Source organism: Trichosurus vulpecula, chromosome 3, assembly GCF_011100635.1.
Source record: "Trichosurus vulpecula isolate mTriVul1 chromosome 3, mTriVul1.pri, whole genome shotgun sequence".
In the NCBI taxonomy this organism is placed as follows: Eukaryota; Metazoa; Chordata; class Mammalia; order Diprotodontia; family Phalangeridae; genus Trichosurus; species Trichosurus vulpecula.
This window is the reverse complement of record NC_050575.1, coordinates 407,457,722-407,591,480: the sequence shown is the minus strand read 5'-3', so window position 1 is coordinate 407,591,480 and position 133,759 is coordinate 407,457,722. Positions and strand designations below refer to the sequence as shown.

The window sequence follows — 133,759 nt, the reverse complement described above, 5'->3', positions numbered from 1 at the left end:
TTATAGGAATATAATGCATCTTTGAAAGGGGCCACACTGGATAGTGCCTCTCTTCCCTGGTGCTGCTCTTTCCAGATGCTCATCAGAAGGTGAAGCTCACTGCTCAGCTATTCCTTGGGTGCCATGAGCTGAAGGGGTGATAGGGAAGGAGGATGTGCTTCCTTTCTCTGCTCTTCTCTTGCCCTCAGGCCTGGGGTATTGATCTTCTTCAATTTCATTTGTCCTCATTTTCAGGGGCAGGTGGTGATCTCTACTGGTAGAGAAGTTCAGCTCATGGGGTCTAAATATCCAAGATCCCAAGCAGGATCTGGCAGCCTGCCCAGGTGGCAGGGAAACCCTCAGATGCCGTGGGTTAGGGGATGTGAGCCCAAGTGGGATTGGGAATTTGGGTCTAGGGACTGTATTTTATAGGAATTAAGCTAAACTATGAACCTATGCCCCTCCCCAGAGACTGAGTATGTGTATGGGCATGTGTGTGTGTGAGTGTGTGTGTGTGTGTGTGTGTGTGTGTGTGTGTGTGTGTGTAAGAAGAAGGGAGAGAAAAGATGCCCTGTATGCTATTTATATATATCATATATATATACATATATATATATGTATGTATATTTGAAGTAAATATTTATTTGGAAAATCTAAGGTGACTGTTAATGGCTAAATGAAGCTGGAATGTAGAAGACCCTCCTACACTTGTAGGTAATACCATCCATGGGGCCTAGAGACAATGGCAGAGAGCCTAGACACAACCAACACCCCTTAAGGGTACCAGAGAACCCTGGGGAAGGAGGGAGATGGAAGATACCTGGCCTTCGGGCAGTGGGGACCAGAGCAGTTACTGTTGTATTTGTAAATCACTTAGCACAGTGCCTGGTACATGGTAGGTGCTTAGGAAAGGCTTGTTTTCTTCCATAGGTGTTACGGGCAGAGTTAGAGCCAAGCCCTGTCCTCCTCGGACCTCCAGGCCCAAGGGCCTGCTGAGATAAACTCAGGGCTTTGGGATGTGGGTGGAGCCAGGAGGAGGGGTCTCGCCTTTGTTGCCTCCCTAGAGATTCCAGGTCGGACCTGCCTGACCACGTGGAACTTCCGGCTCTCTGGCAGAGCATGTGGAACTTGGACCACGTGGAGTTTCCGGTCTTTGCCTGGACTGCCTGCCCGCAGGGAGCTTTGGGTAGTGTGGGAGGAGAGTAGGCGGAGTCAGGGCGGTCCTAGGACCCAGGTGTATTAGCTTTACCTGTCTTTCATCCACGTAACCAAAGAATGTACCTACGTCACTAAAGGTATAAATGTGCTGCTTGCTGAAATAATAAACGGAGTCATTCACCATCTTGTTCGGCTCCCGCCCGTACATTGTCCGCGAGATCAGGCCCTTTGCTTAGGCAGAGGCCTGGGGCTTGGGGGGAACCCCGAGCGTAGTCACGAGGCTTCGGAAGTCCGTGACACATAGGGACCTTGTCTTTACTTCAAGTATGAAATCTGTCTCTCTTCAATTTCTCCCCAGTGCCTAACTTTCTGCCACTGGTGCCAAGCAGAACAAGCCATATGCCTCTGTCACATAATAAACTTTTGAATGATGGAAGGTTACCCTCCAATCTCTTCTGTTGTCCCATGTAGATTCTGCAGGCTAAGCATTCCTGGTTCCTTCCAGTGATCTTCACCCAACAGCAGTTCCAATCCTTTCACCATCCTGACTATTTCTCTGGCTGCCTTCCAGCTTTTCCTATTTCCTCCTACCATGGGACACCTGAAACTGGAAAAAAAAAACCCAAAGTATTCCAGAAATGACCTGCCTATGGAAGAATACAATACAATGGGTTTAACTAAAGCATAGAACCATGAGATATTGCTATCTTTGTTTAGGACAGGGTAAAGTACACTGAAAACTCAGCCATGTCCACCTGACATTCAGGTACTAAAGAGGTTTTCCTAAAGTGCGGATCTGATCTTGGAACCATCCTCTTCATCCCCCAACTCAATAAACTCCAGTGAGCTCCAGGAGCAAATACAAAATACTCACTTTGACGTTCCAAGCTCTTCATAACCCAGCCCCCTCCTACCTTTTCAATCTTCTTACAACTCACTTCCTACCACACACTTTTCTATCTAGTGACATCACTGACAACGGCAGCCTCCTTGCTGATGCAAGAGCAGGACTCTCCATCTCTCAGCTCTGGTTATTTCCTCTGGCTATCCCCCATCCCTGCAACCCTCTTCTTCCTCTATGCTGATTACTGGCCTCCCTGCCTTCCTTGAAGTCATAACTAAAATCCCATCTTCTACAGGAAGCCTTCTCTAATTCCTCTTAATTCTGTGCCTTCTCTCTTTTAATTATTTCCAATTCATCAGGTATATAGCTTGCTTTGTACATATTAGTTTACATGTTGTCTCCCTCACCTGATTGTAAATTCCTTGAAGGCAAGTGTTCTTTAACCTCATTTTGAACCTCCAGTGCCTAGCACACATTAGGTGCTTAGTACATGTTAATTGATTTATGAATGCATTGATCCTATGCTACCCTTCTTGTCTTGTCCTCAAAGAGGTTCATCTCTGGGAGTCAATCTCATGTGCTAGGCCCTTCCTCACTTTCTCTTGGCATCACAATCACATCACTGTAACATATAGAATTAGCCAAGAGCTTAAGTGTTATACAAACAAAAGATGTCAAAAAAGATCTATTTTTAAAATAAATATTCTCCCTCCCCCTCCTTCCTTCTCCATACCCACCCCAAACTCCTCACCAAGAAAAGTCATTTATTTTGTTTTGCACAATCTGGTTCTCACCTATTCATGAAGGATTGTTGCACATTACTCTCCTTTCTGAATTTTGAATCCTTGTTAAGCTTGTTTAGGTTACATTAAGTTACACTGCATTCCATCTCCAGTGTGGGGCAGGGGAAAAAGGAGCGGGGTGGGGATATGAAGTTAAAGGAGCTGGATTTGAACCACAACCACTTACTAGACCTTGGGCTAATTTCTTCATTTTGTCAGGTTCCTCATCTCTAATCTGAAATCTAACTTCTCCTTCTGTGCTTCCTCTTCCTCCTTCTCTCCATTTACTTTATCCCTGAACAGCCTCTGGACACTGTCATATAGTGCCTTAAGCAGGTTTTTTCTTTAATCTGCTTCTCTCTCTCTCTCTCTCTCTCTCTCTCTCTCTCTCTCTCTCTCTCTCTCTCTCTCTGTCTCATCATCAGTATCATCATCATCACCATCAATGAGGTGATAAGGCTTATAATTCTTCTTTAGAAAATTCTTCAAATCTGATTGAATGAAATAGAAGTGGGGACTTTGATTTATACTTTGCTTTCTTGTAACTACTGTATTGTAAATGATGGAAGGTGATTGCCTATGTTATTTTGGGGTGTGTTACTTGCATCAGTATTTTATCAACATTAACTTTTGAACTCATCGCTGCATATAAACTGGATATATCAATATAACTTAATTATTTTTATGTTTTCATATGGCTTTGTGTAAACACTTGAGGAACTGTATGTTGCAGGCTTGACTTAACTTTCTTTTTAAGAAACAAAATCTGGAATACAGTCTTTATTTTTTTATGGTGCCAATTTAAATAGATTTTATTCTCCAGGACAAGAACTGTATTTCCGCTTGTTTACAGTACTGATAAATTGCAATATTGTTCACTTCTCTCCCTCTGCACACATTCAAGTATTCAGAATGCCCAGATTTACACAGTAGCTTAAATGTTACTTTTAAACTGCTACTGCCTTGGCTACAAATTTCAGTCCTTCAATTTTTGGAAAGCTGCGTAGAATGCTCTGTCTTCTGGTGTGTTTAGTAGACCTCTTCAATTGTGGGTCCAGAAGAAGCACCTCCAGATGGGGCTGCTCCACCCCCTGGGAACCCACCAGGCATGCCTCCTGGCATGCCCCCTGCGCTTTGGTACAGCTTAGTAATGATGGAGTTGCAGACCTTCTCCAATTCTTTCTGCTGGTGCTCAAATTCTTCCTTCTCACCAGTCTGGTTCTTATCCTTGATTTTTGTTATGTAAAAGTTAAATCACACTGCAAGGTGTAGGAAGATATTGCTTGAATAAGCCCAATGATGTAGACTTGATTACTGAATTTTAACTGTTACCCATGTAACACTTTGTAGACTTCTGCCTCTCTCTCCCTCCCCCTCTCTCCTCCCTTTCATCTCTCATCAGGGGGGACAGAGACAGCAAACAAGGATGGGGAGGAGCAATGAGGGATAGTTACTGGACAGCTACTGAGCCCAGCCATGATCAGGCACCAGGGAGCCACTGAGGGGCAAGAGAAAGGAGCAATAATGGAGAGAAGCTCTGATGCCCTGGGGGAGCCCTAAGCAAGGCTCTTAGGGGAGGCTGCTGACTGATGGGTGACATTGTAGTCTAGGTGAGCAGACCTTTCCTTTAACTTGTATATCAAATTCCAGATTGTGAAACATGTCACCTTAGGGTTTTTAAAAAAAATTTGGAGGGAGTAGGATTAAGTGACTTGCCCATGGTCACACAGCCCGACAGCTATTAAATGGCTGAGGTCACATTTGAATTCAGGTCTTCCTGACTCCACAGATGGTGATCTATCATCTGTGCCACCCAGTGGCCCTGCCTACGTACTTTTTAAAGGATCCTGTGGCTACTCTGTTCACATGGGAATTCAAATCCCAATGTTCCCAGGTCATCTGTGTAGAATCCATGAAGAAGAAAAAATGAGATTTCCTTAGTGTATAAGGGCCCATCTGAAACTTATCTTCTTTTAGGACACTTTTCATAAATGAATAAATCAATGAATGAAAAATATATTGATTAGGCATTTGTGATGGACAAAACACTGTGCCAAGAGCTGGAGACCCAAGTGAACCTGCAATATGGGGAGATTTCAAGTGGTGCTTGGATAGAAAGGCCTCATGGTCCTTAGGATGTGCAGCAGCAAAGTGATTGTAATTTCTCGACATTAATGTAATTTCTTCTAATCAAACTACCTCAATGTCTAAGGCTGAACCATATGCCATTTCCAAGGACTTTGGTATCAGGAACTGTCTTCAGTCTTTGTGATAATTGTGCAAATGGGGAGAAAATCCTACAATATTTATATAAACACTAGGAAATAAGTTCTTTTTGTTGTGCTGACTCTAATACCTACAAATTCTTCATGATGATCAGACAATTATTGTGAATTGGTAGAGAGTGTAATACGAATCATGGATGATGGGTGGATGCTTCAGTCTAGAGTGGAGGGTATACCCTGTTGAATTCACTGGACCCATATGTGAATCACTTCCAGGCTTGTCCCAGTCAGGTCCTGAGTTTTCTTGGTATCACTGAAGTTTTCAGGGGTCATGGGGACAGGGTAGGATCTAACACCACAGTGATACCCCCAACCCAGGGTGCCAGAAGGGGAACGCTTCACTCACTGCTCAGGGTTCTGAGCCATGCAAGAGGCCAGATCACTGGGGCCTGTGCCTTGGCCAGAAGCCTCCCTCCCTCCCTGAGCTGTTTTGCATGGCTCACTCCCAGACCCTGAAGCTACTGAGGAGAACAGCTACAAAAAGGCAGCTGGGGAGGAAGATACTGGGCAGCTCAGGCACATGGAGATGGGGTCCCAGGCTCAGTTGCTCTTTGTCCTGTTGCTCTGGATCCCAGGTGAGCCAGGAAGAGCAGAGACTGCCCTGCGTTTTGTCGCTCTGGGCAGAACTCAGAATGCGTGGGATTCTGAGGGTCAGAGGGAAAAGGGGGCTCTCCACTGGTGATCATGAGGGCAGGGCCCAGCACAGCAAGGTTTCATTTTCAACACTGTCAGAGAGATTCCTCCTGCTCTAAGTACAGACTTGCATTTTTCTCATTATTTATCTTGTGTTTCTGATTCCAGATGCCAGAGGGCCCATTGGGCTCACCCAGTCTCCAGCCTCCCTGTCTGTGTCTCCAGGAGAAACAGTTACTTTGTCCTGCAGGGCCAGTCAGGGCATTAGCAATTACCTACACTGGCACCAGCAGAAAGCAGGCCAGGCTCCCAGGCTCATCATTAGATATATTTCCACCCTGCAATTTGGGGCCCCATCACAGTTCAGTGGCAGTGGCTCTGGGACAGATTTCTCCCTCAAAATCAGCAATGTGAAGGCTGAGGAGGCTGCAGTCTACTACTGTCAGTAGAGCAACGGCTTACCTCCCACAGTGCTACAGCTCTGAACAAAAACCTACCCAGGCAGCTGCTGAGGGAGGCATCACTGCCCAGGGCCTTCTCCTTCACCACAGCTGGGTCAGGGACAGCTTGTCTAGGCTGCCTCAAGGGAGAGTGGTTTCTAGTTCTCAGAGGAAGAGGCTGTGGTCATGAATATTTCTGAGCTGGATTTCTTTCCCAGATAAGAATAATGGAGTGATACAATCTAAACGATTAGACGACATCCCAAAGGTGGGTTTCACTTATCCATGGCTGACCAAAAGTCCCCTTTCTAAATCTTCAACAAGAATTCTTATAGCCATTGAGTGAAGACCTACAGAGCAGGGGGACTAGCTACCTAGGGACCTGGGTGATGCAATGAGTTACAGCCAGGGATGTCATCAAGAAGACTTGAGTTCAAATCCAACCTCAGACACTTCCTAGCTGTGTCATGCTGGATAAGTCACTTAACCTCTGTTTGCATTAGTTTCTCATCTGAAAGATGGGAATCATAATAGCAGCAAGTCCTAGAGTTGTTTAAGTGCCTGGCACTGAGTAAGAAACATAGCTGGTTCTCACTGCCAGGGAGTTTGTTCTTAGTTTATATCTAAAGCCTGACTCTGTACCTTCCACTCTTTGCTCCTCTTTCTGTGGTTTGGTACCAGGCAGAACAAGTGAAACTCCTCTTCCTTGGAACATCCCTTTGGATGCTGGAAGGCAGTCCTTACATGTCCCCATAGTGGTCCTCCCCCAAGCTAAGCATCCCAGTTTCCTTCAGGCAACCTTCTTCCTCTTGGCCTCTGATCCTTTCCCCGTCCTACCTGCCTTACTCTGACTGGACACCAGCCTTTCTGGGTCCATTCTAAAATGGGGCACCCAGGAGGAAAAGCATTATTCCAGAGGTGCTGTCAGCAGGGCAAGACTAGAACACCCTGGGACCTATGATGAAGTGGGTTACCCACCTCTCAACAGAGAAGGGATGGACACAAAATACAGAGACATACATATCAGGCATGGGTATTCTATGTATTCATTTTGTATGACTATGTTGATTTATGGTTTCACTGAGGCAGAATACCATGAAAGCATTGCAGTCTACCCAACACTGACGGGAATCTGGACCTTCCAGCTATGGAGATGACAACTCTGCCATGCACGCGCATGCAATGATGCCCCTTTTGTCATGTCCTTCCTTAGTCCACTGCAAGGGTTCCCCTCAAACCACTGGGGCCCTTCTTTACTTTTCTGGACATCATGAGGACACAGTGGAGCATACAGATCATCCAAGAGTTTGTCTGGTTCTCTTGTCACCTGCCATAGTTTTGAGCTGACATTTTGCATGATATGCTTTAGTCTTCACCATCTTAAAAATTCTTTCTTCCCATTTTTTCTTCCCTGCCATATGCTTCTCCATTGACTTCTCTAAGCAACACTAGGTAAACAACATAAGGACCTCAATGATATAAATGAAAACAAAAACATCACAACAAAACTAAGTGCTTTATCAATAGAAAGACAAAGGTTGTCCTGGGAGTAGAGTTGAGAAATTGGATGTTTCACCTTTTGTTTTATATTATGTGGATTTACTGGTTAATTTTACTGAACTGTTCCCCCCTACTTATTATTTTTTTAGTATTTGGTAAATTTTTTAAAATATAGGAACAGGCAGAGATAAATTTATAAGTTGATGTAAAAAAATATATCAAGGTGGCAGAGCAGATTTGAGAGAGTTAGAAGCCACTAGTAGACTGAGAGGGGCAGGAGCACTTGGGCACAAGGAGGAGAACCAGACTAAACCAAAAGCAGAGGAATCCAGCCAGCATCCCAGTCTGGGAGAGCGCTGTACGAGGGAAATGCCGGAGCAGGAACAGGCCCAGGGTGGAAGTACAAATTACAGCTGCGATTGAGCCTCAGGCTTATCAGCCCAGGACGGGAGTCTGTTGGAGCTACAGGAGACACCAGCGCAGAGTCTGCAGCTGTGGAAGCAGCTAGCCCGGAGGCCTCCAACCCACAGTCTAAAGGTTTGAAACTCACCTTCTTCAACTTCTGGGAACCAAGTAGGCCAGGTAAAATGGCTCTCATCCCTCCTTTGAATAAACCCAGAGAATGCTACCTCAGGAGAAACAGAGGAACCACAAGTGGGGTTTCAGTATAGTTTAGCCAGAAATGTTGGGAAGAGGACCCTTTCTGTGGTGGCATAAGGAGTCTAGTGCTGGAAGAGAGGTGTCCCAGCAGCCTTCACCTCAGCAGAAGAACGAGAGTAACTGAGCCCCGGGGGGTGGAGCTAACAAATGTCAACATCAGGACCCCAGATGTGCCTTTGCACAGCCAGGGGAAGTGGCAGACACCAGCACAGATAACAGCTGAGACCACCTGTGCTGTAGAGTAGTCCTGGGGAAGAGGAGACTCTGAGCAGCCAGATCACCCCTCTCCCACACCTCATGAAACCAGATGCCGTAGCACATAAAGTCAGGGAGCAGACAAAATACAATACCCATTCCTATTTAAAACACTAGAAAGCATAGAAATGAATGGAGCCTTCCTTAAAATTATAAATAGCATCTACCTAAAACCATCAACAAGCATTATTTGTAATGGGGATAAGCTAGATGCATTCCCAATAAGATTGGGGTCAAACAAGGATGGGCATTATCAACCCTATTATTCAATTTGGTACTAGAAATGTTGTCTGTAGCAATAAGAGAAGAAAAAGAAATTGAGGGAAGTAGAATAGGCAAAGAAGAAGCTAAATTGCCACTTTTTACAGATGATATGATGATTTACTTAGTGAATCCTAGAGAATCAAGTAAGAAACTACTTGAAATAATAAACAACTTTAGCAAAGTTGCAGGATATAAAAGAAACCCACTTAATCTCGGCATTCCTATACATTACTAACAAAGCCCAAGAGCAAGAGATAGAAAGAGAAACTCCATTTAAAGTTACTGTAGACACTATAAAATATTTGGGAATCTACCTGCCAAGACAAACCCAGGGCCTGTATGAACATAATTACAAAACACTTCACACAAATAAAATCACATCTAAATAAGTGGAAAAACATCAGTTGCTCATGGTTAGGCTGAGCTAATGTAATAAAAATGACAATTTTACCTAAATTAATCTACTTATTCAGCACCATACCAATCGAACTACCAAAATTATTTTACACAACTGGATAAAAATAATGACAAAATTCATCTGGAAGAACAAGAGGTCCAGAATATCTAGGGAATTAATGAAAAGAAATACTAGGGAAAGTGGCCTAGCCATACCAGATATTAAACTGTACTACAAAGCAGCAGTCATTAAAATTACTTGGTACTGCCTAAGAAACAGAATGGTGGAAAAATGGAATAGGTTAGGTAAAATGGGACACCCAGGAGGAAAAGCATTATTCCAGAGGTATTCTCACCAGAGCAAGACTAGAACAGCCTGGGGCCCGTGAAGTGGGTAACCCTACCTCTCGACAGAGAAGGGATGGACACAAAGAACAGACACATTTATATCAGGCATGGCTACTCTGTGGATTCATTTGGTTTGACTGTGTTTGGTTGTGGTTTGTCTTAGGCAGAATATCACGAAAACATTGCAGTCTGTCCAAGTGCATTCTTGTCCTTCCAGCTCTGGAGATGACAACTCTGCCATGCATGCCCATGCAATGACACCTTTTTTGTCATGTCCTTCCTAACTTCACTGCAATGGCTCTCCCCGTCCCTGCCCCCCCCCCCCCGCCAAACCAATGGGAGCCTTCTTCACTTTGCCAGAATTCACTAGAACACAGTGGGGCATATGGATCATCCAGCCATTATCCTGTTCTCTTGCCATTTGCCATGATTTTTGAGCTGACACTTGGATGACCTATTTTAATCTACTCCTTCTTAATAATTCCCTGTTTCTGTTTCTTCTTCTCTGCCATGTGTCTCTCCATTGACTTCTCTAGGCACCATGAGGAAAATGAAACATATAAGGACTGCAGTACTTTAAAGGAAAACAAGAACATCACAACAAAACTAAATGCTTCATCACTGGAATGACCAAGCTTGTCCTGGAAAAGGAGTTGAGAAATTGGACCTTCTGCCTTTGTTATATTGTGCTGATTTACTGGTTGGTTTTACTGAACTGTCCCCTCTGACTTTTTACTATTTAGTATTTATTACATTCCTTTGAGTACAGGAAAAGGCCAAGATATATTTGTAAATTGATGTAAAAATAAAAGATATAAAAAATTTAAATCAAAATAAAGTAGGCATAACATGGAATTCATAGATGGATCCACATGGATGGAGCCTCCTGGTTGAAAAGAAAAGCAGTTTAAAAACATTGCCCCCTCTTTCTTTTTCTAGTTTTTCATTTTAAGAAGGATATTACTGAGTGGTGGTAAGGCTAGGATATGTTTGTAAATTAATATTAAAAGTTTAATGTAAAAATAAAAAAATTAAAAAGCAAAATAAGCAAAATATTCATAGGACAGAATTTGTAAGTAGTTGTATACCCGTTTTGGAAGAAAATAACATCCCCCACTCCTCTCCTCTAACACACACAGCCTACCTAAATGCTAGAGGAGAAAAAAGCAATGAAATGGATTTGACTACAGCTCCTTGAGGGCAGGGGGTCTTGAGCCTAATTGTCTGGGCTGCCTCAGGTGAAGGTTTCTAGGTCTTAGCACAGCCTAGCACACATTAGGTGCTTACTACATGTTAAATGATTTATGAATCGATTAATCCTATGATACTCCCCTTGCCCTGGCCTCATAGAAGTTCATCTCACGGGTCAACCTCATGGGCCCTTCCTCACTCTCTTGACATCACAATCACACCAGTGTAACATAGAGACTAGCCAAGAACTTAAGAGTCATAGAAACAAAAGATGTCAATAATGATCTGTTTTTAAAAATAAATATTCTCCCTTCCCCTCTCCCTCCTTCCTTTCTCCATATCCATCCCCCACTCCCTACCAAAAAGACACATTTCTTTGGTTTTCCACAATCTGGTTCTAACCTATTAGTCAAGGCTTATCGCACCTTACTTTCCTTCATGAATTCTAAATTCTAGTGAAGCTGATCTACATGTAATGGCCTATACCTGGGATTCTGTCTCTAGTATGAGGCAGTGGGAATGGGTAGGGGAGGGGATTCGAAGGTAAAGGAACTGGATTTGAATGAGTAGCACAGCCACTTACTAGACCTTAGGCAAACTTCTTGTCAGATTTCTCATCTCTAAAATAAGGCTGAAATCTAACTCCTCTGCCTTTTCTCCATCTACTTTTAACCCTAAATAACCTCTGGACATTGTCAAATTGTGTCTTGAGTTTGTTTTTTCCTCAACCTGCTTCTCCCTCTCTCTCACCACCATTACCACCAACACCATCATCATCATCAATGAGGTGACACTGCTCATAGCTCTTTTTCAGAAAATTCTGCAAATAAGCTTATAATCCAACTGTTATTGCCCTTGACTGTCAATGAAATTAAATATCTGCTGCCTTTTGGGGCACTTTTTAGTCTCTTTTGGTCTTCTTTGTCTGACAATAGAGTTTCATGGGTTGAACGTTCATATGACATCATTGTAACTGATGTCTTTGTCATTTTCTGCCACCTTACTTTCACTGTCAATAATTCATTTAAATATGTCAAGATGGAATGGGATTAAATACATGTCTCACCTTTCACCTTTGCTCAAACAAATCAGGAGTCTGACCATACAGAGAACTGATACAAGAATGAGTCTTACATCAGTAATGAATAATTTCCTGTCTCTGGAAAATATGATAAGCATCTTATTTTTGTGACTTTAAAGTGTCCAGCTCCTACTATGTCTTTTCTCAAAGAAAATATGAAGGCATGAGGTATGAGGATTCTGTGTAGTGTACAGGCCTTAACTCTTTCATTCCTCATGCCTAATCCACACATTCTAAGATATTTTCCACCATTTTAAGGGATTCCCAGTTTTGAATTGAAGGCAATGAGTAGCTAAGTATATGTTGATTTAGTTTAGAGGGACTTCTCTAGTTTCCTAGGATTTCTCTACAATTTCTTCTCCAGAATAGTAGTGAGTAGATAAATTGTTGCTGTTTTACTTTGATGTTCTTTACAAGTACCCCTCTGTAAAATGTCCAGCCTCTCCTTGTGAAATAAAAATGGAGAGTTATGCTTGGGGCAGCAGCAGCTGCCTGTCTGGGACAGAGGGTTAGGAAGGTGGGCAGAATCCAGGACAAAATGAGGCTGGGCAATCTCTTCCAACACCAACAGAGCTCAGGGCTGTGCTGAAGCCAGATTAAACTGGGCCTCATGAGCTGGTTGTTTAATTTTCAGGATGAACATTTTCAACTCTGATATCAGCAAAATAAGTGCTTGATTTATTGTTTTGTTGATTGTCTAGACCAGGTTTTTATGGAAACAATAGACAATATATTTTGATTTGCCATTTTAGTGAGAGCTCTCCAGTAGCTCAGCTATGTCTCCTAAAGCATTTATGTAAATCCCACTGTGGGCCTCATGGCCACATTTTGGACAGCTCTGATCTACACTTAAGAAAGTGATGTGAAAAGTGGTAGTAATGAAGGTTAAATGTGAAAGTGTGTCCTGCTCCTTTTTTTAAAGCTATTTGTAACATTTAAAAGTGTAACACTGATTATTTTTATCATCAACCCTCCAGTTTCTCTACACTTGGGCAACAATGTTTCTTTATTGCCTTATATTAAATTGCACATAATGTCAGAAGTGAACACTGTTTGGTTTTGCTGAACTGTTTCTTCTCCTTTTTAAAAAAATCTTTGTGACAAAGAAGGTCTTGCTGACCCGAGAAGGTGACAAGGATATACTTACTAGTAAATGTGATTAAAAAGCAAAAGAAAACAATAAAAATGATCAGACATCAAAACAAGTATCCCTTACATGGAGTTTATTGTTCTATGGGTACTTTCTTGGAAATAACAATTATAATAAAAACAACCATAACAATGGCATGTCTATAGTGCTTTAAAGTTTGCAAAATGTTCTTAAGTCTTTTAAGTCTTTTCATCCACACCAGGAGGGAGGTGCCATTTTTAACCCCTACAGAGACATTACTAAGCTGAAAATAGACAGAGGAAAAGTAACTTGTCCACGGTTTCACAACCATTAAGGGTTTGAGGCTGGATTTGAATTTAGGCCTTCCTGAATCCAGGTCCAATATGCTGCCCACTGCACCACCCAGCCAGATCTAGTCAGCCTTGGTTTCAAAATACTGGAAATACTCTTCTCTGGGGGTACATTTTAATCTGTAAAAGTACCCTCCCTATTCTTGCCAACAACCCAGTAGAGCAATAGATCTGATCCTGGAGCAAAAGAGAGAACTGTCAGTTGAAGGCTGAGGAGGAGAGCACTTTTGACACCAGGGGCCAGTGTTTGACTGTGAGAAAAGGCCTCTCATTTCTTGTGAGCTGAGGATGGCTATTGGACTGTGAAGAGGGGACAGAGACAGAAAACAAGGATGGGGAGGAGTAATGAGGGACAGTTACTGGACAGCTACTGAGCCCAGCCATGACCAGGCACTAGGGAGCCACTGAGAGGCTAGAGAAAGGGGCACTGATGGAGAGAAGCCGTAATGACCTGGGGGAGCCCTGGCCAAGTTTCTGGGGAGAGGCCACTGACTGATGGGGAGCATTATGGTCTAGACAAGGGAAGTTTCCATTAACTTGTACATAAAATTCTAGATTGTGAATCATGTGACCCTAGGGGCTTTTTAAAAAAATTTTTTGGAGGCAGTCAGGGTTAAGTGACTTGCCCAGGGTCACACAGCCTGGCAGCTAGTAAATGGCTGGGGTAACATTTGAATTCAGGTCCTCCTGACTCTAAAGATGGTGATCTATCATCTGTGCCACCCAGTGGCCCTACCCACACGCTTTTTAAAGGATCCTGTGGCTACTCTGTTGGCATAAGAATTCATATCACAATGTTCCCAGATCATCTGTGTAGAGTCAATGAGGAAGAAAAATGAGTTTTCTCTAGTGTATAGGGAGCCAAGCAAAGCTTGTGTTCTTATAGGGCATTTGTGATGGACAAAACACTTTCTTGGGAGGTAGAGACCCAAGAGGAGCAGTGAGATGGCCCCTGCTCTCCAGGAGTTCATGCTGCAATAGGGAAAGAAGTCTGATAGTGGAGATTTCAGCTGCCAGGTATGTGGAAAGTCCTCATGGTTCTCAGGGTGCAGCAGCAAAGTGATGGTAATTCCCCTTCATTAATGCAATTTCTCCTAATCAAACTACCTCAACGTTTGAGGCTCAAACCATGTGCCATTGCCAAGGACTTTGGTAACAAGAACTTTCTTCAGTAGCTGTGGTAATGGTGCACATGGGCAGAAAATCCTACAATATTTATATAAACATTAGGAAATGACTCCCTTCTCTCATACTGACTCTGGTGCCTACAAATGCTTCATGATGATCAGACACTCATAACAATCACTGTGAATTAGTAGGGTGGGTAATAAGACTCATGAGTGGTAGGAGGGCACTTGAGGATAGAGAGGAGGGTAACCCTGTTGAAGTCACTGGACACACATGTGAATCACTTCCAGGCTGGTCCCAGGCTGGTCCTGAGCTTTCTTGCCATCTTTGGGGTTTTCAGGGATCATGGGGACAGGGTAGGATCTAACACCACAGTGATACCCCCAACCCAGGGTGCCAGAAGGGCAATGCTGCACTCACACAGCTCAGGCTTCTGGGCTATGCAAGAGGCCAGATCACTTGGGCCTGTCTTTTGGGCAGAAGCCTCCCTCCCTGAGCTGTTTTGCATGGCTCACTCCCAGACCCTGAAACTACTGAGGAGAGCAGCTACAAAAAGGCAGCTGGGGAGGAACATACCGGGTGGCTCAGAGCTCAGGCACATGGAGATGCGGTCCCAGGCTCAGCTGCTCTTTGTCCGGTTGCTCTCAATCCCAGGTGAGCCAGGAGAGCAGAGACAACCCTGCCTTTTGTCCCTCTGGGCAGAACTCAGAATGTGTGGGATTCTGAGGGTCAGAGAGAAAAGGGGGCTTTTCACTGGTGATCATGGGTCTGGCAGGATCCAATACAGGAAGGTTTAATTCTCAAAACTGTCAGAGAGATTCTTCCTGCTTTCAGTAGAGACCTTCATTTTCTCACTATTTATCTTGTGTTTGTGATTCCAGATGCCAGAGGGGCCATTGGCCTCGCCCAGTCTCCAGCCTTCCTGTCTGTGTCTCCAGAAGAGACAGTTACCTTGTCCTGCAGGGCCAGTCAGGGCATTAGCAATTACCTACACTGGCACCAACAGAAAGCAGGCCAGGTTCCCAGTCTCATCATTAGATATGCTTCCACCCTGCACTCTGGAGCCCCATCATGGTTCAGTGGCAGTGGCTCTGGGACAGATTTCTCTCTCACAATCAGCAATGTGGAAGCTAAGGATGGTGCAGTCTACTACTGTCACCAGGAATATAGATGGCCTCCCACAGTGCTACAGCTCTGAACAAAAACCTGTCCAGGCAGCTGCTGAGGGAGGCATTACTGCCCAGGGCCTTCTCCTTCGCCACAGTTGTGTCAGGGGCAGCTTGCCTGGGCTGCTTCAGGGGAAGTTTCCAAGTCTCAGAGGAAGAGGCTGTGGCTGTGACCTGTTCTAAGCTGGATTTCTTTCCCAGACAAAAATCATGGAGTAAAACAGTCTAAATGATGAAATGACACCCCAAAGGTGGGCTTCTCTAAGCCATAGACCACCAAGAGTCCTCCTCCCAAATCCTCAACAAGTGTTTTTATAGCCATTGCTTGAAGACCTCCAGAGCAGGGGGACTAGCTGTTTAAGTAGCTGGGTAATGCATAATAACGATGTTACTTGTAGCTACAGTGGATATGTAAGGCCAATAACGCTAGCACACAGGAGGGCTGCTAGTACAGATTCTTTTATCTGCTTTTCTAAGGAAAGCAACTATAAGGGATTAACAATCTTACTTTAATTAAGCATACATAAACCATTCACTTAGAAAAGGGGAAAAAGCCAGCACCCTGAACTTCAGAGAAAACACAAACAGAAACTACAAGCATGTATTATATAAACAGAGAAAATATACACAAATCAGTCTATCCATAGCAATACATGGTTACCAGAGAGAAATACCAACATCTGGGTTTTCAAAGCCAAGGGGACTTCCAATGGCTACCCAGTCTCGTCACCAACACTGTTTGAAAGAGTGTGCCCCCAAAGGCAAAATGCTAACTTCTGAGATTATATGCACTTCTTCAGGGTCAAAGGGTGTCACAACCATGCAACTCAAACCCACATGATTTAAGCAGGTCATCAAAGACTCCCAATTAAATTAAAGATTCCTTAGTGCTGAGAAGCACTAAAAAACAAAGACAACAAAAAGTCTACTTTGCTTGCCATTACATTTGAAAGGCACAACCCATCAAAGGTACTTGATTACATCAGCATTCCAAAAGAGAAAACAGTTAAAAAAAAAAAGTCCCACCCTAATTACCATTACAACAGCCAAGCATGTTATCAAGAAGACATGAGCTCAAATCCAGCCTGAGATATTCCCTGGCTATGTCATGCTGGGCAAGTCACTTAACCTCAGTTTGTCTTAGCTTTCCCACCTGGAAAACAGGAATCATAATAGCACCAACTCCTAGGATTGTTGTGAGGATCCAATGAGGTAATAATGGTAAAGTGTACTGTGCCTAGCACTTAGTAAGCACTATGGAAATGTTAGCCATTATTATTATCACCATCTCCAGTAACGGATCATCAACTACACTTTTACATGGTTCTCACTGCCAGGGTTTATGTCTAAAGCCTGCCTCTCTGCACCTTCCACTTCTTGTTCCTCTTTCTGTGGTTTGGTATCAAGCAGAACAACTCATATCCCTCTGTCTTTTGGATACTTGAAGGTAGTTGTTACATGTCCCCATGGTGGTCCTCCCCCAAGCTAAGCATCCCAGTTTCCTTCAGGCAATCTTCCTTCTCTTAGCCTCCATAACTTTACCCATCCTGGCAGCCTTGTTCTGGCTGGACACCAGGCGGTCTGAGTCCATTCTAAAATGGGGAACCCTAGAGGGAAAGCATTATTCCTGAGGCGCTCTCACCAGGGCAAGACTAGAACACCCTGGGATCCATGAGGAAGTGGGTTACCCACCTCTCAACAGAGAAGGGATAGACACAAAGTACAGGGACATACATGTCAGGCATGGGTATTCTGTGCACTCATTTTGTATGACTATATTGATTTATAGTTTCACTAAGGCAGAATACCATGAAAGCATTTCAGTCTGCCCAACACTCACTGGAGTCTGGTCCTTCCAGCTGTGTTGATGGCAACTCTGTCAGACATACCCACACACTGATGCCCCTTTAGTTATGTCCTTCCTAAGTCCACTGCAAGGGCTCCCTCCAAAGCATTGGGGCCCTTCTTCACATTTCTGGCCATCACTAGGACACAGTGGAGCATATGGATCATCCAAGAGTTGGACATCACTAGGACACAGTGGAGCATATGGATCATCCAAGAGTTTGTCTGGTTCTCTTGCCACCTGCTATACTTTTGATCTGACATTCTGCAGGATATATTTTAGTCTACACCTTCTTAGTAATTCTTTGTTTCTGTTTGTTCTTCCCTGCCAGATGCCTCTCCACTGACTTCTCTAAGGAAAACTAGGAAAACCAGACAGATAAGGATCTCAGTGTAGCCATAATGGCTTTTGTTTTCTTTGAATGGCTCAGCTTGCCTCATTGAGCCTCTGGACACTGTGGCTTGCTCTTCCGGGGCAGGAGGCCCGGGGAGCATGCCGGGAAGCAGACAGCTTCCTGTGTGAGGAGTCATGGGGCTGGCTGAGGGGAGGTGTTAACCTCTACCCTAGGGGGAGGGGCCAACTCAGGAACCAATCGGCCCTGGTCATTTGGGCGGAGCTTGATGATGTCAAAAACCCTATAAGAGGGGAGAGGACAGCTTGAAGATCCTCTCTCTTTCCTTTTCCGGTTTGAGCCAGCGACAGTTACGACAGTTACGTCAGTTACAGCCACAGCCATAGCTGAAGCAGGAGCTGCCAGTAGCAGAGCTAACCTACGGGAGAAAGCTGAACAAAGACTTCAGGCCATTACAGCGACAGTTACAGCAACAGTTGGAGCCAGAGGCAGTTACAGAGGCAGTTACGACAGTTACGTCAGTTACAGACAGACACAGCTGAGGCAGGAGCTGCCAGCAGCAGAGCTGACCTACGGGAGGAAGCTGAACAAAGACTTCAGTCCAGTGGGTAATCTTATTACCATAAAAGGGGGAAACATGATTTTGCTTTACGCAATCATGTTTCTCTGTAGCCTCCTGGTTACTCTTTCAAGGCGTACTTATTGGGCCTGGAAGATTATGATCAACATATCAAAATGGGGCTTCTGGTTCATGGGTTGGTTACTGTGGAGCCTAAATAAATGTTTTGATTCTTCTGCCTTCTACTTTGAGAGTTTCTTCTATCCGGCGATTCCGAACCTTTCAGACATGTTTATGATCCTCTTTGAGATTATAAACTCTGCCCTCCTGATACATTCAGTGATGTAAGTGAAAACAAAAACATCACAGCAAAGTGGAAATGCTTCATCACTGGAATGACCAAGGTTATCCTGGGAGAAGAGATGAGAAACTGGACCTTTACCCTTTGTGTAATATTGTGTTGTTTCACTGGTTTGTTTTACTGAACTGTTTCCCCAGTTTTTATTTTTTTAGTATTTGTTGTATTTCTTTGAGATAAATGTATAAGCTGATGTAAAAAAAAGATATCAAAAAATTTAAGTCAAAATCAAGGAGTCATAATACAAAACTTATGGATGTACTATATGGATGGATTCTCTTGGTTGAAAAGAAAAACAAATTTAAAACTTTGTCCCCTTTTTCTTTTTTAGTTTTGGTTTTAAGAGGGGTCTTATTGAGCAGAAGAACAGAATGGGATATGCTTGTAAATTAATATTAAAAGTTTAACATAAAAAAATAAAAAAAATTAAAAAGCACAATAAGCAAAATAATCATATGATAGAATTTGTAAGTAGTTGTATACCCTTTTTTGAAAAAAAAATCTCTCCTACAAGGAGGCAAGAAGATGATGCTGGAGATGGCTGGAACAAATACCAAGGATCAAAAGACTTCACTGATGTTGTTCCCTGCCAGACAGCCTTATGGGAAGACACTTTTGAATCTTAAAGGGACAATTGCATCATCGTTTTATTTTCAGTCCTATGGAGTCTGATGACACTACAGACTAATACTCAGCATAGTAATGGTGTCCATTCCTTGGTGCTCTAACCCTAAACAAAACCCTTTCTAGCTGCCTAAGCAGTGAGGCTCAGCTAACCCATTTCCTGTCCTTCACCCCACCATCTGTGACAGAAGCTTTGCTTCTGGGATTGGTCACAGGAAGGTTTTTGAGGGCCCTGGTGGACACTGTGGTCTTGGCCCTACTCTGGCATGTCTGCTGCAATTATGGAACACATTGTCATTGTGTTCTAGTTGAGTAGAGTGGTACTTTATTTTTGAAGTGATGGTTTAAAAACATTAATGGCCTTGATGCTATGGGATTTTCTTTTTATCCCTTCCCCCCATATTTGAGAAGAAAAAATACCTACTATAAGTGATAGGATAGGAAGTAGGTACACAAAACCCACTATGTATCAGGCAACTTCCTCATTGAAATGGGCAGCCCACCCCATTTCTGCACATCTTTAATAGTGAGAAAGTTTGTTCTGACTGAACCTAAATTGAGTCCTTGAAACTTTCCCTCATTGCCCATAGTTCTTCCCTCTGAGTCAAACAAGGCAAGACTAATCCTTTTGTCGACCTGACAGACTTGTGCAGCAAGAAATTGGATAGAGCCTGTAATGTTAATGGAATAGGAAGATCTTTCTGGTCCACCAACCGGCCTACGTCACCTGCTTTGAGCTCTGGCCCAGCTCACAGCTATGATACATCCTGAGTCACATGGAGCCTGAGTCACATGGAGCCCATTGTGGGAAGAGCTTGCCCAATAGAAAAAGAGGGGGAGGAATTTTCCTAGGGAAACTTTTTTGTGGGGAGAATGACCATGGATAATAGACAACCGAATAAAATGACTCCCCCCTTGTATGCTGCAGCTCCAGATACTGTTACCTTAATAGAAAGGATCCAGAAATATAAAGGGACTTGGTATGCAGTTATTGATTTAGCCAATGCTAAACTATTACTATTCCAATAGATTCTAAACAATGAGACCATTTGCTTTCACTTGGCAGAGCAGACAATATACTTTCACCTTCTTGCCACAAGGATATCTGCATAGCCCTACTATTTGTCATAGGACTGTAGCTCAGCATTTGGATGAATTAGAACTGCCTGGTATACAGCTTACCCACTACATGGATGATATTATGATATAGAGGGAAAATGTAGAATTGAAGAATTTGATGCTTTTCATTGAGCATATGAACAGCAAAGGGTGGGAAATTAACCCTGCAAAGCTTCAAGGACCAGCTCAAACAGTAAAATTCTTAGGCATGCAATGGAATAAGGGGCTGTGAGCAATTTTCCCACAAGCCCAACAAAAGATTCAGGATTGTCCTATTGCTACCAATAAGAAAGAGGCCCAAAAGTATATAGGATTATTTGGATATTGGAGACATCACATACTGCATTTAGGGCAGAATCTGAAACCCTCATATAAGGTTACTAGGAAGAAATATGAATTTGTCTGGGTACCTGAGCAGAGGAAAGCTTTGGAAGAAGACAAGGCTGCTATATAGTTGGCCCTAGATTTATGGCCTACACAAAGTGGCCCAGTGGAATTACAAGTGACTGTACAGGATGAATATGCAAACTAGAGTTTATGGCAAAAACAGCAAAGCTAAAATGTACCCTTAGGATTTTGGTCTAGGAAACTTCCTTCACCTGGAGTTCAATATACCCCTTGTAAAAAGCAGTTGTTAGCTGCATACTGAGCCTTGGTAGAGACTCAACAATTGACTCTGGGCCCTAAAGTAATATTAAGGCCTGGAATCCCAAGTATGACCTGAGGACCCAGCTTCTCACCGAATTGGACATGCACAAGAAGCTAGCATAATTAAATGGAAATGGTATATTCAAAAGAGATCTAAAACAGGCAAAAGTGGTGTTTCTGTTTTATATGAATCTATAGCAAACATAACTACTGAGGGAAATGATACATCCCCTAAACCAAAGTAACAGTTGGTACAATCCTTGCTAAAATGGAATGAGGGATATGATGGATTAGCTGAAGAACAAAAGAAATGTGCATAGTGCACTGATGGGATAGCAAAATATTTCAGCCATAAAAGACATTGGAAAGCAGTAGCCTATAACCCATGTACTAGGTGGACTTTGGAAATTACTAAGACAGGTGCAAGTAGTCAATATGCTGAACTTATGGCACTACATCAAGCTGTTAGAACAAGGAGGGCAGTGTCATATATTTACTGATTCATGGGCTGTAGCTAATGGGTTAGCTACATGAATGCCCATGTGGAAAAAAAACAAAATTGGGAAATTCATGGTAAACAATTCTGGGGCAAAGAATTATGGGATGATATATGGGTCATGTCTTTGGTTACTAATTTGTCAGTTTTTCATGTAGATGTTCACATGGCCCTCACCACACCAGAACGTGTGTACAATACACATATTGATTGACTAGCAAAGATTGCTACTCAACATATTGTCCCTACTCTGAAAACAACTGATAATCAGGTACTAGCAAAATGGGTCCATCAAACAGCCTGCCATTTAGGGGTCCAGGTCACATACTAGTGGGCACAGGATCAAGGTATCAGTACCTCACATTCATTGTTAAAACAGGTAGCAGAGGAATGTTATATATGTCAGGGGGAAAAGGAAAGAACTGTTCCTTGGATAGTAACTGTAGAAATAGCAAGGGAGAAGGAAAGTACCAGCACAAATTTGGCAAATAGATTATGTTGCTCCCTACCCCTAGATAGAGGATGCAAATTTGTATGTACTTATGTTGACACCTATTCAGGTGTACTAGTGGCTTATCCCTATATAAATGTGACCCAGATAAGCACCTGTAGAACTCTAGATATCATAAGTCTATATTACATAACCCCAAGGCAGATTCAAAGTGATAATGGGTCACATCTCAAAGGTAATGAAATGAAGAAATATTGTATATTAAACAATATAGAATGGATATATCATCTCCCATATTATCCACAAGCCTCTGGGTTAATTGAAAGAATGAATGAATTATTGAAAGAACAGTAAAGGAAGCTAAGTTCTAACAATTCTTATCAATATCGGAAAGATAATTTGTTCACTGCTTTATTTAATTTGAATAATAGATCATTGGGAGAAAGTACACCTCTAGCCAGAATGATGACTTCAAATCTGCAAATTAGAAAACAGAAAACACATAAGATCTCAAATATTGAGTATTGAACTATAAGGCAAGATGTCCCAGCACCGTCTCCAGGAACACCTAGTTCAGCAGGATACGATTTACATTTTTTGGAAGACTTTTTGTTGGGTAGGAAAGAAATAAGGAAAATCCCTACTGGAATATGTATGAGAATCCCCAAGCACCATTTTGGATGGATATTACCTAAACCAGGATTAGCAGTTCAAGGAATACGTGTATTGACTGGAGTAATAGATTCTAATTATCAAGAAGAAGTTATTGTGTTATGCCAAAATTTAGGCAAAGAACCCATGAAATTTTGTAAAAATGATAGAATAGTTCAAGTGATCATTATTCCTTGTGAAATAATACCCCTTGTGAAAACTCACCCTCCTTCTGAAATAACTATCAGAGGAATTGAGGGGTTTGGTTCTACTGATAGAAGAAAATTGGGAGCTAAAGTATGGGTAAAATGGAAGCCAGACGATGTTCCAAAGGCTGTGGAGATTATAGCACACAGAGAAGATAATACTGTAAGTGTTGTTTATTCAGGAGAAGATGATTATCAAATTACCTTAAGTCATATATTTTACTGTGAATAAGGCTATGATAGTGGGTTCATGGACTCCAGAAGCACAGCTGGTGCTATATTTACCCTGCTTCTGATTATCGTCTCTTTATTCTTTTTGGCTTTTGTTTAACCTGTTTGCTAGATTTGTCTCCTACAGGCGTAGTGCCCTTCACTTCTAGATGACTGACTGCTTGAGCTGGATATCACCTTCTGCCCAAGACTATGATGTGTCACTTCTGGACCTGGCATTGACCAAGCTCCAGATACAGGCTAAGGAGCTGACCTCTTGAATGGGACCTCTTGCATTGGGGATCAGGATGGGCTCTCAGCACTTGTTCGGCCAAGTGCCCTTGAAGAGTTTGGCCTTTGTTTCCTTTGATTAATTCAGTGTCTGATTGAGTCTTACTAGGTGATAAGCCCCAGGCCCAAACCCCTATCTATTCGGTGCTAAGTCTATGTGGGTGTGAATTGCTAACTAAGGTGGGGCTCCAGGTGGGGCCAATGGGGGGGGGAGGTGCTAACACCAGAGCCAATCGAAGGAGCCTAAGTTCTAGTCACTCAGATGATATTTGATGATGTCTGAAATTGTATAAAAAGAGAAAACAGAGCGATTTGCTTGGAGCTCTCACTCTTGGTGTCGTGCTGATGTGGAGATTCTGGGCAGCTGTAGCTAAGAGCCCTCAATTCATAAACCAGATGTTGGGACTTTGTTAAATTCTGGTAACTATGTATTGGGATTTGAATCAGACAAGGTCTGTTGATGTTTGTAATTTGTTTGTATTTGGTCAGAAGTTCAGGGTGCTGGCTTTTTCCCCTGAACTAAGTGAATGATATTTGTATGCTGGATTAAAGTGAGCTTGTTAATCCCTTAACATTGCTTTCCTTAGTAAAGCAGATCAAAAGAACCTGGGCTTGCAGCGTTCTGTGAGCTGATTGTTGTTGGTTTTACACCCCCACAGCAGCTGCTAGCAAGATTGTTGAAACACCCCTCAAGGCAGGAACAGCAGGAGCAGGAAGAGTTTGGAGTGGAGCAGCCCTTGTGAGCTCAGACCTGGAGCAGGAGCAGAGAGCTGCCTATGTGTGAATCCAGGTGACAGTTGGGAGTGGTCAGCCCACAGAGGAAAAGCCATGGGACTTGGAAGTCAATCTTGAGTCAAGATGAAAGAGGACTTTACTTGGACACTTGGTAATGATTAAGGAGATTGGTCTTACTGTGACCGTGGGGTGGATGGTGGTGGGGAGGATGTGTTGTGCTAAGGAAGACATTGACCTGGAACCCCGATTTGGGGGATGCAATGATATATGCTGCATAATGTGTTGTGCTAGGGAAGACCCTAGCCCAGGACCCCTTGCTGTGTAAACAAGTATTTTGGGGAATGCTACTGAATGCAATGGCATATGCTACACGCCATATGACATACTGATATGAGATACATACGTATTAGATGATATGTTTTGTTTAAGGATGTTGCTATGAATGTTATGCTTTGGTATACTGAAAAATGTTTAGTTACCTGAATAGAGAGTTCATTATACTATGCAATTAGACCCTTGAAATTATTCACAGCAGCAGTTCTCAGATGTGCTGCCATGACTGGCGTTACACACTCCATGCTTGGCAAAATGCAGTCCAAAAAAGTAAAAGTAGGTACGATCAGCAGGTAAGGGAATTTAAAACAATCAAAAGGAAGGTTCCCTGGGATGTCAGCAGTTCCCCTCTGCCAATGCTGTTTTTATTATTCTCCATGACCCAAAAAGTCCTTAAGTGGGTCCCAAATCAATCCACCTGGGAAGAAACAACTCAAACTGCTCCAGATCTGCTATGTAATATCTCCTTTTCTCAAAATAGGCCTTGCTGCTATCATGGGAGTGGGAGAATTTAACTCAACTCTTCTAGGGTCCACCAGTGTCCTTGCTTCCAATAAAAGATCTTTAGGGATCATCTAATAAAGATCTTTTGTTTTACAGATGAAGCAGGTAAGGTAACTTGTCCAAGGTTCCACTGAGCTGTGGGTTAGGCCATCCTCAATTAGCTTTCATCATTTGAAATGAAAACAAACCAAGGAGTTATGCAGATTCAGGAATCAATTACATCAGGGCTCAGGGACTTCAGGTGTGGGAGAGACCAATGTCATTTTTGATGTTCTTTTAAGTGGAAAGAAGAAAGCCCTGGGTCAAAAGTAGATGTCCTCTGGATTTCCCAGAACAGAAATATTGGCAAAGCTGAAGATCAGGAAGGTGGGATAACTGTACAGAGGTCACTAGATCTGCTAATCCCTCCAACCCATGACTCACTGTCAAGGTTCTACCATGAAATCTATCATCCCATCCACTGCCTCTTCCCAAAGAGCTAGAGCCCCATCTGGCTAATTTGAAAAGTGTTGAGTCTGACTTGGCTTGAAAATTCTCCTGAACAAATTACTAGAATAGCCTCTTAACCTAGGGATGGCATCAGCATGGTGGGTGTTGTCCTTAGTGCTCAAAGAGGACCAAAATGACATCACTACATCAGAGTCAAATTACAGTGTACCTGACAGTGGCTGATCAGACCAATACCATCTCAGAAGACTCTACCACAGCTTGGGCACGAATAGTCCATATGAACATTTGAAGTGGTGCATCCATACAGGTCTAGGTTAAAGGAGCTGTACTGCATGAACATTTCTCCCACTACTTCCAGTTCCCTTACCATGTCAGCTTAGGACTATTTCCCATTATCTTCATGATAAATCATTTGTGCCACATTCTCTGCCCATGGGAACTAGGACTCATATATATTCCTAAATCCACTTGGTGGTATCCTGTACAATTTCTTCTCTCTCTTCTATCTAGTAAAGCATGGTAGAAAGATTAAGGGAGGGAAGGAGGCATGACTCTCCACTCAGGATACACAGTGTGACCTATGGTTACTGGACATGTTCTGAGCTGTAAGAATGCTGTCCTTGTTTCTCACCTACTGCTGCTGTGCTTAAGTATGTCCTGGGTATAGGAATCAACTTTCAGATATTCCAAGGAAGCTACCTGAATTCTCCCTTGGGCCAGAAGGGAAATGGGAGGACAGCTGAATTAAGAAACAAAACAATTTAAAAAAAACAAACAAACAAACAAAAAACATCTGGCCAACCTGGTACGGACTTCACCGAATCACATAATTTGTGAGTTACAAAATCATATTTGAAAATGAATTCCCTCCATGACGTATCATTAAATGTAGCTATCCAGCTTCCAACCAGGGCAGAGCCCCAACTGCCTCTTCAGGAAACTTCAGACAGGTCTAATTGGTAAGTTTTCTTAACTCAAATGTAAATTTACCTCACTGCAATTTTTTAAAAATTTATTTTGTTTTCAACATTCATTTCCACAAGATTTTGAGTTACAAATTTTCTCCCCATCTCAATCCTTCCCCACACTCCAAGATGGCATGTATTCTGACTGCTCCTTTCCCCAATCTGCCCTCACTCCTATCACCCCACTCCCCACTCTTATCCCCTTTCCCCTTACTTTCTTGTAGGGCAAGATAGATTTCTATACCCCATTGCCTATATATCTTATTTCCCAGTTGCATGTAAAAACATTTTTTAACATGTTTTTAGAACTTTGAGTTCCAAATTCTCTTCTTCCCTCCTCACTCACCCTCCTTGAGAAGGTTAGCAATTTAATATAGGTTATACATGTATAGTTATGCAATTTATTCATAATTATGCAACTTAGTCATTTTTATAGGTGTTGGGAGGGATTTGGGGGAGAACTCAAGCGAGTTCCTGTTCTCACACTGCCCTCTTGGCTCTGCCCCCCACCTCACTACAATTTTAACCAATTTTTCCTCAACCAAAATAAAGAATTCTAATCCTTCTTGCATGGGATAGTGTTTCAAACCAATCAAATAATCAAAAGCAATTAAGCACCTACTATGTATCAGGCACCAAGTTCAACAAAGGTGACAACAGTCCTGATTTCCAAAAACCTTACATACATGTGGGTTATGTATACACACACACATTGTTGTTGTAAAATATTTTTGTACATATAGGTCCTTTGCCTTTTTCTTTCATCTGTTTGGAATACAGACTTAAGAGTGATACTGCTATGTCAAAGACTAAGCAGTTTTATAGCCCTTTGGGCACAGTTCCAAATTGTTCTCCAGAATGGTTGGACCAGTTCTGAATTGTGCATTAGTGTTCTTATTTTTCTACATCCACTCCAGAATTTGTCATTTTCCTTTTCTAACATGTTGGCCAATCTGAGGTAGTGTGAGCTGTTACCTCAAATTTGTTTTCATGTGCATTTCTCTAATCAAGTGATTTAGAGATTTATTATTGATAGCTTTGATTTCTTCATTTAAAACTCCCTGTTTATATTCTTAACCATACTGGAAATCTTACTCATTTTTTCATGTGTGTCACTAGTTGGATGACAAGGCATTTGGTTACCATAAGGTCACAGTTAATCCTATTGTTTACCTGCACTTCAATGAACTTCTTCCCTTTGTCATTCAGAGCACTGGGCAGAAATCACATTACATCAACACCTGCCACAGGCCTTTGTGACACTTTTAATTAAAGTGATTCCAAACCTTCACGGTCCACAGTGGTTACCCAAATGAGTGAGAGCAGAAGTAGCACCAGCAACATCAGGAACACAGCTCAGATTATTATCAATTTGCTAACTGCATAGAGAACATATTTGAATGGAGACTGTCCAGGTGTGTGTTTTGTTCTAGACCTATGATTTCATCCTTATGAAGTCACAGTGGGGAGCTTAAGCACCATCAACAATTATTCATCACACATAAGATAAGGCTCATCTCATGGCCAAGAAGTCATCACCAAGCATCTTGCATGCCATATCTTTAGGGATCAAAGTTAAGGCTAAGGCGCTCCAATACCACCCTCCACTTAGTAATCTCTGGCTCAGCCAGCATAATCTCTCCCTCCCTGAAAGCCTGTGGGAAGAGAACACTAAATTTTTACCCCTTTGAGGCCTTTGCAGAGGGGAGGGCTATCTTCTTCTCCCATGGAGCCCAAAGACTTTCTGAGCTACATCTAGGGACTCAGAATCACAGTCTAGTCAGTTGGGGGATCTTCCCACACTGTTTATATATTCATGAAGAATGACTCTATTATGAATTATCTAATGGACATAAAGTAGGATCCTTAGTTCTAAAGGTCTTCCCGAACTCAAAAGGTTTCTCTCTAGAATTCTTTGATGCTGAGCAAGTTCTGTCTTCATGCTGAAAAGTCTTCTCGCATTCGCTGCATTCGTAAGGTCTCTATCCAGTATGAATGGTCTGATGTAGTATAAGATCTACATTCAGGTACATTACATTCATAAGGTATGAATTAGGCTTTCCCACATTCACTACATACATAAGGTTTTTCTCCAGCATGAATTTTTGATGTTTAATAAGATCTGAATAGCAATGGAAGGCCTTCCCACACTCCTCACATTCATGAGGAATCTCATCAGGATGAATACTCTGATGGACATAAAGTAGTGTCCTCAGTCTTTAGGCCTTCCTACATGCATTATAATCTTAATATTTCTCTCTTGAATGAATATTTTGGTGCTGAATAAGTCGTATCCTCACTCTAAAGTTCTTCCCACATTCATCACATTCATAAGGTTTCTCTTCAGTATGGATTTTTCGATGTCGAGTAAGTTCTGAGTTGCCAGGGAAAGCCCTGCCACACTCCTTACATTCATAAAGAATCTCTCCAGTATGAATTCTCTGATGCAGAGTAAGTTGTGCCTTCCTCCTGAAGGCATCCCCATACTCACTATATTTGGAAGGTTTCTCTACAATATGAATTCTCTGATGTAGTATAAATTTTGACTTCCGAATGAAGGCCTTCCCACATTTACTACATTCATAAGGTTTCTCTTCAGTGTGAATTCTTTGATGTTCAATAAAGTCTGAGTTGTAGAGGAAAGCCTTCCACACTCTTTACATTCATAAAACAACTTCCCAGTATGAATTTCCTGGTGCAAAGAAAATTAGTCTCTTACTCCTGAAGGTCTCCATACATTCACTATATTCATAAGGATTTATCTCCAGCATGAATTATCTGATGTTGATTAAGATTTCTCTTGCAAGTGAAGGCCTTCCCACATTCACTACATTTATAAGGTTTCTCCCCAGTGTGAATTCTCTGATGCAGTGTAAACTGTGACTTCCAAATGAAGGCCTTCCCACATTCACTACATTCATAAGGCTTCTCTCTAGTATGAATTCTCTGATGCAGTGCAAATTGTGATTTCCAAATGAAGGCCTTCCCACATTCACTACATTCATAATGTTTCTCTCCAGTATGTATTCCCTGATGCACAGTAAGATGTACCTTCCTCTTGAAGGCCTTTCCACATTCACTACACTCATAAGGTTTCTCTCCAGTGTGAATTCTTTGATGTTTAACAAAGTCTGAGTTGTAGAGGAAAGCCTTCCCACACTCTTTACATTCATAAAGCATCTTCCCAGTATGAATTCTCTGGTGCAAAGAAAGTAGTCTCTTACTCCTGAAGGTCTCCATACATTTACTACATTCATAAGGATTATCTCCAGCATGAATTATCTGATGTCGAATAAGATTTGTCTTGCAAGTGAAGGCCTTCTCACATTCACTACATTTGTAAGGTTTCTCCCCAGTATGAATTCTCTGATGCAGTGAAAGTTGTCTCTTAACCCTAAAGGCCTTCCTACATTCACTACATTCGTAAGGCTTCTCTCCAGTATGAATTCTCTGATGCAGTGTAAAATTTGACTTCCAAATGAAGACTTTCCCACATTCACTACATTCATAATGTTTCTCTCTAGTATGAATTCCCTGATGCACAGTAAGATGTACCTTCATCTTGAAGGCCTTTCCACAGTCACCACACTCATAAGGTTTCTCTCCAGTGTGAATTCTTTGATGTTTAATAAAGTCTGAGTTGTAGAGGAAAGCCTTCCCACACTCCTTACATTCATAAAGCATCTTCCCAGTATGAATTCTCTGGTGCAAAGAAAGTAATCTCTTACTCCTGAAGGTCTCCATACATTCACTACATTCATAAGGATTGTCTCCAGCATGAATTATTTGATGTCGATTAAGATTTGTCTTGCAAGCAAAGGCCTTCCCACACTCACTACATTTATAAGGTTTCTCTCCAGTATGAATTCTCTTATGTTGTGTAAATTTTGACTTCCAAATGAAGGCCTTTCCACATTCACTACACTCATAAGGTTTCTCTCCAGTGTGAATTCTTTGATGTTGAATAAAGTCTGAGTTGTGGAGGAAAGCCTTCCCACACTCCTTACATTCATAAAGCATCTTCCCAGTATGAATTCTCTGGTGCAAAGAAAGTAGTCTCTTACTCCTGAAGGTCTCCACACATTCACTACATTCATAAGGATTGTCTCCAGCATGAGTCATCTGATGTTGAATAAGATTTGTCTTGCAAGTGAAGGCCTTCCCACATTCATTACATTCAAGAGGTTTATCTCCAGTAAATTCTCTGCTCTCTGAAAGGAAGAATAAGGAGTTGATTAACCCTGCCTTTTTTACCCTTTCCAAAGGTTCTTAGTTGTTCAAGATTTTAGAGCTATTCTCTTGCCTTCTCACTTGAGATGACTTGTCTCACTAGTCTTTCACTAAGGATAAATCTATCTTATGTGAAAGTATGATGACTCAGAGGTAACATACGTAAAGGAATTGACTGAGAATGAAATTACCTGGAGGAATGAATTAAATCTACTTTACTTTAAGTGGCTGACATTTGAATGGAGTAAGACTATTCAGAAAAAAATAGATGACCTAGAGAACTTGCAAATGTATTCTTACCATCTAAGGTAGAAATACAAAGGGAACAGACTGAATAGAAAGAAAATAGAGAACTGAGTTGAGAGTGAGAATAGATACATAAAGTAAACAGAATAAACATGAAATATGACGGGAGGAAATGTGACAATTGTTTCCATAAATATCCTCTAAAAACCCAACACATCAGCTTTGTAAAGAATTGACTGAAATTTGTAAGAGTAAGATATACAGGTATTTTTGACAAGAGAAAGTATTATTATTTGCTTGAAACATTACTCAAACTCTGGAATCAAAGAAGTAAAAATGAAAACAATTCAGAGGTATCAATAAATTGCCTTCAGATTAGCAAACATTCTTTATATAACTTTTGGCAGTTATGTTGAATTAGTTACTTATTAAAACTGCTGCTTTAACCCAATGGTCCCAATACTAGTTCTACATCCTCAAAATGTTACTCAAAGCAAAGAACATTCTCTAAAATATTCACAATAGCTTTTTGTGAACCTGCAAAATGATGAAAACCTATAGGCCCAATGCTGGGCTTATGGTTAAACAAGTCATAAGAACATATTATTTCAGTAAAGAAATACATTAAAAAAGTAACTTCTTGAGGTAAAAAATGAAATTTGAAAGCCTCAGCTCCTCTCAACAGGCCTGAGAAGCTTTGACAGACTGCTTGGTTCAACATTTTACAAGAGCTTGGACCTAAAATGACCAATAGATTATTATTTTGCAATGATCCATCTGCTTGGTTTTTATGTAGTCACCTGGACAGCTGCTTGTTGGAATATCTGCCTCTGGCATCCAAGATGCTTCCCTCTTCTCCAACTGGTAGATCACATCTGATTTGGAAACAACAAATCCTACTCATTGAAAATGAAAAAGTGCTAGTTCTATCATAGAAAAGATAGATGAAATACTCCTTCCAACTCTTAGTAAAAAGGTGGGGGAGTAAGGGCCCCCAAAATACCTTATACCATCAAAAGCACTATGTTAGCTCATTTTGTCTGAGATTTTTGGTTTTTTCCAACCAAGAGAGGGCTAATGGGCTGGTATGGAAGGAGAAGTAGGGCTGTTTCTTTTTCTTTCTCTTTTTTTTTTTAGGTGGCAGCGGGAGGAGAAATTACATTTCTTTTTTTGGAGGAGGGAAGGCAGGGCAATTGGGGTTAAATGACTGCCCAAGGTCACACAGCTAGTAAGTGTGTCAAGTGTCTGAGGCCAGATTTGAACTCAAGTCCTCCTGACTCCAGGGCCGGTGCTCCACTCACTGCACCATAAAGCTGCCCCATTACATTTTGTTTTTGTGTTTTTTTAAAAACATCTGTAAAACTTAATAAAAGAATTCAAAGTGAATTCAAGCTTTCAAGTAGGCATGCTAGGAAGACATCAAGGATAGTAGTACAAAGGACAACTGAAGGATATTCTATATTATGGTAGAATGGACTACTGAATAGAACTTATAAAAAAACAGTTCCATTGACGCACTCCCTGCTTAGACTGTGGGAACATTGTGTATAATGAAACCTACATTGGAATTAAAAAGAAAATCTTGAATTTGAAGCAACAGAGAGGGGAAAACACATTCTCAAGGATAACAACAAATCAGGAAACCAATTTCCAGGCATACAAAGCAAAGATCCTTTCCCTGGAAACAGGTAGCACAAGTAATCTGTCTCTTGGCTACAAAAAAGATTAAGGATAGTTTCCTTTCGTATGTCAAAGAATATCTGTTAAAATCTTAAAAGTTATCAATGTATATATAAAGACTCCAAAGAGGTAGCCTTTCTTACCCAAAGAGATCACGTTCCTATAGTTCTCCAGCATCACATCCCTGTACAACTTTTTCTGAGATGGGTTCAATTGTACCCACTCCTCCTGGGTAAATTCCACAGCCACATCCTTGAATGTAACTGGTTCCTGAAATACCAAAAACATTTGTGCTTACCCAACTATAGCACTCACTCTTTGAAATTCAAATGTAAACTGCTTGCCAGCACAGTGAGGAAACGGAGGGCATTAGGACAACAAGTGTTACAGGCAACTGGGTCAATCACACTGACTTCATTTTGTGACTCAATTCTGGAGGTAGTTCAGTTCTTTTTCTGCTCAATTACAGGTCTAGTCCAACTTCTGTTTTGTGAGAAAAATTTTATTCAATTGTGGGAATTGGGAGAAAACCTTATTGCACTGTTTGAACCAAGCCCTGCATGACTGGGAAACAAGACCACTTCTACCTGTTGTTTAGAGACCTTTAATTAATGACCTAGGATATGCTGACCAGAAACCCAGACAGATCCAAAAGGATGGATGTAAGCAGCTATCTCACAATTGTACATCTCAAACAACCCATATGTCTTATCTGAAAATTGGCCTCATACTGTAAAATGAGTTATCGTTTCCATGTTCCTTTGATTATATCCAGACACTTGGGGATAGTGGGACACTTTGTTTGCTGAATTAAGGGAGCTGATCCTGTTGCCTTCCCCACTCTCAACATGACAAGTCCTTAATCTTTCTTCCAATTAGAAATCAGATTACCTAACATTGTACTATATGATTATAATTAATTGGTCTTGTTTTTAATGTATAAAAGTATATTTCCCCTATATTTAGGGTTCAGACCTAAGTTAAGGAAGGGACATGGTCTTTGTTCTGCCGTTGAGATGCATTGCTGGATAAACTGATATGCTCAAAATATAGTACTTGGTTTACAGAGTGGGCCAAAAATGTCTCTCTCCTGATTGGCCAATCCAGATTTTAGCCCTTTCTCAGGTGATGAGGGGAGGGGGCACTCCAAATAGTTCACAAAGGCAAAAGGAAAATGAGACAGCAGACAATAAGATGTATAGAGTATCATGGAAATGATTAGTATGAACTTGGACAGACTGAGAGACCATGAAGAATAGGAAGGCTACATGCACGGGATCACAAAGAGTCAGACAAGATTAAATGACAATCTGCATCCTGAAAGTCAATCACATCAATGTCAGAAGTCAGGTAGCATATTTCATCATGAATCCTCTTAAAAAAAAATCATTGGTCACTGTATTAATCAGAGTTTTAAAATCTGTCAAAGTTGTTCGTCTTTACAATATTGCCATTGGATAGATTTTTCTCCTGCTCTTCTTACTTCATTCTGCATTGATTCATACAAGTTTTCCTCAAGTTCTATGAAAAAGTTCCTTTCATGATTTCTTATATTACAACATTTTTCTATCACCTCTGTATACCATAACATGTTCAGCCATTCCACCATTAATGGGAATCTCAGTTTCCAATTCTTTGCCACTGACAGGGTAAGGGCCCAAGTCAAGACCTTTACCTCTTACCCCAAAAGAATTTAAGTCCCATTTGTCCACAGACCCTGGAAAATCCCACCTTGAACTCTCCTTGAAATCTTCCCACTTGATCTGGCTTTTCCTGCCCAAATTTGTTACTCTTAACCTAGCCTAGACCTCCATTGTCTGTGGCCTCCAGATTGCCTCCCACCCTTGATCCTATCAAAATATCTATACCCAAATCTGTTACCCTTAAATTATCCTAGCCCTCCATTGTCTGTTATCTCCAGGTAGCCTTCTGCTACTTCCCACCCTTAATCCCACTCTCCTAGTTCCTGGAGTCTGACCCTTCAAGATCCTCCTTAGACTCCTCCTCAAGTCCCTCCCTAAACCCCTCCTCTAGTCACCCCAGACTACCTGGACAACCCTAGATCCCCCCTACAATCTGTCTGTATATAAAATCCATCTTGCCTCCATGAAGGTGCTCAGATTCAATCTAGCTCAGATTATTCTGGCCCATTTGTCAATACAAGTGTCACAAATGCTCAGGGCTCCTTAAGAGTCTACCCAACATGGCAAGTTTTTAATAAACTTTGTTTTCCTTTGGTTGAAAGGCTTGGATTGAATTCATTTGGGCAGGACCCGGTGTGTCAGTATTTTGGGGTCCCAAGCACCCCAAAACCTCAACACTACCATAAAATCAGCTGCTATCAATGTTCTTGTACATATGGATCATTTCTTCTTTCTTTGACCCCTTTGCACCTAGTAGCAGTATTGCTGGACCAAACGGTATGTGCACAATTTAGTAATTTTCTCAGCATTTTTCCATATTGCTTTCATGAATGGCTAATCCAAGTTGTAGCTCCATCCACAGGCAGCAGGGGTGGAGGTGGGGGGGAGAATATCTCCCGTTGTCCTGTCTATATCTTGCCACTGGACTCATGTGGCTCAGGAAGAGAAAGTAAAGCCGGTAGCCTTGTATAGCTCTCCCTCACTTAAATCCAATTCATTTGCAAGTCATGGCATCATCTTCCTAATGTCATGATCCTCTTTGAGAAGGAAGGGCAAACAACAACCTGTGAGTAGTCTGAGCTGTCCCACTGGAGACCCAACTGGCCAGTTCCAGTTGGGCAACTCAGCTCCTTCCTCTGCTCTCCTCTCCCTCTGTCCACATGGAGTATCATGCCCTAGGGATTTACTGGCTAGATTTCTTTCTTAAAGAAAGAAGCCTTAAACCCAATTCACTTTGGGTGTCATTGACTGGTCAACAAAAGGTCCCAGTCCAAGCACCACTTGGTGGTCATTGTTTGGGCTGAGGTAGCTCAGAAAGAATGTAAATAGTAATTGTTTCTGTTTTGTCCAGAAACCCTGAAGGTCTTCTCCTCCCAGATTAATTTTTTGGAGGAGTAGTTAAAAGGGGCCATTCCTTGGCCTTAATCACTGAGTAGGGAATTGCCTCAAAGTGAGAACTCCTAAAGACCTTAGGTTAAAAAGGCCAAGATCTCCCATTGGATGATGGGCCATCTCCGGCCCTCCTGATCTATACCTTGCCACTTGCCCCAGATGGCTCAGAAGAAAGTGAGGCTGATAACCTTCCACAGCCCTCACCTAAATCCAATTCATTTGCAAGTCTTAGTATCTTCTTCCTGTTATCTCGGTCCTTGTTGAGAACAAGGCCAAACAACAATAACCAACAGCATATTAATGTACTTGCTTCTCCACAGGCCATCCAGAATTTCTCATTTTACTTTTTCTCAATTTGGCCAATCTGATTAGTGTGAGGGGGAACCTAAGAGAAACTTTAATTTTATTTCATTCATATCTTTTATACTTTTAAGTGGAATAGGTGTTGTATCTTGTCAAAAGCTTTGCGTGCATCTGATAAAACAACATTCCTTTCATCGTTCATGTTATTAATATGTCTATTACATCAATAGTTTTCCTAATGTTGAACTAAATATGAATGCCTAATATAAATACAATCTCCTAATGTATAACCTTCATGAAATGGTGCTGTAATCTCTCCCTGGTTTAGGTAAGAACATTATATTTGTAGAACAAATTTCATAGGATCTTATCTTTTTCTAGATTTTTAAACAGTTTATGAAATACTAAAATAAGCTGTTTATTAGATGTTCGATAGAATTCACTTGTAAAGTCACTAGATCCCAGAGATTTTGTTTTTTCATTTCAGCCCCTTTGGAAGCTCATTTATACCTCATTCAATTTTTTCATTTAAGATTAGCTTATTTAGGGAGCCAAGATGGCAGCTGGAAAGCAGCAATTTGTGTGAGCTCCCCACCAGGTCCCTACAAAAACCCATAAAAAAATGGCTCTGAACAAATTGTAGAACTGCTGAACCCACAAAATAGCAGAGGGAAGCAGGACCCAACTGAGGACAACCTGGATGGTCGCTAGGTGAGGTCTATCGCACACGGAGCTGGGAGCAGAGTAGAGCAGAGCCCAGCGTGGGCGGCGGCAGAACCAACCAGACCAGGAGCCGGGCGGAACGGGCCCTAGCACCCTGAATCAGTGAGCTGTGGCAGTTACCAGACTTCTAAACCCACAAACACCAATGACAACAGAGATGGTTAGTGGGAAAAGCTGCGGGAACAGAGTGAAAGGAGTTCGCGGTTCAGCCACCACCCCGGGGCAGCAGGAGTGGTGCAGCTACAGAACTAGAGCGGCAGTTGCTTCCGGCCCCAGGCCCACCTGGTGGGAGGAATTAAGTGGCAGATCTGAGCAGGAGTGCAGAGCCTGCTTAAGATCCCAGTCAGGTCCTGGCTGGTGGTTCTTGGGGAAGGAGGAGTGCTGGTGTGGCAGAGCTGACTGTATAGAAATAGCTCTGAAAACAACAGCGCATCCCCTCAACCTTGAACAAAGCACTCTTTACTCTACAAACAGTCACACCCCAGCGAAAAACTCAAGGGTCAGGTAAGTTGGCTGAGAACGTGGCCAGGCAGCGAAAATGCACGCAGGTTCAATCTCAGACTTTGGAATCTTTCTTTGGTGACAAAGAAAACCAAAATATACAGCCAGAAGAAGTCAACAAAGTCAAAGAGCCTGCAACAAAAGCCTCCAAGAAAAACATGAACTGGTCTCAGGCCATGGAAGAACTCAAAAAGGATTTGGAAAAGCAAGTTACAGAAGTAGAGGAAAAATTGGGAAGAGAAATGAGAAGGATGCAAGAAAACCATGAAAAACAAGTCAATGACTTGCCAAACAAGAACCAAAAAAATAGTGAAGAAAACACATTAAAAACTAGACTAACTCAAATGGCAAAAGAGCTCCAAAAAGCCAATGAGGAGAAGAATGCCTTGAAAGGCAGAATTAGTCAAATGGAAAAGGAGGTCCAAAAGACCACTGAAGAAAATACTACCTTAAAAATTAGATTGGAGCAAGTGGAAGCTAGTGACTTGAGGAGAAATCAAGATATTATAAAACAGAAGCAAGGGAAAGAAAAAATGGAAGACAATGTGAAATATCTCATTGGAAAAACCACTGACCTGGAAAATAGATCCAGGAGAGATAATTTAAAAATTATTGGACTACCTGAAAGCCATGATCAAAAAAAGAGCCTAGATATCATCTTTCAAGAAATTATCAAGGAGAACTGCCTTGATATTCTAGAGCCACAGGGTAAAATAGTAATTGAAAGACTCTACTGATTGCCTCCTCAAAAAGATCCCAAAAAGAAAACTCCTAGGAATATTGTTGCCCAAATCCAGAGCTCCCAGATCAAGGAGAAAATACTGCAAGCAGCCAGCAAGACACAATTTGAGTATTGTGGAAACACAATCAGAATAACACAACATCTAGCAGCTTCTACATTAAGGGATCGAGGGCTTGGAATACGATATTCCGGAGGTCAATGGAGCTAGGATTAAAACCAAAAATCACCTACCCAGCAAAACTGAGTATCATGCTCCAAGGCAAAATATGGACTTTCAATAAAATAGGTGACTTTCAAGCTTTCTCAGTGAAAAGACCAGAGCTGAATAGAAAATCTGACTTTCAAACACAAGAATCAAGAGAAGCAAGAAAAGGTAAACAAGAAAGAGAAATCACAAGAGACTTACTAAAGTTGAACTGTTTTGTTTACATTCCTACTTGGAAAGATGATGTGTCTGATTCATGAGACCTCCATATTAGGGCAATGTCGGCGGCCGGACGGGATGTGCCCCACTTTGGCACCCCGTACTCCCCTACTACCGCCTATCACTCACCCTGCCCTCGGGTCTTCGGACGTCTCCGGCTCCTCTCGGGGGATGCGAGAGGAGAATCACCAGGCAGTACGCTGGAGTCAACAAGCAGCTTTATTGCATGGCGTACCAGAAATCTCACACAAATCCCACTGACCCTCTCTGGGGAGCGCCTTATATTGGGTGTTTTGGGTTGGCTCCTCCCCAGTTCCTCCCCGAGGGTGGAGCTCCTCCAGTAAGAGCCGCCCCGGTACTGACGTGGTGGAAGCCACACAGGCACCGCCGCGTCAGCAGGTCCAGACTCCCTGGCTCCCATCACTACCCTCTCGGGGGGCCCAGGTCCAGAGCGCCCCTAACAGGGCAACTGAAGGGAATATGCATATATATGTATGTGTGTGTATGTATATACATATATATATAGAGGGCACAGGGTGAGTTGAACATGAAGGGATGATATTTTTTAAAAAATCAAATTAAAGGATGAGAGGAATATATTGAGAGAGGGAGAAAGGAAGAGATAGAATGGGGTAAATTATCTCGCATAAAAGTGGCAAGAAAAAGCAGTTCTGTAGGAAGGGAAGAGGGAGCAGGTGAGGGTGAATGAGTGAATCTTGCTCACATCACATTTGACTTGAGGAGGGAATACCATACACACTCAATTGGGTATCTTACCCCACAGAAAAGAAGGAGGAAGAAGATAAAAAAGGGGGGATGATAGAAGGGGGGGGGCAGATAGGGGGAGGAGGTAATCAAAAACAAACACTTTCAAATAGCGTCAGGGTCAAGGGAGAAAATTCAATAAAGGGGGATTGGTTAGGAAAGAGCAGAATATAGTCTTTCACAACATGAATATTGTGGTAAGGGTTTTACATAATGATACGCACATGGCCTATGTTGAATTGCTTGCCTTCTTGGGGGGGGGGGAGGGAAGAGGGGAGAGAATTTTGAACTCAAAGTTTTAAAAACAGATGTTCAAAAGCAAAAAAAAAAGAGTTTTTACATGTAACTAGGAAATAAGCTACACAGGCAATTGGGCATAGGAATTTATCTTGCCCTACAGGAAAGGAAGGGAAAAGGGGATGGGAGGGGAGTGGGGGGACAGAAGGGAGGGCTGACTGGGGAATAGGGCAACCAGAATATATGCCATCTTGGAGTGGGCAGGAGGGTAGAAATGGGGAGAAAATTTGTAATTCAAACTCTTGTGAAAATCAATGCTGAAAACTAAATATATTTTAAAAATTCAATAATTAATTATTTAAAATAAGACTAGCTTATTTAAATCCTTTATTCCATAATCAGCTAATCTGGATATTACACACACAAACATGTATCTATAAATATCCATCCATTATATTTAGAGTGTCAGGTTTATTGGCATACAACTGAGAACAGTTTCTACTAATTTCTTCACTGGTGGCAACTTTATCTTTTTCCCCCATTTTTTGATACCAAAAATTTTATTTTCCTCTTTCTTTTTTAGTTGCCGTTTCCCTATAATGGGAGGGCCGGGTGGTGGAGCAATAAATTTATCCCAAAGCACTTTTTTACAGAGACTCAGACTTTTCCAACCAATTTTTCATTTTTCATCAGGTATTCTACTTGGTTTCAACTCTTAACATCATACCTCCAGGCTGGGTTCCCTATCCCAGCACTTCTCCTTTTCAGCTTCCTTTGGTAGACTGTCTACCCTTCATTAGATTGTAAACTCCCTGAGGCCAAGAAGAGTCTTTCCTTTTTTTTCATTTATTTAATATATTTACTTTTCAGCATTGATTTTCACAAGAGTTCGAATTACAAATTTTCTCCCCATTGCTACCCTCCCCCCCCCACTCCAAGATGGAGTATATTCTGGTTGCCCTGTTCCCCAGTTAGCCCTCCCTTCTGTCACCCCACTTCCCTCCCATCCCCTTTTCCCTTCCTTTCTTGTAGGACAAGATAAATTTCTACCCCCTGTTGCCTGTGTATCTTATTTTCTAGTTGCAAGCAAAAACTTTTTTTTTTCTTTTTGAACATCTATTTTTAAAACTTTGAGTTCCAAATTCTCTCCCCTCTTCCTTTCCCACCCACCCTCCCTAAGAAGTCAAGCAATTCAACATAGGCCACATGCGTATCATTATGCATAACCCTTCCACAATACTCAAGTTGTGAAAGACTCACTATATTTTGCTCCTTCCCAACCCATCCCCCTTTATTGAATTTTCTCCATTGACCCTGTCCCCTTTCAAAAGTGTTTGTTTTTGATTACCTCAACCCCCATCTGCCCTCCCCTCCATCATCCCCCCCCCTTTTTTATCTTCTTCCCTCTTCTTTCCTGTGGGGTATAAGATACCCAATTGAGTATGTATGGTATTCCCTCCTCAGGCCAAATCTGATGAGAGCAAGATTCATTCATTCCCCCCTCACCTGCCCTCTCCCCTCCTCCCACAGAACTGCTTCCTCTTCCCACCTTTATGTGAGATAATCTGCCCCATTCTATCTCTCCCTATCTCCCTCTCTCAATATATTCCTCTCTCATCCCTTAATTTGATTTCTTTTAGATATCTTCCCTTCCTCTTCAACTCACCCTGTGCCCTCTCTCTCTCTCTCTCTCTCTCTCTACATATATATATATACATATATATATGTATATATATATACACACACACACATACATATATACATACATACACTCACACACACACACACACACACATATATATAGAGAGAGAGATATAGATATAGATATACACACACATATGCCTATTCCCTTCAGCTACCCTAATACTGAAGTCCCATGAATGATGCACACCATCTTTCCATGTAGGAGCGTAAACAAAACAGTTCAACTTTAGTAAGTCCCTTGCAATTTCTTTTTCTTGTTCTTTTTCTTGATTATCTTTTCTTGCTTCTCTTGATTCTTGTGTTTGAAAGTCAAATTTTTTATTCACCTCTGGTCTTTTCACTGAGAAAGCTTGAAAGTCCTCTATTTTATTGAAAATCCATATTTTGCCTTGGAGCATGATACTCAGTTTTGCTGGGTAGGTGATTTTTGGTTGTAATCCTAGCTCCACTGACCTCCGGAATATTGTATTCCAAGCCCTTTGATCTCTTAATGTAGAAGCTGCCAGATCTTCGGTTATTCTGATTATGTTTCCACAATACTCAAATTGTGTCTTGCTGGCTGCTTGCAGTTTTTTCTCCTTGATCTGGGAGCTCTGGAATTTGGCGACAATATTCCTAGGAGATTTCTTTTCGGGATCTATTTGAGGAGGCGATCAATGGATTCTTTCAATTTCTATTTTGCCCTGTGGCTCTAGAATATCAAGGCAGTTCTCCTTGATAATTTCTTGAAAGATGATATCTAGGCTCTTTTTTTGATCATGGCTTTCAGGTAGTCCAATAATTTTTAAATTATCTCTCCTGGATCTATTTTCCAGGTCAGTGGTTTTCCCAATGAGATATTTCACAGTGGCTTCCATTTTTTCATTCCCTTGCTTCTGTTTTATAATATCTTGATTTCTCCTCAAGTCACTAGCTTCCACTTGTTCCAATCTAATTTTTAAGGTAGTATTTTCTTCAGTGGTCTTTTGGACCTCCTTTTCCATTTGGCTCATTTTGCCTTTCAAGGCATTCTTCTCCTCATTGGCTTTTTGGAGCTCTTTTGCCATCTGAGTTAGTCTATTTTTTAAGGTGTTGTTTTCTTCAGTATATTTTTCAGTATTTTGGGGGGGTCTCATTTAGCAAGTCATTGGCTTGTCTTTCATGGTTTTCTCGCATCCTTCTCATTTCTCTTCCCAATTTTTCCTCTACTTCTCTAACTTGCTTTTCCAAATCCTTTTTGAGCTCTTACATGGCCTGGGACCAGTTCATGTTTTTCTTGGAGGCTTTTGTTGTAAGCTCCTTGACTTTGTTAACTTCTTCTGCCTGTATGTTTTGGTCGTCTTTGTCACCAAATAAAGAATCCAAAGTCTGAGATTGAACCTGGGTGCATTTTTGCTGCCAGCCATATTCCCAGCCAACTAACTTGACCCTTGAGTTTTTCAGTGGGGTATGACTGCTTCCAGAATTTAGAGAACTACGTTCCATGCCTGGGGAGATGCGCCAGCTCTGCCACACCAGCACTCCTCCGTCCCCAAGAACCCCCAACCTGGACTGGGCTTAGATCTTCAGCAGGCTCTTCACTCCTGCTCTGATCTGCCACTTAATTCCTCCCAGCAGGCGGGCCTGGGGCCGGAAGCAACTGCTGCTCTAGTTCTGTAGCTGCCCCACCTCCGCTGCCCGGGGGCAGTGGCCGAACTGCGAACTCCTTCCACTCCCACAGCTTTTCCCACTAACCTTTTCTGCTGTCTTTGGTGTTTGTGGGTTGAGAAGTCTGGTAAGTGCCACAGCTCACTGATTCAGGGCGCTGGGGCACACTCCGCCCGGCTCCTGGTCTGGTTGATCCATGCCGCTCACGCTGGGCTCTGCTCCGCTCCCAGCTCCCAGCTCCATGCAGGATAGGCCTCACCCAGAGACCATCCAGGTTGTCCTGGGTTGGAGCCCTGCTTCCCTCTGCTGTTTTGTGGGTTCTGCAGTTCTAGAATTGGTTCAGAGCCATTTTTATAGGTTTTTGGAGGGACTTGGCAGGGAGCTCACACTAGTCCCCACTTTCCAGCCGCCATCTTGGCTCCACCCCCTTTCCTTTTCTTATTTATATTCCCAGCACTTAATACAGTGCCTGGCATATAATTGGTGGTTGGTTGTCCTTTCTTGAAGACCAAAATGACATCACTATGTTAGAGCCAAGTTACAGTTCCCCTCATTGTGGCTGATCATACCAATACCAAGTCAGTTTCCAGGCATGGCATTGGTATACTATCCAGGTTTCACAGGCATATAAAAATGAGGTCTGCACCACAGTTCTTGTAGACTCTCAGTTTGGTAGTCAGTGTAATATCTCTTCTCTCCCATACTTTCCTCTGGAGCCTCCCAAACACTAAGTAAGTCATTCATCAGCCTCATTATCAATGTCTACATCCCTAGAAAATATATTGCCAAGGTAAGTGAGCTTATTCACAGCATTCAAAACTTCTCCATTTGCTGAGTATGATGGTTCCAAGTACGGATGGTGTGGTGCTAGTTACTGGAGGACCTGTGTTTTCTTGGTGTCAATTGTTAGGGCAAACTTAGCACAAGCAGCAGAGAATCAATCCATACTTTGTTGTATTTCATCTTCAGAGGCTGCACTGAGGACACAATCATCTACAAACAGAAAGTTATGCACCAATACTCCCTCCACTTTGGTTGTGGCTTGTAGCCTTTTCAAGTTGAAGAATTTACCATCAGTGTGGTAACTGACCTTGATACCTTATTATTATATGCCATGGCATGTAATAGAAACTTAATAAATGTTTGTTGATAAGTGACTACTGAATTTTATGTCCAATTAACTGATGCTTTTTTTCCCCTCTTTTGATGATAAGTGCATAAGGCACTTAAGCTGGCAGAGCTATCAATTAGCAGACACTCTAAGATGCAAACAGGAAACTACTCAACAGTATGTGTCCTTTGACCTAGCCAAAGCAATACTGGGCCTATACTCCCAAAGACATCAAAAACCAAAAGTGGAAAAGGACTCATAAGGACAAAAACATTACTAACAGTCCTTTCTGTCATAGCAAAGTATTAGGAACAAAAGGATACTCATCAACTGGGGATTACCTGATCATTCCATGAAATGGGAGTATTACTGTGCCATAAGAAATTATGAAGGGGATAGTTTCAGAGAAACTGGGAAGGCTTGTATGAAACAGGAAAACATCAGAACCAAGAAAATAATTTATAAATGACTATACCACGCAATGACCACCATGATTCCAGAATATGCTTACTGGCTAGAAGCACTGTATTTTTCTTTCTTCACTGGAGGTGTGAGGATGTTAAGGCAATCAGTACGGCAGAAGCTCTTTCCTGCCCATTTGAATAGGCTTAAGGTGGGGCCCCAGGTGGGGGCAACTAAGGGAGAGGGGTCAGCTAAGAAGGTCTGATTACATCTTTGCTCCTAAGTTTGCCCCAAAGCCCTAATTACTAGGTGCTAAGCTGATGTGGGCATGATGCTCCCAGGGTCCTAAGGGGAAGCACTAAGACCAGAGCCCCAGAGCTCATAGGAGCTTAAGTTCTGATCACTCAGACGACACTTGATGACGTCTGAAACTGTATAAAAAGAGAGAACACAACTTGGAGATTGAGACGTGAGAGTGCTGAGCAAGAGCTTGAGGCCAGTGGGTAATCTTCTTACCGGAGGGGAAAAGCACGAATATGATTTGGTTTAATGTTATCATGTTTTTCTGTAACCTCCTGGTTACTCCTGTGAGGCAGACTTAGTGGGCCCAGAAGCTTTTGGCCAGGATATCGAATTGGGGACACTGGTTCGTTGGTCTGCTACTTTGGAGCTCAAATAAATGCTTTAATTCTTCTGCCTTCTACTTAAATAATTCCTTATATCGTAGAGTTCTGAACCATTCAGGCATAGATATGATTTTCTTTGAAATCATGAATTCTGCCTTCATAATATAGAGGAGAGAGTACAATTTAAGAGGGAGAGAACTAGAGATAGTCCTGTCAGAAACACAGAAAAAGATGCACAGAAGAGAACAGAAGTTCAAAAAGAGGACAGCTTTGAAAGTCACGTGTTGAATTTATGGATTTTTTGTTGTCTTTTGTCCTGGAGTGCTTCTCAGCACTAAGGCAATCAAGTGCCTTTGATGAGTCTTGCCTTTGTTTGAATCAAGAGTCATTGATATGTATATATGATGTATACAGTGCTTAAAGATCTTTCCCACCCATTCAATGGGCCTCAAGTGGGACCAGTTAAGGGATGCCTGAATAGCGGCAGGCCTATACCTTTGTGATCAGTGATTAAAGATCTTTCCCACACCTTTTTGCTAAGTAGATGCTAAGCCCCAGGGCCCTAAACCAGGTATACATGTTCTGAGTTTGGCATTTTGCTTTTGGGGTGCACTCATTGGAAGTGTTTGTGTGATTTGGCCAGATGAGACTCTGGGTAGCTGTTAAGGAGGGCCCCCATAGATGTGACAGGCAGTTTCCCATTCTCTTCTAATTCATTTATCACATTTTGATTCTAAGTATACATTGTGAGATGTTGGTCTATGATTTGTTTCTGCCAAAATGCTTTCTAGTTTGCCCAGCAATTTTTGTCAAATGGAAAGCTCTTACCCCCTGTAGTAGCAATTTAGATTTGAAGAACTTTCCCACCCATTAATAGGCCATATGACCTGCTTACATCACAAGAAGCCTAAGTTACATATGGTGGGAGGAACTTCCTGACAGGAAAAGGAAGTTATGTCAAAGGAAATGCTGAGAGAGAGATGTTATGGCTAATGGCCACCATCGTGATTGTTGCAACTTTACAGGCTGACTTAGCTGTACTGTTTGTCTGTGGGAAGACCCCAGCAGGGGGTCAGAGAGGTTTGGGCATAGCGAGGTTCCAGGCTGTGATGTGGTGTTTTAAGTTCCCTGCTGTTATGATAAAGTGAGCTGACTGGCTGTGGGAGCTAAACATTTGGCTACGGGATATGATTTTCTGGTGTCTGAATAAATGCTATACTTCTTTTACCTTCTTTATGGACAGTCTCTCATACCTTGCAATACCGAACTACATAGGCATATTCACAATTATCGCTGATGTTTTTATTGCCTTACTGATATACCCCCTTAACAGAAAGTTTGCCCTAGAATAAATAGAATAGGCTACCCCCTAACCAAAGGTTTCTCCAAAGAACAAACAGAATGAGGTTCCCCCCTTTACCAAAAGGTTGTTCAAGAACAAACAGAATGGGGTTCACCTTACCAAAGATTTGGACAAGGAACAAACAGAATCAGGATATACCTGTGCTATAATGTGCTTATTTATTCTCATTAAGCCAGAAAAGCATGCATGATGGAGTCAGAAAATAATTCTGAACTCAGAGGTAAACAAGCTGAAGGAGATCCTTTATATGCTTAGAGCAATCCCAACTCAGGTTGCCTGCGTCAACTGAAAATTACATAGTCTTCATACGTGTTTAACCATAATGTGAGAAAAGAATTTCTTAATGGGATAGTTTGTAAATATATTAAAGAGAATGGCTTCACTGGCTTTATAGTTCCTGACACAAGAAGGGGCATTTTGAGCTCACTCAGAGACCAAAGCAAAGTATGTCTATTACGTCAGAGCACACAAGGCATTATGGTAGGTTAAACTCAAGAGTGGGCAAATTGCCTTTCTCCTGATTGGCCAATCCAAGTTTTAGGCCTTTCTCAGGTGATAGGAGGCCCAAAATGATTCACAATACATATGCATACACATGTATTTACACACCTATTTGTGTCTAATGCTAGCCATGGGGGGGGGCGGGGCAGGGTTGAAGATGGAGAGGAAAAAGAAAGAAATTTATATAACTTTATTATATTTTAAAGGAATATAAGTTATACATAATAGTCACAGTTTCATATGCAATTACTTTTTTTATTATACTATGTTATGTAAATGCTTGTTTTATTCCATAAATTATAAATAAAATCAATGAAATATAAAAAAGTGAGAAGTAGAAGACTAGGCACAGTAGCAGCAATAATGATTAACTGTGAAAGACTTAACTACTCTGATGAATACAACCATCCATGAAAATTCCACTTATAAAAAATGAAGAGAGAATTGCTGAACTTTAAGTACAGAATGAAGCATATTGTTTTTCATTTTCTTCTTGCATTTTTTTTGGATTAGGAACAATATGGAAATGTTTTGTATTACTTCACATGCAAAATGGGTGTCCTATTGTTTGCCTTCTCAACAGGAGGGGAAAGGATTGGAGGGAGGGAGATAATTTGGAACTCAAAATTTAAAAAAACTATAAACTAAATGTAAGGTCTTTGTGTGTGTGTGCGTGTGTGTGTGCGCATAGAGGATAAATTAGTTTCTATGGTGTCATTTAGCTCTAAATAACGATTCTCTGATGCTCGCAATTTCCTGTGTTATAGCATAGGAGAAAGAAACGTACCCCACTATCTCTGGTCTGAGACAGTATTTCAAAAAAGCAGCAAGTGGCACTCACCTGTCCAGGCCTGGCTGTCAGCACAGGAGCCATTCCCTCTTCCTCAAGGCTTCCACCTACTGGGGCAGGGCAGAGGCCACAGAAGGCGGAGCTGGGGAGGAAAGGAGAACCATGAGAACGAGGGGCCGGCTGTGGGTCTGCCTGCTCAGAGACGAGGAATCCCCATTTCTCCACTGCATGGGGGGTTCAGGGAGCGGGCGGGGTGCTGGGAAGGGGGTGTCGCCCAGAAGGAAGCAGTTACTTCTCAGGTGGGGGGGTGGAAGGGCAGAAAGAAAGTCATTTCTGGGGTGGGCTAAGGAAACAGTCATTTCTGGGGGCGGGGAACAGAAGAATATAGTCATTTCTCTCCGGGGGGGGCCCAATATCTCTTAAAAGACATAAGTCGAGAACACGTGACGGGGGGGGGGGGGGCGGGCTGGCACGGACCCCAGGCAGCATCAGGAAAGGCTTCCCGGAGGATGGCGAGAGCAGAAAATGAGGCCACAGGGAAGCCCGGACCAAGGACCAGATGGACACACACCAGGGGCACAGGCCCTCTGACGCTGCGCACAGGGGAAGGACCGAGGCCTGGAGGGGTAGGCCCTGACCGGGGTCACGAGATGCGGCCGTGACTGAAGGAGGATTAGAACCTACTCGCAGACCCCCACCTCCACCTGCCCACCCCCAACCCCCCACGGGCCGCCCCCAAACCCCTGGAAGCCCTCGGGGGCTTCCTTCCTCCTCTGGCAGACGCCCCTCCCCTTCATCAGTGAGCTCTCCAACCAGCTCCCGGGGCCCCGACTCCGCCGCACCCTCGCAGCCGGCCTGGGCTTGCGCCTGGCCCCGCTCTCGGCTGCCCCTCACGGCATCAAATTTCACCTCAGGACAGACGAGGAGAATCCGCTACCATTAAGCACGGAAGAAGCCAAAAGGAAACGAGGTGGAAGTGACGTACTACGACAGAAGTCCAAGCGTCCCGCCCTGGAGCTTGAAAAATGCCCCTGGGGCGCCCACGGCCTTCTGGGAATTGTAGTCTGGAGGCTGAGGTGTCTTCTGCGCAGGCCTGGCGTATGGCCCTTTCCCCGGCCTGGAATGCGGTTATGCCTCCCTGTCTGCCTTAAAGCGCCGTTCCCTCCGCTTCTCCCTTTACCTCGTGCGTGGTCTTCACAGCCCCAGAACCCACGGGGAATCACCAGGCGTGGGGTCCCAAACCTGGGGAGGGCCCTTGGACTCCTCCCACTCTAGTCCACCCCTCGGTCTCTCCCATTCCGGAAGCCAAGCCACAGCTCTAAGGAAATGCTTCCTTTCCCCCGCCATCTTCCCGACGGAAGTGACGTGACCACATACGGAAGCGGCGGCTCAAAGGAAGGAAACCACAAGCTCGGGGCTTGAAGCAGGTAGCACTTCGCTCAGCCACCGGGAGCGGCCGGAGTGTGTGCGGGGCAACAGGAGAGGTTCAAAGGGCACCGGCCGCCAGCGGGGATCCTGGGACTACGAAAGGCTTTGCTGTGTCCTGGGCTGTGTTTTGGGAAACGACGTTGGAGAAAAGCCGAGGATCCGAGAAGGGCCAGGCCCTTTGTAGGCTGCGTGGGAAGAGGATCATGGAGGAGGGGAGAAGGTGGAGCCCTTCTGTGCCCACTTTGCGTCTGTTTGCCCTTTCAAAGAGACAGACCCAAGGGAAACCAGGAGAGAGTGAGGGCGTTTAGCCATGCTTGGAGAATGCTAGTAGTTTGGTAGGTGGACTAAATAAAAATAATAGCTAACATTTACCTGGAGCTTCTTGTGTTCCAGACACTGTTAAGTACTTTATAGTGACTATCTCATTTGGACCTCACAACATCCCTGGGAAGCAGGTGCTATTGTAGACCCCATTTTATAGATGTGGCAACTAGGATGAAGTGATTTGCCCAAGATCATACAGCTAGCTAGTATCTAAAGTTGGATTTGAAATCAGGTCTTTGACTCCACGCTCAGAACTCCATCCACTACACTACCTAGCTTTACCACCTTTATCTCTTAGTATTGAAAGAATGGGCAGATAGGATTGCTGAGTCGTTGCCAGTGATATTTGCAAGATCGTGGACAACAGGAAAGACCAGGAGAATCACCAATGTCTAAATTTTCAAAAAAGTAAAGAGCAGTGGATAGTGAAAAGTGGGAAATTTAGGCCTAATGTTGTGATATGAACCCCCATTACCTGAGAAAGCCCTAAAACCTGGATTGGCCAATCAGGAGAAAAACATTTTTGGCCCACACTGAGCTTAACCTACCATAATTCTTTGGCTGCTCTGGCATAACAGACATGCTTTGTGCTCTGAGTGAACTCCAAGTCCCCATTCCTGTCAACAACTGCAAGGCCAGATGAAGCTGAACAGGAGCATTCTTCTGTTTATGACTGCCAAGGAAAAGGTGCCTTGAACTGGATACTATCTTGAGTAATGGCATCCCTCTTCTGTGATGTATGTGCAATGTTTTGGTATGGTATGTAATGTCATCTCATGTTAATGACAGAAGAGACAGACACCGTGGAACTGTAACTGCAATTGACACTTCTTTTATCGTATTTACAGTCTATCCTATTAAGAAATTCCTTTATCATATTATGGTTTATACATATGGCGACTATAATTTTGACTGATGCGGGTATCCTGAGCTGGGGAAGGTAAAAGGAGAAACACTTCCTTCTATGGATATATAATCAGTGCAGCCAGACCCCAAAATGGGTTCATTTTGACATGCATATCTCTATATGCATGATTCATTCACCAGCTTTGAACGAAACAACATACACATACAGCCTAATTTTGTTTGTACTTCTTAGAATGAATTCTTTTTAAAGTTTGACAATGTCAAAGTATACTGTAAACAGTGCTATCCAAAAGTGAAATGAGTTTTCTTGAGAGGTGACAGGTTTGCCCTCCTTGGAGGTGTTCAATCAGAGGCTGAACTACCACTATTCAGGTATGCTATAGAGGGGATTCCTTTGCTGAATGAGTTGGACTGAATTGCCATGAAGGTCCTCTCCAACTCTCAGATTCTGTTATTGTATAAATCCTAAAGCAATACTTAAATTCTTCTATCTGGGAATCAAGTCATGATGCTTCAAAATATGAAACAAGCAGCAGCACATTTCTTTAAAATGTCACAACTAAGATTTGAAATGAGACTAGACTTAGGTGGACTGATGTTCTCCCATATTTCTCTCATATGTATTTGAAACATTCTAAACAAAAAAGCAGGTCCTCAAAACAGATGAGACTCATGTTCCACCACACCAAATAAGTCTTCAGTTAATAGAGGAAGAGCAACAATGAGAACTTTGTCACCAATGAATTCACCAACAGGTGTTGTGTTCCAACTACCTGGCACTACCTACTAGGCCATCAGTGAGAAAAGTGCCCTTTGAACCCACTGGTAGATTATCTACCAGTGGCATCAAAATTGCTACCTATGCAGAAGCCACCTGCTATAGACCCACACATCACACTACGAAGGACCCTCTTCAGTTGGATGCCAGCCACTTCTTTCACCTCCATCCCCCATAGTACCTGAAATTCTACCTTTGGCATCAGCATCTCTGCTCCCTAGCACATACGCCGTTAGCACTAAAGAAAAAGAATCCCAAAATGGACATACAATCTGGGTTTCTATCTATACTATTTGTGGTAACCAAGAAGCTGTACTCTGTCCCTCTTGACTGTGATGTTTAAAAGATTTGAGAGACATAATTTCTGGGCAATTAATCAATTTGTTAATAATACTAACATTTTCATAAAAGAAGTTAATGACACTCATAGCAGTAGGTCAAGGCTTATATGCCCTTGGAAAAGTAGGTTTTCCAGATGGTGGCAGTCAACTCTGGTTAACAAGTAATGAGAGCAAACATTAGAATGAGGGGCTGGACCTATTCTAATGAGCTTTGATTCTGTCGTTTGTTTCTAAATTACCCCCAGCGTTGAGCAATGCAATCAAAGAATTTATCCCTACCTGAACCTGAGTAGAGAACAATGGGCTTCCCCCTTCACACTTTAGATTAAATTCCTTGTAAAGTGGGGTAGAGTCTGACCAAGATTGAGGCTAAAGTTAAATCAACCTTCAGATAATGAGTTTTGATACGATTTTTAAAAAAGAAAAGAGGTGAAATCTGGACCTCTACAAATCATTGATTATTATAATAATTTCTCTCATGATTTAGAGACTATGTCAACAAATCCCTCACAGATGAGAAAGTGGAACAATAAGTAAGGTAGCTTTTACAGGAGGTTTAGCTAAGAAAGAGAAGAGAAATACAGGATACCCACTTCAGGAGATGGTAAGGTCTAGTACTATTTTGTGTGTTTTTAAAACTATATTAGTTGTAACATAATTTTTATTTAACATAATTTTCTTTAGACAACTCCTCCTTTTGCTCCATATTGGACTTGTTACTGAATGGGACCGATAATTGTGAAGACTTCACAGAGTAAAATACAGGGGTTACACTCTTCTCATATTTATGAATTAGGGAATGTCTAAGGGATTAGGAGAGGTTTGGCCTTGTGGTAACTCTGGAAGGTCAGGGCCTGGAGCTGTGGGCACGCTCTTCCCTCTCTCTCAGATGTTAGAAGATAATAGACTTCCTGTGAGCTATTCTTCCTCTGCTCCAGGAAGGTCTCTCTTCGCCCCGCCCCCCCCCCCCCCTCAGCCATTTCTTCTCCTAGACTTTCAGACACCACCACTGGCAGTTGAGTTCTGATAGGGAAAACCTGAATGGGCCAGACCAGATCAACCTTGGTCCTCTGTCTAGTTTTCTCGCCTAGACCGTAAGCCCGCCTCCCAGTCAGTGGTGACAAGGGATAGAGGTGGGCGGGAATCTTTTCATTAAGAGTATAAATTAAGGCAGCATTTCCTTTTACCTCACCTCCTCCATTATGGAGGTGTGCCCAAATCTTGTAAGGTTTGTAAAATAAATTTACTATGTTTCTCCTAAAGATGTCTCTCCTATTATTTGAAAATTCTGTCCCATACATTTCTTTTCAAATCTTAAGAATTTCTTCTTGAAAGCTTCCCATAATTTCCACCCTGACACCATATACACTAAGTATTTTCGTTCCTGTGAAGCTAACTATACTTTTTTTCTTTAATCCTTGAAATATGTGCCAAAATTGAGTGTCAAACTATTCCCAACTTCCCTCTCCTTTGTGGGGATAATGCTTTATTATTTATTAATATTGCTTGAGCCTTTCTTTATGTGGAAGAATTTTTCTAACCCAAAGCTTACCATAGTGGTCAGGCTGACCCCAGAAATGTCCAGGGAAGTGAGATGGCTCCTAGGAGTACTCAGATTCCACTCAGGTCTTGTTTTGAGTCCAACCAGGTTTTAGATCCACCTAACAACTTTGGGGTTTGACCAAATTTGATTGAATGTTTACACCTATGGGCTAATACACGTCTCAAGCAATCTTACCTGGGAACTGCCCCTTTCTTAAAACTGTCTGTTACATTCTGGCAACAAGCTACTCATCCTTACACCCTTGTCTGAATTCTACATAATGTCAACCTATTATAGCTCCCTCCTCTACTGAACTAATTTAATGAAATTCTTTGTAAAACCTTTTTTAGAGTTGGGGGTTTGTTCTCAACTGACAGCTTTTCTAACACAATTTCCAGTTTGGATTAGCCACATTCTCCCCAACTTCCAATTAGTTCGATTCTAGTGATGAAAATTTGGATCAGAATAAAATTTTTATTATTGGGCTCCTATTTTTCTTGAAGGATGAAATGATCATCAAGACATTTTATCTCTGCTGTTCTTGACAGAGGGAGTCAGAGGGTTTTATCAACTGCCAGATGACTGAAGTCCCTCATTGCTACTCTACTGTGGTGGTATGACAAGTTTATTAACTTCGTCATATCCTTATCTATGTCCTCTTTCTTTTTGGTAGTCTTTAATGAATGAACAGAACCACAGACTCCCATAATTTGACGCTGATAGATGGCTTCAGTGGCCATTTCATCCAATTTAATACTTAAAAATGTGTAGAAGCAATTGTTGTTATTATACCTTCTTAGTAAATAGCTTTTCTAAAAGCTGATTAAGTTTTGTTGGTTAATTGGCATATGAATTAGTGGTAGGCGTTTATGTGAAATAGTACTAAAAAGCCAGCCATGCAGGGTTATCCCTATTTCCTTTTTCCTTAGTATTGATAGGCTTCTCTCTAGTGCTTCCAATCTATAAGTGCTAGTACCCATTTGGATGATAGAGGCATCACGCTGGGGACTGTTGATGACTGGGTCAATTTTGGGGAGTTGGAAGTGTATCAGTAATAAAGGTGGGACTTTTTTTTTTTACTGTTTTCTCTTTTAGAGCACTTATTTAATCAAGTGCCCTTAATGAGTCTGGCCCTTGTTTCTTTGATTAAATCAGAAGTCTTTGAGGACCTGCTTACCTCAAGGGAAAGCCTAGTTTACATGGGTTTGAGTCACATGTTTGTGATGCCAGAAGCTTTTAGGTCTCCTGGATTTGAGTCACTTGTTGTGATGCCCTTTGACCCTGAACAAGGTATATAAAATCAAAGGTTGGTGTTATGCCTTTGGGGCTGTCACTCAGAGTGTTGATGTGGAGACTCTGGGTAGCCCTTGGAGCCCTCCAGCTTTGAAGAAACCCAGATATTGTTTCCCTGGTAACTATGTATTGCTATGGATAGATTGATTTGTGTTCTTTGCTCTACTGATTTGTCTCTGTTTGTAATTTCTATTCGTATTTGCTCTGAAGTTCAGGGTGCTGGCCTTTTCCCCTGAAATAAGTGAATGATATATGCATGTTTGATTAAAGTGAGATTGTTAACTCCTTAAAGTTGCTTTCCTTAGAAAAGCAGATCAAAGAACCTGATCAAAATGCTGGCAGCTCTTGTTGCTGGTCTTGTTGGGTCTTAACTCTCCCACAGCAGTTGCTAGCCAAATTGTTGTTACAGATAGGCACATTTCAGAGGTTATCACCATGGAGGAGTTGCATTGGTGAGAGTTGGCAAGATTGAAGGTATGACCATCTCTGTGTTCCAGTAGTGGAGTGGAGGATAATTTCATGGGAAATGAATAAGTTGAGGAACTGGGAGATAAGGATTTTAGAGGGAGTTGTTTTGTCCTTCATTCTCCAAGAGGACAATGACATCAGGAAGGAGATGTCATGATTTGCAAGTGAATTGAAGTGAGGCAGGGATGTGCAAAGTCACCAGCCTCACTTTCTCCTCCTGAGCCGTCTGGGTCCAGTGGCAAGATATAGATGACTGATGGCCCCAGATGCAGTGGAATACTTTGGCCCTTTTAAGCTGAGGTCTTTCCCAGGTCTCAGTTTGAAGTGTATTTTCTTGTATGACTATGAATGTTCAAGTCTTCCGGTTTGAGTGTAGGAGTTGGAGAACAAAAAAAAAAAAAAAGATCGAACCATTCAATGAACTCATTGAGGAACTGTGGAGAGTGCCCTTTAGGTGGAGACACAAAAGCTAACAGATTTTTGATTGGGTGGTAGATTCGGTGAACTTCAAAGTAGAAGAGGTTACTGGGTGATAAAGGTAAAGAGAGAATCTAGAAGTGACAATAGGGATCAGTCCTCTGGAACTATGGATGGTCATTCAGTTGATTAGAATTCTTACAGCTTTAAAAGTTGTTTCTTTTTATAGTATTATTGTTAATTTATAATTATTCCCCTGACTCTGCTCACTTTATTCTGCATCAGTTCATAAAAATCATTCCATGTGTCTCCTCATTTCTTATAATACAAAAGTATTCCATTACATACACATCCTGCAATTTGTTCAGTCATTCCTCAAATGATGGACAGCTCTGGAGTTTCTGGTTTGTTTGTTTGTTTTGCTGTCACAAAAAGCAGTTCTATAAACATTTTTTATATATACTGTGCCCACAGTGGCATGAATATATGATGAAGTAATTGACACAAAAAGACAAAGACATGGGGCTAGGTGAGTCGTATAATCAAGCTATAGACTGATTTTAATGAAGTTACTGACACTATTTTATACAGGTTAATTGCTGAGTTATCTGGACTTCAAAGAAGAGTACAATAAAGCATTGGTTAAGTTTTTTATCTCCTTGTTCCTAGTGGTGAGACACTATTTTTACTCAAGGCTAACCAAATTGAAACATTTATGTTCTCTCGCAAATAGATAACCAGACTGAAACTTTTCTGTCATCACCCATGTGGGTAATCAGCTACAAAGGCAGGTTTTCTTTGCCAAGTCTTCTTATCCTAAAACTGGCCTTGCCGTACACAGGCCCATTTTCAATTGACCCTGCATTGCAGAGGTCTAAGAGGCCTAAACAGGATATAGCTGGCTCCCCACAATATACTACTTGTTCTTCCTTTTTTGATCTCCTTAGGATATAGGCCTAGTAGTGGGATATCTGAGCTAAAAGGCATGTACTGTTTAGTAACTTTGGGGAGATATTTTCAAAATTTCTTTTTAGAATGGCTGGACCCATTCATAGCTCCTCCAATAGTTCATGCATGTGCCTTTTTCCTATAACCCCTCCAGTTTTTTTCATGTTCTTTGTTTTTTGTCAGCATTGTTAATCTGATGGTTGTGAGACAGTGTCTTAAAACTTCTTGGATTTGCATCCTTCAGTTAGTAATTCGGAGCATTGTTTCACATGGATATATATTGATGTTCATATTCTCAGGCCACTTAAAAATTGGGGAATGGTTCTTATCCCTATAAATCTGAGTCAGTTCTTTATGTATGTTGGATGTTAATTTTTTTATTAGAGAAACTGGCTACAAAGATATCTGCTGCCCCCTCCCATGTTGCCCTTTTCATCTAAGCTTTATTAAATGTTTGTACAAAACTTTTAAATTTTAATCAAAATTACCCATTTTGACATCTGTGATTCTTTCTATCCCTTGTTTGGTCATGAGCCTTTCTCTTATCTATATATTTTATAGGTAATTCTTCCACATTTTTCTAATGTGTTTACTGTGTGATCTTTTATATCTAGATCACACACCCATTTGCAGCTTATCATTGTATAAGATGGGAGGTTTTGGTCTAAAGCTCATTTCTTTCATATTGCTGTACTATTTTGCTAGTAATGTTTATCAGATATTGAGTCTTTATCCCACTAACTTGGGTCTTTGTGCTCACTGAATACTAAGCTACTAGTTTTGTCTTTGTGGGTTGGATTCCTAATGTTTCCCTGAATGATCTTTTTTTTTTTAAACTGGGAGTATATTATTTTGAAAAATATTGCTTTATAGGATAGCTTGAGATTTGGCACTGCTAAACCTCCCTTGTGCCCTTTTTTCCTTTATTTCCCCTCAGATTCTTGACCTTTCTCCCTCCATCAGAATTTTGTTAATATTTTCTCTCATTCCTTTGGTAGTTTGAATGATATGGCATTGAAAAAGAAAATTAATTTAAATAGTGTTATCATTTTGATAATAAAGGCTCATCCTACCCATGACCAAAAAATATTTTCCCACTTAATTTGCTTTATTTCTTTAAACAATGGTTTATAGTTTTATTTATAAAGTTCTTATGTGTATCTTCATATGTAAGGTCTCAAGTATTTTATATATTCTATAGGTTTTGCAAAAGTAATTTCTTTTTCTATCTCTTCTTGCTGGGTTTGGTGTGATATAAAAATGATCATATTTTGTGTGAACACGTAATATTACTAAAATGAATAATTATTTCAATTAACTTTTAGCTGTTTCTCCAAGGTCTCTAAATACATCATCCTATCATCTGCAAAAAGTTATCATTTTGTTTCTTCTTAACTTTGTTTATTCATTCCATTTCTTTTTGTCTTATTTCTATAGCCATTATTTGTAGCAATATGTCAAACAGATGTGGCAACAATGAATTTTCACCCATGATTTTGTTGGAGAGAAATTTAATTTATACCCATTACATAAAATGCTCACTCTTGTCTTTGGATGTTTGTGTGTGTGCACATGTACATATGTATGTATGATTACTAGTATACCTTTTGTACATATATATATATGTGTGTGTGTGTGTGTGTGTGTGTGTGTGTGTGTGTGTGTATACACCTATATATATGTCTGCAAATGGTATACTATTAATTATATTTGTGTTGGTAAGCAAAATGGGCTCCTTATCACTTAGTTCAACAAGTACCCTTGAATAGTTTGGCTTTTGTTCCCTTTGAGTAATCCATTGATCCTTACTAGGTGCTAAGCCCCAGGCCCAAACCCCTATTAGGTGTAAATCCTTAGTGAGTGTGGATTGGCAACTAAGGTGGGGCCCAAGGTGGGGCTAACTCCAGGGAGGGCCTAGTTTACATGTCTGGGACAGCAGAGGCTCTTAGACCACGTGGGTTTAAGTCTCCTCTTTGTGACAATTTTAGGTCACATGGGTGAGTCCCATGTGTGACTCACCCCTGATGCTGAAAAAGATATAAAACCAGGGATTGGCCTCCTCTTCCTTGAAGCTCCTCTGTATAGCAGTGGTGGCGCGTGACTCTGGGCCAGCCCTTGTTCTGAGCTCTCGGGCTGAACCTAGATGTTGGTAACTATGAATTGTATTGGGTCTGTCTGTCGATGTTTGTGATTTGTTTGTATTTTGCTCTGAAGTTCAGTGTGCTGGTTTTTTCCCCTGAACTAAGTGAATGCTGTCTGTATGCTAAATTAAAGTAAGCTTGTCAACCCCTTCAACCTTGCTTTCCTTATTAAAGCAGATCAAAAGAACCTGTGCTTTCCCAGCATGCCGGCAGCTTTCTGGGTGCTGGCTGTGGGTGGATCTTACAAACCCACAGAAGCTGCTAGCCAGATTGTTGAAACAATATTAAGGAAAGGTATATTTTTCATATATTTTCTAGAGTTTTTAATAGAAATACTTGATGTTTATTAAAAAATTCTTCATCTATTGGTAATATATTGTTTTCGTTTTTTGTTACGTCAGCCATTACTAAGTTCTTTCTTAGAAAGACAAACAAAATTAGGCTACGTATGAGTGTTATTTCTCTCCAAACTTGAAGAACATGCATATAGAGATACATATGGGAGCTTATCGTAGACAATGAACCCAAGGATGGACAGACAAAAGAGACCTTATATCTCCAGAGCAATTCTCTCTCACCCCTCCCTCCCTTCCTGGCTTTGGATACCTATGTCAGTTAAAATGATAGTCTCCATATGTGTTAACTATAATATGAAAAAGGAATTTTCTTAGTTAGATAGGTTGTAAATAAAATAAGATAGGAGAAGAGTTAAAGTGTCCATTGAAATTTTAGATCCAGGATGTATGTTTTTTCTATCATAAACATGACATGATATAACATAACATAGTATATTTCCATAAAATACCAAGATAAGAAAAGTCCCATTATTCAAGATAGTGTCTGGTTCAAGGCACCTTGTCCTTGGTGGTCATAAACAGAAGAATGCTGCTGGTCTTTGCATGTTCTAGCATAAAAGACATGCTTTACTCTCTGAATGAACCAAAATGCCCCTTCCTGGACCCTACAAGGCCTGATGAAGCTGACCATTTATCCCAATATTTCCCAGGGTTTTTAATAGTGTTGTACTTTATTAGAAGGTTTTTTTCTGCATCATTGAAATAATCATAATTTTAAAAAACTTACTATTAATATAATCAATTAATAGTTTTCCTTATGTTAAATCATCCCTGCATTCCTGGTATAAATCCTACTTGATCATAGTGTATAAGTTTGTAATAAGTTGTTGTAATCTTTTAGTATCTTATTTAGCATTTTTGCATCCATATTCATTAATGAAATTGGTCTGTAATTTTCTATTTTTACTCTTCCTGGTTTTGAACTGTATCATATTAGTTTCATAAAAGGAGTTTGATAGGATCTTTTTTTTTTGCCTATTATTCCAAATAATTTATTTAATATTGGAATTTGTTGATGTTTAAATGTTGAATAGAATTTACTTGTAAATCCATCTAATCCTGCGCTTTTTTCTTAGGAAGCTCATCTATGGTTTGTTCAGTTTCTTTCTCTAAAGGATTTCTATTTAGATATTCTATTTTCTTTTCTGCTAACCTAGGCAATTTATATTTTTGTAAATTTTCTTCCATTTCACATAAATTGTTAAACTTATAGGCATATAATTAGGCAAAATTCCTTTAATCTCATCTTTGTTGGTGGCATATTCACCTTTTCCATTTTTGATACTAGTGATTTTCTTCATTTTATAATCAAATTAACATCTTTTTTTTTATAAAACCAACTCCTACGTTAACTTATGAATTCACTGGCTTTTTAATACTCAATTCTATTGATTTCACCTTTAAATTTTAGGATATTGATATCTAATTCATTGATCTGCTCTTTTATTGATGTAAACATTTAGAGATATACATTTTCCTCTGACCACTGCTTTTTCTGTATTCCATAGATTTTGATATGTTGTCTCATTGTTATCACTCTTTAATCAAATTATTTCTATAACTTGTTCCTTAATCCACTCATTCATTAAAATTAGATTGTTTAATCTCCAATTAGTTTTTAATCTATGTTTCTGGGGTCCCTTATTAAGTATAATTTTTATTGCACTGTGATATGAAAAGGATACTTTTAATATTTCTGCCTTTAACTATAAAATTTTTATGTGCTAATATATAGTCAATCTTTGTAAAGGTTCCATGCACTACTCAAAAAAGTTATATTCCTTTCTATTCAATTCTTTCCAGATAGTGATAATATCTAGCTTATCTTAAGTTCTGTTTACTTCTTTGACATCTTCCTTATTTTTCAGTTAGATTGATCGAGTTTTGAGAGGGGAAGATTAAAGTCCCTGATTATTATAGTACTACTATCTGTCTCCACTTGCAATTCATTTTTTTTTTGTAAAAAACATATCTGCTAAAATATTTGATGCATATAGACTCAGAATTGATGTTGTACATTCTTGGAAGACAGCAGAGTAGGGCAAAAATTTCTAGGCTCCCCCGATTTCTTCCAGAAAAAGAAATTTGCCACAAAATGGAGAGCAGCATAAATAAAGTGGTAAAGCAGTCATCCTGATAAGATAATTTGAGAAGACCTCAAAAAGAGAGGACCTCCAAGGACGGAGATTTGGTAGAAGTGAAGCATAGTCATGTCCAGGCTGATTCTACTGAATCAACAAATAGCAGCTCTGCTCGGAAGCAGACTAGGCCTAAAGAAATTTCACCTTACAAACTTTTACCTCTTTCTTCTAAGGAAAAGCAGATGACTGAGTGCAGGAAGACTGAAGCCCCTTCCCCCCACCAGACCCCTGAGCATTTCCAGAAGCTAGGCCTAGATCAGGGGTGTGAAACTTCACCTTACAGATGACTGAGTGCAGGAAGATTGAACTCCAACACCCCACCCCACCCCCGCTCCAGCCCCCTGAGCATTTCCAGAACCTAGGCTTAGCAGTGCTAACCAGAAGATATCTGGGGTTGTGGCTGAGGGTGAGAAGCAAGCACATGCCCAGTGAGTGTAGTACTAGAGGGAGGAAGAACATTTTTGTGGCAGCAGGGTGGTGGGGTCCTCCCTGTGGTTTAGTGGAGGAGAGGAGTCCCTGAGGTTGAGCTCTTCAACAGAATTCAAAAAATAACAGTAAGGAAGACCTGAGGGCTAGGGCAACATTACCCACAACTTGAGATTAAAAATTGATTATAATAATAAACTATTAAAAATAAATTTAAAAATGAGTAAGCAAAGGAAAAAGAACCCAACCATAAATAAATACTTTGCTAAAAAGATCTGGGTCATATTCAGAGGAAAATAGTGAGGTTAAAAAAAACCCATTCCTACCCAAAAGAGTAACATCAAATGGTACCAAGCCCATAAAGAACTCTTGGATGGAATTTAAAAAGAATTCAGAAATCAAATAAGAGAGATGGAGGAAAAATTAGGAAAAAAAAATAAAAGGAACTGAAAAATAAATTATGAAAAAAGTTAGCTAAATGGAAAAAGGGACAAAAACCCCTTTTAATTATATTTTATTTTTTTCCACTTAATAGTATTTTATTTTTCTAATTATATGTAACAGTGATAAATCATTTATGCCACATTCTCTGCCCATCTGCCCATGGAAACAAGAACCCATACATGTTCTTAACTCCTCCTGCAAGTACCCTGTACAGTTTCTTCACCTTTTTTCTCAAGCAGGGCATGGAAAGATTGACGGAAGGAAGGAGGCATGACTACCCACTCACAATACAATATGATCCATAATTACTGGATATGTTCTGTGTTATAAAGATACTGTACTTGTTTCTCACCTCCTTCTGCTGTGCTTAAGTATGACCATTCACATGGTTTTTCTCTAGTATGAGTTCCCTGATGCCCACTAAGATGTGCCTTCCTCCTGGAAGCTTTTCCACATACTACTCTCAATACTTCTCAACAAGGTTTCTCTCTGGTATGAATTCTTTGATGTCAAAGAAGTTTTGAGTTGTATGGGGAAGCCTCCCCACACTCCTTATATTCAAAAAGAATGCCTCAAATATGAATTTGCTGATGCACACAGTTGCTTTTTTGTCATGAAGACCTTTCCACATTCTCTACATTCATAAGGTTTCTCTCTAGAATGAATTTTCTGATGCAATTTAAGTTGGGAAATTACTCCTGAAGGCCTTCCCACATTCACTACATTCAAAAGGTTTCTCTCCAGTATGAACTCTCAGTTGAACTATAAGTTGTTCCTTACTCCGGATGGCCTTTCCACACTCAGTACATTCACAAGGTTTCTCTCCAGTATGAATGCTCTGATGCACAGTAAGTTGTTTCTTAGTCCTGAAGGCCTTTCCACATTGACTGCATTCATAAGGTTTCTCTCCAGTATGTATGCTCTGGTGCACAGTAAGCTCTGCCTTACTCCTGAAGGCCTTTCCACATTGACTGCATTCATAAGGTTTCTCTCCAGTATGAACTCTCAGATGAACTATAAGTTGTTCCTTACTCCTGATGGCCTTTCTGCATTCAGTACATTCATAAGGCTTCTCTCCAGTATGAATTCTCTGATGCACAGTATGATGTCCCTTATTCCTGAAGGCCTTTCCACATTCACTACATTCATAAGGTTTTTCTCCAGTATGAATTTTCTGATGTACAGTAAGCTGTGACTTACATCTAAAGGCCTTCCCACATTCACTACATCCATAAGGTCTCTCTTGTGAATGAATTCTTTGATGCTGTACAAGTTTTGAGTTGCACAGAAAGGGCTTCCCACACTCCTTACATTTATAAAGAATGTCTCCACTATGAATTCTCTGATGCCCTGTAAGTTGTTTCTTAATCCTGAAGGCCTTTCCACATTCACTACATTCATAAGGTTTCTCTCCAGTATGTATGCTCTGGTGCACAGTAAGCTCTGACTTAATCCTGAAGCCCTTCCCACATTCACTACATTCATAAGGTTTCTCTCCAGTATGAATTCTCTGATGCACAGCAAGTTGTTTCTTACTCCTGAAGGCCTTCCTACATTCACTACATTCAAAAGGTTTCTCTCCAGTATGAATGCTCTGATGCATAGTAAGTTGTTTCTTAATCCTGAAGGCCTTTCCACATTGATTACATTCATAAGGTTTCTCTCCAGTATGTATGCTCTGGTGCACAGTAAGCTCTGACTTACTCCTGAAGCCCTTCCCACATTCACTACATTCATAAGGTTTCTCTCCAGTATGAATTCTCTGATGCACAGCAAGTTGTTTCTTACTTCTGAAGGCCTTCCTACATTCACTACATTCAAAAGGTTTTTCTCCACTATGAATTTTTTGGTGTTTAGTAAGATATGAATTGTAGGGGAAAGCTTTCCCACACTCCTTACATTCAAAAAGAATGTCCCCAGTATGAATTCTCTGATGCCCTGTAAGTTGTGAGTTGTACCTGAAGGCCTTCCCACATTCACTACATTCATAAGGTTTCTCTCCAGTATGAATTTTTTGATGCTTAGTAAGATATGAGTTGTAGGGGAAAGCCTTGCCACACTCCTTACATTCATAAAGAATGTCTCCAGCATGAATTCTCTGATGTGCTGTAAGTGCTGAGTTGCACCTGAAGGCTTTACCACATTCACTACATGCATAAGGTTTCTCTCCAGTATGAATTTTTTGATGTCGAGTAAGATGTGAGTGGTAGGGGAAAGCCTTCCCACAGTCTGTACATTCATAAAGTATCTCACCAGTATGAATTCTCTGATGCACAGTAAGCTCTGACTTAATCCTGAAGGCCTTTCCACATTCACTACACCGATAAGGTTTCTCTCCAGTATGAAGTCTCTGATGCTCAGTATGATGTGACTTCTTCCAGAAGGCCTTCCCACATTCACTACATTGATAAAGTTTCTCTCTAGTATGAACTCTTTGACACACAGCAAGATGCTTCTTGCTCCTGAAGGCCTTCCCACATTGACTATATTCAAGAGGTTTATCTCCAGTAAATTTTCTGTTCTCTGAAAGGAATAAGAAAGAGCTGATTAACCCTGCCTTTTTAACCATTTCCCAATGTTCTTAGTTGCCCAAAGGTTTAAAAGCTATTCTCTTGCCTTCTCTCTTGAGATGACTAGCCTCACTACTCTTTCACAAAGGATCAATTTAGCTAATGTGAAAGTATGATGACTGAAAAGTAACATGCGTAAATGAACTGACTTAGGATGAAATTACCTGGAGGGATGAATGAAAGCTGACTCTACTTTCATTGGCTGATATTTGAATGGAATAAGAATATTCAGAAAAAAAGATGACTGAGAACTTGCTTACTACCTGAGGTGAAAATAGGAAGGGAAAAGACTGAACAGAAATAAAATAGAAAATTGAGTTTAGAGTGAGGAAGAGAAACAGATACATGAAGTAAACAGAATAAAGAAGAAATATGAGGGGAAAATGTGATAACTGTTGTCATAAATTTCCTATAAAAATCCAACATATCTACTTTGTAAGGAACTGATTGAAATTTATAAGAGTAAACGATATAGGTATTTTTGACAAAAGAAATTATTAATAATTACCTTAAACATTATTCAAACTCTGGTAATCAAAGGAAAAAATGAAAACAATTTGGAGGTATCAATGAATAGCCATATGATTAGCAAAGACACTTCAAAATGATAAATTTTTGGCAATCATGTTGAAATAGCTACTTATTAAGTTGCTGCCACCTTTTTTTCTGAAAAGTAAGATAGGAATTTCAGCTAGAGCTACAAAATTGTATCCTTTCACCCAATATCCCCACTGCTAGGTCTGCATCCAAAATAAGTAACTGAAAGCAAACAAAGCACTCAGTAAAATTTTCATAACCTTTTGTGAAAGAGCAAAATAATGAAAATCTATAGGTACAATGATGGGGTAATGACTACATAAGTTCTGTCATACAAACATAACATACCTTTATAAACATAAATTTCAAAGTATAAAGAAAAACAGGATGATATAACATGACGGACAGAAGAAAGGGGAATCAGGTTAGGATTAAATATATTTAAAAGTAGCAGCTAAGCAACATAGTTATAAAAACAAAACAATATCAGAAGCACAACTATTAATATCTTAAGTAATGTATTTATTTTAAAAGGGAGAATGAATTCATGCAAGTGAGGCAGGAGAATGCCTGCTTAAATAAGATAAATCTTCACTGAACAGAAGAGAAATAACTGCCCTGTACTTAGACAAAAACTTTCTTTGAGAGTGGAGGTACATTTCAGTAAAGAGATACATAAGAAAAGTAACTTCTTGAGGCAAAAAAAAAAAAATGAAGTTTTGAAGTCTCAGCTCCTCTCAACAGGCCTGAGAAGCTTTAATAGACCACATTGTTCAACATCGTACAGGAGCTTTGACATAAAATGACCAAGAGGTCAGTATTTTGCAATGACCCATCTGCTTGGGTTTATGTAGTCACCTGGACATCTGCTTCTGGGAATATCAGCCTCTTGCATCCAAGATGTTTCCTTCCTTTCCAACTGGTAGATCACATCTGGTTTGGAATCTGCAAATCCTGTTAGTTGAAAATGAAAAAGTGCTAAGCAGTCATCTCAGAGTTCCATCATAAAACAGACAGATGAAATACTCTTTCCATCTTATAACACCAAGGACACTATATTAGCTGATTTGATCTGAGATTTTTTTTTCAACCATGGGGGTCTCAATAGGTTGGTTGGAGAGAGAAGTAGGGTTTTTATTTTTTTTTTCAGAGAAATTAATTGTTTTTTAAAAAAGCATCCATAAAACTCAATAAAAAGATTCAAAATGAGTTCAAACCCTCTTTGGGAAAAAAGTAGGCATGCTAGAAGACCTCAAGGATAGTATAAAGGACCACTGAAGGATAGTCATTTGACTCATTCTCCATGTGAACAGTGGGAACACTGTGTATTGGGATTAAAAAGAAAATTTTGATTTGAAGCAACAGAGAGGGGAAGATACAGTCTCAGAATAACAACAAATCAAGAAATCAATTTCCAGGCATACGAAGCAAAGACCTTTTTTTTTCATGGAAACAGGTAGTACAGGCAATCTGTCCCTTGGCTACAAAAGGATTAGGAATAGTTTCCTTTTGTACGCCAAATAATTGTTAAAATCTTGAACGTTGTCACAGTATATGTTAAGACTCCAAAGGGTTAACTTTTCTTACCCAAAGAGACCAAGTTCCTATAGTTCTCCAGCATCACATTCCTGTACAACTTTTTCTGAGATGGGTTCAATTGTACCCACTCCTCCTGGGTGAAGTCCACAGTCACATCCTTGAATGTGACTGATTTCTGAAATACCAAAAACATTTGTGCTTACCCAACTATAGCGCTAACTCTTATGAAGTTCAAATGTAAACTTTAGTTTGCCAGCAGGATGAGGGAACTGAGGGCATAAGGACAGCTATTGGTACAGGGAATTGAGGCAACTGAGTCAACCACACTGACTTCCATTTTGTGACTCAATTCTGGAAACAGCTCAGTTCTTTTTCTGCTCAATTACAGGTCTAGTCCAACTTCTGTCTTGTGAGAAAAATTTGTTCAATTGTGGGAAATGGGAGAAAATGTTATTGCGTTGATTGAACCTAGCCCTGTGTGGCTGGGAAACGAGAACATCTCTACCTGCTGTTTACAGACCCCTAACTAAGGACTTAGTTTATGCTGACCAGAAACCCAGTGAGATCGAAAAAGATCTCACAATTCTACATCTCAAGAAACCCATATGTCTTCTCTGAAAACTGCTGCCATACTAAACAATTAGTTATTGTTTCCACATTCCTTTCACTTGGGGGGAGTGGGACACCTTCTTCTCTAAATCCTGGGAAGTGAAACTGTTGCGTCCCCTCCCTGCCAACATGGAAAGTCCCCAATCTTTCCTCCAACTAGAAATCAGATTACTTAATTTGCTTTTAATTAATTGGTCACCTTTGACTATTTTTGATGTATAAAAGTACATCTCCCCCTATATTCAGGGTCCAGCCCTAAGTTGAGGAAGGGGCTGGTCCCAGTTTGTCATGCAATTACCATGCATTGCTTAATAAATTGACATGACATGAAAGAACTGATAAATGGCAATATGGATAGGATGATTTTACACACACACACACACACACACACACACACGCTTAAAACTTTTAAAAACCACAATGTAAAGTCTTTTTGCGTGTGGAGAGGATTAATTGGGGTCTATGGTGGCATTTAGCTCTAAATACGATTCCCTGATGCCCACAGTTTCTAAGGTTGTACCATAAGGGAAAGGAACATATCCCATTGAGAAGGTATTTCAGGAAAGCAACACGTGGCACTCACCTGTCCAGGCCTGGCTGTCAGCACAGGAGACATTTCCTCTTCCTCAAGGCTCCCACCTACTGGGGCTGGGCAGAGGCCACAGAAGCCAGATCTAAGGAGGAAAAGAGAACCATGAGAATGAAGCACCACGCTGTGAATCTGCCCTGCTCAGAAACTAGAAATCCCCATTTCTGCCTTAGAGAGGAGATCAGGGAGGGGAGTGCGGGGCTTGGGGGCAAGGCAATAGGAAACAGTCATTTCTGGGGGAGGGGGAGAAACAGTAATTTCTCTCCTGGGTGGGGGGCCAATCTCTTTACGGACATAACTGGAGAACAGACACTGGCGGGGGGGGGGGGGGCGGCACGGACCCCTCGCAGCTGAAGGGAAGGCTTCCCCGAAGAGAGGATGCCTCGGCGGATGTCGGGAGGAGGAGAGGAGGCCATAGGGAAGGCAGGACCAAGGACCAGACGGACGCACACCAGGGACACCTGCCCTCGGACCCTGGGCATAGGAGAAGTACTGAGGCCGGGAGGGGCAGGACCAGATCGGGGTCACGGGATGCCGCAGCGACTGACGGAGGAATAGAACCCGCCCCCAGGCTCCGCCTCCGCCTGCTCCTCCTCGAACCGCCCCCAGAACCCTAGTAATGCCTCGGGGGCTTTCTTCCTCCCCGGGCGGACGCTCCCCCCTTCTCCGTGAGCTTCCCAACTGGCCTCCACCCCGCCGCCGCTGCCGGCCCCCTCCTGGGCCTGGCCCCGCTCTCGGCTGCCCCTCACCCCGTCACACTTGAGCGGAGGACAGAGGGGGAGAGGCCGCACCAGCAAGCATGAAAGAGGTAGGAAGGAAACGAGGTGAAAGTGACTTAGGAAGACGGAAGTCCCATCCTCCCGCCCTTGGGCTTGGAAAACGCCCCCGAGGCGAGCAAAACCTTTTGGGAATCGTAGTCTGGAGGCTGGAGAGCCTTCTGCGCTTGCCTGCAGTATGACCCTTACCCCAGCCTGCAATGCGGTCCCGCCTCCTGCCTGCCCCACCCCTCCTGGGTTGTCCTGCCTTGGAGCCCCGCCCTCTCCGCGCCTCTCTTTGCCTCGTGCGTGGTCTTCAGAGCCCCAGAGCCCACGGGGAGTCACCAGGCATGTGGTCACACACCAAGCGGGGCCCTGGGGCTTCTTGCAGTCTAGTCCACCCCTCAGTGTCTCCTACAATGGCAGCCAGTTCCAACAGGCTACCTCTATGGAAATGCTTCCTCTGCGCCGCGGTCTCCCCGGAGGAAGTGACGCGACCACTAATAGAAGCCACGGCTCCGAGGAAGGAAACCACAAGTTGAGGGCCGGAGCCCCGGAGCTCTAGATCAGTCTCCCTGGGGCTTCCAGGCCAGAGGAGCAAGACATGAGGGGGGTCGGGGCAGCAGGAGAGGTTAAGAGGGCGGCGGCAACTAGCAGGCACCCCGGGGTCGATGGAAGGCTCTGCTGTGGCCTGGCATGTGTTTTGGGGAAGCAATGTTGGGGGAAAACTCGAGGATCCGAGAAGGGCCAGGCCCTATGTGAGGTACGTGGGATAAGGATCACGGAGGAGGGGAGAGGGTGGAGCCAGTCTGTGCCCTCTTTGTGTCTGTTTCCTCTGTCAAGGAGACGGACCCAAGGGAAACCAGGAGATAGAGCATTTAGCTGCGCTTGGAAACTGACAGTCATTTTGTAGATGGACTAAATAAAACTAAGAGCCAACATTTGCTTGGAGCTTCCTGTGTTCCAGGCACTGCTAAGTACTTTACAGTGATTATCTCATCTAGTCCTCACAACAACCCTGAGAAGCTGGTGCTATTATATACCCTATTTTATAGAAGTGGAAACTAGGATGAAGTGACTTGCTCAGGGTCACACAGCCAGCAAATATTTGAAGATGGATTTGAACTCAGGTCTATAAGAGGTAACAGCAACAATGTAACAAGTTTGATTCATAGCAGGATTTCATGACTGGAATGGGTACTTATCGGGTTTGTCTGAGAACACCTGTTGCTTGTTAAAGCAATACAGTAATTATTTTATTTTGCCAGCAGGTGAGCACAAAGATCGTTGTTACGCCAAGCTCAGGGCACAGTTTGCTTGCCTCAACTTAGCTTTAGAAACAGGGTGTCTCTGAATATCTTGACAAAAGAAGGTCACTATGTCTTCCAGAGCTGGTCAGGATATTTAGTAGTAGTAGTAATTTAGTATTTAGTAGTAGTAATTTGGTAAATTAGTATTTAGTGGTAATTTAGCCTGTTATCAGCAGCCACCACAACAGTATCCCAACCTCCTAATCTATGCTGCTACCATCTTAAACTCTGGAGTCCCTGCCTGATTCAATGGCGCTGGGTCTGGGACAGGGACAGAGACCTCTCTCTCTTAATGAGTAGTGTAGAAGTCCACCTGAAGATGCCGGACTGTATTATTCTCAACACCTTTATGACTGGCCTCTCACACTGCTCCAGACCTGAATAAAAAGCTTCAGGGAAAGTTTGGCTGCTGTAACTCAAGGGCACAGCTGCTTCCACCACAAAATCTTAGGTCAGAGCAGTGACTGCTGTGTTGTCAGGACTGAGCTCAGTTGGCTCCCCTCCAACCCCCTCGCCCATCCTAGGCACCATCTTATTCACATTACATTCTACCAACTTTGGCAGGGCAGAGAGCTAAGAGTAATCCACCAAAAGAGGATTTGGGTGTGTGTGTAAAGAAGATAATCAGGATGCTAGGGGCCCCATCCGTCCGACTCCAAGTTTGGTTGTTCCACACCGCTCAGGCTGGGCTCTGCTCCACTCCGTTCCCAGCTCCCAGCTCCGTGTGGGATAGACCTCACCCAGAGACCATCCAGGCTGTCCTGGGCTGGAGCCCTGCTTCCCTCTGCTGTTCTGTGGGTTCTGCCGTTCTAGAATTGGTTCAGAGCCATTTTTTATAGGTTTTTGGAAGGACTCGGGTACGGAGCTCACACTAGTCCCTGCTTACCAGCCGCCATCTTAGCTCCGCTCCCGTGTAAAGGAGATAAACAAGTGGGATTACTTAACATTCCCAATCAAGTTCATGTTGGAGAAGCAAAAATTCTGGTTTTACTAAGAATGCTGGCTTATTTTTATCCAGGCCTCAAAACCTTCCATCCATGTTCTCAGTCATGCACAATTATTCAAGGTAAATCAGTAAGAATTGTCTAATCATCCTGTGCTCTCAAGGAGCTCAGTCAGTGGGAGATAACAACAGGCAACCATGTGCAAACAACATGTAGACAAGATAAATAGGAGTTAATCAGCAGAAGGTGAAACAGGCAATAAACACAACATCAACGATAATCATAAATGTAGTTCTCTATCGCAAAGTATGAGAGACTCTCCATAAAGAAGGTAAAAGAAGTATGACAGAAAACTCTCAGGGCAGAGCCAAGATGGCGGCTGGAAAGAAGGGACTAGTGTGAGCTCCGTATTGAGTCCCTGCAAAAACCTATAAAAAATGGCTCTGAACCAATTCTAGAACTGCAGAACCCACAAAAGAGCAGAGGGAAGCAGGGCTCCAGCCCAGGACAGCCTGGATGGTTTCTGGGTGAGGTCTATCCCGCAGGGAGCTGGGAGCAGAGCGGAGCAGAGCCCAGCGTGCGCCACACAGACCAACCAGACCAGGAGCCGGGCAGAGCGTGCGCTAGCACCCTGAATCAGCAAGCTGCAGCAGTTACCAGACTTCTCAACCCACCAACGCCAAAGACAACAGAGAAAGTTAGTGGGAAAAGCTGTGGGAGTCGAAGGAGTGGGGCAGCTACAGAAGTACAGCTGCAGTTGCTTCTGGCCCCAGGCCCACCTGGTGGGAGGAATTAAGTGGTGGATCAGAACAGGAGTGAAGAGCCTGCTGAAGATCTAAGGCCACTCCGGGTTGGAGGTTCTTGGGGAAGGAGAAGTGCTGGTGTGGCAGAGCTGGTGCATCCCTCCAAGCTTAGAACATAGAAGTCTTCAGTCTACAAGCAGTCATACCCCACTGAAAAACTCAAGGGTCAAGTTAGTTGGTTGGGAATATGGCCAGGCAGTGAAAACACACCCAGATTCACCATGAAAAGGTAATCAAGAAACAGAAATTGCAAGGGACTTACTAAAGTTGAACTGTTTTGTTTACAGTCCTGCACGGAAAGAAAATATGTATGATTCATGGGACCTCAGTATTAGGGTAGCTGAAGGGAATAGGCATATGTGTATATATATGAGTGTGTATGTATGTATATATGTATGTGTATATATGTAGAGAGAGAGAGAGCGGGCACAGGGTGAGTTGAAGAGGAAGGGAAGATATCTAAAAGAAATCAAATTAAGGGATGAGAGAGGAATATATTGAGAGAGGGAGATAGGGAGGAATAGAATGGGGTAAATTATCTTGCATAAAAGTGGCAAGAAAAAGCAGTTCTGTAGGAAGAGAAGAGAAGTCAGATGAGGGGGAATGAGTGAATCTTGCTGTCATCAGATTTGACCTGAGGAGGGAATACCATACATACTCAATTGGGTATCTTACCCCACAGGAAAAAAGGACGAAGAAGATAAAAACAAGGGTGGGGATGATAGAAGGGAGGGCAGATGGGGGTGGAGGTAATCAAAAACAAACACTTTCAAAAGGGGACAGGGTCAAGGGAGAAAATTCAATAAAGGGGGATAGGTTAGGAAGGAGCAAAATATAGTGAGTCTTTCACAACATGAGTATTGTAGAAGGGTTATACATAATGATTTGCATGTGGCCTATGTTGAATTGCTTGACTTCTTAGGGAGGGTGGGTGGGAAGGGAAGAGGGGAGAGAATTTGGAACTCAAAGTTTTAAAAACATGTTCAAAAAGAAAAAAAAAGTTTTTGCATGCAACTAGAAAATAAGATACACAGGCAATGGGGTGTAGAAATTTATCTTGCCCTGCAAGAAAGGAAGGGAAAAGGGGATGGGAGGGGAGTGGGGTGACAGAAGGGAGGGCTGACTGGGGAACAGGGCAATCAGAATATATGCCATCTTGGAGTGGGGGGGAGGGTAGAAATGGGGAGAAAATTTGTAATTCAAACTCTTGTGAAAATCAATGCTGAAAACTAAATATATTTTTAAAAAAAGTCTAAGAAGGTATCAATCCCTAGCCACTTTTTCAGCCATAGTTAGGAAATGTTTTGAAAGAAACTTCAGTGGAAATAGGCCTTTTTTAACATGTTCAGGTTGAAGCTTTGTGCCTATTGAGTAAGACCTACTTACAAAAATAGGCTTTATGGGAATATTAAGGAACCACAGTATCTAAAACTATTCATCTCATAGCTCTGCTGCCTCACATAAAACTCTTGAAAAAGAAATAGTTACTGCTACTTTATGGTGATACAACACTTCCATCAGTTAACTTGCAGGCTGTTTTCTTCATAAACTAAAAACTGCAGTATCAGATTGAAGATTTGAACTGTTTACTTTTAAACCTATTTAGTGCACAGTATATGCAAGCAATATTTGGGTTCTTAAAAATTTATTCTTTAATTTTTTTCCTCTGTCTCTGGGCAAATTTCATTATTACTAGGGCAGAGATGGGGCTTATCACTCTTCAAATTATATGAAAGGCTCTTTCTTCTATAAAGCCCTTTTGAAGCAGATCCTCCTTCTGGAGTTAGAACAATTTAGTATATTGAAGAACTAGTACAGTGCCTGGCACATAGTAGGTGCTTAATAATGCTTCTTGATTGATTGATTCACTGAGAGTGTGATGCATATAACCAAGTGAGACGTAATTGAGCTTCTCCAGAAGAGATTGCAGGCTCTTAAATACCTTCTAATTAATAGCTGCCTAATTTTTCAGCAATGCCTTGATAAATGAATCCTCTAAGAATAAAAAAAAAGTTCTCTAAACAATTTAAGTCATATCCTGCCGAACCAAGTATTCCTGGATATGGTGGTGGGACATCTTTCCTCAGCAGTCCAATACTCAATATTTTGGATCTTATGTGTTTGCTGTTTTCTAATTTGCAGATTTGGGGTCATTATTCTGGCCAGAGGTGTACTCCCTCCTAATGGTCTATTATTCAAATTATGTAATGCAGTGAATAAATTGTCCTTCCAATGTTGTTTTGAATTATTAGAACTTAATCTCTTTGCTAATATTTTAGCTAATCTTTTGCCTCAATATTCATTAGGGAAATTGGTATGTAATTTTTGTTCTCTGTTTTGGTACTTCCTGGTTTAGGTATCAGCACTATATTTGAATAATAAAAAGAATTTGGAAGAAAAAAAAACAAACAAAAAAAGAATTATTAGAACTTAACTTTCTTAACTGTTCTTTCAACAATCCATTCATTTCTTCTATCAATTCAGATGCTTGTGGATAATATGAAATATGATATATCTACTCTCTATTGTTCAATACACAATATCTCTTCATCTCATTACCTTTCAAATGTAACCCATTGTCCCTTTGGATCTACATTGGGGTTCCATAATATAGACTTGTAATATCTAGAGTTTTACAGGTGTTTTTCTGGGTTGCATTCTTGTAAGGGCAAGCCACTAGTACACCTGAATAGGTGTCAACACAAATACATGTAAATTTGCATCCTTTATCTTAGGTTAGTGGTCAAATGTAATCTATCTGCCAGATCTGGGCTGGAACTTTTCCCCTTGCTATTTCTCCAGTTACTACCCGAGGAACAGTTCATTCCTTTTCTAATTGACATACGACATTCCTCTATTACTTTAACAATGAATAAGAGATACTAATACCTTGATCCTGTGCCCCCCGGTGTGTGGCCTGGACCCCTAAATATCCAGCCATTTGGTGGACCCATCTTGCTAGTACAATGTCATCAGTTGGTGTCAAAGTAGGGACAATATGTTCAGTAGCAATCTTTGGTAGTCAATCAGCATGTGCATTGTACTAATGTTCTGGCGCAGTGAGGGGCACATGAGCATCTACATGAAAAACTGACAAATTAGTAACCAAAGACATGTCCCATATATCTTCCCATGGTTCTTTGCTCTAAACTTGTTTACCATGAATTTCCCAATTCGGCTTTTTCCACATTGACATCCATGTAGCTAACCCATTAGCTACTGCCCATGAATCAGTGAATATATGACACTGTCCTCCTTTCTCTGTTTTAATAGCTTGATCTACTGCCATAAGTTCAGCATATTGACTACTTCCACCTATCCCAGTACTTTCCAAAATTCTCTTAGTACATGACTTATAGGCTACTGCTTTCCAATGTCTTTTATGTCCCAAATATTTTGCTGTCCCATCAGTAAACCATGCATGTTTCTTCTGTTCTTCAGTCAGTCCTTCGTATCTGTCATTCCATTTTACCAAGGATTATACCAACTGTTGCCTTGATTCAGAGGGTTTGTTATTTCAGTCAATGTTGATAGACTCACATAGAGCAGAAACACCACTTTTGCCTGTTTTTTACCTATTCTGAACATACCATTTCCATTTAATTATGCTAGCTTCTTGCACATGTCCAATTCTGTGAGATGCTGGGGTACTCATTACCCAAATCATAATAGGGATTCCAGGCCCTAATATCACTTCGTGATCCAGAGTCAGTTGTTCATTCTCTACCAAAGCCCAATATTTAGCTAACAACTGCTTTTCAAAAGGTTGTAGCCAGAATGGACTTTGTTTTCTTTGAATGACTCAGCTCGCCTCGTTGAGCTTCCCTGGACGCTGGGGCTTGCTCTTCCGGGGCAGGACCAGAGCTTCCTGTGTGATGAGTCGTGGCGCTGGCTGAGGGGAGGTGTGTTAACGTGGTCTACGCTGGGGGAGGGGCCAAGTCAAGAACCAATCGGCCCTGGTCAGTTCAGGCGGCGCTTGATGATGTCAAAAACTCTATAAGAGGGGAGAGGACAGCTTGAAGATTCTCCTTTCCTTTTCCGGTTGGAGCCAGAGACACCTACAGCTGAAGCTGAGCTGCCGGTAGCAGAGCTGACTAGAGGCTAGTGGGTAATCTTCTTACCGTAGAGGGGAAGCATGTATACGATTTTGCCTTATACCATCTCGCTTCTCTGTGGCCTTCTGGTTACCCTTATAAGGCGGACTTATTGGGCCTGGAAGCTTTTGATGAAAATATCAAAATGGGGACGCTGGTTTGTGGGCTTGTTATTGTGGAGTGTAAATACATGCTTTAGTTCTCCTGCCTTCTGCCTAGAGAATTCCTTATATCTTGCGGTTCCGGACCTTTTAGGCACATATGAGATTCTCTTTGAAATCATAAATTCTGCCTTCCTAATATAAAGGTGTATATTGTAATCCAGATGAAGGTAGTTTCTTGACAAAAATCCTAAGGGTACATTTCGGCTTAGTTGTTTCTGCCATAAACTCCAATTCGCATAGTCATCTTGTACAGTCACTTGTAATTCCACTGGTCCATTTTGCATGGGTCATAAATCCAGAGCCAATTGTATAGCAGCTTTAGCTTTTTAAAAGCTTTACTCTGTTCAAGTCCCCAATCAAATTCATATTTTTTCCTGGTAGCATTATATAAGGGTTTCAAAATTTGTCCAAGATGTGGGATGGTGGTATTGCCAATATCCAAACAGTCCTATGAACTTTTGTGCCTCTTTCTTATTGGTGGAGATAGGAAAATCTTGAATCTTCTGTCAAGCTTGTGGGAGAATTTCTTGCAGACCTTTATTCCACCCCAAAATTTCATGGTTTGAGTTGGTCCTTGAATCTTTGCAGGGTTAATTTCCCGTCCTTTGTTTTCCTTATGCTCAATTAAAAGCATCAAACTCTTCTCAATTGCTTTTACATTTTCTCCCTGTATCAAAATATCATCTATGTGGTAGGTAAGCTGTACACCAGGTAACTTCAATTCATCCAAATGTTCAGCCACAATCCCATGACAAATAGTTGGGCTATGCAGATATCCTTGTGACAATTGGGTAAAAGTATATTGTTGGCCCTGCCACGTAAAAGCAAACTGATCCCATTGTTCGGAGTCTATCGATATTGTAAAGAAAGCATTGGTCAAATCAATAACTGTGTGCCAAGTCCCATCATATTTCTGCATCTTTTCTATTAAGGTAACAGTATCTGGAACGGTAGCATACAAGGGTGGAGACATTTTATTCAATTATCTATAATCCACTGTCATTCTCCACGTTCCATCTGACTTTCATACTGGCTGGACAGGAATATTCCATTGAGTCGTTGTAGGGACTAACACTCCTGCTTCAACATATTCCTTTATAGTATTGGCAATTTCATCCTGCCCACCTGGCACACAATACTGCTTCAAAGTAATTATTTTAGAAGGTTCAGGTAAAGTGATTGGGTCCATCTTTAATTTTCCCACTGAAACTGTATTAATTCCTATCTTCCTTACTGCAAATTGATATCTACCTTCAGGCAAATTCAGAGTCATGCTTTTCAATATATCTATTCCAATGATGTATTCGGGAATGGGTACAATGACCTCAGTATATTCTTTCTTAGGCAATTGTCCAATTTTCATCATCAATTTCACTTGTTTGGCTGATAGTTTAGACCCTCCCAGTCCCATCATGTTAATAGGAGCTCCATGCTTAAATTTATCAGGGTTTCCATAAATCAAGCTGGCCTCAGCCCCAGTGTCTATCAGTGCCCTAGTTACAGTATTTAATCCATTCTTCCAATATATAGTCAGATTAATATGAGGTCCATAATCCCGTCTGTGTGTTTCTTTCATCTGAGCTTGGGCTCTGCCTATTCCCTAGTCTCCTTGAAGGTGTGACTCACTTGGATACAAGGATTCAAGATCTGTAGGATTTGTAGCGGCAGTTCTTACTTCTCTATTCAGTTTGCTATTAAGCCCCTTATCTTGGTACATTTTATATAACTCATTAGTTGGAATACCATCTATTCTTCTAAAATCTACCCCTCCTCTCAATAGAGCAGTAAACATCTCTCTTTGTTACTCTATTTGTTGGTTTTTGAATCCGTTAGCTATGTACCCATCTTTCCCGAGGAAACCTATTTCCCCAGTCCCCTAAGTCACTGTGAGATCTTATCCAGCACCTCTGAGAGAGGGTTCCCTACTTCTGCAATCAGCAAAGTCAGAATCACATGTTATAAGTGGCAGGGGGGGGCAGAGAGGGGGGGGAATGCTGTCTTAACTATCAAATTCCTATGAGAGACTCCCAAGTTTCATAATAAGCTTCAGCATTACCCAATATAATAACGGTCTTCATCACCTCCTCCTTTAACTTTCTTGTACAGTCTCTAGTTGAAGATCAGGATGTATTTGGAGTAGGCCACATGGTATCAGTAGGATATTCCTCTTTACAGCCTATCGTGGTCAAAGCCAACAAATTGGTTGCTTGGTTAGTTCTTTGCAAATGATAATTCCTAAAAGCTTGCCATACAAAAGAGTTGTAATACTTATGAATCTCATACAATCTACAGAATTTACAGACACTCCTGCAGCTCCTTCATCACTGATTCTCACCATCCAAGATATTAACGATTCTCCCATTCTCTGGGTGAACCTACTCAAGAAATCTGTGATTTCCTGCTGTGTAAAATCCTCTAAAAACCAGCCTAAACTGAGTAGCCTCATCTTCTGTTTTCTGCCTCCTCTTCTGTATGGGGCACAGTTCTCTTTGAGAAGTCTGGTGTGATACTGTCTTACTGTCTCTATGAGAAGTAGCTTGCAACAAAGTTTCACTTGGTGCTGGAAGTTTTGACATTGTATCCTCCTGTCTAGATTCTCTGCCCCTGTTACCATGGTAACCAGACTGACTGCTAGATTCGACCTTGGCTGAACTGAGGTGCACTCTTGACCTCTTTGGCTCCCTCTGCCTTCTAGCTGAATTTACAACAGGGCTGTTAGCTTCCTGATGGTCTACCACCTGAGTTTCTCCATCTTGCTGTGGTATAGGCTGAGTATTTTCAGACGTTTCAGCAACTGTCTGAGTCTGAGCTCTCCTAATAGTCTGCCTCCGTGTTCCCATACCATACAATAGGCTGTGAGTAAAATCCAGCCTCGTCTAGAGATCGCTCTTGGGATCCCCATTCCTGGCTCAATAGTAACCGGTCTGAGGCATCACTACAAATCTCTGAGTCCTCCACTCTGTAGCTTCTGGTTCCAGTCCTCACAGAGACCAGTGCCCTTAGACCACTCCTTGCAAGGGAGCAATAAGTTACATCCTCCCATCCTGGGACAACCATTTCTTCTTCTAAAGCCCTTCTACCTCTAAATAGAGATCATATACCTTGTGATCCCATCCTCCTAGTCGCCAAATGAAACATAAGGCAATAAACACAACATCAATAATAATTTTGAATGTAGTTCTGTATCACAAAGTATGAGAGACTCTCCATAAAGAAGGTAAAAGAAGTATAACATTTATTCAGATACCAGGGAACCAGATCCCATAACCAAATGCTCAGTTCCCACAGCCAGTCAGTCTACTTCGTCATAACAGCACGGAACCCAAAACATTCAGTACACAATATCACAGCATGGAACCTGGCCATCCCAAAACCTCTCCGACCCCCTGCTGGGGTCTTCCCCAAAACAAACTCCGTACAGCTAAGTCAGCCTGTTAAGTTTTAACAATCACAAGGGCAGCCAATAGCAGCCGGCAGCCATAACATCTCTCTCTCTCTCTCTCTCTCTCTCTCTCTCTCTCTCTCTCAGCATTTTCTGTGACATAACTTCCTTTTCCTGTCAGGAAGCTCCTCCCACCATGTAACTTAAGCTTCCTGTGATGTAAGCAGGTCACATGGCCTATTAATGGGTGGGAAAGATCTTCAAACCAAAATTGCTATTACAAGAAGGTCAGTTCTAGGATTAAGGGGGATGGGGGAAAAGTTCTTGCTGAATGGGGATGAGATTTTAGGTGGGACCTGAAGGAAGCCGGGAGATGAGGAATCAACGTTCCAGGCATGGGGGACAACTATGTTAGAAATACACTTGGCACAGAGATTTAGGAATAAAGGACAATTTATTATTGAGGAATCCAAAGGAGTTGGGCTTATGTTCCTGGTCAGGAGTGGGCTTTACTTTTCTTTGGGAAGAGGAAGCAATGAATACAAAAGTGAGAGTAGCTTTATAGTATTAGATGATGCATCACCAGCCCAGTACCTCTGTTCAGAGAACAGATTGGTCCGCTCCCTTCTAGGTTACAATCTTCCTCACACTCCCCTTATACGCAGCTCCTTGATATGTTCCCCTCCTCAGCATATGTCCCATGTTAAAAAATGGTGGAAAACTCCTCCCTGTGAGTGTGTAAGGTAATTAGCCAGTTAAGCATGTGTAATGTTGTGTAGAAAATAACAGCAAGATGAGACCTGGGTTCAAGGTAAATTTAAGTGTGGATTTATTGATCAAGCGCACGACTACCTGGAGTATATACTCAAATCAGGCAGCCCCGAACTGAGGGACGTACAGGCTTATAAAGGCAAAAACCACAATTACACAATTAGGGAGGGTCGCTAGCAGAAGCAATGACTTACAGAAGCAAAGATCAGCCATTGGTTAGATTCATAGCTCAGAGCTAATTTGGGAATATGGCACAAGGATACAGGGGTGCAACCATCTTGTGACAAGGGGGTCCCTCTTGGGTCATGATCAGTTTCCTGTAACTGGGTGGAGGGTACAGGGTGGAATTTCCCAGAAAGCAACCCCTACTTGATCAGCTATGGTCTGAGTGGAGGGACCTAGCTTGGTCAGCAGAATAGTTGCATATAACCCAGGGTGATTAGACTTGGCAGTCCTTGGTGACTTCCTTGCCTCAGGGGAGGGCCTAGTTTACACATGAGTTTGAGTGACATGTTTGGGACATCAGAGGCTTTTTAGACTACGTGGGTTTAAGTGGCCTCTTTGTGCCAATTCTAGGTCACGTGGGTGAGTTGCTATGATGATTCTAGGTCATGTGGGTGAGTTGCATGTGTGACCCTTGACCCTGAAAAAGATATAAAACCATGGGTTGGCTTTCTCTTTTTTCGAGCTCTTGCCCACATCCATGGTGGCGCTGGTGACTCTGGGCCAGCCCTTGTTACGAGCTCTTGGGCTGAACCTAGATGTTGATAACTATGAATTGTATTTGGTCTGTCGTTGATGTTTGTAATTTGTTTGTATTTGTTCCAGAGTTCAGGGTGCTGGCTTTTTCCCTTGAACTAAGTGAATGGTATTTGTATGCTGAATTAAAGTAAGCTTGTCAACCCCTTAACGTTGCTTTCCTTAGTAAAGCAGATCAAAAGAACCTGGGCTTTTGCAGCGTGCTGGTAGTGTGCTTGTTGTTGGGCTTGTGTTGGTCTTTCACCCCCACAACAGCTGCTAGCCAGATTGTTGAAACAGAGTACTACCAACTCCTGTCTGAAATATTAAATGAAAATATTTTTACAGCTGAAAAGGGTGTTAAACAACCATTACTTTCCAATTCATCTATTTGGAAATGGAAGAGACTTTAAAGTCCAATTTTCTCAACTTATGAATTATGGAAGTGAGGCCCAGAGAGGGAAAGTAACTTGGTGAAGGTCAAAAGAGTAGTAAAATGGCAGATCTTCACTTTGATCCCAGGTCCTCCTGACTCCAATCCAAAGCTATGCCAATACCTTTTCTCTGTAACCAAATCAAGCCACAGATGAGTTTATAGACAAAAACATTCATAAGATCACTCAATGGGGAAGCAAAGAACTGGAAACAAATTGAATTGTCAAAAACAAAGAATGGCTAGAAAAAATTGCATATGAATACAATGCACTATCATTACACAGTAAGAAATGACAAATACGAGGGATTCTGTGGCACATTGGAAGGTGTGTATTAACTGATGCAGTGTGAAGTAGAGCCAACAGAACGTTATACACAAAAGCTACAAATACATAATTAAAAAAAAACCAGATACTGAACTCTGAATAATTGAAAAAAAGTTAAACTTCTCATAACAGGGAAAATGGAGACCACCAGAAAGAATGTTTGATGAATTGTCAAGTAGAGCCATAATAGCTATTTTTGTGTAACTATATTTCTTTGGCATGAAGGAGGGTAAAAGTTGGAGAGTATGGGAAAGAAGTAGTTTTTATAGAAATGCCTGTGGTGAACTAGCACAAAGCATTATAGAAAAGGTAAAACAGCCTTTTCTAATTGTTCTCTAACCGTTTGTTTAACAATGTAGTCTAGGAAGGTGCCATAATTATCAAAGTCACTGGTATAGGCTTGGCAAAATACACACTTTCTTTTTTGAAACTTAGCACATATCCCTTTTTCCCGTCCTGTGGTACCTCCCCTGGTCTCCAAAATCTCTCAGGGGCAAGTAATTGGCTAAGCAATTAACATATTTTACACTTCTTTCAGAACAGCTGGACCCTGCCTGGCTCCTTTTACTTAGGGTATCCACTTCCTGTTGAGAATTTTGGGGCTTTCATTCCCAATTCAAAGGTCACCATTTTTCAAAGAGAAAACTAAAGCCAAACAAGATTTTCATTCTTTAAACTTTCTCACAGGTATCTTTCCTTATCTCCACCATCCCATCCACCACTAAACATGGTCCTCGATATTCTCTGATCTCTTGCTTGCCTCCAAACTAGGTTTTAAAAACCTTTGGTAATATTTACAACCAGAATAAATTCTCTGGGGTTTTATAGTCTCTCCATTATTTTTTTATACTGCTCTATTTCTGTTTTATTCATACTCAGTTAATGACACTCAAAAACATTTTTATTATGATTAGCTATGCTTAGTCAATCAGCTATTGAGAATTACAGCTGTGGGAAGATGATAGAATAAGACAGGAAATATCATGCTCTCCTAAATTCTCCCCAAAACAGTGTAAAATATTGCCTCAAAGTTAACTTTTAGTGCCAGAAATAATGAAAAGTCAAGGTAAAGTAGATTTTCTCTTAAGACAACTTGGGAGGACCTTAGGAAAGGCCTGACCTCATGGGCCAGAGGGTTGGTCCAATTGAGCAGCAAAAACCTGCAGGCAGTCTCTGCTGTATCAGGTCCCTTGGCTTCAGGAACTTTCACCTCATGGACAGTGAGGGGGTCAGATAGCTGAGCAGGGGAAGATTAAAGGACCCTCCACTTTTGCTGGATGCCAGGCCCAGGTTTACAGACCAGATAGAGTCTGGGCTGCAACTGTGAAAAAGGAGAAGCAAGCACATGCCTGGTGAGTGGCGTAGCTGAGGGATGGGGACGCTGAGGGAACTTGAGGAGAGTGGAGTCTCTGGTTTCAGTTCTAGGGCAGAAAAGTGAGCTGTTCTTTGGAGCCTTGGGAGGGATACAGGGAACAAGAGCACTGGTTGTGACAGCATGACTGGGGGCCCTAGCCATGGCTCAAAGATGGAGAAGAGTGACTCAAGTCAAGCCTTAAGACAGAGCTCGGAAAACAACAATAAAAAAAACCTAAAGCCTGAGGCACTATCCACCACACTTCGGGACTAGAATCTATCATAATAAGCCACTAAAAAAAATGAATAAGAAAAGGAGAAAGAACCCAACCATAGATAGCTACTATAGGGAGAGAAAAGATCTGGTTTCTTACTCAGAGGAAGATAGTGAAGTTTAGAAAGGCCCTCCTACTTCAAAGAAAAATTCAAATTGTCAGTAGGCCAAAAAGAGTTCCTGGAAGAGTTTTTAAAGGACTCTAAAAATAAAAAAGAGGCTGAGGAAAAATTAGGGAAAAAAATTAAGATCAATCCAAGAAAATTATGTAACAAAAACCAACCCATTGGAAAAAAGAGATCCAAACATTTAAGGCAGAAAATAACTCATCAAAAATTAGAATTGGGCAAAGGAACAATAATGATGTTATAAGACACCAAGAAATAATAAAACAAAATGAAAAAATAGGGGGGAATGTGAAACATCTCATTAGAAAAACAACTGATCTGGACAACAGATCAAGGAGAGACAATATAAGAATTGTTGGACTACCTGAAAGTTATGCTAAAAAGAAACAGTCTAGACATGATATTAAAAGAAATTATTAAGAAAAATTATTCTGAAATTCTAGAATGAGAGGGTAAATAGAAATAGAAAAATCCACTGATGACTACTTGAAAGAGACACCAACATGAAAACTCATAGCAATATTATATCCAAGTTTCAAAGCTGCCAGATTAAGGAGAAAATACTACAAACAACAAGAAAAAGCACTTTAAATACTCTGGAGCTACAGTCAGGATAACACAAGATCTAACAGCTTCTACATTCAGAACTACGTGCTGGAATATTATATTTCAAAGACCAAAGGCTCAGAGATTGCAACTAGGTACAGCTTACCTAGCAAAACTGAGTATAATCCTGAACAACAACAAAAATAGACATTTAATGGACTCAAAGAATTTCAGCTGTGACAAAAAGACCAGAATTCAATGGAAAATCAAAATATAATATGCAGGAGAAATTGTAATGATAATATAAATTTGAAGATCTTTCCCACACATTAATAGGCCCTTGTGACCTGCTTACATCACAGGAAGCCTAAGTAACATGGTGGGAGGAGCTTGCTGAATGAGAGGAACAGGAAAGAGTGGAGCAGGAAATGCTCAAAGCAGTTAGAGCTGAGGGAGAGAGCAGATGGCAGGCAAGGATTCAGCTAGGATTTGTGAGTGTTTGTGGGAAGGCCGCAGCAGTGGGGAAGAAAGTTATGGGATGATGAGGCTCCATGCTGTGATATAGTGTTTTAAGTTCCTTGCTGTTATGATAAAGTGGGCTTACCGTTTTGGGGTGTTGGTTGCTGCTTGGATGGGTTGGATTTATTGTTATGAGATTTGGTCCTCCACTGTCTGAATAAATGTTTTACTTCTACATTCTATATGGAGAGCCTCTCATATTTTGCCATACAGAACTACATAGGCATATTCACAATTATCGTTGATGTGTTTATTGCCTTGTTGATGCAGAAATGTAAGGTAAACATTAAAGACCAACTATAAGGGACTCAATAATAATCTGTACTCCTAAGAGTATTATCGTTACTTGGGTAGTTTGAAAGAGCACACATAGATTGAAGGCTTGGGTGGGATGGTATGATTCTAAAGAATAAAATTGGAGTGGCAGCTAGGTGGTACAGTGGATAGAGAGCCAGCACTGGAGTCAGAAGGAGCTCAAATTTGGCCTCAGAAATGTAACATTTACTAACTGTGACCCTGAGCAAATAATTTAACTGGGATTGCCTTGCAAAAAAAATTTAAACAAAAAGGGTAAGGAGAGGTAAATGGAGCAATCACCTGATACACATAAGAATCACTTCATACATTAGAACTGCGTTAAAGAGAGAATAACATACAGCTAGAATGTATAAAAGTCTTCTAAATTTATCAAGAATTCAGGAGAGCTAAAGGACATGAAAAGGGAGTGACTTTTACAAGGGTGTATAGATTAAGAAGTAGGAAAGTGGGGAGAAAGGAAAAGGAAAAGACTTCTAGAGGGGTGGGTAGATTAAGGAATAGGATGGTAATGGGAAAGGGTAAGGGAGGGATTATTTTTTTTTTGCACTAAATGTGGTAACTTTATTGATGGTACACAATAGAGGACTTTAGCCTTCTTCCCCTGCTACAGTGGTGCTTTGGAACAAGGATGTGAATGGGACATGGGATCCCCAGGATAGGAACATAGGATAGGAGTCTAGGCTCCCCAGTGGTGGATCTTCTTTTTTTGCCTGGGGTTGAAGGTCCATGGCTTTCCACTTTACTCCTTGGAGGCCATATAGGCCATGAGGTCTTCTACACAGTTGCTATAACCATACTCATACCAAGAATTGAGCCTGACAAAATGGTCATTGAGGGCAATACCAGCACCAGAATCAAAGGTAGAAAAGTAGGTGTTGCTGTTAAAGTCACAGGATAAAACTTGGTCCTCTGTATAGCCCAAGATCCCTTCAAGGGTCCCTCTGATGCTCGCTTCACCACTTTCTTGATATCCATATATTTGTCAGGTTTCTCCAGGTGGCAGGTCAGATCTACAACAGATACATTGGGAGTAGGAACATGGAAGGCCATGCCTATGAGCTTCCCATTCAGCTCAGATATGACCTTGCCTACAGCCTTGGCAGCACAAGTGGAAGCAGGGATGATGTTTTGGGTGGCACCAAGCCCATCACACCACAGCTTGCCAGAAGGGCCATCTGTCTTCTGGGTAGCAGTAATGGCATGAACTGTAGTCATCAGTCCTTCCATAATGCTAAAGTTGTCATGAATGACCATGGACAAGGGGGCCAAGCAGTTGGTAATGCAGGAGGCATTACTGACAATCTTAAAGGAATTATCATGTTTCTCATGGTTCATTCCCATGACAAACATTGGGGCATCAGCAGAAGGGGCAGAGATGATGACCTGCTTGGCTCCTTCCTTCAAGTGGACTCCAATGAACTCTACAACATACTTGGCTCCAGCCTCTCCTTATTTAATATTGGTGGGATCCCACTCTTGGAAGATGGTAATGGTTTTTCCATTGATCACCACCTTCTCATTCTCAGCCTTGACAGTGCCCTTGAACTTGCCATGGATAGAATCATATTGAAATATATAAACCATGTAGTTGAAGTCAATGAAGGGGTCATTGATGTCTATTCCACCTGAGATGAATGAAGCCCTGGTCGCCAGGCACCCAATACGGCCAAATCCATTGACTCAGACCTTCACCATCTTGTTTCAGGGATGTGACTGAAGCAGCAGAACCTGGCACAAAGCTTGGGAGAAAAGCCAAAAGCCAAGGGAGGGATTCTTAAAAAGGGTGCAGATTAGGGATGTAGCAGGTAGAAGTAAAATAGACTTGTGAATAGGGGTAGTGTAAAAAGAGAGGTAAGAATGATAATAATAAGGACAAACATGATGGAAATACACAACTAGTAATTATAATTTTGAATGTGAATGGAATGAATTCATCCATGTGTTGTTGTGTTTGTCCTTCATTCTTGAAGAAGACCATGACATCAGGGAGATAATGTGTATTGGTAATTAAGGTGGAATTTTTTTACTGTTTTAGAATGCTAAATTAATTAAGTGTCTTTGATTGAGTCCTACTAGGTGCAAAGCCCCAGGCACACACCCTTTTGCTAACTAAGTATAAAGCCCCAGGCTCACAGCCTTTTGCTGATTAGGTGTGAATCCTTTGAACCCTAAACAGAGTATAAAAGCTCAAAGGCTGGCATTCTGTCTGGGGCTCTCAGTCACTGGAAAGAGTGGTGGGACTCTGGGCAACTGCTTTAAAAGCCCCTGGCTTGTAAACCCAGATGTTGATGCTTTCCTGTAAAGCAGATCAAAAGAACCTGTGCTAGCAGCCTTCTGTGTGCTGATTGTTGTTGGTTTGACAGAGCCACAGTAGCTGCTAAGCGAACTGTTACTACAAAATGGGGTAGTGGGCAGGATCTGCAGATTAAAAGGAAAGTTTGGAATTTTGGGGTACTAATATGATGGTTGGATGTGTCCCAGTTATTGGGTTGCTCTTTGTACTTGTGGTGGCTATGGTGTGGAGCCCCAGGAGTAACAGAGGCCTGAAGAACAGGCAAGGTGCAGTGACACGAGTGATTTCACAAGAGCCCAGAGCAGGGGCCCTCAGAGATGGTCTCTCCTTCCCTCTCCCTACTCTAGTAGCACTCCGGAAGAGACAGGCTGAAACAGAGGCTGTGGGGGGGAAAACAGGCAGAGGCTTGGGGGAGGTGTGGATGGTGGGAGTGAGGGCTTGAGTTGATAAGCTCAGCTCTACATTGTGCTAAAAGGGTGAATATTTTGAGACTATATTGTTTGTGGAGTTTTGAAACAGGAGCAGAGAACTGCCTTCATACAGACTTGAGAGAAAAAATGGATAATGGCCTATGTGTAGATTTGGCAGGAGCAGCTGGTGAGGAGAGATAAAAAGCAGATGGTGGCTACTGACATATTAACCCAGGGGGAGCAGAGCACGGGAACTTTGGAAAGGTGAAAGCGGTGAGCTGCCTTGGAGGTGACTTTTATACAGGTGAACTGAAGACTGTGTATCTCATGACCTTCTCTTCACCAACACTGTCTTCTGTTTACCTACATGCAATAGAACTTTGTGATTGCACCCTTGCAGCAAACACTGGCATTTGATAGACTATGTGAGTGTAAGGAGAAGAGACAGGATGTGAGAATGAAGAAGGCAATGTGTAGTGCAGAGTGTTGGACTGATCATACACTTATCCTCTCTAAGCTAAATATTTGTATTCAACAAAAGTGGTGTCCCCAAGGCAAAATGACTATCAGAAGAATACATGTCAACAAATTAGAGCTCTTTTCTGAGGGAGAACAGTTTGTCACTGACTTGGAGGGAAAGTTGAGCCAACACACAGTCAGCAACATGGGAACAGAAAAAGAGTGGGAAGCTTTCAGAGATTTGGTGTATAGCACTGCATTTGCTCCACTAGGTCAGAACACTCACAAACACCAAGATTGGTTTGATGAAAATGATGGGGAAATTCAGAAGCTGCTAAATGAAAAACAAGGATTTCACAGGGTTTACCAGCAGCATAGTTCATGCATCTCTAAGAAGGCAGCATTTAATTCCATCAAAAGTAAAGTATAAGCAAAACTTAGAGAGATGCAGGATTGTTAACTCAATAAGAAGGCTAATGAAATTCAGTTTTATGCTGATAGTAACAATCCAAAGTGCTTTTATGAAGCCCTGAAGGCTATTTATGGGCCAAAGACCTATGGTTCATCTCAGCTACTCACTGCTGATAGAGCCACATTGATTAGTGATAAGGACATGATCCTAGAGAGATGGGCTGAACACTTCCAGAGTGTTCTCAACAGACTATCATAAATCAATGCCGAGGCCATTGATCCTTTATCTCAGGTTGAAATCAATCCCTCCCTAGCTAACATTCCAAATGAAGAAGAGGTTTTGAATGCCATTAGGTGTATGTGGCAAAGCACCTGGGGCTAATTCTATTCCAGCTGAGATTTACAAGGTAGGGGGCCATTATCCTGGCCAGCAGTTCTGGAGCTTAATTGAGCAAAGAGCCCCTTTCAGATCTGTTCTTTCACCTTTAAAATTTGGCCTAACTTCTGCTGAATTTGTATGCCTTTGTCATCTGTGTTGAGGACATCTGGTATTGAGGAAAGGCCATACAGTATAATGGGGGAAGCACCAAACTGAGAGTTAAGGAAATTCTAATTCTGGCCCTGACCCTTCATCTTTGTGTGATCTTGGGAAAGTCACTTCTTTCTACACCTTAGATTTCTCTTCTCTAAGGGATCTATATTCCAGCATACTTCTCCCAATATCTTTTTCATTTCATAGAGCTTTTGTTGGCAGGATGCTTTTAGCAACTGAGTACATAAATATGATTACTGAAATAAGAATTTATCAGATCATCTTTTAAAAAGTAATGGTCACATCTTTATGCCACACGTTAACTTGATTTTTTAGTATCAACTCTATTACTAGAGGTATAAATGTGCTGACAGAATTGATAGGAAATGAGAAGGTACTCTGGCTTTGATCTTTTCCTGAATTATAAATATTTGAGCTAAGCAATCATTTTAATGTTACCTCATGCCACAGATAAATAGAAGCAAATAATTTCCAGGTCATTTTGAATTGACCCTGATGTCCATATGTTCACAAAGAAAAAGCTTTTTTATATCATTATATCACTAAGGCAATATTCACTACGGTTGTGATCATTGTATGCTGGTATCGTACTGCATGGCAAAATATAATTCTCCATATAGAAGACGAAAGAAGGAAAATATTTATTCAGACATCAGAGAACCAAATCCCCAAACCAGTAAGTCCAATATATCTCAGTAGCAAAGAAATTAATACACATTATCACAGTAGAGAATGACGCCATTCCATAGCCTCCCCGCTGCTGGTGCCTTCCCACAAACACTCACAGATCCTAGTTGAATCCTTGCCTGCCATCTGCTCTCTCCCTCAGCTCTAACTGCTCTGATCATTTCCTGCTCCATCCTTTCCTGTTCTTCTTGTTCATCAAGCTCTTCCCACCACATGTGACTTAGGCTTCCTGTGAAATAAGCAGGTCACGTGGGCCTATTAATGGATGAGAAGATCTTCAAATTTACATTACCATTACAATCATTTCTTTTTAAAAGAAAATATTGCTCTCAATTTTCTGTAGCATCATAAATAACCATCTTTGCCTTTTAGGACTTAACTTTGGTTGTATCAGTTCTTGAATTTTTAAATATTTGTTAGTGGTTACAAATGTTATGTTTTCCATTTGGCTTTACCCACATGTTTCCATTTGGTGGAAATCATTCTGTTATCTGGGCTTTTAAATTTTTTAATTAAAAGTTCTGTTAAAAAAAAGGGAGGGGGTCCATTCCTCATACAAAAGCTAACTGAAATTATCTAGGTTATATGGCAAGAGGAGGTTATGCCATAGGAGTTCAAGGATGCCTCCATTGTCCATCTCTATAAAGGCAAAGGAAATAGATTGTCCTGTGACAGTCACAGGGGGCCTCTCTCAGTCACTGCTGGCAAGATTCTTGCCAGAGTTCTCCTTAATAGGCTGATCCTTCACCTGGAAAATGGTCATCTACCTGAGAGCCAGTGTGGCTTCAGAAAGGGCAGAAGAACAGTTGATATGGTGTTTGCTGCCCAACAACTCCAGGAGAAGGGCTTTGATACCATCAGTCATGAGGGCTTACAGAAAACTATTGTCGAAATTTGGTTGCATGGAGAAGTTCATCAGAATTGCATGCCAATTTTATGATGGCATGCTTGCCTGGGTTCTGGATGATGTACAATGCTCTTGTGCTTTCTCAGTCACCAGTGGAGTGAAACAGAGCTTTGTGCTTGCTCCCATGCTTTTTTTGCGTGATGTTTTTAGCCATGTTGTCAAATGCTTTCAATGATGATGAACACAGCATCAAGCTCAGTTAACTGCACTGATGGTAAATTATTCAATTTGAAAAGGCTACAAGCCAAGACCAAAGTAGAAGGAGTACTGGTGCATGATTTTCTGTTTGCAGATGATTGTGCATTCAATGCAGTCTCTGAAGCTGATAATTATGGATCATTTCTCTGCTACTTGTGCTAATTTTGGCCTGACAATTGACACCAAGAAAACACAGGTGCTCCATCAGCCACCACCACACCATCCCTATGTGGAACCATTGGTTATAGCAAATGGAGAAGTTTTGAAGGCTGTGGATAAGTTCACTTACCTTAGTAGTGTATTTTCCAGGGATGTGCGCATTGATAATGAGGTTGACACATGTGTTGCCAGAGCTAGCCCAGTGTTTGGGAGGCTCCAAAGGAAAGTAATGGAGAGAAGAGGTATTAGACTGACTACCAAACTGAAAATTTACAGAGGTGTTGCACTGACCTCGTTGTTGTGTGCCTATGAAACCTGGACAATATACCAGTGCCATGCCAGGAAACTGAATTGCTTCCATTTGAATTGTCTTAGGAAGATTCTGAAGATCACCTGGCAGGATAAAGCAGCAGACACTGAGATCCTTACTTGAACTAAACTGCCAAGCATTCAAACTCTGCTTCAGAAAGCACAACTCCAATGAGCTGGCCACACTGAATATAAAACATATGCTTACCAAAAAGACTATTTTATGGAGAACTCACACAGGGAAAGCATTCACATGGTGGTCAGAAGAGGCAATACAAGGACACTCTCAAGGTTGCTTTCTCTTAAGAATTTTGGAATTGATTTGTGTGACATGGGAGACACTGGCACAGGACCACTCAGCATGGCATGCCCACATCAGAAAAAGTGATGTGCTCTTTGAGCAAAGTAGAATTGTGAAGAGGCTCAAAGTAAATGCAGGATGCACAGATTTAGAGAATCCACCCCAAATGTTCACGTGGACTATTTGTGCCCAACCTGTGGTAGAGCATTCCAAGCTCAGATTGGTTTGATCAGCCACAGTAGGACACGTTGAAACTTGATTCTGACATAGTGATGTCATTTTGGTTCTCTTTGAGAATGAAGGACAATAACAATACTACAATTCAGTAATTATCAAAACTATTTGGTACTGGCTAAGAAAAGGAAAGGTAGTTCAATGAAATGAAGTAGACATACAATGCACAGTAGCAAATAATTATAGTAACTTTTTGTATCTCAAAAGTAAAGATTTAAGCTTTGGGGAAGAGAATTCATTATCTGATAAAAAAAATTGTTGGGGAAGCTGGAAAGCAGTCTGGCAGAAATTGGACTTAGAACAATATATTATGCCATTTACCAAAATAAGATCAAGATGGATACATGATCTAGATATAAAGGGAGATATTACAAGAAAATTAGAAAAACATGTTAATATGACCTATCAGACTTATAGATAGATGAACGATTCAGTAATAAAAAAGAGATAGAGAGCACTGAGGCGTAAAATGAATAATTTCGAAGATAGCAAGTTAAAAAGGTTTTATAAAAATAAAAATTTAGCCAAAATTAGAAAGAAAGCAGAAAATGAGAGAAAAATTATAGTTTCTTAGATAAAAGTTTTGTATCTCAAATATATGAAGAACTCTGTCAAACCTATAAGAATATGAGTTATTCCTCAATTGATAAATCATCAAATGATATGAACAAGCAGTTTTTTGATGAAAAAAATCAAAGTCATATATAATCAGATGAAAAAATGCTCTAAATCATTATTGATTAAAGAAGGGCAAATTTAAAAAAAATTTGAGATATCATCTTACAACTACGAAGTCAGCTAAAGTGATAGAAAGGGAAAGCCACAAATGTTGGAGGAGATGTGGAAATATTTGCACATTAAATCACTGTTGTTGAAACTGTGAATTGATCCAACCATTTTGAAGAACAATCTGGAATTATGACCAAGGACTAATTAAACTGCCTCTATCCTTTGACCCAGAAATACTACTATTAGGGCTGTTTTCCAAGATGATTAGGGAAAAAGGCAAAGAACCTATGTGTTCTAAAATATTTACAGCAACTCTCTTTGTGATGGCAAAAAACTGGAAATTAAGGGGATGCTCATCAATTGAGGAACGTTTAGATAATTTGTGGTATATAATTGTAATAGGAAACTAGTGTGTGATAAGCAGTGAGGAGCTGGAAGAGTTTAGAAAAACCTGGAAAGATTTGCCTGAAATAATGAAGAATGAAATGAGCAAAACAAAGAGAACATTGTACACAATAACAACAACATTGTTATTTTTTGTTTTCTACTAGTTGTACTTTTATGTGAGATAATTTACCCTATTCTATCTCTCCCTTTCTCCTCCCAATATATTCCTCTCTCACCCCTTAATTTTATTTTTTAGATATCATCCTTTCATATTCACCTCACCCTGTGCCCTCTGTCTATACAGATGTATGTTCCCTTCAACCACTCTAATACTGAGAAAGATCTCATGAGTTACAAATATCATCTTTCCATGTAGGGAGGTAAACAAAACAGTTCAACTTTAGTAAGTCCCTTATGGTTTCTCTTTCCTGTTTATCTATTCATGCTTCTCTTGATTCTTGTATTTGAAAGTCAGATTTTCTATTCAGCTCTGGTCATTTCATCGAGAATGCTTGAGAGTCCTCTATTTTATTGAAAATCCATATTTTGTCCTCGAGTATTATGCTCAGTTTTGCTAGGTAGGTGATTCTTGTTTTGTTTCGTTTTCTTTTTTTGTTTTGTTTTGTTTTGTTTTTTGCAGGGGGGAAGGCCTCTGTTTCATTGAAAGTCCATATGTTGCCTTGAAGCATGATACTCAGTTTTTCTGGATAGGTGATTCCTGGTTTTAATCCTAGCTCCTTTGACCTCTGGAATATTGTATTCCAAGCCCTTCAGTCCCTTAATGTAGAAACTGTTAGATATTGTGTTGTCCTGATTGTGTTTCCACAGTACTCATATTGTTTCTTTCTAGCTGCTTGCAGTATTTTCTCCTTGATCTGGGAGCTCTGGAATTTGGCTACAATATTCCTAGGAGTTTTCTTTTTGAGATCTTTTTTTAAGAGGCAATCAGTAGATTCTTTCAATTTCTATTTTACCCTCTGGTTCTAGAATATCAGGGTAGTTTTCCTTGATAATTTCTTGAAAGATGATATCTAGGTCCTTTTTTTTATCATGGCTTTCAGGTATTCCAATAATTTTTAAATTATCTCTCCTGGATCTATTCTCCAGGTCAGTGTTTTTTCCAATGAGATATTTCACAGTGGCTTCCAGTTTTTCATTCTTTTGGTTCTGTTTTATAATTTCTAGATTTCTCACAAAGTCACTAGCTTCTGCTTGCTCCATTCTAATTTTTAAGGCAGTATTTTCTTCAGTGGTCTTTCAAACTTCCTTTTACCTTTGGCAAATTCTGCCTTTTAAGGCATTCTTCTCCTCACTGGCTTTTTGGAGCTCTTTTGCCATTTGGGTTAGTCTGTTTTTTAAGGTGTTATTTTCTTCAGTATTTTTTGGGTCTCCTTTAGCAAGTTGTTGACTTGTTTTTCATGGTTTTCTCACATCTTTCTCATTTCTCTTCCCAATTTTTCCTCTACTTCTCTTACTTGAGTTTCCCAAATCCTTTTTGAGCTCTTCCATTGCCTGAGACCAATTCATATATTTCTTGGAGGCTTTTGATGTAGGATCTTTGACTTTGTTGACTTCTTCTGGCTATATGTTTTGATCTTCTTTGTCACCAAAGTAAGATTCCACAGTCTGCGTACTTTTACACTACTTGTTCATTTTCCCAGCCAATTACTTGACTTTTGAGCTTTTTGTCAGAATATGACTGATTTCATAGTAGGGAGTGCTTTGTCCCAGGCTTCAGGGATTTTGTGCTGTTTTTTTTTTCAGAGTCATTTCTTTTCTGAGATGGTACGATACTCCTCTCCTGGCCTGTGCTCTGGTCTGTAAGTGCAAGCACTCCTTTCTGCCATGTAACCACCAAGAGGACTCCCTCTCCACAGTCACCACAAAGCTCTGTCACTCCAGTGCTCCTCCTCCCCCAAGAACTGCCAACCAGGACTGTGACCCAGATCCAAGCAGGGCAAAGCAAGAGAACCTTGCCTCAGCACCAGCAAATCAATCTCTGCACTCCCGCTCTGATCAACCACTTGATTCCCCCCACCGTGTGGGCCAGGGGCTTCTGAAGCAGCTGCTGTCACTGTTGCTGCTGCTGCTCCTGCCTCTGCTGGTGCCGCCACAGCCACCTCTACCACCCTAGGACTGGGGCCAGACCTTGCACTTCCCTCACCCAGATCCGGCAGTTTTACCACTGACTTGCTCTGTTGTCTTTGGCATTTGTGGGTTGAGAAGTCTGGTAACTGCTACAGCTCAGTGATTCAGGGCCCTGAGGCCTGCTCCATCAGATCTACTCTGGCCTGGTCTCTTTCTGCATGGCCCATGCTGGGCTGTGCTCTGCTCCCAGCATGGTGCAATAGACCTTTCCCAGAAACTACCCAGGCCATCTTTGGCTGGAGACTTGTTTCCCTCTCTTATTTTGTGGGTTCTGTAGCTCTAGAAATTTTAGTCATATTTACAAATGTTTGGAGGGATTTGGGGGAGAGCTTAAGTGAGTCCCTGTTTTCAAGCCACTATCTTGGCTCCACCCCCAACCCCATATTGATTTCTGAAGGTAGCCATCTGTAGGGCAGGGTGGGGAGGGAGAGAGAACAGCAAAGAACAAAAGAAAACATAGAAGGAAGCACAGAAAAGCAGGGGAGCTTTGAAACCAATGTGTAGTATTTATCACTTTTTCAAAAATAAAATAAACAGTGTGAAATGGACATTCATGGTTTTATATTGATTCCTCGTTTTATGCTGTGCTGAGTGCATGGAAATGTTCTTTTTAAAAATTTAAGTTTAAAATGAATCTTAAAATTTATAAAGTAAAATAATATGCAATATGAGACATTAAAAAAATTATAACTACGTCTCAAATACAAGCCTTCTGACACACAGCCTAGTCTTTGCTTTATACTTTGCTGCCTCATACTCTAATTCAATGCACTTAACAAAGCACTGCCCAAAAATGTAAATTTGAATCAAGCATTTCTGTCTTAAACCCCTATTATACGTGAGATTTTAAAACATATCACATATCAGGGAACAAGAAGGGAGGACCACTCACACCAAAAGGGATTCTTCTCATCTTTCCTCCTTCAGTCCCAGGAAGGAAATACACAAAAATCTAATTTCTGGCACTCCCATTTCCCCTACCTCAATGGGTTAAAAAGATAAGCAAAATTCTTGGAACAAATATCCACAAACAAGAAAAAGAAATTCCCACATTGGCCATGTCAAGAATCTATGCATCTCAGTCTGTACTCTGTAAGTCAATCACATTAATGTCAGAAGTTAGGTAGCAAGTTTCATCATGAATCCTCTTGAAAAGTGATTTTGGCCACTGCTCTGATCAGAGTTCTTAAATCTTTCAAAGTTGTTTGTCTTTACAAGGCTGTCATTGGATAAATTTTTCTCCTGGTCTGCTTACTTCACTTTGCATTGATTTATCAAAGTTTTCCATGGGTTCTCTGGAAATGTTCCCATTTTCATTTATACCACAGTAGTTTTCTATCACCTTCATATACCATAACATGTTGAGCCATTCCACAACTAATGGGAACCTCTTCAGTTTACAATTCATTACCAGCACAAAAGGAGCTACTGTAAATGTTTTTGGACATATAGGCCCTTTTCCTCTTTTTTTGATCTCTTTGAACCTGGCAGTGGTATTGCCGGCTCAAAGGATATGTGCACTTTTTAGTAATTTTCTCAGCATAGTTCCAAATTGCTTTCAAGAATGGGTAGCCCAGTTTGAACCTCTATCAAAAGTGCATAAATGTCCCTATTTTCCTACAGCCATTCTAGCATTTAGTATTTTTTACTTTTTGTCAACTCTGTCAATCTGATGAGTGAGGTGGAAATTCAGAGTAGTTTTAATTTGCCATTATTCCTAAGCTTTATATATACATTTTTTAAAACCAGAGTAGGTATTGTATCCTATCAAAGGGCAGCTCAGTGGAGAGACTGCTGGGCCTGAAGTTAGAAAGACCTAAGTTCAAATCCACCCTTAGATACTTACTACCTGTGTGACTCTGGCCAGTCGCTTAACCTTTGTTTGCTTCAGTTTCAACTGTAAAATGGGGACAACTGGATGAGGAAATCACAAACTACTTCAGTATCTTTGCCAAGGAAACCCCACAGGGGTCAAGAAGGGTCAGATACAATGGAACCACCCAGCAATAACAAAAATCTTGCTAAAAGCTTTTTCTGCATCTATTGATAATCAGATGATTTTAATTTTTCTTGTTATTAATATAATCTATTCTGTAGTTTTCCTAATATTGAACCAAATCTAAATGCCTAATATAAATCCAACCTCGTCATACTATATAACCCTGATGATATGTTACTACACTCTTTCTCTGGTTTAAGTACAACATTATATTTGTTTGGATAAAGAATTTGGTACCATCCTTTCTCTTTCTCTTTTCAAAAACAAGTCATATAATATTAAAATAAGTTGTTCATTAAATCTTTGATAAAATTCACTTTTGAACCCACCAATTCCCAGAGGTTTTTTTTTCTTTTCATCCCTTTTGGAAAGTCTTTTATACCTTCTTTAATTTTTTTTCTAAGATTAAGTCTTTTATTTCTTGATTGTTTAATCTAGGTATTTCACACACAGAAACTTCACACACATACAAATATTCATCCATTTTATTTAGATTGTCAGATTCATTGCCATACAGCTGGGAAGGATAGTTTCCAGTTGCTTATTTTCTATCTTCACTTGTTCTAAATTCACCTTTTTCATTTTTGATAACAGCAATTTAATTTCCTCTTTCTTTTTAAATTGTCTTTTCCCTTTGACTAGAGGGCTGGAGGGTGAAGTGATAAATTCCTCCCAAAGCCCTTCTTTACAAGAACGTTCAGACTTTTCCAGCTAATGCTTCATTTTCCATTAGCTATTCTGCTGTGTTCCAATTCTATCAATATCATGTCTACAAGCTGGGTACCCTATCCCAGCCACAAAGTGGGGGAAAATACTTCTGAACACTTAATATCCATACTTCACAAAATATTCTCAAAAACTGCTAAGAAACATACTCTATCAGACTTCTTAAATGTGACAGATATAGTACTAGTTCCTAAAACAGAAGGATAAAGTAAAGAATATCAACTAATATCATTAATGAATACCAATTTAATAATTTTCAATAAAGTCTTTTCAGTCTATAGCAAATTATTCAGGAAATAATTTATTATAAACAAATTAGATTTACAACAAGGAGACAAGGATGGTTCAACAGTAAGAAAATAAGCAACATCATTAATGATATTAAAAAGAAAACATCCTTAGCCACTTAATTATCTTAAGAAACATAGGAAAACCTTTTGCTAAGACCTTATTTATGCTATCAAAGAAAAAAGCCCTGCCAAATATAGGCATAGAGGGATCTTTTTTAATATCATAAAAAGTATTCATTGAAAACCAAGAGCAAGCAATCAGATGAAATGATGATACATTCACTAGAACAGGGATTCTTTTTGTGGATTATGGACCCTTTTGCCAGCGTGGAAAAGCCCTTTCAAGATAAGGTTTTTAAATGTGTAACATAAAATAGATAGAATTACAAAGAAAACAAATTATATGGAAACATAATGAAATGAAATGAAAATGTTTTGAAATAAGTCCACAGACCACAGATTAAGAACCCCTGGATGATAGGGTCTTAGGGCCCCTGGAGCCCAAGGACATCTTTGTGAGAGAGTCGATGTTGTTTTATTTGAGAATAAAAAGGCTTAAAAAGGGACCAACAATTAGGAGAAACCACTAGTCTCATAACAGGCACCCAATTAAATTATCTCAATTAAACCATCAAAAAGTACTTATTAAGTGTCTGCTATGTGCTGGCCATTGGCTGGCTGCTGGAGATAGACAAAAAGGAAACAGTACCTGGTTTTATTCGTGGAATTTTTTTTCTATCAGTGGTGCTAATATGTATAAGGTGGTCTGGGAAGAACTCTGCACTGGATGTGTTCTAAGCAAAGATATGAGAATCCTGTTTTAATCACAGATATCATCAAACAGACCAGTGCATGCAAATGGGACACAGTGGATTCTGAGGTCCAGGATTCACTGAATGACCAGATAGATGCAGGCCATACCTGCTGACTTCATTCACTGCCATTGGCTTGAAAATCTGAACAACCCACAAGGAATTTATTCCCAGTTTATGGCCTTGAAGATACAGCTGGTGGTTTTCAGGTCAGGAGTGTACATGATCAAACCTATGGCCCCACTGAGGGATTCTGGACACGTGGACCTCAAGGGTGGATTGCATCTGCAACTGGGTAATGTGATACATGATTAATTACACCCCTATTTTATTCCAAACTTTCATGTTAGCATGATTCTATATGGGAAATGTCTATTATTGTTATGTTTGTCTATTGATATATAGTTAGTCTAATGAATCCATTTCCTTACAAGGTAACTAGAGGACCTCCACCCTTTCTGCTGAGTAGGTGACCAAACCCAGTGTGGCAGTGGTGACTCAATGACATGGAAAGTCCCCAGCTATTTTCAACTATCCCTCCACCCCTAACATTCCTTTGTTAGAGAAATGGGCCTATGGTATTTGGCCAGCAACACTATGAGCACTTGACCAGTGGGTGACCCTGTCTACTAGAGCTGCCGATAGATCTATTACCCAGTGTGGAACCAGTGAATGACAATCAGCTTTGCCCATTTTTGGACATCTTCTACTGGTTATTAACCATAGGCATGAGCTGAAGTTTCTCCTAAAGTTCAAGAGATAGATCTATCCACCAATGAGGCTGTGTTTTACTTTGCCTCTTCTGTATCATATGGGTATCAAGCACTATCGAACTAAAGCCCTGGAGGAAGAGGGCATTTCAGATTGTGAGGAAGATCGGAGGTCTACCTCATTAGAAGGGACCATGTTCTCTCTAATAAAGTATTACTGGCTCAGAGCTCTGCCTCAGCTTCTTTTATTGTAGATTGGACAATTTTAGACCCCATAGAAGTATGCTGTGAAATGTGGGAGATCAGTACTAGCCCCCTACAAAGAACCTAACCAGTACATAAATGCTTCTAAAATAACACTAATTATTTGGAATTTGAACTTGGGGTTAAGGGAACATTCTATCCTTTCTGGATGGATGGATGGATGGAAGGAAGGAAGGAAGGAAGGAAGGAAGCAAGAAAAGGGAGAAAGAAGAAAGGAAACAAGCATTTATTAAGGGCCTTTTATGTGCCAGGCACTGTGCTAAGCACTATACATGTATTATTTCATGTGATCCTTACAACAACCCTGGCAGGAAGGTTTTAATATATCCCCATTTTACGGTTGAGAAAACTGAGGCAGAAAGAGGCCAAGTAATTTGATTTTTTACAAGACAGCTTGTGTATAAGGCTAGATTTTAACTCAGGACTTCCTGACTCTAAGCCCAGCACTTTCCCCACAGTTTCCTGTTTTCTTTCTCATTTTAGCTGCACTAGTTTTATTTATGCAAACCTTTTTTAATTTCATGCAATCAAAAGTATTCCTTCTCCTTCCTGTAATCCTCTTTTTCTTCTCTTATCAATAGATCTGACATGTAAATTTTCCTATGTTCCTATTAATTTACTTATATTATCACCCTTTACATCTAAACCTATTTTCACCTTATTGTGGTATATGGTGTGAGATGTTAATCTGTGCCTAGTTTCTACCAAGCTGGCTTGCCAATTTTCCCAGCAATTCTTGTCAAATGGTAAAAGTCTGGATCTTTGCATTTATCAAACACTAGATTATTATGGTCATTTACTACTGTGTATTGTGTACCTAATCTTTTCCATTGATACAACAGTCTATTTCTTAGCCAGTGCCAAATTTAAAACAAAACAAAAACAAAAACCTGGAATTGCTAGGCTTCCTTCCTTCACACTTTTTCCCATTGATTCCCTTGATATTCTTGACCTTTTATAGTTCTAGATGAATTTTGTTATTATTTTTGCTAGCTGTATAAAATAATTCTTTTGTAGTTTGATTGCTATGGCACTGAATGAGTAAATTAATTTAGGTAGAATTGTCATTTTTATTATATTGGCTCAGCCTACCCATGAGCTATTAATATTTCACCAATACTGTTTTGCAATTGTGTTCATATTATCCCTGGTATTACCTTGGCAGTACTTGGAAATGCTTCAAAGTATTTGATGTCTGCAGTTATTTTAAATGGAATTTCTCTATCTCTTCCTGCTGGTTTCTGTGGGAAGAATAGAGAAATGCTGATGATTTATGTGGGCTTATTTTATAACCTGCAGTCCTGCTAAAGTTCTTTGGTGTTTCAACTAGTTTTTTAGTTGATTCTGTAGGGTTTTCTAAGGTTACCATTATATCATCTGCAAGAAGTGATAGTTCTGTTTCCTCATTGCTTATTTTTAGTCCTTCAGTTTCTTTTTATTTTATTGTAAATAATACTGGGTCTTTAGACATAATCTGCTTTGTTTTTAGGACAGTCTTTGCAATACCTCAGGTCACTCATACCACTTGGCATATGGCTGTCACTCTAAGATTTTTTTCTTCCTCTTTTCTTTTTTTTCAACCATTATATAAGAACTTGAACACAAAGAATTGCATCCTATGCAATGCCTGATAAAATGATTCTCAATAATGATTCTATGAATACCTAAGAAATAAAATAATGACTATAAGGATCATGCTGAAATCCTCAAATTAATGAATACAAATATTCTGGATAGCATAAAATGGCAAAAGATGCAAGTCTAAAGATCCAGTAGAACCCAAACTGAATAAATGAGGCTAAAGTTTAACATTGTAATGATACATTACAATGTAATCATTGTAAAATGATTTGAAGAAGTATGCCTTGGGCTGCAGTTACTCCAAAATGCTTGTACAGCTTTTCACAATGTTATAGTCGATACAATATCATAGCTAAGAAATACCCTCTGTCTATCTCTCTCCTTGTGGGCAATTTTATTTTTGTGGTATTAGTAATAGCTTGTAAAACTGCCTAACTGTGCTTGGTTTTCCCTTTTCATTTCATACTATAAATACCAGATGCATTTTTTTGTAATTAGATCCCAATAAAATGACAGAGGGATCCATGAGTCAAGTGTTGCCTTTCTCAGAAATTGCCTGTATTCTGAGTAAAGACCGAAAGAAAATCGAGTGAAATTTGATTCTTCCCACATATTAATATTGAAACTTCCAAGGAGGATCAATTGATAACAAAGAAAAAAATTAGCAACCCCTACAAGATATTATATATCCTTCTTTCTCTAAATGCTTAAGGCCTCTAAGGATTCACCTGTAAATTTAATCTTGACTTCCCTGTAGTACTGACACACCATTTCAACCAGTAGTCTTGGTCTCCTTTGGTATTGGAGTAGAAGGTGAAACACCAGGACAAGCTCAAGTTATTTGTGGACCTTTTGGATTCCTGGCTTTAACATGTTCAGTATGATCCTTGCAAAGGCACTTTTTCCCTAAGTCTCAGTTTTCTTATCTATAAAATGGAAATATTAAGACCTATCAGTTTCTTCAAGGAAAACATTTTGTAAATCTTAAATCAGGTTATAAATATTTGATGCTATTACTCTACTTCCTTTGCATCCTTCAAACAGCAAGATTAGTATTGACCATACCATAGTCTATTTTTGTTGTTGCCTTGTCTGAAGTCACAATCAAGTCAATGGTGATACATCTAGGCTGCAAGCTAGGGTGACTGGGAGTATGTTGGTCCCCTGGACAATAATAAAGAAGTCAGGAAAAGGGGGGAGTTCAGGTGAAAAGATTGTGATGTATGTCACTTCGGGAACAGGGAGAAATTTGTCTTGGTTTGAAATATTCAGCCAATGTAATACATACTAGGGGGAAGTCAGCATAAGATACATTGACAGTTCATTGATGAGTGGAAGAATATGCTTAATAAACTATTTGAGTTTAGAAAATGCAACAATGAGGAAGCTGATTTCCAAAAGACATGAAAAGAACAATTACATACCAAAGAATCAAAAATAAATGTAACAAAATTATAAAGATCAAATGAAGATGAGAAAATAGCCCCAATCTACCCCTTACTGGAGTAGGGTGGTCCACAGATGTTACACACAGCACGTTTTTGGACTTTCTCAATGTATTGATCAGTTATGCTGACTATTTTTTCTCTCTAAAAACCAAACCACCATCTATCTAATGAGATGGCTCTCTTGTGAGATGAAGGAGGGAACACACAGGGAAGACTATGTTGCTGTAAGAAACATAAAACTGTAAGATTTATTTTTCAAAATTTGTGATTTCAGTTTTGGATTTCTTGAGTTCAAGATGTCTGTGAGACATCCAGTTTGTTATGTCCAATAGGCAGTTAGAGATGTGAGACTGGAGGATGACAAAGGGGGAATGAATGGAAGTATCTTTGAGAATCATCAGCATAGAGATTACGACATACTTCGATAACTCTTGAAGAGGCTGACAACTTTGAGCAAATGTGCCTCATTAAAATCCAATTCATTGTTTATTATTCATCCTTCCTTTCTGAAGAGGACCAATGACATCACAAAGTGATATCTTGACTTGCCCATGAATTGTATTTCAGTGAGGCAGAGTTGCACAAAGTCTTCAGCCTCACTCTCTCTTCCAGTCACAAAATCCAGTGGGAGGCCAAAATTCAGTACGATCAGCTATGGTCTGGGATCAGTTTACGATCTTGCTGTCTTTGACATCTGACAAGCTCTAAAAGCTCCAGAGATCCACTGCAAGCTACTGACTTTTCCAGTACCAATGTACAGTTGTGAGAATTGGACTATAAGGAAGGCTGAGAGCTGCAGAACTGATGCTTTTGAATTGTGCTGCTGGAGATTTTTGAGAATCTCTTGGATGGCAAGGAGATCAAATCAGTCAACACTTAAAGAAATTAATTCAGGCTATCCAGTGGAAGGTCAATATCAAAGCTGAAATTTAAATGCTTTGGCCACATGAAAAGATGAGACTCATTGGAAAAGACTCTGATGGTGGGAAAGATTGAAGGCAAAAGGAAAATGGGATGGAAGAGGATGAGATGGGTAGAGAGTATAATGGAAACTATTAACATGAACTTGGATACACTTCCAAGAGACAGTGGAGCACAGAATAGCTTGATGTGCTATAGTATATGGGGCCATGAAAAATCAGACACAACAGCGAATGAACAAAATCTTACCTTTTACAAAGGATCTTGATCAGTCCTTAATGCTAGTGGCTTCCTTTTGAGATTTCACTAATTCTTTCTATCCAAGCTCAATACTGAACTAAGACTTTGGGGATATTCTGTATATCCTGTTTGTATATAACTCTTTACATGTTGTTTTCCTCTACTAGACTGTGAGCTCCTTGAGTGCAGGGGTTGTCTTTTGGTTTTTTGTATCCCTAGCACTTACTAGCACAGTGGCTGGCATATAGCAAGGGTCTCATAAATATTCACTGATTTGATCTGTTCTTCCTCTTAGAATCTGAGTTCCTTCAGAGCAGAGATGTAGAGGGGGAGAAGAAACCCAGGGATGGAGGGATCCCAAACCAAAGTTCCCAGGGCAAGGCTGCCTGGAATGAATTTGCAGACCTAAGCATTCTAAGTCAAGGAGGCAAAGATTTATTATGCTTTTTCAGCAGGCAAGAAGTCTTAGGGAACCTGCAACCATAAAGAGGTGCAGGAGGAATCTTTATAAAAGCTAATAGGGGATGGGGGGGTGGGGAACATGTCAGTTAGGTGTTTGGGGGTGGGATTAGGGAGTGGTTAAGGCATGGTTAGTTCTTAAAGGAAAATGCACATTTAGTATATACTGCCCAAAGTTCTCTAGGAAATAGCCCACAGGGGGGTTACTAGGGGTGTGGTTTTTACTATGAAATGTCACTGAGTTCACTATCGGTCGGGGCTAAAGGGAATAGTTTCTCATCTAGCGTTTTGTTAGACAAAATACTATGTCTGGGATACATGTTAGAAAGGTCAGTGAATAGTAAATATGGTTATGACTCAGTGTACAGTTAGTTATCAGCATCCAGAAATCAATGTATAATTGGGCATAGTTACTTACTGAGGAAGAAGCAGAAATAAGTTGGGTCATGCTGCTCTTTAGCTAGAGACAGCCAGGGACAGAATATGTTTTGAGAACTACATGTATTTATGAGAACTGGATGTGTTTTGGAATTGGGGTTCAGGAACAGGCACCCAGAGGCTGTTAGACTTTAGGGTCCAAGGACAAGCACCTCATCGAGATTGGCTCCTCTTTACTAGTTGCACTCCCAGCTCTTAGCACAGCATTTTACACATAGTAAGCACTTAACAAAGGCTTTCTCATTCATTCAGTTGTCTATTCATTTCTTGATTTACGAATGAGTATTTCCAAAGATCAAAGCTTCACAGTAAGGCAGAATCTTATAGATCAGTAACTTTAAGCCCTTCGTAAACATGAAGGAACTTTGGGGCAGAGAAGTTAAGTGATTTGCCTTAGGTGAGAGGTAGTAAATGACAGAACTGAGATTTGAAGTCAGGTTCCATGACTTCAATTCAGAATGTTTCCATTGGACCACATTTCCTTTCAATCCATGTCATTCCTTTCTGTGATGCTTTGGCTCCTTCTCCTTCCCCTAAAATGGCAATAAGGAGAGTAGGATGTGAACTCTATCTCCAAAGTAATGCATGGAAAGAGGGATGATCTCATCCAACAACTCCAGTGAAGGTTCAGTCCTTCACTTCAAAAAAGTGACCTCACCACAAAATCAGTATGTTTTTTGTCTTCACTAAAGGGCTCAGATTTCAGATTGGCAAGGAAGGACACAGACATTGGTGTAGATGTTGTGACTGAGGCCAAAGGGAACTGTAAAGATTTTATTGATTGAAGCGGATTCAAGCAGTCCAATTACTTCAAAACAAGGGCTACACCTGGACTTAAAAAAACTAAACAATTATAGCTCTGGTTGCAGGCAGCACCCTTTTCATAAAATGCTTTTGCCATAGAGGACCTTAGCAAGTGATTACCTTGGAAGTAATTTCTTTTAAGAACAAAACTTTCTATGTAATAGGAACAATGAAAAAATGTAACTTTTTAAAAACAAATTTTGTTAAACATTTAGGACAAACTAATTCAAGCCGATAAGCACATGCAGCAAAGTTATGAGAACTACTCTCCCAACCCCACCCCCATTTGCAAGTCAGATTATCAGAGCTGGACTACTGTTCCCCTCAAAGTTCTAGGGGTAATCCTGAAGGGCTTGGGAGTGCCTCATTAGTACAAGAGATTTTGAACATCCATCCAGCATGCTCTCCAGAATAAAGCTAACCATTAATTAATTCCATATCAGCTAACCAATTGATAATTCTTCAATGTCAATTATCCAATTAACCTCTATGTTTAAAAAAGAAGAGTTATTGAGCACACATGGTAAGACTAAAAGTATGGAACCATCTAAAACTGGGAGCCACTCTTTTCCACCACTGACTCAAATTGACTGACTCAAGGTCAATACTAAGTGTGGCATAGCTGATGGATTAACCACTCACTTGTTTGCAAAACATATTTTATTGGCTTCTTTGTTCACTCATGGCTGGTCTGAGTCATGCAGGCCTTTCCTCAGGTTTATCACAGTTCCTGAGATACCCTGATGAGGATTCTACTTATTGTATCTCTGGTTCCTACTTTTGATAGTTCACAAGGTCTTGGCCTCATCTGTCTGTGATATACACACACCTAAGATCAAGGAAGGATAAACATGATAATGATAGAAACAGTGGAATCATATGTTCTGGGCTATATGGCTGCTAAGGTAGGGGCATACTATCTGCAATGGCCTGTGGGGCTTCTAGGAAAATGGTGACGAGGGGGTCACCAGGGAAACAAGCTACCTGTTGGCTGGTCACACAGCCAACCACAGAAATACCCCAATGAAACAAAAATCTTAGAAGGAATAGCAAGAAAGATGGCTTTGAATGATACTGAGCAAAGTGTCTGGGGAAACTCTAATACAATACAAAATACTAGAAGAGGGACAAAGAGAGGCCACAGGAGAAAGGAAGGCAAGAGTGGTATTGATAGGGCAATAACGAAAAACTGGAATCCACAATGAGTTTTGGAGGATCCCTTCTACCTCGAGAACTATGATCCTATGGGTTCTTCCATCAACTTCTGAGATACCCCAAAATATGAGTTCTTAACCTGGGGTCTAAATGTAGGTGAAATCGACTTTGACAAGTAACCTTTTGTATGTGAAGAATCATCCTAATTGGTCTCACATATTTTTAGAGATATAGTCCTCTAACCATTTATCTAATCTCGTACTCAGCCCATCAACTTAATTTCTTTCATCTGATTTCTTAAAATTACCTCCTTTCTTTCCACACCTGCTGAATTCAGAAATCCTCTTCCACTCCTAGTTTTTGCATTCCCATGACCTGACTTAAATACAAAGCCTCTTCATAGAAACATGAAAATTCTTTTTACTAGGAACAAACTTTATTCCAGTGTCACTTAAGTATCATTTAAGTTCATATTAACATATTCCTCCAACTTTAAAAAAATCCATTTAGTCTTTTTTTCTGAACCTGAAAAATATTAGGTAAAAATGATTTAACTTTTTCCTCCCTGTTAATTCAGTAAGACTTTGGTTTTGCCCTCCTTTTTAATGCCAAATAAGTATTATCATGAACCAGTGAGGCAGCACAAAGAAATGTTACTTAGTTGCTGTACTTAAAAAATTTTTTTAATAAAAATAAAAATATTTGGTATACTGTAATAGAGCTACAGTATAGGGTCTCGGTAAAATTTTCTTTGATACTCTCCCATTCCATCAGATGATATATATATATATATACTATAATATGGTAACCTTACTTGAGAGCCCATTTTACATCATAAAATAAATTAACATAGAGCTTACATGAATCAATGTATCATAGAAAGTTATAACAATACCAGTGAGTCAAAAGTTACTATTTAAAAAAATTTATACATCAATAATTTGATCTCCTTACATTGTAGAAGCATTTGAGTGCATGCTATATCTTCTGTATCATCACTTGAAATTTACAAGCTGAATTGCTGACATTTTCACTGTCACAATACTTTTTATCCTCAAATTTGATAAGCCATCTTTGATTAAGCCACATGTAAATGTAAATACTTAGATGCATGATCTAAATACTGCTTTCCTAAAGACATGAGTCAGGAGTCAATATTTGTTCTGCTGAAGCACATACATACCCTAATGATTTGTCCTTAGATTATCATTTTGTCTTTAAAATACTGGTCCCAAAAACCTTGCAAATGAATTTCAGTATATCTAATTCATCCTTGAACCTTGGAGTATCCTTTGTAAACCTTTCTATCAAGCCTTTTCCCACTCTAAAATCCATGCTTTCCAGCTTAGTAATGCATCTTCCATTTTCCCCTCCCCCTGGCTTTGCAAACTTGTAGATGCTAGTCACCATCTCATTGTCAAGAAGCCAAAAGAGCTCCTCAACTGCCATTTCCTGCTTTCTTCCTGGAGAAAAGTCACGACTTGAGCAAGGCTACTGCCACAGGAGACACTTTTATTTCCAGGCCCCACTATACCAAAGGCTCATCTTGCCAGTGACCTTCAAAGGATGCTAGCCTGGGACCCTAGCTGCAGGTGCAGTGTGAACAGAAGAAACCACCTGAATTTCATGATGTTGAGTAAGTTGAGTTCTCAATCTGAAGATTGTCTCAACATCCCTAAGACTTCTCTCCAGAATGGATGCTCTGAATGCTGAGGAAGTTGTGTCCTCAGTCTGAAGGTCTTCCCACATTCATTACATTCATAACATTTCTCTCTAGTATGAATCCTCTGATGAAGGTAAGATGTGCCTTCCTCCTGAAGGCCTTCCCACATTCACTAAATTCATAAGATTTCTCTCCAGTATGAATTCTTTGATAGCTAATAAGATCTGAGTTGTAATGGAAGGCTTACTCACACTCCTTACATTCATGAAGAATCTCTCCAGGAAGAATTGTGATGTACATAAAGTAGTGTTGTCAGTCCAAAGGCCTTCCTATATACATTACACTCACAAGGTTCCTAGCCAGAATGAATTCTTTGATGCTGAACAAGATACTTCTTCAGTGTGAAGGTCTTCCCACATTCATTGCATTCATAAGGTCTCTCTCCAGTATGAATGCTCTGATGTTGAGTAAGATCTACAGTCCGGCGGAAGGCCTTTCCACACACAATACATTCAAAAGGTTTCTCTCCTGTGTGAATTCTTTGATGTGGAATAAGTTCTGAGTTGTAGTGGAAAGCCTTCCCACACTCCTTACATTCATAAAGAATCTCTCCAGTATGAATTCTCTGATGCACAGTAAGACGTGCCTTCATCCTGAAGGCCTTCCCACATACAGTACATTCATAAGGTTTCTCTCCAGTATGAATTCTTTGATGTAGAATAAGTGCTGAGTTGTAGTGGAAAGCCTTCCCACACTCCTTACATTCAAAAAGCATCTCTCCAGTATGAATTTTTTGATGCACAGTAAGTTGTGCCTTCCTCTTGAAGGCCTTCCCACATTCACTACATTCATAAGGTTTCTCCCCAGTATGAATTCTCTGATGCACAGTAAGATGTGGCTTCCTCCTGAAGGCCTTCCCACAGACAATACATTCATAAGGTTTCTCTCCAGTATGAATTCTTTGATGTCGAATAAGTTCTGAGTTGTAGTGAAAAGCCTTCCCACACTCCTTACATTCATAAAGAATCTCTCCAGTATGAATTCTCTGATGCACAGTAAGTTGTGTCTTACTCCTGAAAGCCTTCTCACATTCAGTACATTCATAAGGTTTCTCTCCAGTATGAATTCTTTGATGTAGAATAAGTGCTGAATTGTAGTGGAAAGCCTTACCACACTCCTTACATTCAAAAAGAATGTCTCCAGTATGAATTCTCTGATGCACAGTAAGATGAGCCCTCCTTCTGAAGGCTTTTCCACATTCACTACACACATAAGGTTTCTTTCCATTAAGTTGTTTGCTCTCTGAAAGGAAGAATAAAGAGCTGATTAACTGCCTTTTTTGTCCTTCCTTTTCCCAAGGTTCCTGGTGGCTCAAAGGTTTTAGAGCTATTCTAATAGACCTTCCCACTTGAGAAAACTGTTACTGATCTTTCAATAAGGATCAATTTATCTTGTGAAAGTATAAAGACTCAAACCTAACATATGTAAATGAATTGATGGAATGAAATTACCTGGAAGATGAATAAGTCCTTACTCTACTCTAAATGACTGACATATGAATGGAATAAGGAAATGAAAGACTATCCACAAAACATAAATGATTTGAGAGCTTGCAAATATATCCTTAGCATATCAGGTGAAAATAGAAAGGGAAGGAGAATGGGGGCGGAGCCAAGATGGCAGCTGGAAAGCAGGGACTAGCATGAGCTCCCCACCAAGTCCCTCCAGAAACCTATAAAAAATGGCTCTGAACCAATTCTAGAACTGGAGAACCCACAAAACAGCAGAGGGAAGCAGGGCTCCAGCCCAGGACATCGTGGATGGTCTCTGGGTGAGGTCTATCCTGCACGGAGCTGGGAGCAGAGGGGAGCCAAGGGGAGCCGAGCCCAGTGTGAGCGGCGCGGAACAACCAGACCGGGAGCCGGGTGGAGCATGCCCCAGCACCCTGAATCAGTGAGCTGCAGCAGTTACCAGACTTCTCCACTCACAAACACCAAAGACAACAGAGAAGGTTAGTGGGAAAAGCTGTGGGAGTGGAAGGAGTTCGAGGTTGCGCTACCGCCCTGGGGGCAGCGGAGGTGTGGCAGCTACAGAAGTACAGCTGCAGTTGCTTCCGGCCCCAGGCCTACCTGGTGGGAGGAATTAAGTGGCGGATCAGAGCAGGAGTGAAGAGCCTGCTGAAGATCTAAGTCCAGTCTGGGTTGGGGGTTTTTGGGGAAGGAGGAGTGCTGGTGTAGCAGAACTGACGCATCCCCCCCAAACGTAGAACATAGAACTCTTTAGTCTACAAGCAGTCATACCCCGCTGAAAAACTCAAGGGTCAAGTTAGTTGGCTTGGAATATGGCCAGGCAGTGAAAACACACCCAGATTCAGTCTCAGACTTTGGATTCTTTCTTTGGTGACAAAGAAGACCAAAACATACAGACAGAAGAAGTTAACAAAGTCAAAGAGCCTACAACAAAAGCCTCCAAGAAAAACATGAACTGGTTCTCAGGAAGAGCTCAAAAAGGATTTGGAAAAGCAAGTTAGAGAAGTAAAGGAAAAACTGGGAAGAGAAATGAGAAGGATGCGAGAAAACCATGAAAAACAAGTCAATGACTTGCTAAAGGAGACCCAAAAAAATACTGAAAAATATACTGAAGAAAATAACACCTTAAAAAATAGACTAACTCAAATGGCAAAAGAGCTCCAAAAAGCCAATGAGGAGAAGAATGCCTTGAAAGGCAGAATTAGCCAAATGGAAAAGGAGGTCCAAAAGACCACTGAAGAAAATACTACCTTAAAAATTAGATTGGAGCAAGTAGAAGGGAGTGACTTGATGAGAAATCAAGATATTACAAAACAGAACCAAAGGAACGAAAAAATGGAAGCCACTGTGAAATATCTCATTGGAAAAACCACTGACCTGGAAAATAGATCCAGGAGAAATAATTTTTTTTTAATTTAAATTTATTTATTTGACATATTTAGTTTTCAGCATTGATTTTCACAATAGTTCAAATTACAAATTTTCTCCCCATTTCTACCCTCCCCGCCCAGTCCAAGATGGCTTATATTCTGGTTGCCCTGTTCCCCAGTCAGCCCTCCCCTCTATCACCCCCCTCCCCTCTCATCCCCTTTTCCCTTCCTTTCTTGTAGGGCAAGATAAATTTCTACGCCCCATTGCCTGTGTATCTTATTTTTTAGTTGCATACAAAAACTTTTTTTGTTTTTGAACATCTGATTTTCAAACTTTGAGTTCCAAATTCTCTCCCCTCTTCCCTTCCCACCCACCCTCCCTAAGAAGTCGAGCAATTCAACCTAGGCCACATGTGTATCATTATGTATAACCCTTCCATAATACTCATGTTGTGAAAGACTAACTACATTTTGCTCCTTCCCAACCCATCCCGCTTTATTGAATTTTCTCCCTTGACCCTGTCCCCTTTCCAAAGTGTTTGTTTTTGATTACCTTCACCCCCATCTGCCCTCCCCTCCATCATCCCCCCCCTTTTATTTTTTTTTCTTCCTCCCTCTTCTTTCCTGTGGGGTAAGATACACAACTGAGTATGTATGGTATTCCCTCCTCAGGCCAAATCTGATGAGTGCAAGGTTCACTCATTCCCCCTTCACCTGCCCTCTCCCCTCCTCCCACAGAACTGCTTCCTCTTGCCACCTTTATGTGAGATAATCCACCCCATTCTATCTCTCCCTATCTCCCTCTCTCAGTATGATGCTCTCTCATCCCTTAATTTCATTTTATTTCTTTTAGATATCTTCCCTTCATCTTCAACTCACCCTGTGTCACACATATATATATACACATAGATATATACATACATATACATTCACTTATATATATATACATAAACATATATATATATATATATATATATATATATATATATATATATATATATGCATATTCCCTTCAGCTACCCTAATACTGAGGTCTCATGAATCATCCATGTCCTCTTTCCATGTAGGAATGTAAACAAAACAGTTCAACTTTAGTAAGTCCCTTGCAAATTCTGTTTCTTGATTACCTTTTCATGCTTCTCTTGATTCTTATGTTTGAAAGTCAAATTTTCTATTCAGTTCTGGTCTTTTCACTGAGAAAGCTTGAAAGTCCTCTATTTTATTGAAAATCCATATTTTGCCTTGGAGCATGATACTCAGTGTTGCTGGGTAGGTGATTCGAGGTTTTAATCCTACCTCCATTGACCTCCGGAATATCGCATTCCAAGCCCTTCGATCTCTTAATGTAGAAGCTGCCAGATCCTGGGTTATTCTGATTGGGTTTCCACAATACTCAAATTGTTCTTTCTGGCTACTTGCAATATTTTCTCCTTGATCTGGGAGCTCTGGAATTTGGCGACAATATTCCTAGGAGATTTCTTTTTTGGATCTATTTGAGGAGGCGATCGATGGATTCTTTCAATTTCTATTTTGCCCCGTGGCTCTAGAATATCAGGGCAGTTCTCCTTCATAATTTCTTGAAAGATGATATCTAGGCTCTTTTTTTGATCATGGCTTTCAGGTAGTCCAATAATTTTTAAATTATCTCTCCTGGATCTATTTTCCAGGTCAGTGGTTTTTCCAAGGAGATATTTCACATTGTCTTCCATTTTTTCATTCCTTTGGTTCTGTTTTATAATATCCTGGTTTCTCATAAAGTCACTAGCTTCCACTTGCTCCAGTCTAATTTTTAAAGTAGTATTTTCTTCAGTGGTCTTTTGGACCTCCTTTTCCATTTGGCTAATTCTGCCTTTCAAGGCATTCTTCTCCTCATTGGCTTTTTGGAGCTCTTTTGCCATTTCAGTTAATCTGTTTTTTAAGGTGTTGTTTTCTTCAGTGTATTTTTCAGTATTTTTTTGGGTCTTCTTTAGCAAGTCATTGACTTGTTTTTCATGGTTTTCTCGCATCCTTCTCATTTCTCTTCCCAATTTTTCCTCTACTTCTCTAACTTGCTTTTCCAAATCCTTTTTGAGCTCTTCCATGGCCTGGGACCAGTTCATGTTTTTCTTGGAGGTTTCTGTTGTAGGCTCTTTGACTTTATTAATTTCTTCTGTCTGTATGTTTTGGTCTTCGTTGTCAGCAAAGAAAGAATGCAGAGTCTGAGACTGAATCTCGGTGCGTTTTCGCTGCCTGGCCATAATCCCAGCCAACTAACTTGACCTTTGAGTTTTTCAGTGGGGTATGACTGCTTGTAGACTACAGAGTTCTATGTTCCACGTTTGGGGGGGAGGTGCCAGCTCTGCCGCACCAGCACTGCTCCTTCCCCAAGGACCCCCAACCCGAACTGGGCTCAGATCTTCGGCAGGCTGTGCACCCCTGCTCTGATCCGCCACTTAATTCCTCCCACCAGGTGGGCCTGGGGCCGGAAGTAACAACAGCTGTAGCTGCACCACCTCCGCTGCCCCCAGGGCTGGAAGCCGAACCAGGAACTCCTTCCACTGCCACAGCTTTTCCCACTAACCTTCTCAGCAGTCTTTGGTGTTTGTGGGTTGAGAAGTCTCGTAACTGCCGCAGCTCACTGAATCAGGGCGCTAGGGCCCCCTCCGCCCGGCTTCTGGTCTCGATGGTCCAAGTCGCTCAGGCTGGGCTCTGCTCCACTCCGTTCCCAGCTCCCAGCTCCGTGCGGGATAGACCTCACCCAGAGACCATCCAGGCTGTCCTGGGCTGGAGCCCTGCTTCCCTCTGCTGTTCTGTGGGTTCTGCCGTTCTAGAATTGGTTCAGAGCCATTTTTTATAGGTTTTTGGAGGGGCTTGGCAGGGAGCTCAGGCTGGTCCCTGCTTTCCAGCTGCCATCTTGGCTCCGCCCCCCCAGGAGAAATAATTTAAAAATTATTGGACTACCTGAAAGCCATGATCAAAAAAAGAGCCTAGATATCATCCTTCAAGAAATTATCAAGGAGAACAGCCCTGATATTCTAGAGCCACAGGGAAAAATAGAAATTGAAAGAATCCATCGATCACCTCCTGAAATAGATCCCAAAAAGAAATCTCCTAAGAATATTGTTGCCCAATTCCAGGGTTCCCAGATCAAGGAGAAAATACTGTAAGCAGCCAGAAAGAAACAATTTGAGTATTGTGGAAACACAATCAGAATGACCCAAGATCTGGCAGCTTCAACATTAAGAGATCAAAGGGCTTGGAATACGATATTCCGGAGGTCAATGGAGCTAGGATTAAAACCAAGAATCACCTACCCAGCAAAACTGAGTATCATGCTCCAAGGCAAAATATAGACTTTCAATAAAATAGAGGACTTTCAAGCTTTCTCAGTGAAAAGACCAGAGCTGAATAGAAAATTTGACTTTCAAACACAAGAATCAAGAGAAACATGAAAAGGTAATCAAGAAAAAGAACAAGAAAAAAAATTGCAAGGGACTTACTAAAGTTGAACTGTTTTGTTTACATTCCTACATGGAAAGATGATGTGTATGATTCATGAGACCTCAGTATTAGGGTAGCTGAAGGCAATATGCATATATATATGTATAAGTGAATGTGTATGTATGTATACATGTATGTATATATATATGGAGAGAGAGAGAGAGCGGACACAGGGTGAGTTGAAGATGAAGGGAAGATATCTAAAGGAAATAAAATCAAATTAAGGGATGAGAGAGGAATTTATTGAGAGAGGGAGATAGGGAGAGATAGAATGGGGTAAATTATCTCGCATAAAAGTGGCAAGAAAAAGCAGTTCTGTAGGAAGAGAAGAGAAGGCAGGTGAGGGGGGGAATGAGTGAATCTTGCTCTCATCAGAATTGACCTGAGGAGGGAATACCATACATACTCAATTGGGTATCTTACCCCACAGGAAAGAAGAAGGAAGAAGATAAAAAGGGGGGGGGGGATGATAGAAAGGAGGGCAGATGGGGGTGGAGGTAATCAAAAACAAACACTTTTGAAAGGGGACAGGGTCAATGGAGAAAATTCAATAAAGGGGGATAGGTTAGGAAGGAGCAAAATATAGTTAGTCTTTCACAACATGAGTACTGTGGAAGGGTTATACATAATGATACACATGTAGCCTATGTTGAATTGCTTGACTTCTTAGGGAGGGTGGGCAGGAAGGGAAGAGGGGAGAGAATTTGGAACTCAAAGCTTTAAAAACAGATGTTAAAAAAACAAAAAAGAAAAGTTCTTCCATGCAACTAGAAAATCAGATACACAGGCAACGGGGGGTAGAAATTCATCTTGCCCTACAAGAAAGGAAGGGAAAAGGGGATGGAAGGGGAGTGGGGTGACAGAAGGGAGGGCTGACTGGGGAACAGGGCAACCAGAATATACGCCATCTTGGAATGGGGAGGAGGGTAGAAATGGGGAGAAAATTTGTAATTCAAACTCTTGTGAAAATCAATGCTGAAAACTAAATATACTAAATAAATTTAAAAAAAGAAAAAAATAGAAAGGGAAAAAACAATGAAAAAAAAGAACTGATGAGTTTGGAGTGAGAAGTAGAGATAGAAAGAGACATGAAGTAAACAGAAGAAATAAGAGGAAAGGAGGTAACATCAGACAATTGTTGCTATACATTTTTTCTAAAACTCCAACATAGTTATTTTGTAAGGAATTGATTCAAATTTGTAAGAGTAAGATTCAATTCCAAAAAGGTAAATGATCAAGACATACAGGCATTTTTAACAAGACAAATAATTAATAATTACTAGAAGTATTACTGAAACTCCTGTAATCACAGAAATAAAAATGAAAGCAATTTGGAGGCATTACCAAATAGCTGTCAGATTAGCAAAGATACTTTAAAATGATAACAAATTTGGGAGTTATGTAGAAATAGGTACTTATTAAGCTGTGCTACCATATTTTCTGAAAATTAACATAGCAATTTAAGCTAGATCTCCAAAACTGATCATATCCTTTGATCCAGTGATCCCACTACTGGGTCAGCATCCTCAAAATGTTGTTGAAAGCAAACAAAGAGCTCTCTTTTAAAAATCCACAGTAGGTTTTTGTGAAATAGCAAAACACTGAAAACCTATAGGTTCAAAAATGGGGTTATGGCTAAACAAGTCCTGTCATATAAACATATTACTGTACGAATATAATTTCGAAGCATAAAGGAAAACATTCTGTTGTAAAAATGGTAGACTGAAGAAAGGGGAACTGATTTATGATTAACTATTTTAAAAAGGAACAGGAGCAAAGCAATATAATCATAAAAACAAAACAAGAAAATATCAGAAGGGGACTCAGAAGTGAAAAGGGTATACTGTTAATATCTAAATATGTTTATCTTAAAAGGGAGAATGAATTGATGGAAATGAGGTAGGAAAATGCCTGCTTAAGATGAGACAATTTTCAATCAACATACGAGAAATACCTACCCCATTCTGAGGCAACAACATTCTTTGAGAGTAGAGATACATGTGAGTAAAGAGAAGAATAAAAGAGAAACTTCTTGAGTTAAAAAGTGACATTTTAAAGTCTCAGCTTCTCTTACCAGGCCAAAGAAGCTTTAATAAGACCACCTTTTTCAACATTTTATAAAAGCTTTGACCTAAAATGACCAATACAGCTGTATTTTGCAGTGCCTGATTTTTATAGTCACCTGTACAGCTCCTTCTTGGAATATCTGCCCCTGGCATCCAAGATGCTTCCTTTCTTTCCAACTGGTAGATCACATCTGGTTTACAAACTGCAAATCCTGTTAGTTGAAAATGAAAAAGTGCAAGAAACAGTTATTTTGGAATTCCATCATACTTCTTCAAACTCTTAGTAGAATGGTAGGGGGAATAAAGAGAATGTATCAAGGACACTGGCTATGTTAGTTAATTTTGTCTCATTTTATTTTTTCAACCTGAGGAGGCTCAATGGGCTATCTAGAGGGAAAGGTAGGATTCTGGATTTTTTAGATGGGATAGGGATAGGCAAGGGAAAAAATGACTTTTTTTTTTAAAGCATTCATGAAACAATAAAAGAATTAAAAATTAGTTCAAGGTCTCTTTGGGAAAAAAAAAAAGTAGACATGCTAGGAAGACCCAAAGATAGTTACAAAGGACCACTGAAGGATATTTTATATTATGAGGGAATGGGTTACAAAAAGGGACTTAGGAAAATTAGTTCATTTGATTCACTCCCTGTTTAGATGATACTTACACTGAGGTTAAACAGAAAATTGTGGATTTGAAGCAACAGAGTGAAGAAGATACACTCTCAAGAATAACAAGTAAAGACCTTTTTCCTAGAAACAGGTAGCACAAGTACTCTGTCTCTTGGCAACAAAAGGATTAGGAATAACTTCCTTTAGTATGCCAAAGAGTAAACTGTTAAAATCCTGAAAGTCTCCATAGTATGTATCAAGACTCCAATGGGGTAGCTGTTCTTACCCAAAGAAACCAAATTCCCATAGTTCTCCAGCATCACATCCCTGTATAACTTTTTCTGAGATGGGTTCAATTGTACCCACTCCTCCCAGGTGAATTCCACAGCCACATCCTTGAATGTCACTGATTCCTGAAACACCAAAAATATTTGTGCTTACCCAGGTATAGCTCTGGTTTTGTTTTTGTTTTTAGTTTTAGACTTAAATACTAAAACTTATATACACAAGAGAAAAGAAAAATAAACATTACAAACTTAAATACTGAAACAAATACAAAATAAGGGAAAAATATGTCATGTGCACAGCAGAACATAAGAGAGGATTTGAAACATATAGCAATAAATTTCCATTTCAGGAAAGCCTGTATAATAAATATTACATGTTGTGTTGAGTTTTCCACCTTTTCTTTGCTTCCTTGTAAGTTTTCTTTGGTTCTCTGTTGTGTACTTTGTTCTTTTTCCCCTCCTCCCCACACCAGGCTACAATTAAGCACGGATATATTTATATAGATATACACAGATATATATATATATGTATATATATATATATACACACATACACATGTATGCAAATACATAGACATACACTTTCCCTGACAAATTCTACTCTTGATCTTTATGTTTGTGCATATCGCTTATTTCATATCCCTCCTGACTCCTCTAATTTACTTTTACCCATTAACTTGCCCTCCTATTACTTAACCTACACCCCTCCAGGAATCCCTGCCCTACCCTCCCACTTCCATTAATCTAAACACCCTTTGTAGACCCCTCCTCAAACCATTCTGAACCCCCAAGACCTGAGAAAGGCTTAAACATGGACTGGCCAATCAGGAGAGCCATTGTGGCCCACTCTGAGTTTATCTATGATAATGTTTTGTGTGCTCTGGCATAACAGTTAGGCTTTGCTCTCTGAATGAACTCAAAATGCCCCTTCCTGTGTAAGCAAGTACAAGGCCAGATGAAGCTGACCAGGGGCATTCTTCTGTTTATGACTACCAAAGACAAGGCACCTTGAACCAGACACTATGTTAAATAACAGGACTTTTCTTATGTTTTCTTATGTCATGTTAATAGTAAAAGAAACACAGACATCCTGGATCTGTAATTTCAACTGACATCTTGACATTCTCTGATCTTATTGTATTTACAACCTATCCAGTTAAGAAATTCCTTTCTCATGTCATGGTTAACTATAATTTTGGCTGAGGTAGGCATCCCGAGCCAAGAAAGGAGGGAAGGGTGAGAGGGAATTGCTCTGAAGGTATAAGGTCTCTTTTGTCTGTCCATCCTTGGGTTCACTGTCTTACAATGAGCTCCCATACATATCTCTATGTGCATGTTCCACACACTTGGAGAGAAATAAACACACACATGCAGTCCAATTTTGTTTGTCTAAGAACAAACTTAGTAATAGTTGACATTTTCTATACCTCCCTTTAACATATTCCCTCAGCCTCCTCTGTAGAGATCCCTCCCTGATCCCCTCCCCTATCCCCTTAGTGTTTTATTTCTTTCTGAATTTAGACTTTTATATTATTCTAGATATGTATGTATTGTTCCCTCTTGAACCTATTCCCAATGAAAGCAGGTTTCCAGATCTAACAGCCCTCTTCTCCCCCATCTTATTCCTCTGTATCTACTCTTCCTCTTGACCTCATTTATACAAGATAATTACTCTTTTCAGCTTTTTCCTAAATGGTTTTACTTTTTAAAGTCCTATCATACTCAGGTCTACCTCAATCTTTCTTACAAACTACCCAATTATAAATAACAATCTTAGATATAGGTTTTACATTTTACATACATAAAAGGGAAGCAGTCTGTCCTTATTGATTACCTTGTAATTAGTCTTAGGTATGTACCTTATATTTCTCTTGGCTCTTGTATGTCATATCTTCTATTAAGTTCAGGTTTTTTTTTTTTAAATAAAGTCCTAAAACTCTGACAATTCATTAAATGTCAGTTTTTTTAAATTCAGGATTATGCTTACCTTTGCTGGGTTTATTTTCAGCCAGAATCCCGGTTCTTTTGCTCTTCATTATATAATGTTCCAGGACCTGTGGTCTTTTAGTGTTTCCACTGCTAGGTTTTGTGTGTTTCTAATTGTAGCACTGCCATATTTAAATTGTTTTTTCTTGTTGCTCATAATGTTTTATCCTTGAGCTGGGGGTTTCAGAATTTGACTATAATATTCCTAAGGGTTTTCCTCATAAGATCTCTTCCAGGTGGTGATAGGTGGATTTTTTCTATTTCTACATTTCCCTCTTGTCCTAATTGTTCAGGACAATTTTCCTTATTTCTCGTATTATTGTATGTATATATTAATATTGTATATTATCATTATGTCAAGATTCTTTTTAGCATAGCTTTCAGATAGTGTGATTAATCTTACGTTTTCTCTTCTTGATCTGTTCTCCAGATCAATTGTTTTTCTTATGAGATATTTCATATTCTCTTCTATTTTTTCATTCTTTATATGTTGTTTTATTATTTCTTGATCTCTTTTTTTTTCCAAACACTGACGGACTTTATTGTGGGGGGAGTCCCTCCTGGGGCCCCACCTTTTAAATAAAAAAAGTGCATAGAAAAGAAGAGATTTAGAAACCTTTGTACAATATATCCACATCCTGGACCCTGCAGGCAGGTGGTAACTGGAAGGGGCAGGCAGGGCTCCCTGGGGACACGTGCGGAGGTTGGGGAGGGGGGAGATAAGATAGTAAGGTATGCGGGTGGGGTCCCCTCAGGGCCAGGCCAGGGGCCCACAGCTTGGGGGTCAGTTGAGGAAGCGTGACAGCGCTTGGCCCCACAGTTGTGGGGCAGCTTATTGCTGGCATCCTCGATGGGGAACTCGTAGTCATAGGTGAGTTCCTCCCCACTGAAGATGCGGAAGAGAGCGAAGATCATGATGTGCTTCTGGCCCTCCACATGGATCACCCTCGAGAAGCAGTTGGGCTCACACGAGTGGTTGATGAAATGCGCGGCATTGCCGTGCATGGTGGCGTCCATCACGCCAAAGTCGTCCAGCACCCGATGCCCTTCCCATCGTAGTACTTCTCCCGCTTGTCCGTGAGCACTGAGTGGATGACTACGTCCGAAGTACTCGATGACCATCTCCCCAGCATCGATGTTGCGTTTACAAAACAAGCCTCAGCCATGGATGGCTGATCTGTAGACCCCCACAGCCTCTTTGGATGTCTTCTTAAGGTGATGGAAGCGCATGGCCATGGGCAGCTCCAAACTGGTGGCACGCCTGGTAGACCTGAGCTGCACCTCATTCTCCTCCTCATCACAGGCAGCCCCCTCAGGCAGCACTCGATGCTGGGATGCCAGGAAGTTGAACATGTCGAAGGTGCATTTCCAGAGGTTGACTTCTGCCCGGGCAGCACTGTGAGCATTCAGGGGAGGCTCTTCTTGCCCTTCCCCTTGCTGGTTGTATCGGAACTTGTAGTGGTGGCAGTGCTGGGCCCCTGGCAGCTGCTCAGCCAGGAAGATCACAGCATCATGGTGGATCCCCAAGAGCTGTGCACCACTCATCCCACTGAAGGAGGTGCCTGAGCCGGGCATGACCCCAGGCCTCCTGGACCTTCTCAATCAACGCCTGCCATGCCCCCTCCAAGCCCCCTCAGCTTCCACACTGAAGCTATCTTCACTGCTGATCTCAAAGTGAAAGTGGGGCCCTGCCTGCCTGGGATCCTAGTTCTCCTTGTCTTCAGGGGATGGAGGATCATCCTCTGAACTGGATGCCTCACCTGAGTAGTGGTGCCACTGGGGCTCAAGCAGCAGGTCTGGGGGGCCATCAGAGACCTTGGGGAAGCTACAGTCCAGCAGCAGTAGCAATGGGGCCTGATCAGGAAGGGTCGTGGGACTTTCTCCCCCACGAGGTTCCCCAGGAGCATCCAGGTCAAGGACTCCCTGGACAGTGGGTGTTTTCATCCGTACTCTGCTCAATCCACTGCCCAAGGCCCCCACTGATGGGGGGGTTCCTCTTGGGGGACTCCCCCTCCCCATCCAGCTGGGGGGTCTTGTTTGGGGGGGTGGGGTGCTGAGGTGCTGCGGCCAGCAAAGGTCAACACCCTCTTGACTCGAATGGCTAGGCGCCGGGGGGGGGGCAGGGACTGGGGGGCCCACTGCTCAGCACCAGGGTCAGCGATGGGGGAGGTGGAGGTGGGGGGCGCACCACCCCCACCACAGGCAGCACACTCAGCAAGGGCCCAGGTATGAGACCCCAGGCTGGGGTGGCAGTAGGAGGGGTTGGTGGAAGCCATTTTGGCAGAGGTGGGACTGGCTCACTCTCCCTTGCCATATTTCTTGATCTCTTATAACTTCGCTGGCTTCCCCTTGCCCAATTCTGATTTTCTAGGAGTCATTTTCTTCCTTAAGATTCTGGATCTCCTGTTCTAAATGGTTGACTTTCCTTTCATAATCTTATTGTTTTTCCTGGATTGTTCTTTTTTTTTCTATAAGCTTTTCCTCAATCTCTCTTATTTGATTTTTAAAATCTTTTTTAAGTTCTTCTATGAATTCTTTTTGGGCAGGTGACCACTTGATGTTCCTCTTTGTGGTAGAAGAGGGTTTATTTGCTTCAGTATCCTTTGAAGAGAAACCTTGATCTTTTCTATTCCCATAGTAACTCCCTATGGTTGGATTCTTTCTCCTTTGCCTGTGCATTTTTTTAAAAAATTCACACTAGCTTAGTTCTTTTTCATCACCTCTAGTCCTGCAGTATGGGTGATGGTGCCTCTGGCCTCAGATCCTCATTCAGTTTTCCCCTCTGGCCTAGAATTGAAACCAAGACCTCCAGCCTCCTTGAAAGTGCCCATACCTAGCAGCACCCCCACTCCACTGCTTCTGTACTCACCTGATGTGTGCTAGTTCTTCTTGCCCCCAGCAGCATCTCCTCAGAACAGCTGGGTCTGCTGTTCCTTATCAGCACAGGTTCCCTCAATCTTCTCCAGCTCAGATACCCAACTCCCTTCACTGTGCTCGGGGGTAAAAGTTCCTGTGGCTGGGGCTGAGGCAGCCTCCCAACCCAGCTAACCAAAGGGCTTGTCACTTGTTGTTTAAGCAAACCCTAGGCCTGCTAGTGTTCATTCTTCACAGGGACCAAAACTCATCCTGGAATCTGTCTTCAGATCTTCTCCAATCACCCCAGGAGGACTTCTCTTATGCCCCTACTTTTATTTATTTGTACCATTCTATGTTCGCCTGAGGTACTATTTTATCACTTTTGTGGGGGAAAAATCTTGAAGGGTTGGAATTTTCTGACCTACTCTGCCATCTTCTCATAATCCTCTCCACCTTTGTTTTGAAGTTCTAATGTAAGCTCACTGACAATAGGGAAAGCTTCATTTAAATATTTGCAACCCAGTACAGTGCCTGGGCCATAGAAGGCACTTAAGAATTCATCTTCCATTAGACTTCAAGCTTTTTAAAAGCAGGAGCTACTTTTTCCCTTATTTCCTTAGCACTCAGCACAATGCCTGGCAAACAGTAGGTGCTTAATAAGTGCTTATTGTTGTTAATGGATCCAATGACATTGATTTAAGCTTCGTTTTCTACAATGTGCACCCAAGGCTCCTACTTCAGCCCTAAGCTGAAGCAGTAATATGACTATTTCCTTAAAAATAAAATAGTTGGGGGGGGGGGGCGGAGCCAAGATGGTGGTCAGAAAACAGGGACTTCCTTCAGCTCTCCCCCAAATACCTCCAAACACCTGTAAAAATGACTAAACAAATTCTAGAGCTACAGAACCCACAAAATAACAGAGAGAAACAAGTCTCCAGCCTAAGACAGCCTGGATGGTCACTGGGAAGGGTTTATCACACCATGCAGGGAGTGAAGCACACAGCCCAGCATCAGCCACACCAGGACAGACCAGGCCTGAGTAGACCAGGCAGAGCAGGCCTCAGGGCACTGAATCATTGGCAGCTGTGGCAGTTTCCAGACTTCTCAACCTATAAACGCCAAAGACAACTTAGCATGTCAGTGGGAAAACTGTTAGACCTGGGCAGTGTGGCCCTAGCCCCAAGGTAGTAGAGGTGGCTGCAGCAGCAGCAGCAGCAGCAGCGGTGGCAGTTGCTTCTGGAGCTCCAGGCCCACAGATGGTGTAGGGAATAAAGCAGCTGATCAGAACAGGAACACAGGGATCTCTTTGCTGGCACTGAGGCAGCATTCTCTTGCTTTGCCCTCCTTGGATCTGAATCACAGTCCTGGCTGGCAGTCCTTGAAGGAGGGGGAGCACTGGGGTGGCAGAGCCTGTGGTGGCTGTGGAGAGGGAGTCCTCCTGGTAGTTACACAGCAGAAAGGAGGGCTTGTACTCACAGACCAGAGCACAGGCCAGAAGAGGAGTATCATACCATCTCAGAAAAGAAGTTACTTTGAAAACAGCAGCGCAAAACCCCTGAAGCTTGGGACAGAGTACTCTCCAGCATGAAAGCAGTCACACCCTGACAAAGAGCTCAAAAGTCAAGTAATTGGCTGGGAAAATGAGCAGTCAGTGTAAAAGGACTCAGACTATAGAACCGTACTTTGGTGACAAAGAAGAACAAAACATATAGCCAAGCTGAATATCCCCAGTTCCTTCCACCAACCAGTTTGGTCTCTTCACCACTAAGATAGTTGCCTTCCTCTCTTCATTCAATCATAGTGCTTCTCAAAATGTGGTGCTCTGAAATGAACACAATCGTGTTCAATGCTCTTGAAGCAATGAGAGCAAAGGATAAGCACAAGGGACTACTATCTCCTGTCTGCAACGATATGTGAAAAAAAGGGTTTGTTTGTTTTTTACAGCTGGAAAGGGTGTTAAAGAACCATTACTTTCCAATTAATATACTTAAAGCTAGAAGAGACTTTAGAGTCCAACTTTCTCATTTTACAAATTAGGGAATGAGGCCCAGAGAGGCAAAGTGACTTGTTCAAGGTCAAAAGGGGAGTAAACAGCAAATCTGCATTTGAGACCAGGTCTTCCTAACTTCAAATCCAAAGCTGTTTTTCAGCGTATCATGTTGCCATACCTTTTCTCTATAACCAGAACAAAGGCACAATTAAGTTTATACACAAAATCATTTATAAGAGCACTCTTTGGAGCAGCAATGAACTAGCAACAAATTGAATTCTCATGAATAAAGAATGGCTAGATAAAAAATGGCATATGAATACAACGGACTATTATTATTCAGTAAGAAATGACAAATATGAGGAATTCTAAGAAGCAGTGGAAGATGCATATTAACTGATGCAGTGTGAAATAAGCAGAGCCAACCGAACTATAAAATATATTATTCTATTAAAATATACTACTTTTAAAAAATGGAAAAGATGCTGAACTTTAAGTAATTGAAAAGATGTTGTAACTTCTCATAATATAGAAGATGGAGACCACCAAAGGAGAATATTGTATGAATTATCAGGTAGAGTCACCAAATGGACATTTTTGTAATCATTTTTCTTTGGTATAAAGCAGGGTAAAATTTGGACTGTGGAGGAGAGACTTTTTCCAGAAATGATTGGTGAAACAGCAAAAAACACTGCAGAAAAAAAAAAAACCCAGCCTTTTCTAATTGTTCCCTAACCATTCATTTAGCAATATAATCTAGGAATTTGCCAGAATTTGAAATCACTGGTCTAGATTTTGCAGCATGCATCTATTTTTTGAAACCTGGCATATGTCCCCTTTTCTAGTCCTGTGGCATCTCCTCCATGCTCCAAGATCTTTCAGGAATACATGAATTTCCTACACAAACACATTACAATTCCCATCACAACAGCTGGATCCTGTCTATCTCCTTTTACTTGTGGTATCCACTTCCTGTTGAAAATTTTGGGGCAATCATTCCCAGTTCAAAGATAACCATTCTTCAAAGAGAAAACTAAAACCAAGGAAGATTTTATTTTTTTAGCCTTCTTGCAAGATCCTTCCTTATCATTATCATCTCATCCATGCCTAAACATGGTCCTCATTACTCTCTTATCTCTTCCTGCTAGGTTTTGCTGGTAGTGCATAGAAATGCTGATGATTTATGTGGGTTTATTTTATACCCTGCAACTTTGCTATAAAGTTCATTGTTTCAGCTCATTTTTTTAGTTGATTCTCTAGAGTAACTGGAGTATACCATCATATCATTGGCAAAGATAGTTTTGTTTCCTTGCTGCTTATTTTTATTCCTTTATTTTTTTTCTTGTCTTACTACCATAGCTAGCATTTCTAGAACAATATAAAATAATAGTGATGATAATGGCCATCCCGATCTTAATGGGGAGGCTTCAAGTTTATCCCCATGCTCTTAGTTTTAGATAGATACTATTTATCCTTTTCAAGAAAGCTCAATTTATTCCTATGCTTTCTAGTGTTTTCAATAGGAATGGGTGTTGTTTTGGTCAAAAGCTTTTTGTGCATCTCTTGACAAATTATATGACTTTTGTTGTTTTTGTTATTGATATGCTCACAGACTACGCTCTTAATCATTATCATCTCCTACATACTATTTAATTAATGATTAGAAACTCAGACCCAGGTTCCATGATAGCTATGGCCTAGAGCAGTAGGCACCAGTGTTTCCCAAGTAACCTCTTTCTGCACCACCATAGACATAATGGGCTTTGTTCTTATGACAATCTTTGAATGCCTTGCATCACTCATACCACTTGGCATATGGTTGTCACTCCAAGAGAAGTGTATTTCTTGCTCTTTTCATTTGTTTCATCCATCATATAAGAACTTAAACACAAAGAATTCCATACTTCCGCAATGCCTGATAAAATAATGATTTCCAATAATGATTCCATGAATGCCTAAGGAACAAAACAATGACTACAAGGATCAGGCTAAAATCCTGAAACTAATGAATACAAATATTCTGGAAAGCATAAATAAGTAAGGTGCAAATCTAAACCCCCAGGGACCCCAAACTAAATAAATGAAGCTAAAGGTTACCATCATAATAATAGAATTTGAAGAAGTATGTATTAGGCCCTGATTATTCCAAACTGTTCATCAAGCTTTTCACAATGTTGTAAGTTGGAAAAATATCATAGCTAAGAAGTTCCCTCTGTCCATTTCCCCCTGTAGGAAATTTTTTTTTAATAATATTAGTAATAGCTTTCAAAACTGCCCAACTGAGCTTGGTTTTTTTCTTTATTGCATGCTTTAAATACCAGATAAAATTTTTTTGTAATTAGATGCCCAGGATCTCTGTGAATCAACTGGTGCCTCTCACTGAAATTGCTTGCATTCTGACTAAAGACTGAAAGACTTTAAACACAAAATCTAGACTAAAGTTTGATTCGTCCCACAAATTAACACTGAAACTGAAAGCCCAAGGAGAGCCAAGTGATACAAAGGAAAATATTAGAGACCACTACAAGATTTTTTTATATCCTTCCTTCTCTGAATGCTTAAGGCCTCTAAGAATCCCACTGGAAATTGAAACTTGGCTTCCCTGTAGTACTGACACCCCAATTCAACCAGTAGTCTTAGTCTCCTCTGGTGTTGGACTAGAAAGTGAGAAACATGGGGGCAGTTCATGGTATTTGTCAAAGTTTTGGATTCCAAACAGCTCTAATACACTCAGCATATGATCGCTGCAAAGTTGCTTCCTCTCCCCAAACCTCAGTATCCTTATTTGTTAAATGGTATTATTAACATCTATCAGTTTTTTCAAGGAAAATGTTTTAAAATCTTAAATCAGGATACATTTGATGCTATTACTCTACTTCCTTTGAAACAGCAAGATTAGTACAGACTATACAGTAGCCTTGAATAGGTGAACAAATGAATATGTAAAAGTTGGGTGAAAAGGGCACTAATCACTCAGGAAGCACTTCATGTGAAGAATATCACTTAGGAGGGCTGTGTTGGGTCATAGAGGGCTTGATTTTTGGAATCCCAGTCATGGACAGGCTTATATGATTTGAGGTTTATATACTTGTGAGGAAATCTTGGTGCTCTTACTCTGGGAGGATCCTGGCTTTGACTCATTGCTCAATCACTTCCATTGTCAGAGCCTTAGCTTGCTCTTTAGTAATCTACAAGTATTTATTAAGTACCCACCATGGGAAGGGTACTATGCTAGGTATAGGGGTCATAAAAGAAGATAAAATATTTCCTAACCTTTAGGAGTCTACATTCTTCAGATGGAAACAAAATTCACACATATGGTATTATAAATACAAAACATATACAAAGTGTGAGGTGGAGCAAAGATGGCAGAGTAGAGGGAGCTTTCTCAAATTTTTCCAAAATTCCTCTCCTAAAAACTTTAAAATAATGCACCAAATCAAATTCTGGAATGGCACAGCCAACAAAACATCACTGAGATCTTTTTTCAGCCCAAGACTACTTAGGGGATCAGGAGTGGCCTGTGATAGTGGGTTGAGGGCTGGTCTAGAGTACACAGGGCAGTAACACTAGCTGTGGGCCTTGGAGATGGGGAAAGTTAGGACAGCAGCAGCAAGTTTCTCTGGTACAAGCCTCATTTCTAAAATATATTGGAAACTGGGCCAAATTTATAAAAATAACCATTTTCCAATTTAAAAATGATCAAAGCTATGAACAGACACTTTTCAGAGAAAACCAAAGCTATCAACAGTCATATGAAAAAATGTTCTAATAACTAGAGGAATGCAAATTAAAGCAACTCAGAGATACCACTTCATACCTATCAGATTGGCTAACATGACAGAAAAAGAAAATGTAAATGCTGGAAGAGATGTAGAAAAAATAGGTACACTAATGACCTGCTGGTGGAGTTGTGAACTGACCCAACTATTCTGAAGAACAATTTAGAACTATGCTCAAAAGACTATGAAACTTTATATACTAGCAATCTCTCCATTAGGTCTAGATCCCAAAGAGATAAAAGAAAACAGGAAAGGAACTAAATGTACAAAAATATTGATAGCAGCTTTTTATGGTGATAAGGATTAGAACTTAAACGGATGTCCATGAACTGGGGAATGACTGAGTAATATGTGGCATATGACTGTGATGGAATACTATTGTGCACTAAGAAATGAAAAGGGGGTTGGTTTCAGAAAAACCAAGGAAGACTTCTATGAACTGAGGCAAAGTGAAGTGAGCAGAATCAGGACAACACTGTACATGTAACAGGAATATTGTAACAATGATCAGCTGTGAAAGGTTTAGCTTCTCTGATCTATATAATGATCCGTGAAAATTCCAAAGGACTCATGATGAAAAATGAAGAGAGAATTGATGAACTTAGTGCACTTTAAAGCATAATTTGCTTTGTTTTTTAACATGACTAATGTTGAAATGTTTTGCATGACATCATATGCATAATGGGTATCTTGTTGCTTGCCTTCTCAATGGTTGGGGAAGGGGCTGGAAGTAGGGAAAGAATTTGGAAATCAAAATTTTTAAATGTTTTAAAAAACAAAATAAGGTAACTTTTTGTTGGGTGGGGAAATCTCTATGGTATCTTTTAACTCCGTACAATTTGCTGATGGCCACAATTTCTAGGGTTATGGCATATTGGAAAGAAAGTATCCCGAGCAGCACGTGGCACTCACCTGTCCAGGCCTGGCTGTCAGCACAGGAGCCATTCCCTCTTCCTCAAGGCTCCCACTTAGTAGGGCAGGGCAGAGGTCACAAGAGGCAGAGGTTCTGGGGAGGAAAGGAGAACCACGAGAATGAGGTCTGCCCTGCTCAGGTACTAGAAATCCCCACTTCTACCCTGGGGGCGGGGGTCCTGGAAGAGGGTTATGGCGCTGGGGGCGGAAGGGGCAAGAAGGAAAGTTACTTCCCTCTTGGGGAAGGGGGGCAGATAGGAAACTGTCATTTCTCTCCGAGAGGAGGGTGCAGAAAGTCATTTCTCTCCGGGGAGAGAGGGGGGAGGGGCCGGGGCGCGCTGTCTCTGGGCCAACATCTTTTTAGAGACAAAACTGGAGAACAGACAAACAGATGGCACTTTTGCGAGGAAGGCAAGGGTCATCCCCAGCATCAGAGGCTTCCCGGAGGAGGAACGGTTCTGGAGGACGAAGAGGATGCTGGGAGGAGGAAATGAGGCGTCAGCGAAATCTAGACCAAAGACTGAACCTACATCGAATTCAATCCCTAAGACTCTGCAACAGAGGAAGGACTGAGGCCTAGGGCGTCAGGACTTGCCCAAGGGTCATATAGCAAGGGTATGTCTGAGGCTGCATTTGAATCTGGTTCCGCCTCCAGAGTCCATCTTCCCCCCTCCTATCCCCACCCCCACGCCATCCGCCGTATCCACCTCTGCGCATGCGCCACCCACAGGCCACTGTAAGCGCCTGGAAGACTCCCGTCGCCCTCTGGTGGACGCTCCTCCACTAGACTCCCCCTCCGTGCTGCGGACCCGCCACACCCGAACAACCGGCCTTCAGATAGGTTTGGCCCCGCTTTCAGCTCCTGCTCCCCCCATCACAGGTCGGTTAAGGACTGAGATGGGGAAGCGGATACAAGAAAGCCTGGAAGCGGGCGAGGCGGAAGTGACGTAAGAGAGAAGGCCCAGCCTTCTCCCTACACTTTGGGATATACTCACAGGGCGAGCATGGCCTTCTGGGAAACGTAGTCTGGATGCTGCTGTACCTTTTGCGCATGCCTAAGACTCCAGGACCGAGGTCTGGAATGCGGTCCTGCCTTACTGCCTGCCCCTCACTTCCCGGCTTTTCCTGCCTTGGAGCCTCGCCCTTTCCGCTCCTCCCCCCATCTCGCACTTGGTCTTCCCATCCAAATGGCCACGGGGAGTCACGAATTCTGGGGTCTCATAACTGGAGGGGCCGTTGGGCTCATCAGAATCTGGTCCATCCCCGCAGACTCTCACACTAGCCGCCTGTTTACTCCCGCAGCCAGTCAGCAACAGTATGCAAGCTCTAATTGAATGCTTCCTGTGTGCTGGGCTAAATGATGAGGACACGAAGGGAAGCGGGAGTTGTCCGGTGGATGCCCAGAGGGCTTGCTAACCTTAGGGATTCAGAAGATGCTGGAGGACCAGGACGAAAGTGGGCACCGGCCAGGCAGGAGAGGTCGAGGGCGGAAGAGCTTGCTTCGGTTTAGTTTTTTTTTTTTTTTGAAAGCTATGTTGGGAAAAAGCTGGTTGAGTGATTGTTGTACTTCGTACACAACGAGAACCAATGTCAGGGTAAGTGTACAGTGTGTCCAGCTGTGGCTGATCACACCAGTAGGAGCTTGGAAGTCCCACATTTTGGGCACAAATAGTCCATATGAACATTTGGAATGAAGATGTCTAAGTTTGGGCATCTCATTTATTTTGTGCTACTACAATTCTGCTTTGCACATAGAGTATAGCACCTTCTCTGATGTGGGCACACCATGCTGGGTAGTCCTGTGCCAGCATCTCCCACGTGTCACAATCGATCCCAAGGTTCTTCAGAGAGTCCTTGAGACTATCCTATCGCTTCCGATCTCCATGTGTGCACTTGCCTCATGTAGGTTCTCTGTAAAATATTCTTTTAGACAATGTTAAGTCCAGCATTCAAACAACATGGCTAGCCCATCAGAGTTAGTCTCTATGAAGTAGGGTTTGAATGCTTGGCAGTTTGGTTCAAGAAATGACCTCAGTGCCCAGTACCTTATTTTGCCAGGTGATCTTCAGAATCTTCCTAAGACAGTTCAAATAGAAGAGATTCAGTTTCCTAGCATGAAACTAGTACTACTGTCCAAGTCTCACAGGCATACAATGAGGTCAGCACAGTGGCTCTGTAGAACTTCAGTTTGGTAGACAGTCTAACACCTCTTCTCTCTTCTTTCCTTTAGAGGCTCCCAAATGTTGAGGCAGTTCTGGCAACGTGTGCATCATCCTCATTATCTGTTTTACATCAATGGAAAGTATACTGCCAAGGCAAGTAAACTTATCCACAGCACTCAAAAGTTCTCTCTCATCTGTACGAGGAAGGCCCACTCCTTATGGACACACCATTTCCCTACTTGTACAGTTCCCCATTCCCCAGCCATTGGTGTATACCCATAGGTCATGAATTCTTCATCTCCTTGAAATTCTAACATGGTTTCTCATATAGATTCTAGGGGAAGTATCAAAACCAGAAACAGTCAAAAGGAAGACTCATAGCCTGGGGGTATTCAGCTTGAAATTTGTGAGGCAACTTCTTTATCTGGGTATGGTACCTCATAACTTTTGACCAGTTTAGAGAGCTTTCAGCCTACTTTTAGCAGAGTGAGATATTCTAGTCCATGCCTCTTATCATAAGAATGGAGATGGCCAGATGGTGGTCCTGAGGAGACAAAGCCACAAAACTGGTACCAGAGAGAAACAGTGACGAAGAGCAAAGCAACTCCCCACAGAGATAACGTATCTTGCTTGTCAGGAGGGAGAAGATGGAATCCCAAGCCTTGACTGACTCCTTCTGACATCCTAACTCTCTTAAGAATCTCTTTTCTAGTATATAATCTTGATAATACATCACAGAGCACAGGGATGCTCATACTGAGGAAGGGGATAACTTTGTTATCCTGTGTGCAGATTTTCTTGAAAGTAACCCCCAGATTCTAGTGCTGATATAGAATAGACTCTATGGGCATTGAAGTCAATGGTTGATGTGAACAAGAAAATCAAATAGAGTTGTGAAAAGAGGGAAGAAGGATCTCTATTGTAGCTAAGCAGAGTTAATAGAGGGAAAAGATCCCTTAGGGTGTTGATTCACTTTAAAATGCTTCCCCCCTAAATTACCAGCATTAGAAATTTTTTAAAGTTGCATGCACATGACTTTTGTATTTGGGGGTGGGGGAGCAAGGCAATTGGGGTTAAGTGACTTGCCCAAGGTCACACAGCTAGTAAGTGTCAAGGATACAAGGCTGGATTTGAACTCAGTTCCTCCTGACTTCTGGGCTGGTGCTCTCTCCACCATGCCACCTAGCTACCCCTACCTTTGTATTTAAGATATATTTTATATGGAAAGAGAGTTCAGTTGGTGGGGGTGAGCAAAGGAGGTGAGCAAACTCTCTGACTAGAAGTTCAGCTTTTTGCCCACAGGGCATACTGTTTTTCTGGCTCTCATTCCCCACCTTCATTCTATTTCTGGTGTTCAGAGTGCTTATTAATGAGCTTGTCACTGTGCACTCCAGGGATCGGCATTGGGCAGGACATAGATAGAGTCGAGATGGAGTCACCTGCTCAGTTCTTCTGCTTCCTACTGCTCTGACTTCCAGATAAGGAGGGAGAACATGAAGTGGTCATGAGCTCACAATCATTATTTTATTCTCATTTTTACATCATCTAAAGCTCATTTGTGAGCTTCGTTCTTTATTTGTTACAATTATTTATTAATGTTCTCATTTATTTGAGTGTACAGTACTTATAGTCAAGTAATATCAGTCCCACTGGGTTTTTTTGAAAGCCAGTGAGGTAAAGGGTAGCTAGGTGGTACGGTGGATAAAGCATTGGGCTTGGAAGCAGGAAGTTTTTTGTTTTGTTTTGTTGTTTCAGGAAGATATGGTTTAAAATCTTGCCTCAGACACTTACTAGCTGTGTGAACCTGGGCAAGTCACTTAACCCTGTTTGCCTCAGTTGCTCAACTGTAAAATGGGGACACACTGGAGAAGGAAATGGCAAACCACTCCATTGTCTTTGCCAAGAAAACCCCAAGGACAAGTCCATCAGGACACAAAGAATTGGACATGACTGAACAACACTGAGATAAAATTGGTTAATGCTTGGTAACATTTGTGTTTTCTTTCTCATTTTAGATGCCAGAGGAAATTGTGTTTACTCAATCTTCATTTCTTTGTCTGTATCCCCCAGGGAGAGAATCACCATATCGTGAATGGCCAATCAGTGCAAAAACACTACATACTGATGTTGGTACCAGTAGAAACCAAGAAAGGCCCCTCCAAGCTTCTCATCTATAGCACATCCAGCCTGATCTCTGGGGTCCCTGTTTGGTTCAGTGGCAATGGGTCTGGCCAGATTTTTTTCCTCATAATCAGCAGTTTGGAAGTTAAAGATGTTGCAGTCTACTACTGTCAACCACGGGTGACTCCCCTCCTGTAGTGTTCCATCATGGTACACAAATCTCCCTGGGCAGTTTCAGCTGCTTAGGGGAGTACCTGCTTTCTCTGGAATCCCCCAGGGAAGAGAAGCCACTGATCTCTGTGCTGTACTGAGGTCAGCTGGAAACCCCTCATCCCACAATGCCCCAGGAAGCACATTATTGAGATAATTTCATCATCCCATAAGATCTCATCCCTTTTGGGACTCCACCTCATAACTAACCTGGCCTCTCTGACTGAAAGATAAGGCCTTGGATTCCAGTCCTTCATTTAAGGAGAGAGCCTGGCTCAGACAATGCTTCATTTCTCACCTGATTGCACTCCTTGGGGAATTCTCTGAGTTCTCTACCATGTCCCTACATAGGGTACCTTCCCCACAAACTCGTTTTTCAGCTGCTGCTTCTGTTTTGTCTTCCTCTATTAGCTTGTAAGCTCCATGAGGTTAAGAACTGTCTTTTTCATATTTGTACCCCTCGTATTTGTTTAATGCCTAGCACATACTAAGTGCTTAATAAATATTTATTGATAATGATTGATTGATCCCTTTCTCTACCAGAGTCCATGCTACCTTGGCATTCATACTCCACATTCTACAGCTAAGGCAGGGCTGAGAGCTAAAATTGCAATGTGGAAATTTCAGGGTAATACATGATTTGCTGACATTGAGAATTTGCTTAAAATTGTTCAGTCTGCATCTCCACATTTACATTGGGGGAAGTGG

General features: G+C 41.1%; 3 protein-coding genes, 2 pseudogenes and 3 gene segments (V, D, J or C); 3 read left to right on the top strand and 5 right to left on the bottom strand.

The window, feature by feature from the left end:
- Positions 1 to 5,568: 5,568 nt before the first annotated feature.
- Positions 5,569 to 6,130, top strand: LOC118843273. The segment is given in 2 exon segments: positions 5,569 to 5,623; positions 5,850 to 6,130. Coding segments are annotated over 2 exon segments (336 nt in total).
- Positions 6,131 to 15,004: 8,874 nt separating this feature from the next.
- On the top strand, positions 15,005 to 15,603 carry LOC118842753. The segment is given in 2 exon segments: positions 15,005 to 15,059; positions 15,287 to 15,603. Coding segments are annotated over 2 exon segments (372 nt in total).
- An 11,508-nt stretch (positions 15,604 to 27,111) lies between these two features.
- LOC118841580 (zinc finger protein 420-like) lies at positions 27,112 to 67,956 on the bottom strand. The gene is made up of 5 exons (XM_036749121.1): positions 67,887 to 67,956; positions 67,132 to 67,222; positions 65,988 to 66,114; positions 29,925 to 30,580; positions 27,112 to 29,840 (listed from the first exon to the last, which is right to left on the bottom strand). The coding sequence occupies exons 2-5, from the start codon at positions 67,162 to 67,164 to the stop codon at positions 29,118 to 29,120; spliced, it is 1,539 nt and encodes a 512-aa protein (XP_036605016.1). The 5' UTR covers positions 67,165 to 67,222; positions 67,887 to 67,956; the 3' UTR covers positions 27,112 to 29,117.
- On the bottom strand, positions 61,899 to 63,862 carry LOC118841332 (zinc finger protein 850-like). The gene has a single exon (XM_036748708.1). The coding sequence runs from the start codon at positions 63,860 to 63,862 to the stop codon at positions 61,973 to 61,975; it is 1,890 nt and encodes a 629-aa protein (XP_036604603.1). The 3' UTR covers positions 61,899 to 61,972.
- A 16,779-nt stretch (positions 67,957 to 84,735) lies between the features above and the next one.
- Positions 84,736 to 85,692, bottom strand: LOC118841582 (annotated as a pseudogene).
- Positions 85,693 to 107,001: 21,309 nt separating this feature from the next.
- On the bottom strand, positions 107,002 to 107,493 carry LOC118841583 (annotated as a pseudogene).
- Positions 107,494 to 107,899: 406 nt separating this feature from the next.
- LOC118841581 (zinc finger protein 331-like) lies at positions 107,900 to 129,310 on the bottom strand. Its single transcript, XM_036749122.1, has 5 exons — positions 129,266 to 129,310; positions 128,559 to 128,652; positions 117,032 to 117,158; positions 116,254 to 116,349; positions 107,900 to 108,994 (listed from the first exon to the last, which is right to left on the bottom strand). The coding sequence occupies exons 2-5, from the start codon at positions 128,589 to 128,591 to the stop codon at positions 108,048 to 108,050; spliced, it is 1,203 nt and encodes a 400-aa protein (XP_036605017.1). The 5' UTR covers positions 128,592 to 128,652; positions 129,266 to 129,310; the 3' UTR covers positions 107,900 to 108,047.
- A 444-nt stretch (positions 129,311 to 129,754) lies between these two features.
- On the top strand, positions 129,755 to 133,502 carry LOC118844767. The segment is given in 3 exon segments: positions 129,755 to 130,153; positions 130,789 to 130,873; positions 132,791 to 133,502. Coding segments are annotated over 3 exon segments (342 nt in total).
- The last annotated feature ends 257 nt before the right edge of the window (positions 133,503 to 133,759 follow it).

What these genes read in the sequence shown, in the direction of transcription:
- LOC118841332 (XM_036748708.1), bottom strand. Translation starts at nt 63,862, where the DNA reads ATGGTTAAAAAGGCAGGGTTAATCAGCTCTTTCTTATTCCTTTCAGAG.
- LOC118841580 (XM_036749121.1), bottom strand. Translation starts at nt 67,164, where the DNA reads ATGTCTCCTGTGCTGACAGCCAGGCCTGGACAG. An exon ending in TAGGAACTTGGTCTCTTTGG is followed by an intron (nt 30,581 to 65,987) that starts GTAAGAAAAGTT and finishes TCTTCCTTTCAG; the next exon opens with AGAGCAGAGAATTTACTGGA. An exon ending in GAAAGGCCTTCAAGATGAAG is followed by an intron (nt 29,841 to 29,924) that starts GTACATCTTACT and finishes TTCATTTGGAAG; the next exon opens with TCAAATTTTACACTGCATCA.
- LOC118841581 (XM_036749122.1), bottom strand. Translation starts at nt 128,591, where the DNA reads ATGGCTCCTGTGCTGACAGCCAGGCCTGGACAG. An exon ending in TGACAGCCAGGCCTGGACAG is followed by an intron (nt 117,159 to 128,558) that starts GTGAGTGCCACG and finishes TTGGTGTTTCAG; the next exon opens with GAATCAGTGACATTCAAGGA. An exon ending in TGGGAATTTGGTTTCTTTGG is followed by an intron (nt 116,350 to 117,031) that starts GTAAGAACAGCT and finishes TTCAACTAACAG; the next exon opens with GATTTGCAGTTTGTAAACCA.